Source organism: Fulvia fulva, chromosome 3 (assembly GCF_020509005.1).
Source record: "Fulvia fulva chromosome 3, complete sequence".
Taxonomy (NCBI): Eukaryota; Fungi; Ascomycota; class Dothideomycetes; order Mycosphaerellales; family Mycosphaerellaceae; genus Fulvia; species Fulvia fulva.
Genome location: NC_063014.1, coordinates 1,569,887 through 1,710,654, shown reverse-complemented (window position 1 = coordinate 1,710,654; position 140,768 = coordinate 1,569,887). Strand labels below are relative to the sequence as shown.

General features: G+C 47.6%; 30 protein-coding genes across 30 annotated transcripts; 15 read left to right on the top strand and 15 right to left on the bottom strand.

The window, feature by feature from the left end:
• Positions 1-56,948: 56,948 nt before the first annotated feature.
• Positions 56,949-58,606, top strand: CLAFUR5_08084 (putative O-acetyltransferase CAS1; the record flags this gene model as incomplete). Its single annotated transcript, XM_047907232.1, has 2 exons — positions 56,949-57,075; positions 57,126-58,606. 2 exons carry the CDS (start codon positions 56,949-56,951, stop codon positions 58,604-58,606), a joined length of 1,608 nt encoding a protein of 535 aa, XP_047759258.1.
• Positions 58,607-58,737: 131 nt separating this feature from the next.
• Positions 58,738-59,544, top strand: CLAFUR5_08083 (putative O-acetyltransferase CAS1; the record flags this gene model as incomplete). Its single annotated transcript, XM_047907231.1, has 1 exon — positions 58,738-59,544. One exon carries the CDS (start codon positions 58,738-58,740, stop codon positions 59,542-59,544), a length of 807 nt encoding a protein of 268 aa, XP_047759255.1.
• A 1,497-nt stretch (positions 59,545-61,041) lies between these two features.
• CLAFUR5_08082 (uncharacterized protein) lies at positions 61,042-62,136 on the top strand (the record flags this gene model as incomplete). Its single annotated transcript, XM_047907230.1, has 1 exon — positions 61,042-62,136. The coding sequence occupies one exon, from the start codon at positions 61,042-61,044 to the stop codon at positions 62,134-62,136; it is 1,095 nt and encodes a 364-aa protein (XP_047759254.1).
• Positions 62,137-62,151: 15 nt separating this feature from the next.
• CLAFUR5_20024 (uncharacterized protein) lies at positions 62,152-62,532 on the top strand (the record flags this gene model as incomplete). The annotated part of the gene is made up of 1 exon (XM_059462881.1): positions 62,152-62,532. One exon carries the CDS (start codon positions 62,152-62,154, stop codon positions 62,530-62,532), a length of 381 nt encoding a protein of 126 aa, XP_059318924.1.
• A 188-nt stretch (positions 62,533-62,720) lies between these two features.
• CLAFUR5_08081 (uncharacterized protein) lies at positions 62,721-64,573 on the bottom strand (the record flags this gene model as incomplete). Its single annotated transcript, XM_047907229.1, has 2 exons — positions 62,721-63,622; positions 63,676-64,573. The coding sequence occupies 2 exons, from the start codon at positions 64,571-64,573 to the stop codon at positions 62,721-62,723; spliced, it is 1,800 nt and encodes a 599-aa protein (XP_047759257.1).
• A 924-nt stretch (positions 64,574-65,497) lies between these two features.
• Positions 65,498-65,722, top strand: CLAFUR5_08080 (uncharacterized protein; the record flags this gene model as incomplete). Its single annotated transcript, XM_047907228.1, has 1 exon — positions 65,498-65,722. One exon carries the CDS (start codon positions 65,498-65,500, stop codon positions 65,720-65,722), a length of 225 nt encoding a protein of 74 aa, XP_047759256.1.
• Positions 65,723-65,768: 46 nt separating this feature from the next.
• CLAFUR5_08079 (uncharacterized protein) lies at positions 65,769-66,216 on the bottom strand (the record flags this gene model as incomplete). The annotated part of the gene is made up of 2 exons (XM_047907227.1): positions 65,769-65,871; positions 65,924-66,216. 2 exons carry the CDS (start codon positions 66,214-66,216, stop codon positions 65,769-65,771), a joined length of 396 nt encoding a protein of 131 aa, XP_047759608.1.
• Positions 66,217-66,754: 538 nt separating this feature from the next.
• CLAFUR5_08078 (uncharacterized protein) lies at positions 66,755-67,733 on the bottom strand (the record flags this gene model as incomplete). Its single annotated transcript, XM_047907226.1, has 3 exons — positions 66,755-67,285; positions 67,343-67,477; positions 67,575-67,733. The coding sequence occupies 3 exons, from the start codon at positions 67,731-67,733 to the stop codon at positions 66,755-66,757; spliced, it is 825 nt and encodes a 274-aa protein (XP_047759609.1).
• A 544-nt stretch (positions 67,734-68,277) lies between these two features.
• Positions 68,278-70,247, bottom strand: CLAFUR5_08077 (Glucoamylase I; the record flags this gene model as incomplete). The annotated part of the gene is made up of 2 exons (XM_047907225.1): positions 68,278-70,111; positions 70,171-70,247. 2 exons carry the CDS (start codon positions 70,245-70,247, stop codon positions 68,278-68,280), a joined length of 1,911 nt encoding a protein of 636 aa, XP_047759613.1.
• Positions 70,248-70,793: 546 nt separating this feature from the next.
• CLAFUR5_08076 (Decarboxylase tropJ) lies at positions 70,794-71,820 on the bottom strand (the record flags this gene model as incomplete). The annotated part of the gene is made up of 2 exons (XM_047907224.1): positions 70,794-71,597; positions 71,689-71,820. The coding sequence occupies 2 exons, from the start codon at positions 71,818-71,820 to the stop codon at positions 70,794-70,796; spliced, it is 936 nt and encodes a 311-aa protein (XP_047759614.1).
• Positions 71,821-72,142: 322 nt separating this feature from the next.
• Positions 72,143-73,466, bottom strand: CLAFUR5_08075 (Tyrosinase-like protein orsC; the record flags this gene model as incomplete). Its single annotated transcript, XM_047907223.1, has 3 exons — positions 72,143-72,861; positions 72,939-73,180; positions 73,243-73,466. 3 exons carry the CDS (start codon positions 73,464-73,466, stop codon positions 72,143-72,145), a joined length of 1,185 nt encoding a protein of 394 aa, XP_047759615.1.
• A 1,461-nt stretch (positions 73,467-74,927) lies between these two features.
• On the top strand, positions 74,928-75,188 carry CLAFUR5_14686 (Ecp27; the record flags this gene model as incomplete). Its single annotated transcript, XM_047913834.1, has 2 exons — positions 74,928-75,002; positions 75,060-75,188. The coding sequence occupies 2 exons, from the start codon at positions 74,928-74,930 to the stop codon at positions 75,186-75,188; spliced, it is 204 nt and encodes a 67-aa protein (XP_047759868.1).
• A 2,030-nt stretch (positions 75,189-77,218) lies between these two features.
• CLAFUR5_08074 (uncharacterized protein) lies at positions 77,219-79,510 on the top strand (the record flags this gene model as incomplete). Its single annotated transcript, XM_047907222.1, has 1 exon — positions 77,219-79,510. The coding sequence occupies one exon, from the start codon at positions 77,219-77,221 to the stop codon at positions 79,508-79,510; it is 2,292 nt and encodes a 763-aa protein (XP_047759616.1).
• Positions 79,511-79,689: 179 nt separating this feature from the next.
• Positions 79,690-81,144, bottom strand: CLAFUR5_08073 (uncharacterized protein; the record flags this gene model as incomplete). The annotated part of the gene is made up of 1 exon (XM_047907221.1): positions 79,690-81,144. The coding sequence occupies one exon, from the start codon at positions 81,142-81,144 to the stop codon at positions 79,690-79,692; it is 1,455 nt and encodes a 484-aa protein (XP_047759610.1).
• A 1,826-nt stretch (positions 81,145-82,970) lies between these two features.
• On the bottom strand, positions 82,971-83,900 carry CLAFUR5_08072 (Cyclin-U2-1; the record flags this gene model as incomplete). Its single annotated transcript, XM_047907220.1, has 1 exon — positions 82,971-83,900. One exon carries the CDS (start codon positions 83,898-83,900, stop codon positions 82,971-82,973), a length of 930 nt encoding a protein of 309 aa, XP_047759611.1.
• A 1,081-nt stretch (positions 83,901-84,981) lies between these two features.
• CLAFUR5_08071 (uncharacterized protein) lies at positions 84,982-86,935 on the bottom strand (the record flags this gene model as incomplete). Its single annotated transcript, XM_047907219.1, has 4 exons — positions 84,982-85,806; positions 85,858-86,260; positions 86,322-86,833; positions 86,891-86,935. 4 exons carry the CDS (start codon positions 86,933-86,935, stop codon positions 84,982-84,984), a joined length of 1,785 nt encoding a protein of 594 aa, XP_047759612.1.
• Positions 86,936-89,821: 2,886 nt separating this feature from the next.
• CLAFUR5_08070 (uncharacterized protein) lies at positions 89,822-90,145 on the top strand (the record flags this gene model as incomplete). The annotated part of the gene is made up of 1 exon (XM_047907218.1): positions 89,822-90,145. One exon carries the CDS (start codon positions 89,822-89,824, stop codon positions 90,143-90,145), a length of 324 nt encoding a protein of 107 aa, XP_047759425.1.
• Positions 90,146-92,704: 2,559 nt separating this feature from the next.
• On the top strand, positions 92,705-95,782 carry CLAFUR5_08069 (uncharacterized protein; the record flags this gene model as incomplete). Its single annotated transcript, XM_047907217.1, has 1 exon — positions 92,705-95,782. The coding sequence occupies one exon, from the start codon at positions 92,705-92,707 to the stop codon at positions 95,780-95,782; it is 3,078 nt and encodes a 1,025-aa protein (XP_047759552.1).
• Positions 95,783-97,089: 1,307 nt separating this feature from the next.
• CLAFUR5_08068 (uncharacterized protein) lies at positions 97,090-100,563 on the bottom strand (the record flags this gene model as incomplete). The annotated part of the gene is made up of 1 exon (XM_047907216.1): positions 97,090-100,563. The coding sequence occupies one exon, from the start codon at positions 100,561-100,563 to the stop codon at positions 97,090-97,092; it is 3,474 nt and encodes a 1,157-aa protein (XP_047759095.1).
• A 1,335-nt stretch (positions 100,564-101,898) lies between these two features.
• CLAFUR5_08067 (uncharacterized protein) lies at positions 101,899-103,897 on the bottom strand (the record flags this gene model as incomplete). The annotated part of the gene is made up of 2 exons (XM_047907215.1): positions 101,899-103,087; positions 103,134-103,897. 2 exons carry the CDS (start codon positions 103,895-103,897, stop codon positions 101,899-101,901), a joined length of 1,953 nt encoding a protein of 650 aa, XP_047759090.1.
• A 93-nt stretch (positions 103,898-103,990) lies between these two features.
• On the bottom strand, positions 103,991-104,566 carry CLAFUR5_08066 (Coupling of ubiquitin conjugation to ER degradation protein 1; the record flags this gene model as incomplete). Its single annotated transcript, XM_047907214.1, has 1 exon — positions 103,991-104,566. One exon carries the CDS (start codon positions 104,564-104,566, stop codon positions 103,991-103,993), a length of 576 nt encoding a protein of 191 aa, XP_047759089.1.
• A 2,345-nt stretch (positions 104,567-106,911) lies between these two features.
• CLAFUR5_08065 (Acetyltransferase) lies at positions 106,912-107,406 on the bottom strand (the record flags this gene model as incomplete). The annotated part of the gene is made up of 1 exon (XM_047907213.1): positions 106,912-107,406. The coding sequence occupies one exon, from the start codon at positions 107,404-107,406 to the stop codon at positions 106,912-106,914; it is 495 nt and encodes a 164-aa protein (XP_047759088.1).
• Positions 107,407-107,811: 405 nt separating this feature from the next.
• CLAFUR5_08064 (Plastidal glycolate/glycerate translocator 1, chloroplastic) lies at positions 107,812-109,525 on the top strand (the record flags this gene model as incomplete). Its single annotated transcript, XM_047907212.1, has 2 exons — positions 107,812-107,889; positions 107,939-109,525. 2 exons carry the CDS (start codon positions 107,812-107,814, stop codon positions 109,523-109,525), a joined length of 1,665 nt encoding a protein of 554 aa, XP_047759087.1.
• A 669-nt stretch (positions 109,526-110,194) lies between these two features.
• On the top strand, positions 110,195-111,901 carry CLAFUR5_08063 (uncharacterized protein; the record flags this gene model as incomplete). Its single annotated transcript, XM_047907211.1, has 1 exon — positions 110,195-111,901. One exon carries the CDS (start codon positions 110,195-110,197, stop codon positions 111,899-111,901), a length of 1,707 nt encoding a protein of 568 aa, XP_047759094.1.
• An 886-nt stretch (positions 111,902-112,787) lies between these two features.
• Positions 112,788-114,002, top strand: CLAFUR5_08062 (Mannitol-1-phosphate 5-dehydrogenase; the record flags this gene model as incomplete). The annotated part of the gene is made up of 2 exons (XM_047907210.1): positions 112,788-113,621; positions 113,673-114,002. The coding sequence occupies 2 exons, from the start codon at positions 112,788-112,790 to the stop codon at positions 114,000-114,002; spliced, it is 1,164 nt and encodes a 387-aa protein (XP_047759093.1).
• Positions 114,003-114,444: 442 nt separating this feature from the next.
• On the top strand, positions 114,445-117,158 carry CLAFUR5_08061 (uncharacterized protein; the record flags this gene model as incomplete). Its single annotated transcript, XM_047907209.1, has 4 exons — positions 114,445-114,509; positions 114,572-114,703; positions 114,785-114,850; positions 114,959-117,158. The coding sequence occupies 4 exons, from the start codon at positions 114,445-114,447 to the stop codon at positions 117,156-117,158; spliced, it is 2,463 nt and encodes an 820-aa protein (XP_047759092.1).
• Positions 117,159-117,678: 520 nt separating this feature from the next.
• Positions 117,679-119,441, bottom strand: CLAFUR5_08060 (uncharacterized protein; the record flags this gene model as incomplete). The annotated part of the gene is made up of 2 exons (XM_047907208.1): positions 117,679-119,163; positions 119,214-119,441. 2 exons carry the CDS (start codon positions 119,439-119,441, stop codon positions 117,679-117,681), a joined length of 1,713 nt encoding a protein of 570 aa, XP_047759091.1.
• A 1,292-nt stretch (positions 119,442-120,733) lies between these two features.
• On the top strand, positions 120,734-121,903 carry CLAFUR5_08059 (Phosphatase methylesterase 1; the record flags this gene model as incomplete). Its single annotated transcript, XM_047907207.1, has 1 exon — positions 120,734-121,903. The coding sequence occupies one exon, from the start codon at positions 120,734-120,736 to the stop codon at positions 121,901-121,903; it is 1,170 nt and encodes a 389-aa protein (XP_047759577.1).
• A 1,530-nt stretch (positions 121,904-123,433) lies between these two features.
• Positions 123,434-124,087, bottom strand: CLAFUR5_08058 (uncharacterized protein; the record flags this gene model as incomplete). The annotated part of the gene is made up of 1 exon (XM_047907206.1): positions 123,434-124,087. One exon carries the CDS (start codon positions 124,085-124,087, stop codon positions 123,434-123,436), a length of 654 nt encoding a protein of 217 aa, XP_047759578.1.
• Positions 124,088-130,777: 6,690 nt separating this feature from the next.
• On the top strand, positions 130,778-132,055 carry CLAFUR5_08057 (uncharacterized protein; the record flags this gene model as incomplete). Its single annotated transcript, XM_047907205.1, has 1 exon — positions 130,778-132,055. The coding sequence occupies one exon, from the start codon at positions 130,778-130,780 to the stop codon at positions 132,053-132,055; it is 1,278 nt and encodes a 425-aa protein (XP_047759581.1).
• Positions 132,056-140,768: the final 8,713 nt, after the last annotated feature.

The window sequence follows — 140,768 nt, the reverse complement described above, 5'->3', positions numbered from 1 at the left end:
CCGTGTTGGTGAAAACCCCTCCTCCTTCCCGCCTGTCTTTTCCTCCTCGTTGTCGTCTTAAATTTCCCTTGTTAGGGGTACGCTAGTGTCATGGGCCTGCCCTGATGACTACCCTATCTGCAACCCCCCTCGCTTCCGCCTCTTGTCTATCCACTCCTCCGTCTCGCTCGCGAGGCTAAACTGCTGGAGGTATCCCTGCTGTAGTATCCACCGAGAGATTCGGCGAATGTTGCCTTTGTCCCTAATAATTGACTTGTAGTCTCTCCTTCCCGCTTGGTGCCTCCAATTTCCCCTGCCTCTCGCCCACTGCGGGCATCGTAGTAGCATATGTTCTGGGTTTTGCGATGGGTAGCCACACTGGCAGGCTGGGCTATAGATGTCTAGTGCGCGTCTTCTGAACAGGTAGGCCCTTAATCCAATGTGTTCGGACCTGATTTGGATCGCTATGCTTGCTTCGGCCCTTGTCAGGTCCCTATATAGCTGGTAATTGTGTCTCTGGAAGGCTCGGAGCGCTATCGGGCCTGTTGTCTTAGGGGGCTTCCTTTTCCAGTCCTGCTCCCATAGGCAGCTCGCTATCTGTTCCGCTAGGTTTTGGGTCTTAGCCTTGCTCCCGCCGGCCTGGCGAGTCCTACGCTCCTCCTCCTTTCGTGCTAGCCATTCGGTGCTTGTCTGTACGGCCGTAAAGGTCGTAAGGTCATCCTCTTTTTGGCTTGTCCTATATCCTGCCCCTCTCCGGTAGCGGCTTTCTATCTTATTCTTTGCCTCCTGGATCGTGGTTTGTGCTAGGTAACCTGTCGTCTTTGCCGCGTATTGAATTCTCATTCCCCGGATGTACTGGCCGATTGGTGGTATTCCTGTCTCCATTTCTACCGTGCTTGTTGACGTTGTCTTGTATGCGCCTAGTACCCTACGTAGGTTGCCTGCCTGTGTCCTGTTTAGGGGTTGCTCTATCCGTTTCGGGATCGGCTTGCCTGCGCCTCCTGTTCCCCAAATCTGTGCCCCGTACAACATAGCTGGTCTGACGATCGCCTTATACATTACTCTTGCCTTGTCGAATGTTGCTCCCCATGTAGATGCCGTAAGCCTCTTTATCGAGGCTTCATTGACTTGCGCTCGACTCTGGGCTTTCTTAATCTGTACATTCCAGCTTAGCTTCGGGTCGAGCCAGATCCCTAGTACTCGTAGCTCCGCTGATGGCTTGGTCTCGTAGCCTTGGATTCTTACCGCCGCCTTCATATTATGGTGTGTTCTCGCTTTACTGAAGTGTATAAGTTGGTACTTTTCAGGGGCGAACCGGGCACCATGCTTCTTTGCCCACTCCTCGCATTTCTTGTGCCTATCTTCAAGGAGGCGACAGTTCTCTTCTGTCGAGTCTGACCAGGCTAGGATGTTTGTATCGTCTACGAACCCCGATGCTGAGGTTTGCGGAGAGGTGAGTAGGGGGATTAGATCCGACATAAATATTAGAAACAGGATAGGGGAGAGAGTAGATCCCTGAGGTATTCCAGTCTCTGCCTTCACCGGGTCGGACGTGTACCTTCCTAGGACTAGGTATGTCGTCCGTTCCTGGAGAAAGGAGAAGACGAACGACGTTGCCCACTGGGGGATGCCTTTCTGCTGTAGGATATGTATTAGCCTTTGGTGTGAGACGTTGTCGAAGGCCCCTGCGATGTCGAGGGCAAGGAAGGAATCGTATTTAGCAAGCTAGCTACGAGATAAGGTGACAAGTCTTAACCGCGCTTTCCCACTCATCTAGCACCACCGTGTAGCCTCGTTTCGAGAGGTTAGCCCGGAGCAAAAGCTTCCCTCTACGCCCTCCCTCCCTGTTTGCTCCTTAAGCCAATATCCACCTCCATAGGCCTAAGCCCTTTAGTGCTCTCTATTGACCGACATGCGCATCCGTCCTCTCGGGCTGTACAGACAGTGTCAGCCGTCGCTGCCAGTGTACACCACGCCCCAGGTTTTGACGCCCTTCGCGTTACCGCAGCCTATCTCTAGAAAGCGGCCGTCCATGCCTCGCAGGTTTGCTCGGGGCACACACCACGCCGGGCAGCGTACTCCTTGCGTTTCCACCTACTAACCAATATGAAGTTCCTTATCACCCTGCCCTCGATCCTCCCCGATCACAGAACTAATCCACTTGCATTGTACGTCTTTTCCCCGTCCTAACAGCCGTCTTTTCCTTGCTCAGGCTATCGTCTTTTCCTCGTCGCAATCTACCATGTCAGACTAGGTGCGTTGTGTAGCGGGACAGGCAGTGCCTCAGGCAAAACCCTCGTTCCCATACCGGGTGTTCAACAGGCCCTTACAGGCTTCGTCGCGTGTCCACCTACCCACCGCATTGCCCGCTGGCAAACACCAGATTGTTTCGTAGTCCGCTCGACGCCGTTGCATAGTCCGCTCAGTTGTTGTTCTATAGTCCGCTCGTCCAATGTTCGTCGCTCAGCCCGCTCGGTTTGCGGTCTCCGGAGGTGAAAATTCTGCACTCATACCAGAGGTGTCCTGTCGAGCGTATAGGCCACGGTTCCGCGCCCTTCTTACACGTAGAAAGAAGAGGGACTCGCTCCCGACACGAGTACACGCTCGTCGGATGGTTTTCATACCCGTTTTGCTGGTAGTCCTCTGTTCGCCGCGGCTTCGCCTACGTTGCGCGCCCGTCGCGCCCACGACGCTCCAGCGTGAGAATACTTGGCTCTCTCGTAGCTAGACGAGAGGTTCGTAGCCGACACCACGTACAGGTGATTCTCGTCGTCGACCTAACTACTATTATAGCGTATATTGTCTTTAAACGAGGCTGAACTGACCTTAGCTATCTAGGCCACGAAACGCGACGCGACAATTACGAATTGACTTACTATTAAGGTATACGACGCGTCTCGAACTACACTAGGGTATCGATTGAATAGACGACCTCCTCGGGGTGACTACGAGCCTAATTCGAAGAAGCTTATAGAGCTAGAAGAGAGGGTGATACTTAAGTATATACTCGAGCTAGATCTTAGAGGTTTCCCGGTATTAAAGGCTAGTATACGAGTAATAGCCAATTTATTACTATAAGAGAAGGGTCTTAAGCCCGCTAGTCTTAATTAGATAGACAGGTTCATTAGGCGGTATCGTAAGCTAAAGGTTCGTATAATACGTAGATACGATCGTTAGCGAGCCCTAATAGAAGATCTAGACGTTATCGAGAAGTAGTTCTTACTTATACGTAATATAAAGGAGAAGTATAGTATCCTTAACTAGGACACCTATAACTTCGACGAGATACCGTTTATAATAGGTGTCATTACATCTTAGAGCGTCGTTACGGGTTTAGAAAGGCGTAGTAGAAAGAGGAAGATCGTTTAATAGGGCAATAGAGAGGGAGTAGAGAGATAGCGTATTAGATAGCTCTTATACGAAGCGAGATTAGTAAGCTACGTAAGTCTAACGAGGCCCTTATATAGCGGAAAGCACGAAAGCGAAAGTATATTCAGTCTAGAGGGTCTCTAACCTTCGATAAGGCGTCGCAATTAATACCTCTAGAGGATACTAGGAGGTAGGAAGTGAGTAGAGAGTCGCTAGATAGTGTTCGGCTAGTACTAAGGCTACGACGCTATTAGTAATATAGCGAGTCGGGGCATAACGTACGCACCTATTAAGTAGACTCGCTAGATAGCGAAGAATCTAAAGAGGAATTGTCCTCCTAGTAACGATTCTATAGGATGTTATCGTATTAAGATATCGTCGTAATTAAAGTAGAAGTAGTATAGTTCTTAGTAAAAGTAGCCCGCTCGGTAGTATAGCCCGCTCGGTAGTAAAGTACGTTATAGACAATGACCTCCGGTATAATTATAAAGCCGCGTCCGCGCCTACGTACTTACTCGATATCGCCGTCGACTATACTACCCGCCGATAAAGTAACTATACCGATACTACCGGATATCGATATCTAGGAAGTTAGCGCGGAAGCGATCGAGAAGATAGCTAAGCGAAAGGGAGCCGAAGCCTATATAATGTTTATATTCGATAAGAATAACCTTAGTAACTAGGGGATCTACGTATAATAGACCCTCTAATAGCTTATACGATAAGTACTCGAAATATACGTAATGTCGTACCCTATATACCTAATACCGGCTATAGGATACTATCTAATAACATGACTATCGAACGGCTAGATATACGTATAGCGGCGTTTATACTAGTAGCGTAACGCGTTAGTCCGACACTTTCCGCCTATAAGATATATATATAGTTCAATATAGATAGGTTTATAGAGAAGAAGGAGGAATGTATCGATCTAAAGGATCACCTCCTACCTATCTATTATAACTTCGCGTATTGCTTCTTAAAGTAAGACGCGAAGGAGCTTCTACCTTACTAGCTAGGTATAGATTACGAGATTAAGTTTAAAGCTAGCGCGACTCCTCTATTTGGTAGACTATACCGTATATTAAACTAAGAAGATAAGATTATCGCCTATTAGGTTAACGAACAGCTTGCCTAGAAGGGTATACGCCGATACTAAGGCAGAGTAGATGTCTCTTTACTAGTCCTTATCGTCAAGAAACCCGGTAGAGGCCTACGAGTATATATTAATTATCGTAGTATAAACGAACGTACTATTAAGTTAAGATATCCGATTCCTCTTATATAGGATACCCTTAACCGTATCGTAGGAAAGAAGTACTTTACTAAACTCGATATTATCGTAGCCTTTAATCGTATACGGATTACTAAAGGCTTAGAATAGCTAATAGCTTTTACTACGAGATATAGGTAGTTTAAATACCTTATAATACCGTTTAGTCTATATAACGCCCTAGGGACGTTTTAGTCTTATATTAATAATACCCTAAGGGAGTTCTTAGATAACTTCGCCTCGGTATACCTCGACGACATGTTAATATTTAGTAACACCTTAGAAGAATATATCGAATATATAAAGAAGGTACTCTAGAAATACGGCGAGGCCGGCCTATAACTTGATATTACTAAGTACGAGTTTTATACCTAATCTACTAAGTACTTAGGTCTTATTATTAGTAAGAACGGAGTCTTAATAGATCCGGCTAAGGTATAAGCGATACGAGAATAGGGTATACCGGCTAATATTAAAGATATCCTTACGTTTAATAGCTTCTCCGGCTTTTATTAGCGCTTTATTAAGGAGTATAGCAAGATAGTACTACCTATCGTAAAGCTAACTAAAAAAGACACACCTTAGTAGTAGACCGAAGAGTATTAAAAGGCCTTCGATAGGCTAAAGTAAGCGTTTGCCGATATAGAAGGCACTGTCCTTATAATGTTCGTTCTAGGGCGTAGAACCGTCCTTGAAACAGATACTAGCGACTTTGTTACTACGGTAGTACTGTCTTGATACGATAAGGATAACATCTTAAGACCTATTATATACTTATTTAAGAAAATGAGCCCGTAAGAATATAATTACGACATCTATAATAAGGAGCTACTTACTATTATCAAAGCTTTTGAAGAATAGAGACCTAAGCTTATAGTAGGTAAAATTAATAAAGAATCCGACTTCGAAAACCTATAAGACGCGAGCGGCCGCCCTATACTCGTATATAGCGACTATAAGAACCTCGAGTACTTTATAAGTTCGAAATAGCTAAATCGTCGACAAGCGAGATAGGCCGAGTTCCTATTATAATTCTTCTTTAAGATCGTATATAGACAAGGCGTATAAGGGGCAAAGCTAGATAGTCTTATACGACGCTCTTAGGATACAATTCTATAAGATAAGTCCGACCCGAGGTATACTTAATAGGACCGGATCCTACTAAAACTAGAGCACTTCCTTTTAGTCTCTATAAGTACGATTATCCGACTATCTTCCTTAGAAGTAGGAGTAGTCGTAGATAAATAACTAGCTACCGATATTAGTAAGTTATATAAATAAGAAGATACGATAGAGGCTACGACTTAGCTAGTAGCCGGTAAGACCGTTAAGCTCCTTTATAAGAACAAGATCGACGACAAATATATAATACTAATCGATAGTATAATCTATATTAAGAACCTATATACGCCGCTATACTACTAGTAAGTATATTCCGCCTCTATTATCGTGAAACACGATATATTCGAAAGCCCTTATTAAGGCTATTCTAACGATCTATGAATTAGGCTACTACCCTTAGAATTAAGGGACTTCTACCTTATTTAACTTAGATAGCTTAAAGTTCTCTTCACCCTATTTCTTTAGCTCTAAACGCCGCGGAGGTGCCTAACTACATTAGGCAACTCCTAGGTAATAGTAGCCTAGGCTACGGTACTAACGGCGCCTACGGCTCTATAGGCGAAGCTCCCCTAAGACAACTAGTAGCAACTTATAGAGGACGTAAAAAGTATAGAAACTAACGATTAGCTCCTATACTAGTCTCTATAGGTGATGATTACTTAGCTACGTACGGCGCTTATACTATCGTATTACCGAGGGTAATAAGAAATAAGGACGACGTCTTAGGCGATTAGTAAGGCCACCCGGAATTAACACCCCTATAGCTAGGTAGCGGTCGCGGCATCGACACTAGGCCCCCGCCTAACGTACGATATAGTTACGATCCGTATTATAGTAAAGGAAGACTAGGCCGAAGTTACGAAGCTATCGAATAAGGAGCTCGCCTAACGAATTAACTAACTAGGGGTAGTCGTAGTGAACTAATAGCCTAACGGCACTCTATAGATCTATACTAGCTCTACTACTAGTAGGAGGCACCTAGAGGTATAGCTATAGTAGGCCTCTAAGGTTATAGTATTAGCGAAGGTCTTAACGAAGCAATTTACGATCCTAGTCTACGATATACCTAAGGAGTTCGACCTAACTGACTAAGGTCACCTATATACTCTCTAAGAGGACAACCCGGTCACTCTTAACTCTCTAATCTAGAAGGCGACTAAGCTCTATAGGAAATGGCTAGAAGGTAAGAAGGCCTCGGCGCTAATTATATAGCTATAAGACGCGAAAGCGGCGGATCTAGTAATAGAACAAGACCTAATCTAGTAATATAGCCTTAAGATAGTCCAAAAGTACTCCTTACCCCTTCGTGTCCTCTAATACTTTAAATACTAATAGTATAGACACTAAACCTATACGTATATAAATAAGTGGGCCTACTCGAACTATATAGGAGACTATATATCTAGGGACTATATATCGGCTACGAGGCGGTACGCGAACTGTCCGAGGCACTACCTATCGTATAGCGCGGAATGTCTATAGCGGAAACTAGTAAGAAACAAGGCAATTATAAACAGAACCGTCGCCCTAAGATTCTACGGCGACCGTAAGGCTAGTCTATACCGGAACTAGCTAGTAGCGGTCGGGTATAAGCGCCCTAGGGCCGAGAATAATATAAAGAATACGTAACCTAGGGCGTACGGGAGGCTACGTACTCTACTAGTTACGGCGAGGGAATCTAACTAGGCCCAGCTCCCCGTTTAGTAGAGTAGTAAATTTAGAGGGCTAGGTCCCGTAGTAAATATTACGGGGTATATAATTCTTGGCGCTTATATACTAAGCTAGACTTTCACTTCTTAACAACTTCTAAGTACTCTAAGGCTCTTCTGTCCCTACCTTCTATATACTCTATAGGGAGACTATAACAGTTCTTATACGTTTGTCTATCGGTTAAGCTCTTACTTAAGGGCAAATCTATAACGAAGTTAATAGCGATATCCTCCTATACTCCGAAGGGTGCCGGTAATAGTATAAGGAGGCCCTAATACTACTAATTTAACGGAACCGTTATTCTATATATAATATAATTACCTATAAATCTCTTAATCGTTTGTACTATACGTAGCTAGCGGTAGTATCTACTAATCAACTCGAATGTCTTTTTACGGCCGGGATATCTAGCCGCGGGTATGTCGTAGAAACGTTTCGTAATTAGAGTACGAACTTCTACTACGCTAGTAACTTCTAGGATAAATAAGCTATATCCTCCGTAGGCGTTCTTTATATAGATTATACTATCTTCTACTTTAGATATACGATCGTCGATCTTATGTTTACGTAATAGAGGTACTTACTAGTTCTAGGATAGCTATTATATAGTAGCCTAAACGGTCTCTTCGTTATATAGAGCCTTAAATTATATAAGTAAATCGTACTATACTACCTCATACGCTACCTCCCCCTCCCGTAGCTCGCTTAAATTGAGCTTAATATCGAGGCGAGCGGGCGGTAGGATGACCTAGCTCTAATACTATAGACGTAGATCGCTTAGATCCGACGGTAGATCTTACGATCGTCTAGTAAGACTATTAGGCTTTATACCCTATATAGCTAGACGATAGGTAATTTTAAATACAAACTATACTAGGAACTATGCCTAGCGTACCTACCGTCTATTAAGTTGTTTCGTACTTATAAAGTATTCTAGGTTCTTATAATCGGAGTAGACAATAACGGGATTGTTATCTATATCCTTCGTATTCTCGAAATTGGTATCTATATTATCGTCTAAGTTGACGGTAAGCTTAGGTCTCTATTCTTCGAAGGCGAGGACGATAGCTAATAGTTCCTTATCGTAAATCTCGTAGTTATACTCCTATAGTAACATCTTCTTAGATATATATACTACTAATCTCTAGACATCTCCGTGTTTCTATAAAATTACTACCGTAGTAACGAAATCTAAGGTATCTATTTCGACTATAGTTTCTAACCCTAGTACGAAGTGTACGAGTACCGTGTCCGTTAAGAATGCATCTTTTAATCCTTAGAAGGCTACTTCGTATTCTATTGTCTAAACGAATAGTATCGGCTTACTATTCTTACTAGTCTTTATTAAATTCGTAAGGGGTATATAGATTTTAGAGAAGTTCTATATAAACCTTCGATAGAAGTTGCCAAACCTAAGGAATGTTTATATATCCTTTAGGTATATTAGAGTAAGCTAGTTCTTAACTACGTCGACCTTTTCTAGGTCTATACGGATACTATCGACTCCTATAATAATACTAAGGTACTTCGTCTCTATTTAGTAGAACTCGCATTTATCGATATCTAATTATAGGCCGGCTTTATATATACGTTATAGTACTTTACGTACGTGTTATATATGTTCCTCAAATGTGTCGCTAAAGATTAGGATATTATCTAGGTATACTAAATAGAAGTTATCGAGATACTCCCTAAGCGTATCGTTAATATATAATTAGAATGTTCCTAGAGCATTATATCGGCCGAAAGGCATTACTATACACTCGAATTGACTATAGCGAGTACTAAACGTAGTTTTCTATTCGTAGCCCTCCGTAATACGAATACGGTTAAAGACAGAGATAATATCGAGTTTAGTAAAGTACTTCTTGCTATTTAGACGTTTTAGCGTTTCTTAGAATAGCGGTATTAGGTATATACTTTTAACCGTAAGGGCGTTAAGAGCTCTATAGTCGATATAGACCCGTAGACCGCCGCCTAGTTTACGTATAATTAGTACTAGTATAGAAGCCGGACTCGTGCTTTATTATATCGCTCTAGATTCTAGCTAATTATCGACCTACTTCTTAATTACCTTATTCTCGCGAGACAATATTACGTATAGCCGCTTAAAAGGAGGTGACTTAGTTTCGTCTTTAAGGTGTATTTTATAGTCTTTACTAGGGCGGTAAGGTAGGATCTTTAATATATCCTAACGGTTAAAACAGTCCTCGAAATCGTATAGTTCCTAGGGTAAGTAGACCTTAGTATCTTAGTCCTTATCTTTGCCTTTTATAAATCTATCGAAGTCGCTATTCACTATTATTATATATACTGTTAAGGGGTTTGCTAATTATACCTTTCGAAGGTTTATAGCGTAGAGCCTAGTAGGATCGAAGTCTTACCTAGTCGCTACTATTACGTAGACTCGTAATAGATTAGCGTAGTACTTCTAACTAGGTAGTATAATCTATATTATATAGACTTCCGCTCCTTTCTTACGAGCTAGTTTTACTACGTAGGCCGCGGAGATATTTACGATATTAATCTCTAGTTCTAGTTCGACAACTCGTTACTTTTGTTTCGTATGTCGGTACGGTTGCTTTAACGTCTTAACGCCGTCTACCGGTAACGGTTATCGAGTATATATACGGAAGTCATCCTCTTCGTCCTCGAACGTCGTATAGAACTATAGTTAGGGTATATACTTAGGTAACGATAGCGTAGGAGCGGTGACTTCGTCGGGGTTATCTTCTACTATCGGCGGTCGATAATTGCCTAATAGTACTAGCGTAGCTAGATAGTTAATAGACTATACTTATAGGTACTTATTAGGCCTCTAGTTTACCTTATAGGTACGGCATTTCAAATGATTCATTATTATAATGCCCTTCTCCTATTATATCTCTAGTTCGTAGTCTACGAACTAACTAGAGCCGAGCACGATGTTATACTCTAGTGATTCTACTAAATAGTAGCTAAGGATTTCGACGTAGCCGCCGATATTAAAAGGAAAGTACGTAGACTCGGTAATAAGCTCGTTAGCGGAGCCGCTATTAGCTAGTCCTAATTAAAGAGGTTCTTCCTAGAGTCGAGGAAGATTATATATACGAGCGTATATAGAATTTATATACTAAGAGGTAGTACCGTAATTAAGGAAGGTAAGAGCTTAATTACTATCTATACTACTAGGTATTATAAGGTAAGGGGACACTCTCGGCCTTAGTGCCCCTCGTGTAATAGGCGGTATTAGAGAGCTTACTAATATACGTAAAGCGTACTCTAGTCCTTATATTACCGTATCTCGCTATATTTCCTTCTTAGTATTATATTTGTAAGTAGGACTAACGGTTGTCGTACTTAAGCGTTAGTCTAGCTATTTCCCTATTACTAAGAGTTGGCCTATGTCTATATTATAGAGCTAGTATTCGCGCGCGGCGGAGGGCGCTTATACTACTTAATAGGGTAGTCTAGCGAGAATAAGTTATAGTCTATACGGCGGTAGCGAATATAACCGCCCACTACGATAAAACTAGCCTTCTCCTTAGGCTCGAGCTTCTTAAGTTCCTTAAATTCGCGCGGTATCTAAGCGTATAGCTTAAGGCCTAAATCTTAGGCTATGCCGGGCGCGGTAGATATAGTTTAAACTTAGCTTCGAGCTTATAGTATAGGTCGACTAAGTCTTTACGGTCCTTAGTCTCTATAGGCAGTACCTCTATATATTTATAGTTAAGCTTACCCTCGAGTAGGCGGTAATTAGTCTTAGCTAATAGGTTGTATAAGTTACGCTATTCGTCGTACTTAGCGATAAAGATAGAAAATGACTCGTTCTTACCCTACTATAAGACCTAGAGCTTCTAGAAGGCCTTACCTACGACGTCCTTCTTACTATACCGATCGATAAGGAATTAGATTATGCTATTAATAGACTTAAAGGGGTTAACGTAATTACGCTTAGTACGCTTAGAGAGTACTCGCGGATTCTATAGCTAGTACGGGTACCCGTCGAGGTAGTTAAGGATATAGTGTAGTCCGTCCTCGATAGTCTAGAACTATATTACGGACAGCTTAATCTCTAGCTAATCGAGCTAACGGTTAAAGTTTATATTCTTGTTATCGAACTTACTTTCGAGATCCTTAACTAACTTATTAGTATATATAATATTAACGGAGGGTTCGATAGTAGTCAACTAGCTAACGGCGGTATTACTAGTTACTATAGAAGTACTACTAGGTATGCCCTAGCGTTCTCGTCGTAAAGAGTTACGGCGTAGGTAACGGCGTAGTTAACTATTATCTCTACCCTTATCGTTTTTAGAGTTGTCTCCGTCGTTATCGCTACTACCTCTACTACCTCCTCGTCGGGTGCCTCTACCTATATAGTCCTACTAAGTAGGAGGCGTAGGTGATCGTAAAACACCGTTACGACGAGGGGAGTAGACGCGGACCTAACGACTACGGTTATTATTATTATTACCGTTAGTACCGCTAGTATTACTAGTACCGTTCGTGTCCTTAGCTACTAGCTAAGCCTTTAGCTCTACTACCTCCTTATTTAGAGCCTAATTACGCTTAGATAGGGCTTTAATGTCCTTAGGTAACATGCCTACCTACGACTCCTCGACCTATCCGAAGAGCGTATTATTGTCCTATTAGAGGCGCTAATTAGCTCCCTTAAGGTCTTATATCTAACTCTTATACTTCTAGTATTTATTAAAGTAGAATGTAAAGAGGCCCTTAACATCCTTATCCTTTTTGAGTTAACTAAGACTCTCGGATACGATATTACGTTCCTTCTTTATATTAGGGTACTTATACTATATAACCTTATTAGCCTTCTTTAGGGACTCGACCTAGTTGAAAAGTGTAATAAAGTCTAACTATATCTAGCGAACGAGGTGAAACATCATCTCCGGGTATACTATAGTACGAGTCGTAAACTCGGCTAGGCTCTTAATAGTAGTATACTCTAAGGCGATTACCTACTCCTTAGGTTAGCGTATATTATTAGTTTCACTATCTTATATAGATATATTATCTCTTGACTCTATAATCTTATACACCTTAATTCCTCCTTCTTCTAAGATCTATTCTTCGTCGAGGAATTGTACGAAGTTAATAGGGTCGGAGGTTAAGATAAACTACTGTTCTTTAGGTAGTAGGTCCTTCTCGATCTCTTATTATTCGGCGGCGAATACGTTCGAGTCGTCGTCGGAAGGGAAGGCACCTAGGGCAGTATCGATACCTAGGTTATCGAGTGTCTACGTTTTAGTAGATACGGTTAGGAAAAGCTTAGCGCGTACGAGCGACTAACGCTTATACTTACTAAGATCTAGATAAAGAGGTTGCTTAGGTAAGAGCACCCCGTTAGTAGTATTACCGGGCGTAGCTATATTATACTGTTACGTAGTAGATAAGACTACTCCTCTAGTAGGTATATAAGGGCCCTATAAGAGTAGGGAGGCGCGCGTTTTACGCGAAGGAGAGAGGTAATCTATTGACTTAACTAATACGCTTGTTTACGCGACTATAGTTATTATTAATACGCCTATACGCGCGACTCGACGGTTAGTAACTATAGTAAACTTAACCTACCTTAACGCGTACTTTACTAGTACGATTTAATTATAACTACTAGCCTAACTAGATAGGCCGCTTATACGACCGAATAAACTATTACGGGTAGTAATCTATAAGACGATAGTATAGGGTTACCGTAAAATAAGCGTTATTCGGTAAGGCTACGAAAGAGAAGCGCGAAGCGCGCGAGATATATAAGGAAGCGCTAAGGTACTAGTATACGGGGATATAGGTTTCCCGCGGAGAAGAGCCGTAGCGCGACGTTACGGTAGTAGTAAACCGTAATACTCTCGACTTAAGGCTTACTACGGTAAGATATATAGTCTCTCTACGGTTAACCCGACGTAAGCTAGCGCTTCCTATTAGTATAGTTCTTCCTTACGGATATACCCTACGGCGATATATTTCCGCGTATAAGGGCGTACGGCGGTTTAAGAGGGGGGGTAGTATTACGGTTTACCTTATAAGGCTATACTTAGTATTACGTAACCTAGTACGCTAGCGCGCCCGGACCCTAGACCCTAACCTTAACGTTTACTTTATCGCGGCTTCGCGACTTTCTTATCTTCTCTTCTTCGTAGAACTTATTCGATTCTAAGGTATTAATATATTTACGCCCTGTCTTACGCCTTGTCCGTATTAATAGCGACTATACTCTACGAGTAATAAGGTAAAGTAGGGTAAGAGCTTAGGAGATAGAAGAGTCACGATTAGTAGATACGTAACGAGTACGACATACTAGTTAAGGATCGTAATATATAGAAGATATAGAAGGAGGATATTGAATAGGTACGGGTAGATAGTAGCGGAGTAGAGTAAGAGATTAATCTTTAACTAACTAATAGTACGAGTATATAGTAATATATTAGGAGCTAATATATTGATTGTGTTAGATGTCTATCTAGACTAAAGGGGACAGGAGGTATCTCCCTATAAGCTAAGTTATTGTCGATGCCTTAGGCTACTAGATCACTTCCTGATTGTTGACTCCCTTTAAGATGCTACATCTTAACACTCCTACTCATCTCGTATAGGAGGTTATAGTCTACTCACTTCCTATTAATAGTACTTAGACCTTTTTATAATAGGTTCAGCTAGCTTATAAACCTCTAGAAGTGCAGACTAGTCTTTGGTTTTGTAAACCCGTCTATAACTATCTCAGAGGTTAGGGTGTACTTAATAGCAATAAGCCTCCTCTACCAAAGTTTCCTAACAGCGTTATAGGCAATGTTAATGTGCTTCGACTTGTCATGAACATGTATATCTTTCACTAGGATGAGGGCAGCTTGATTATTACCTCTTAATTAGACTAGTCTTAAATTTGATACAGTCTCCTAGTTTCTAGTAATTCTTAGTTAATAGGAACAGTCTCCTACTGACTCTAGACAATCTATTTCTCTTAGTAGTGAAGCTAGGAATTAGGACTGCTTCGTATATACATTTATAGCTATATATTTAGCCTCTATTATAGATGTTGCTATAGACTTTTACTTCTTGCTTATCTAAGAAACTGGTGCCCTATAGAGGAAGAAGACATACCTAAGGATTAAGACTCTGTCTACTTTGTCTATTATATAATCAGAATTATAGTATTAAATAAGGTGTCCTTTTCTAGACTTTAAGAACTGAAGTCCTAGATCAGAGTATGATCTTAGGTACCTAGTAATCTTCTTCAAAGCCTTTATATAGTAGGTGGATAGGTCACTTATAAATGAGCTTATCCTTCCTAGGGCAAAAGCAATGTCTAGCCTTATAATTGTTACTAGCTATATCTAAGTACTATTGATACCTTAGTACTCTGCCTTGTCACACCTCTTATCTATATAGCTCGAAGGTTTAAGGGCCTTATAGCTGTCTATAGATAAGTGTGTAGGTGCTGCCTTCTTATAGTTTATTCCTATCTTAGCTAGGCTGTCCCTAATAAAGTGTCCTTAGTCAAGTTTTAGGATTCCTCTCTTCCTGTCCCTTATGACTCTTATACTAAGGATCTTTTTAGGTTCACCTAGATCTTTAATCTTAAAGATCTTACTAAGTTCTCTTTTGAACTAGAGAATATCTATTAACTTTAGTATAGCAATTAGAATGTCATCTATATATATAAGGATTATGATCTACCTCTTCTTATAGATAAGTAGGTATAGATCCACTTCTGACTATATGAATCTAATCTCTCTGAGCTTTAACACATAGAGTTGATTCTAATCTCTAGCTACTTACTTAAGTCTATATAAGCTTTTAAGGATTTTGAACACTATGTTTAGTAGAAGCTCAACTCCTAGTAGTAGTAACATAAAGATGTCTTTATAGAGGGTGCTTTCTATGAATGTATTGTTCACATCCACTTAGTAAAGATGAAGATGCTTCTTATACACAATAGCTATAAACACCCTAAGGGTGTCCTGTCTTACTATAGGTGTAAATGTCTCTATAAAGTCAACACTAAACTTCTATAAGAAGCCCCTTATAACTAGTCTAGCCTTGAACTTTTCAATAGCTCTACTAATGCTTCTCTTAATATTAAAGACCTATCTTAATATAACCAGATTTGCTCCTTTTAGTAGAACATAATTTTCCTAGGTATTGTTACTCTATAGAGCATCTAGTTCCTTTTGGATTGCTTCCTTCTAAAGATGTCCCCATTTCTTGTCATTTATAGCATTCTTATAGGATTTTAGAACTAGGATCTCTTACTTATATATAATAGCTTCTATAGTTACTATAAAGGCCATTTCCTTAACTTCTTCTAGGAATTTGCTATCCTATAGTATTGAACTGTCTACTAATTACATAGCTATAAAGAAAGCTTAGTGAAAAGTAGTAAGGTTCTCTAAGAGGTCTATTGCTTCTCCTACTTTAGTAGTTAGTTCGGGCTTAGGGACTATAGATTCTAGGGCTTTCTGTTTCATTTTATAGCCCTTGACATTATAGTCAGCCTTTCTCTTTCTAAGGGATGATTTAGGGACCGTCACTTATGCCCTAGTAACGTCTATTTCCTAGGGATCTAGGGAGCTTGTCTTAATTAGCTAATCGATTTTCTGGAATTCCCCTACGTTCTCCGGAGGTTAGGGAAGTTATATAAACAGCTTTCTCGGCTAAGCGACTTTAGGGGTCTTAATTGGCTAATCTATTTCGGGGGTGCTTTAATAGACGCCTAAATAGTAGGTAGATTGTCCTAAGGATACGTTCTTCCTCGGCCTTCCTAAGGGCTTCCTAGCTAGTATACTGCTTAGTAGATTCAATATTAGAACATTGAGACCTATATCACCTCTAGGCTAGTCCTTAAAGAAGTCTATATATATGTGTTGTTTAACAGCTCTTATATCTAGTTCCTAAAAGAGCTAGGCTTTAGCCGTGTTTTTAATATACCTAATAAACACTACTTCTTTACCCCTATTTATTAGCTTATCACTTCTTACCTATTGAGGTTGAGATCTTATGTCTATATAGACAACAGCTTTATATCCCAAAACTTTCAAATAGTTAATGGTCGGTTTGATACTATTAAAAGCCTTATCTAGTAAAACCTTAAACCTATCGTAATCTAGGCCGTTTAGTAGTTTGTTCCTTATATAAGTTTAGGCCTCTAGTGCTTTAGACCAAAATTTAACCGGCATTTTAGCCTCTTTAAGCATTGCCCTTATAGAGTCCTCTAAGGTTTGTATTGACCTCTTAACTAGTCCATTCTATAGAGAGTTGTATATCTTAGTTAGCTCGAGCCTAATCCCTAAATCCTTCTCCTACTACTTTACTAATATAACAAGTTCTTTTGTATTATTAAGCCTTACTACTTTTAGCTACGCTAATAATTTCCTCTCTACTTTGATCTTCTAGTTGTAGAGAGCAACTAGAGTATCTTCTCTTTTCCTAAGAGGAAAGGTCCACTTCTTCCTAGAGAAGTTATTAACAATCTTAAGCTAGTATTTAAATCCTAGTCTTGAGATTAGTAGTAGGCTACATATATTAATAGATATAAGGGCAAGTCTTTTAGGTCTTCTCTCTATAACTTTGCCTTTATACTTCTTTATCTTTGCTATTGAACATACTCTATACTAGTGAAAGCTATCCTTAGGGATAGGAATAGGTTCTTTTAAGTCTATTACCTTATAAAGATTCTAGAGCAAGTTCTTCCTAAAGTGTACAAATCTTCTATACTAAAGCTCCTACTACTTTAGGTCGGTCTCTAATTAAGTAGTCACAAAGGCATTCTCTATTAGTGGTGCACATAATGGGTAATGTGCCCGTTCTTATAGGAGAGGAGAAATCTTATTAATAAATAGAACCCCCCTAAGGAGCTTTGTCTAGACAACAGTCTTACTAGAGGGGGAAATAAGAGAAAATGATAGAGGTTGAACACTAAACTACTTACTAAACTAGTTCTATGAAACTAGGTTTACTCCTAGCTTAGGTATAAGCAGGATATCTTCTGAAACGACTTTTCTACTAGCTCTCCTACTTATCTCTACATTCCTAATATAAGTGGCTAATAAAAACCTACCTCCTACTTTGATCTATTTCTTCCTTATTAAGGGAGTTATAGATCTAAAGAGGTAGCTTTAGTCAGTTATATAGGATGAAGTATAGGAGTTAAGTAACTACTCTAACGAGGGGAACTTACCTTAGACTTCTATAGTTGAGTGAGCCACTTTATTATACTTATCATTATCAGACATTGTCTCTAGGGATAAGCTACATGAGTCACGTGACTCTTAGGCGGAAAAACCTTTTCTAGTCTTCTTTGCTTTAGAGATATAAGACTAGGCCTAGTGCTTCTAGAGTGATAGTATATTAGAGCTGAGTTTCTTTACTATTTTCTTAAGTTCTTCTATAGAGGACTTCTCTCTTAGTGTCCTCCTTAAAGTAGGTAGTAGAGTTCTCTTCTTCTTAACATATGTTATATTCTAGGAAGATAGTAGTTAGGAATAAGATCTAAGGACCTTTCTTGCCTTAGGCAGACTAGGGTAGTCCTTGATCAGATGATCCTTCTTATAGAGAAGGTAGGAGAGTGGTCTTACTAGACCTAAGGGCTTGACCTAGGTGGCTACTATACTATACTTAGCCTTAGAGGGATCTAACCTAGCTTCTTAAGCTTCAAGGATCTTTAAGGTCCTTTTATAATCGATCTTTAGCTAAGCTATAATAGTATCCCTAGCTATATAGTAGGTAGGTAGTAGTGAGCTTAAGAGCTAGGTTATCCTTATATTAGCTTTTCTATAATGCTGACCCTCTAGGTTAACATTAGCAATCATTTTTCTAAGAGAAACTAGGTGTGTCTATATAGATCTAATAGTGAACTCTTTACTTATCTTAAAGGTCACAAATTGCTTTATAAGCTTATATATATAGGTTAGTAGTACCTGGCTATACTTGTTCTAGAGATATACCCACTTCTTAGTAGCTCTTCTAGATTTATATAAGCCCTTAAGCTCAAATTCATCTTCTTCTATAATCCTACTAAGGATACTGAAGTTATATACTACATTTTATCTTGTCTATATTAGCGTATTAAGGATCTCGTTAGTTATAGCCTTTTCTTAGAGTTTAAGAGCCTTGCCCTTAATGTTGTCAAAAGACACTTCTATTAGGTCATCAATTATAAAGAATGCTAATTAGCTCTCTATCTTATATCTCTAAAGGTTGAACTATCTCTTCTAATTATCCCTCCTAAGAATTGGGATTTTGCCTCCCTTCTTCTCTATCTTCTTATAGTATAAATCTATAATAGATTAGATATAATGAAACAAGGTGTGTATATTCCAAAGTAGTGGCTTAGATCCTACTAAGGCTTCTAGTATAGAATAGGAAAGTTCGTAGGTATAGATACTAAGGCCTACTTAGTAAAGTAAAGAAGGAGCGGTATAAGGTCTCGGGGCTAGGACACAGGTCGATCTCTCCTAGTAGAGCTTTAAATGACTTACTTGAAGTCCTTCTTAATAGTATCTCGATACAGTTCTACCTATAGAGTATCTTCAAGGTATTAGCTTTAAGTAAGCCGTATAGAGTCCTTATCTAGGTTACCTATTACTTAGTATCGAACTAAGCTCCTTAATAGGATAGACGGGGTAGACTTCGAATTCCTAGATGTTTTCTACTACGATAGCAAGGGATATAAGTAACCTATACTGATATAGGTTGCTCTTATTTCTATATAAACCCGGGCTTATAACCTATTAAATAGGTACGGGTAGATAGTAGCGGAGTAGAGTAAGAAATCAATCTTTAACTAACTAATAGTACGAGTATATAGCAATATATTAGGAACTAATATATTAATTATATTAGATGTCTATCTAAGCTAAAGGGAAGAGGAGGTATCTCCCTATAAGCTAAGTTATTGTCGATATCTTAGGCTACTAGATCACTTCCTAATTATTAACTCCCTTTAAGATACTACATCTTAATAGAGGATACTATTAAGTACTACGACGCTTTCTAGAAGGACCTAGGTACGGTACGAGGAGAAATAGATTAGGCTAAGTAATAGCTTACTTAGGTCTAGTAGGAACTCGATAACCTAAAGGCCTAACCTAGAGCATCCTTAAGTATAGTAATGACCGCCGAGATTAGCTCGCTTACTATAAAGAACGATACCCTAAAGAAGTAGGCGAAGGAGGCACTTTAGTAGTTATCTAATAACGACTCGAAGATTAAGGCCCTCGAATTTAACCTTAATATATATAAGATAGAAGCCTAGACCTATTAGAGCGATATCGAGTAGCTTAATAAGTCGTAGTAAACTTAGGTAGATAACCTTAAGAAGTAACTCGACGACCGCCGAGGCCGCTCTCGAGTACGATCCTTACTATCTCGCGCTATATTATAGCGCCGTACCCTATAAAACGGCCGAACTCTATCTAAGGACAAGAATAATAATAGTAGAGCTAGTAGAGCTAGTAATAAGGACCGCTATAATAAGTACGAGGATAAGGTAGCTCGCCGTACTACTAGAAAGAAAGCTAAGAAGTCTATATATAAGCTAGATAATAGTAACGACTCCGATCTATTATCTAGTAAGTTAGAGGAGGCCTCGGAGTCGGATAGCGATGCTCGTACTTATCGCCGCTCTTCTAAGAAGAAGCTAGTCTACGACTTCGAGTCTCTAGTTAAGTACGATCCGGACCTTAGCTAGCCCTTTAAGACTTAGCGTAGTATAGATAAGCCTAAGAAGTTTGTCGGTACTATTAATAGTAAGCTATCTAGACCCTTCCTCGAGAAGTTCTTCTCCGAGTTAGAGACTATTATCGACTATATAGTCTTCTGCGATAAGAAGATAGTACTTAAGTTCGTATACGACTTACTAGCCTTACTAGGTAACGCCTAGGAGTTAGTTAGACCTAAGATCCCTACTATCTTAGGAAGCCTAACTAGTAGTAAGAAGACGTATAAGGGCCTTAACGACCTAATTAAGGAACTTACTAAGCGATATAGAGACCGTAATCTAGTCGGTAGGACTCGTAACCGCCTAAATAATCTTAAGATAGATAATAAGGATAGCTTCTAGACCTTCTTCCCTAAGTAGCGCTAGAATACTAATATCCTAGGCCTTAAGGGTAAAGATGTAATAGATAATCTATAACGTAAGCTAACTATCCCCTACCTTAATAAGTATCTTAACTTCCGACTCTTAACGATAACTAAGATAATCGACAATCTCTATTAAGTAGACGAAGACTTTAAGATCCTCGACGCCCTATACCCGCGCTCTAAGAAGCTAACGAACGATAAGAAGGATAATAAGAATAAGGACGGTAAGGATAAGGACAATAAGCTAGTAGGCCTAGGCTCGGGCTTAGGCTCTAATAAGCTAACCCGTAAGGCCTAGTCTACCCGTCCTAAACCTTTTAAGAGTAATCTCGGCGAGACTATAGACAAAGCTAAGAATACTCGTTATATACGTAAGAACTCCTATAAGAAATGTCGTAAGCCCGGTTACCGTCTATAGTAGCGTACTTACGAACTCTTCAAATACGAGATACTAGTACGTCCTAGTACTAACGCTAGCGGTACTACCGTTATACTACCGGCGGAAAATGCCTAGTCTACTATTTGAGCGTAACAAGTAGTAGACACAAAGAGGAGAAGATACGATACGAGGAAGTACTACTAGTAGAGCCGCTAGAAGGGCTTAAGCTATTATTATATATTCTTAAGATAGTAGAAATAGAACATAACCCTATTATCGGCTTATACCTTATAATTATTACCGTACCGGCGTACATTTACTTAAACCCGTAGGCACTTACCTAGACCCCGCGCCCGCTAACTAATCCGACTAGCGGCTTAGCGCCCGTATATAACTCTCGCGCCCTCCGCGCCTCTCTTAGATAGAACATCTATTCGACTTATACCTTGCCCGACTACGTACTTATACCTACTTATAATACTTTAAATAGATTATTACTAACGTATAGAGAGACACGAGAAGCTATATTTAGGAGATTATAGAGAAACCGCGATAGTATATAAGAAAGTACTAAGATTAGGTATCGTACTCGCTAAGTCGTACCTTAAAGTAGATTATAGCTAATATAGTAGAAATAGCGAGACAGACCGGTACCGGCGTACTAGGCGTAAGTATAGAGAATACTAATAGACGCGTTTATCGCGCGTCCCTTAATAGATTATCCTTCTTTACCCTACTACCCAATCCGCCCGATAACGAGAGCGCGAACCCGGCGATATAGACTTAAGGACGTAAAGAGGATATCGTAAATAAGCTCCTCGACGAGAATAACTAGTACCGTAAGTAGTATAAGAAGATGTTCGACCAACTTAAGGCGATTAAGGAAGAGGAGGTCGAGATAGAGCTAAACTTAGCTAACCTATATAGGGCGGAGTTTATCGAGAATAAGATAGAAGATAAGGGTACTAAGGTACTAAGGAAGAGGAGGGTTACTATCGACAACTTCTAGGAAGCCTTCGACTCGTGAAACGGGTTGAATATAGACAAGTTTAAGAAGACGGTTAATAATTATCCCTAGTAGATCTATAAGATTCTCTATAATATCGAGTTTAATTACCGACGTACGTATAAGCTTAATACTACGCTCGATATAGCTAACCGTATTAACCTCCGTAAGGCGTAAGATACTAAGGACTAGATAGACCGACTCGAGGATATAATCGATACGGAATAGGCGACTAGACAGTCCCTAGAAGAGGAGGTTACGCGACTAAAGGAGGAGCTCGCTAAGCGCGATAATACTATCGTTATCGACCTAGACGAGCTTACGAGGGCTAAAGATATAAAGAAGGTATATCGTACGTAGTATAACGTAGCGGAGAGCAAGCTAGTAGAGACCGAGACTAAGCTCGTAGTAGCCGAGAAGCGTATTACTAAGCTTAAGAAGTAAGAGAAGGACCGTAGCTAGTCTAAGGAAAAGTAAGACCTACTACCTTAGCGAACCGAGTCTAAAGAGTCACTAGAGCGTCGGTAGAATAGAGGCAAGCCTAATAAGAAGAAGTTGGACCCGGATTTATTAGACTTATTAGATGACGAGGACGACGGTAATAAGGGCCGTAAGAATAGCCGTAAGTACGGTAGTCGTAAGGGTAAGAAGAATCGCCCGAGTACCGACTTAGATAGTAACCCTATCTCCGTATATACGACTTACGACGTCGATATAACTACTAGTATCAAGTCCTCTAACGAGCTAAAGGCCCCTACCTAAGTTCGATCTAAAGAGCGACGATATTAAGTTCTAAGAGTAGTAGCGTACTACCGAAGCTAAGCTCTAAGCCTCTAAGTACCGTACCGTAAAGGACTCTATTTAGAACGTCTAGAGCTAGTTAAAGAACGGTATATAGACCTATATCGACTTAAAGATCCCTAGTCTTACTAAGTCTACGGAAGGTACGACTACTTAGTACTTATATAGTAGTAGAAGACGGCGGATTATACGAAAGATAAAGAAGGACCTAATAGGATAGCTTATATCTATATATAGTATCGCTAGTATTAGTATAGGTAGATACTAGGTGTCCGGATGTTTACTAGCCTATAGGCTAGTAAACCCTAGTTACGTAATCTAGTTATATAACATACCTATACCTATATACTTGACCTACGGCCTATATGTTCTCAACACTCCTACTTAGGCTATATAGTCTCCTATAATCCCTTTACGTAAGCTAGAGCTACCTTATAAAGTTTTAGAACTACTAGCTATTAAGGGGCTTTATTAACCTATTAGTAGCTATGTCCTTTACATAGTAGTAGTCCACTACAATCTTCTTCTACTACTAGAGATGTCTAATATAGTTATATATAACATTAATATACTTTGACCTTTTATATATATAGGCATCTTTAATAAGTGTTAAAGCGGCTTAGTTGTTACCTATAAGCTTAACTAGCCTTAGCTCGTTAATAGTGCCCTTACTTGCCCTTATACTCGGCTAGAAAGAGCTCTTTCCTACTAGTTCTAGGCACCCCATTTCCCTAAGGACAGCAGTAAGAAATTGTGACTACTTTACGGCTACGTTTATAGCTATGAACTTAGCTTCTATTATTAATGTTATAATAGACTTCTACTTTCTACTTATCTAGGACATAGGTGATCTATAAAGGAACTATACGTATCCTAGAATTGAGACTCTATCCACTTTGTCTATAGCGTAGTTAGAGTCCGAGTATCCCTAGAGATTGCCCCCTCCCTTTCTATATATAAGACCTAGGTCTAGGTATAACCGTAGGTATCGGGAGAGCTTCTTTAAAGCCTTTATATACTACTACGAGGGATTAGCAACATATAAGCTAATTCTTCTAAGGGGGAATGCTAAGTCTGGCCTTGTCATTGTCATTAGCTATATCTAGGTACTATTATGGCTCTAGTAATCCTGTTTGTTACACCTCTTATCTATAGGTGCCGTAGGCACTAAGTGCTCGTAGCTCTCTATAGGTAAGTAGGTTGGCGTAGCCTTCTCTCTAGCTATGTTCATCTTGGCTAAGTTAGCGTAGACATAGTGTCCTTGATCAAGCTTTAAAGTGCCTTAGGACCTGTCTCTTATAATCCTTATTCTAAGGATCTTCGTAGGTTTACTAAGATCTTCAATCTTAAACACTTTTCTAAGCTCAGCCTTAAACTACTGAACATCTAATAGCTTTAGAGCTACAATAGGTATGTCATCTATATAGGTAAGGACTATAAGGTCTCTATCCGTATAGATAAGTAGGTATAGATCTACCTAGGACTAGGTAAATCTAATCTTCTCTAGCTTCGTAATATAGAGCTTGTTCTAGTCTCTAGCTACTTGCTTAAGCCTATAAAGGCTTCGTAGGACCTTGAACACTATATTTAGAGGTACTTTAACTCCTAGAGGTGGGATTATATAGATGTTTTTAAGAAGGCTACTTTAGGTAAAAGCATTATTTACATCTACTAGGTGTATCTCGAGATCTCTCTTACACACTACTACTATAAATACTCGGAGAGTATCATGTCTAATAGTAGGTATAAAGGTCTCTTCGAAGTCAACCCTATATTTCTATAAAAAACCCTCTTATAACTAGTCTTACCTTGAACTTCTTAATAGCTCTACTAATCATTCTTTTTATCTCGAAGACCTACCTAGAAGTAATTAGATTTGTACCCTTTAGCGGTACAACTACTTCCTAGGTGTTATTACTTACTAAGGTAATAAGTTCGTTCTCGATTACCTCTCTCTATATATATCCCTATTTAGGGTCTCCTACGGCTACCTTATAGGACTTTAGGATTAGTACTTCCTACTAATAGGCTATAGCCTACCTAATAGTAGCAAATGTATATTCTTCTACGTCGTTTAGAATCTCCTCTACCTAGCTTATTATAGGGTCTAGATAGAACATCTAGGCAATAAGAGCCTTATAGTATTTAGCCTTATACTCTTTAGAGTTATTATCTCCGTCCCCCCTTAACCTCTTGTTGCCTATAACCTAAGGTAGCGCTAGGTGTTTAGATAGGTCGAACTGAACGACATCTTCTTTTTCTTTTATTAGAGTACCCTAATCTCTAAGCTTCTAGTATTCCCTAATGTCCTTTAGGGAGGGGGAAGTTATATAAATAGCGGTTGTTATAGTGTTAATAACTTAGGTAGGTTCTGTATAGATCCACCGTTATCGGCCTTCGAAAGTATTAAAACCGCCTTAATATTCTCTCCTAGCCTTCGTAACGGTGTCTCTAATAATCCCCTATCGGAAAATTTCGCCCTAAAGGGCTTCCTTCTAATAGAATTACGCTATAGCGCTCGACTCGGCTAGTTAGTAAAGGTAATACTAAGATCTATATCTCCCTCCTTCTTATTCTTCAACTAGTCGACGTGACTATACGCTTTTATAGCTTTTATGTCGGGATCCTAGAACAGCTATTGTTTTATAGTGTTTTCTAAGTAGCCTATAAATGCGGCTTCTTTCCCTCGGTTTATTAACTTGTCTCTCCTTAAGCCTTAAGGTTAGGCTCTTAGGTCTATATAGACTATAGCTTTATATCCCTAGACGCGGAAATGGTCGACTGACGGTACTTAGCTAGTAAAGGCTTCTTCTAGTAAAAGAGGAATACTATTAATAATCGGACTATTAGGTAGTCTGTTTCTAATTATAGTCTATACTTATAAAGCTTCTAGCTAGAACTTAACTAGTATACTAGAGTCTTTAAGTATAGCCCGGACTATGTTCTTAGAGGCTCGAATTGACCTTTCTATAGGTCTATTTTAAAGAGAGTTATAGGCATTAGTTGTGTCTATCTAAGTACTAAACTCCTTCTCCTACTCTTTTAGTAAGGCGAGAATTTCCTTTATACTATTACTACGGATCGTAGACAGAAAGTACCTTGACTACCGTTCTGCCTAGACCTTCTAATCCCGTAGGGCTATAGGAGCGTCGCTCCTAGCCTTTAAAGGGATTACCTACTTCTTCCTAGAGAAGTTGTCTATAATCTTAAGCTAATATTTATATCCTAGCCTAGAGACTACGCCCTAAAAAGGCCTATAGATGTTAATAGAGACAAGGGCTAGCCTTTCTCCTTTTCTCTCTATAGTAGGTCCCTTAAAATTCCTTATATTAGTAAGGGAGCATACCTTATAACTTAGGTGTTTAGAAGAAATAGGGATAGGATCTTTCTTATTAGTAACTCTACAAAGGTTTCTTAGTAGTCCCTTACTAAGGTGTGTACATCTTCTATACTATAGCTCCGACTAATCTTCGGACTTAGTATTAGCTATAGCGGTGCCGTTACGTTCTTAAGAGAGTATACTAGTATACTATAGCTTAAGAATTTCCGAGATCGAGTAGATAAACGGTACTCCTCCTTAAAGTTTAGTCTAGACAACGGGTTTACTAGACAAGGATTTTGAGGTAAAACTAGGTAGTTAGATAGCAAACTATTAGCTAAAGTAATTCTATAAAACAAGACTAACTCTAAGGCTAGGAACAAACAAGACATTTTCTAAGACAATTTGCTTTCTAGAGGGACTACCTATTACTACACTTCCTATATTTGTAGCTTATAGATAGCCACCCCTAACCTTAATCCACTTCCTCTTTTAAAGAGGCTTTAGTGTCCTAAATAGTGAATCTTAGTTATATATAATGAAGCACAAGAGTTAAGTAACTACTCGGACGAGGGGTACTTACCCTTAGCTTCTATAGTAGAATAGGCAACCTCATTAACATCATTATCTTCTAATAGTATCTTAGAGTCTAATACGTCTTCCTAGGTCGTATAGGCCCTTATAGGCTTCTTACTAGAAGAGGCCTTTGGCTTACGGCTCTCCTTTATCTACTTTATAAGGTCCGTTGTCACCTTAAGGTCATTACAAAGGTTTAGTAATGATGACCTCCTATAAGGTAGTAACGGTTGTCTCTTAGTAGGGTAGGTAACCCTAGCTAGTTTATCCTTATTCCTGACAGCCTACTAAGCTATAGAAAGGTATAGGCACTTGCTTATAAAATAGTCACTACCGTAGAGATAGTACGTAAGCTTGCCCTAGAAACCCTTCTTAGTAAACATAGCTATCCCTTAATAAATTATTGATTCTTACTTCTCCCTAAGAGTTCCAAGAATGTCTTATAGTAAGAGATTTACCTAGGCATCAATTGTATCGCGAATTGAGCCAAATAAGTCTAGTAGAGCTACTAAGAGTTACTAGATCTTTCTGTCCTTAGTCTTGATGTCTTAGAACTAAGGCGAGATTAAAATAGCCCTCCTTACAATTAAGCTAAGCTCCTACTAGGCGTCATCTATTAACTAGTCCTCTGTTATTACGAAATTAGTATATTACTAAAGCAAACTTCTTCTAGTAGCGAGAAGTCTTCTCTTATATTTAGCTTTAGCCTATTCCTATAACTCCTTTATATACCGGATCTCGTATACTATCTCTTAATTATCTATCGACAGACAGATGTACATCTTATATAGGGCCGTTATATTGTGCCGTCTATACGACGCGTTCCTTATCGCTTGATCTAAAGGAAGGGATGACTCCGATAATGTAGAGGGTGTCGCTATAGATAGGGTTATAGCGGGAATGTCCGTAATAATATCTTCGAGGACCTAGTTAACCTACTTTAATACTAGGTGTATTCTTATTAGCTTGAACTATGTTTCGTGGTTCTCTTATATTAGAATAGGTACTACTCTCTTTCTTAAGAACCTAGTCTCGTTCTCTATTTTTTATAAGTTAAGGGACAGGTTAGCTACCCTTAGATAAAAGGATATATTCGGTCGTACGCGATCGGATCGAAATAGGATAAACCGAACGCGAGGTTAATAGCGGAGAGGATAGCTATCCGCTAAGAAGAGGAGGAAAGTCGGTCGGTAAGGATTATATTAGTACTAAGATACTATAGCGTAACTCTCTTAGTAGAGGGGGTTTCTAAGACACTACGGCTCTCTTAGAATAAACAGTTAGTCGATACGAACGCGATGTCCGGAGAGCGACTCTTCTTAGTAAGCTCGCCTACTTGTCTAAGGTATTAGTATAGGCTCCCTAACTCGGAGTCTAATAGTGCCTTACTAGGCTCTTTTACGTCTTATATATACCTATAGTACGGCTATAGCTTCCTATATAAGGCGGGTACGGCCTCTAGTCTTCCTTCCTTTTGTTCTAAAGAGGAATAACTCTAATACGACTTTATCGAGGGTGAAATACCGAGTTACTAACCCGGGCTTATAACCTATTAAATAGGTACGAGTTACGTAGTAGTAGAAGACGGTGGATTATACGAAAGACGAAGAAGGACCTAATAGGATAGCGTATATCTATATATAGTATCGCTAGTGTTAGTATAGGTAGATACTAGGTGTCCGGATGTTTACTAGCCTATAGGCTAGTAAATCCTAGTCACGTGATCTAGTTATATAACATACCTATACCTATATACTTAATCTACGGCCTATATATTCTTAATAGATAAGATAATAGAAGATCTAGTCCGGCGCTACGGTACCCGTAATGCCTATACTAATACTATAACTAAGCTTAATAGTCTATAGTAGGGTGATAAGGAGAAGTTAAGTAACCTCTACCTATCCTTCCGTAAGAACGCCGATATTATTAACCTTAATAAAGGCGCGAAGGAAAAGAAACTCGAGAAGGACTTCCTACTCCGTAAGTTAAACTCGCGCTACGACAACCGTATTATAAACGAGGACATAGTCAATATGACCCTTAAGCAAGTCGTATCTACGATATATAACTACGAGAACAAGTTTAAGGCGTTCGACCTTAAGTACGGTAAGACCGGTAACGGTAATAAGACCTAAGGTAATAAGAAGACTACTAAGGGTAACGACGATAAGAAGGATACGGCTTCGGGTAGTAGCGGTAATAATACTAACCCGAACGCTAAGACTAAGTAGGCTAATTAACCTTAGGCATTTTAGTATATTTAACCTTTAGATACTACTCGCGCCTAGGAATATATCGATTAGAATCGGTACTTAAAGTACGAACAAGAAGGTCACCGCCGTGTCGATAGCGATTAGTACCCCCTTCGAGATGTCGCCCGCCGCCTATTTACGCTAGGCTATAACCTAGGTAATAACCGCCGTAACGGTAGTAATAGTAGTAACGCTAATAATACCGGCGGCGCGGAAAACGCCTAGTCTACTCTATAAGCGTAATACGTAGTAGACCGTACGAGTTAGAGTTACGAGAAAACGAGAAAAAGTATAAATATAAATATAGGCCTCCTAGGGGAGGCAAGGTTTTAAGTATATCGGTATACTCCCTACTAGCTATAAACTACTCTATAGATAAACACAATCCGGTAATAGCTTCTTATCTAGTTATACTATATATAGTAAATAGAAAGATCCCTACTTAAACCCTCTATAATAATAGTACTAACTCTACGTACTTTAATATCGACTTTACGTATAAGAACAACCTTAATATAATATAGCTACCCAATCTATTAGAGCTAATATTAGTAGATAGCCGACCTACTAGTAACCTTATTAATTATAGAATAACGGTATAGATTTAGATCGGTAACTACGTAGAGACGAAGTCTAGCTACTACGTATTACTAGAATACGATATAGTCCTCGGCCGTCCCTAGTACGACGAGTATTAACCTACGTTCTACTATATATTAGGAACTATAACCCTTTTCTTACTATATTATCGATAGAACTATATACTCGGAACTGAACTAGTATATATATAGTCTATTAACAATAAGGGTATTATACTAATAGGCGTTCTTTAGACCGAGATACTAGTACTAGAGAGTTCGCGACCTTTAGCTCTATCTAATTACGCTAAACCCTACCTAGAGGATAAAGACGAACCTATAGTAGTATAGGAGACGTATACGACGAAGGTAGTTGTACGACATGCCGTCGATATCTACGATAAACCGGAACCGTCTTACTACGTCCGCTAGCTACTACCCGCCGATAGGGTTAAAACACTTAAGCGCCTAGCGCGTCGAACGAAGAAAGAACTAAAGGTCGAGACTGAGCCGGAGATCGACATTAAGCCTATTAATATAGAAGCACTTCAGCGTATAAGCCGGAGGAAGGGCTATAAAGTATATATAATATCGATGTTTAATCCAAAAGAAGATCTTAATAAAGCGAAGCTAGTACTAGGAGGTAGCGCGGCGATATTAGTAGATACTAATACTTAAGAAAACATAGATAGATAGGAGAAGCCCTAGGGTAACTACACTTAGCGGTAACTTAACGCCTCTACTATATTAGCTAACGACTATTAACGTTTTCTAAACGGTAAGGACAAAGACTAGGATTCTATCCCTTTCTTACTAGTAGAGTTTGGGGAAATGGCTAGGCTATTTAGCCGTAAGGAGGTAGATGAGGTCCTACCGCGACGGCCTAGCGTAGAGTATAAGATTAAGCTAAAGAATAGTTAGATACCGCTATTTCGAAGACTATACTCCTTCTCTATACGAGAGAACGAGGTGATTAAGAAGTGGATCGACGACCAACTTAAGAAAGGTTCTATTTAGAGAAGCGTGTTACTAGTAGTAGTACCTATTCTAATAGTTAAAAAGCCGGGTAGAGGGCTATAAGTATACGTAGACTATAGAGCTCTAAACGCGCTTACGACGAAGAGTCGCTACCCTATTCTACTATTTTAAGAGACCTTAGATCGTATTGCTAGCGCGTAATAGTTTACTAAGCTAGATGTTATTACTACGTTCAATCGTAGCCGTATTATAGTAGGAGACGAGTAGAAAACGGCCTTTACTACTAGATATAGGTAGTTTAAGTACGTAGTTATACCCTTTAGACTATATAATATACTAGGAACGTTTTAGTTATTTATAAACGATATACTAAGGGACTTTCTAGATGACTTCGTGTTATATTACCTTAATAACGTACTTGTCTTTAGTAAGACAAGAGAAGATTATATCTAAAATGTCCTAAAGGTTCTATAAAAGCTAGATACCGCCGGGCTCTAGTTAGATATTAATAAATGCAAGTTCTTTAGACACGAGACTACTTATCTAGGTGTTATTATTATAAATAAGGGTATTTAGATAGATCTAGCTAAGATTAAATACGTTAAGAATTAGCCTATACCCGCGAATATTACCGATATCTTGTCGTTTATAGGGTTTACTAACTTCTACCGTAGGTTTATTAAGGATCTTAGTAAGATCTACTTGCCTATAACAATGCTTACGAGGAAGAATGTCCTATAGGACTAGTCTCTAGTATATTAATAGGCGTTCGAGGCATTAAAGTAAGTATTTATCAATACGCCTACCTTAGAGCACTTCTACCTAGGGCGAGAGACTATTCTAGAAACAGATGCCCTAGATTACGTAATAGTAGTAGTACTCTTATAACGTAACGAGTAAGGAGCATTATATCCTATCCCTTATATATCTAAGAAGAGAGACCCCTAGTAATATAACTACGACATCTACGATAAGGAGCTCCTAGCTATTATATAAGCTTTTAAGGAATAGTAACCGGAGCTAACTATTAACGAATACGGTACCAACAATTATAAGAATCTACTAGACCCGGAATCTTAGGACAAGCCGACGCTTATATACTCCGATTATAAGAACCTCGAATAGTTTATAAGTACGAAGTAATTAAACCGTAGACAAGCTCGCTAGGCCGAGTTTCTCTCGTAGTTCTTCTTTAAGATCGTCTATAGGCTAGGAGTTTAAGGTACTAAGCTAGATAGCTTAACCCGACGTTTATAGGACTTACCGAAGCCTAGAGACCTAGATAATCTACGAAACTAATAGTAGTATTAGGTATTACTAGGCCTAGATCGTATCCTAAACCTATCGTCTACTAGAGTATTATTAGTATATACTAATAACGTTATAACCCCGCTTACGACCGCTATTTAAGGACTCTATACGTAACTAGAGGCTAAGGAAGCCGTTTAATAGCTAGAACGAGATGAACTATACACCTTACTAAGGAAGTACCGTATCGATAACCGTTATATAGTCCTAGTCGGAGGCATAATATATATTAAGAATATATATAGTCGTTATAGCCTATTCGTTCCTCCGGAGTTAGAAGATAATCTAGATAAAGGTGAAATCCCGGTACGTACTCGTATCGTATAGGCTTTCTACGACTATAAAGTAGCTAGTTACTTAGGGGACGAGAAGACGTATAAATTAGTAGCTCGTAACTATACCTAGCTAGGTGTCGTACGATTTGTTAAGAGCTATATACGTGCCTACCGCGCTTACCGTACGAATAAGAATACTAATATCTAGTACCTAGGGCTATTAAGACCGCTACTAGTACTATTTAGCGCTTAGGAGGATATCTCTATTAACTTTATAGTCAAACTACTAAAGGGAATAAGCGTAGTCGACGGACAAACGTACGAGAACATTATAACCGTTATATACCGCCTAACTAAGGAGCGACATATCATTCCTATTACCTCGATAATAGTAGAGCATTACGTACTAGTATTCCTTAAGTACGTATTTAGTAGACATAGGCTCCCGAAGTCTATTGTCTCGGATCGTAGTACGTAATAGGTTTCCGAATTCTAGCGTAGGATATACGCGCTACTTAGTATTAATCGAAAGCTATCTTTGTCGTTCTACCTAGAAACGGATAGACAGTCGGAGAATACAAACAAAGTAATAGAGTAATACCTACGTATCTTTGTTAACTATACCTAGGACGACTAGCTAGATTAGACTCTATTAGCTAAGTTTATAGCAAACAATATAGTGTCCGTAATAATAGGCGTCTCGCCGTTCTATTCTAATACTAGGCGTAATCTAAGATTCTCTAAGTTCGACTTAGACTTACCTATACTACTAATACTATATAAATAGCGACTAGACGCCGAGTCCGCGGACAAGTTTACGGCTAAGATATAAGAGATATACTAATACTTACGATAGTAGATAGTCTTAGTATAAGTAGTCTAAGCTAAGTACGTAATCTAGACTCGTATACCTATACTACGGTACGCCGAAGGCGACGAAGTATAGGTAAGCACTAAGAACTAGACGATAGAGAGACCTTTTCGTAAGATAGACGTAAAGTAGTCTAGACCGTACGTAATTACGGAGGTACTACCGGGTAATACTTATAAAGTAGAGCTCCTACCTACTTTAAATATCGATAATCGCTTCTACTTATACCTTCTTATACTAGTTTATCCGCCGGTTATAGGACAGATATAACCCGTACTACTACCGATCCGAATTGTCGACGATAAATAATACGAAGCCGATCCCGCCGAACCCGATTAATAGGAAGTCAAGTAAATTTAAGACTATAAGAAGAGATAGCCGCGAGGACTAATACCGGTAGGAGGTAAGTAGCTATATTAGGAATACTTAGTAAATTATATTAGATATAATAAGCTATCTTATAAAGCTACGGACTAGGTTATCGAGACCGCCGCCGCCTCCGTAGCCGACTTTTACTATAACTACCTAAGAGCGACTAAGCTACCTAGTTTTGAACTACCTATAGACTAAATATCGAATAAAAATGCTATAGGTATACGTATAGCGCGCTAACTAGTATAAGTAGCGATAGCTCTAATACTAGTAGGACTAGGCCTCCGGGCTTATAAGAAAGAGAGCGATACGCGTAGTCTAATAGATAATAAGGTGTTTACGAAGGTAATAAGAGATGTAATAGATACGATAGATATAAGAGGAGAGGAGGGTGCTCTAGAGCGTACTCTAAGAGGGGGGGCTAGTATTACCGTACCGGCGTATATTTACTTAAACCCGTAGGTACGTACCTAGACCCCGCGCCCGCTAACTAATCCGACTAGCGGCTTAGCGCCCGTATATAACTCTCGCGCCCTCCGCGCCTCTCTTAGATAGAACATCTATTCGACTTATACCTTACCCGACTACGTACTTATACCTACTTATAATAATATCGTTAGTTTGGTAAGCGGAACGTAAAGTAAGGTCGCTTTTCTTATTTCGTCTATTAACCCTTAGACTACCTCGTCTATCTCGTCTTTACTATTATATTACTACTACGCGGTCTAGACTAGCCTCTCGGAGTCGTCGAGGTATATCTAGATATTAGCCTAGTAGGCCTTTCCCTAGTTTAGCTTAGGGGTTCTCGCTAGTATATAGATAGATAGATTATTCATTCGCCTGTTTTAGTGCCCTATGGCCTATACAGGTCTCTCGCTATTTAGGTCTATTTGTGTAGGTAGGAAACCCGATTCACGGATAAAAACCTCCTCGTCTTTGCCCTCCTCGTTCTTTCCTGTCTTGTCCTTTCGTTCTCTTTCCTTTAGGGTACGCTAGTGTTATAGTTGTTACCCTATAACTACCTTGCCCGTAACCCTAGTAATGTCCTCCTCTCGATTCCCTTTCTCCCTTCTGTTTCCCCGGCTCTTCTCTCTCTCTCCCTCCTCTCTATCCACCTTTCCGTTTCTACTACTAGGGAGAATTGCTCTAGGTAGTCCTCGTTAAGGATCTATCTTGTTACTCTCCTTATATCTTGTCTGTCCTAGATAATGGCCTAGTATTGCCTGTCTCTTGCCTTCGCCCTCTACTAGCTTCTCCCTTTTACCCACTTAGCACAGTTCAGCACCATATGCTCCGGGTTTTAGGATAGGTAGCTATAGGGGTAACATTTAGAATCGTATCCTAGGACTCTTCTTTAGTATAAGTATACTCTTAGCCTAATATACTTAGAGCGAATCTAGATAGCTATGCTTGCTTCCGCCCTCTTTAGGTCTTTGTAGATAAGGTAGTTATACCTCCCGAAGGTCCTAGCCGCTAGTAGGGCTCCTGGCCTCACCGGTTTTTGGTTCCAACGCGTTTCCTATAGGTGACCTACGATCCTTTCTACTTAGCTTTGCTTCTTTTTCCCTTTGTCCCCTGTGTTAGCTTGCTCCCTTAGAGCTTCTCTCTGTTTAAGGGCTGCTAGGATTTCCTATGATGTTTTTAGGTCTACTTCCTTCTATAGGATTATATGTAGCCGGTTAGGTCTTCTCCTCCTCTCCTACTAGGTTCTTATCCTTTAAGTAGCTGCTTAGATAGTTCCCTAGGCTAGGTATGCTAATGTCTTCTCTACGTATTGACACCTCATGCCCTAGAGGTACTCCCTGATAGGGGCTGTACCTGATTCCATTTCTATTGTCCTATAAGGGGTTGACTTGTATGCCCCTAGTACTCTCTTTAGGCAGGCTGCCTACGCTCTATTAAGGGGGTCCTCAATTCTCTTCGGGATGTGTTTTTCCGCTGCCTAAATTGCTGCTCTATATAGCATTACGGGCTTGATAATGGCCTTATATATAGTCTAGGCCTTTGTGAAGGTCGCCCCCTAGGTTGACGTAGTAAGTCTCTCGATTAATTGTCTATTAGTGTCCGCTCTCGCTTACGCCTTCTTCACTTATAGTCCCTAGCTAAGTTTCGGGTCTAGCTATATCCTAAGGACTCTAAGTTCCCTTATAGGATAGGTCCCGAACCCCTGGATTTTTACTAGTGCTACTAAGTTATGTTTTGTCTTTGCCTTACTAAAATAGATAAGTTGGTACTTGTCCGGTACGAATTTTGCCCTATACTCTCTTACCCACTTTTCGCATTGTCTATGTCTCTCCTCTAGGAGTGCGTAGTTTTCCTCTATAGACCCCGACTACGCTAGGATATTTATGTTATCTACGAACCCCGATACTAAGGTGTTTACTATTTCTAGGAGTAGGGTCAGGTCGGCTATAAAGAGGAGGAACAGAATTGGGGAGAGTGTAGAGCCCTATAGGATGCCCGTGTTCGTAATTAGGGTCTACGGGGCTTTAAAGGACCCTAGGAGGATCTGGGTTGTTCTGTCCTTAAGGAATGACTACATAAAGTGTACTATCTAGGCTAGGATGCTTTTCATTCTAAGGATGTATAGGAGCCTTACGTAGGACACGTTGTCGAAAGCCCCTAATATGTCTAGTGAAAGTAGTGAGGCTACCTTGTTATTACTATAGTGCTAGATGTGTCTGATTTGCTCTATGATCAGTTCGACTACTATAAGGGTAGATCTCTTTTGTCTCCCCCCTATTTACGTTACCGGGAGGAGGTTGTGTTCTTCTACTATTCCGGTGAGCCTTATAGCCACGACCTTCTCTAGGAGCTTCCCTAGTATATTCAGCAACGCAATTAGTCTATATGACTTTAACTTAGTATAGTCTTCCTTTTAGGGTTTCCTTAGGACGTAAGTCAGTAATTGCCTAAAAGCCTTTAGGCAATACCCCTGCTTTATACACTAGTAAGGAAGGAATCGTATTTAGTAAGCTAGCTACGAGATAAGGTAACAAGTCTTAACCGCGCTTTCCTACTTATCTAGTACTACCGTATAGCCTCGTTTCGAGAGGTTAGCCCGGAGCAAAAGCTTCCCTCTACGCCCTCCCTCCCTATTTGCTCCTTAAGCCAATATCTACCTCTATAGGCCTAAGCCCTTTAGTGCTCTCTATTGACCGACATACGCATCCGTCCTCTCGGGCTATATAGACAGTGTTAGCCGTCGCTACTAGTGTATACTACGCCCTAGGTTTTGACGCCCTTCGCGTTACCGTAGCCTATCTCTAGAAAGCGGCCGTCTATACCTCGTAGGTTTGCTCGGGGCACACACTACGCCGGGTAGCGTACTCCTTACGTTTCTACCTACTAACTAATATAAAGTTCCTTATCACCCTACTCTCGATCCTCCCCGATTATAGAACTAATCCACTTGTATTATACGTCTTTTCCCTATCCTAATAGCCGTCTTTTCCTTACTTAGGCTATCGTCTTTTCCTCGTCGCAATCTACTATATTAGACTAGGTACGTTGTGTAGCGGGATAGGTAGTGCCTTAGGCAAAACCCTCGTTCCTATACCGGGTGTTTAATAGGCCCTTATAGGCTTCGTCGCGTATCTACCTACCCACCGTATTGCCCGCTAGTAAACACTAGATTGTTTCGTAGTCCGCTCGACGCCGTTATATAGTCCGCTTAGTTGTTGTTCTGTAGTCCGCTCGTCTAATGTTCGTCGCTTAGCCCGCTCGGTTTACGGTCTCCGGAGCTAAAAATTCTGTACTTATACTAGAGGTGTCCTATCGAGCGTATAGGCCACGGTTCCGCGCCCTTCTTACACGTAGAAAGAAGAGGGACTCGCTCCCGACACGAGTATACGCTCGTCGGATAGTTTTTATACCCGTTTTGCTAGTAGTCCTCTATTCGCCGCGGCTTCGCCTACGTTACGCGCCCGTCGCGCCTACGACGCTCTAGCGTGAGAATACTTGGCTCTCTCGTAGCTAGACGAGAGGTTCGTAGCCGACACTACGTATAGGTGATTCTCGTCGTCGACCCGCTAGTATATATTATATCTATATCGTAATAGAGGTCCTGACTAGTATATAGTCTAACGACGCCTCGAGTTTATATCCGATCCTATAGTAGGTTACTATATAGTAGTAGCTATCTAAGATCTAGGAGAGGTCGATCGTACCTTAGAGTCCCCCCCTCTTCTAGGTACCTAGGTCCTTCGGGGTATTAAGGGTAATTACGTTACTCGCTATTAAGTCGATTACTTCGTCGGCTATAGGGTACGGCTATATAGGGCTTTCCTAGGAAGGGTAGTATATATTAAAGTCTCCTACTACGATGTAGCACCCTTGTCTCTTAAGCGTACTGTCTAGGTGTCTATAGACCCTAAGGTCGCGGCTAGACCTCGAGGCTAGCGGTTATATATATAAGTTATATATCTAAGTACTACCTACGGAGAGGTAGGTAATATCTCCCTCGCCTTCTTTGTCTACGTAGTATAATACCTCCTAGTCGGATTCTAGTATGTCCTTACTAATATAGAAGTACGTACGGGGTCTACCGTTACTTCGTAGATATATCGTATAGCCTAGTAACTTATAGGTCGTTAGTCTCTTATAGTACGGGTTAATCTATAGCTCCTAGATTACTAGGACGTAGTAGACGTACGGGTCCGCCTCGTATAGGAAATAGTTCTAGACTATATCCTTACTATAGTTAACGTTATACTAGATAATACTAAGCGTGTCGAGGCTAGTTATCGTTATCGACAATTATGTCCTCTATAATGTCCTATATTCTACTACCTAGCGCGTCCTAGTCTACGCCTATCGGCTATATACTAAAGGGGAGCTAGGCCTAGTTAGATTCCCTCGCCGTAACTAGTAGAGTACGTAGCCTCCCGTACGCCCTAGGTTACGTATTCTTTATATTATTCTCGGCCCTAGGGCGCTTATACCCGACCGCTACTAGCTAGTTCCGGTATAGACTAGCCTTACGGTCGCCGTAGAATCTTAGGGCGACGGTTCTGTTTATAATTGCCTTGTTTCTTACTAGTTTCCGCTATAGACATTCCGCGCTATACGATAGGTAGTGCCCCGGACAGTTCGCGTACCGCCTCGTAGCCGATATATAGTCCCTAGATATATAGTCTCCTATATAGTTCGAGTAGGCCCACTTATTTATATACGTATAGGTTTAGTGTCTATACTATTAGTATTTAAAGTATTAGAGGACACGAAGGGGTAAGGAGTACTTTTGGACTATCTTAAGGCTATATTACTAGATTAGGTCTTGTTCTATTACTAGATCCGCCGCTTTCGCGTCTTATAGCTATATAATTAGCGCCGAGGCCTTCTTACCTTCTAGCCATTTCCTATAGAGCTTAGTCGCCTTCTAGATTAGAGAGTTAAGAGTGACCGGGTTGTCCTCTTAGAGAGTATATAGGTGACCTTAGTCAGTTAGGTCGAACTCCTTAGGTATATCGTAGACTAGGATCGTAAATTGCTTCGTTAAGACCTTCGCTAATACTATAACCTTAGAGGCCTACTATAGCTATACCTCTAGGTGCCTCCTACTAGTAGTAGAGCTAGTATAGATCTATAGAGTGCCGTTAGGCTATTAGTTCACTACGACTACCCCTAGTTAGTTAATTCGTTAGGCGAGCTCCTTATTCGATAGCTTCGTAACTTCGGCCTAGTCTTCCTTTACTATAATACGGATCGTAACTATATCGTACGTTAGGCGGGGGCCTAGTGTCGATGCCGCGACCGCTACCTAGCTATAGGGGTGTTAATTCCGGGTGGCCTTACTAATCGCCTAAGACGTCGTCCTTATTTCTTATTACCCTCGGTAATACGATAGTATAAGCGCCGTACGTAGCTAAGTAATCATTACCTATAGAGACTAGTATAGGAGCTAATCGTTAGTTTCTATACTTTTTACGTCCTCTATAAGTTGCTACTAGTTGTCTTAGGGGAGCTTCGCCTATAGAGCCGTAGGCGCCGTTAGTACCGTAGCCTAGGCTACTATTACCTAGGAGTTGCCTAATGTAGCTAGGCACCTCCGCGGCGTTTAGAGCTAAAGAAATAGGGTGAAGAGAACTTTAAGCTATCTAAGTTAAATAAGGTAGAAGTCCCTTAATTCTAAGGGTAGTAGCCTAATTTATAGATCGTTAGAATAGCCTTAATAAGGGCTTTCGAATATATCGTGTTTCACGATAATAGAGGCGGAATATACTTACTAGTAGTATAGCGGCGTATATAGGTTCTTAATATAGATTATACTATCGATTAGTATTATATATTTGTCGTCGATCTTGTTCTTATAAAGGAGCTTAACGGTCTTACCGGCTACTAGCTAAGTCGTAGCCTCTATCGTATCTTCTTATTTATATAACTTACTAATATCGGTAGCTAGTTATTTATCTACGACTACTCCTACTTCTAAGGAAGATAGTCGGATAATCGTACTTATAGAGACTAAAAGGAAGTGCTCTAGTTTTAGTAGGATCCGGTCCTATTAAGTATACCTCGGGTCGGACTTATCTTATAGAATTGTATCCTAAGAGCGTCGTATAAGACTATCTAGCTTTGCCCCTTATACGCCTTGTCTATATACGATCTTAAAGAAGAATTATAATAGGAACTCGGCCTATCTCGCTTGTCGACGATTTAGCTATTTCGAACTTATAAAGTACTCGAGGTTCTTATAGTCGCTATATACGAGTATAGGGCGGCCGCTCGCGTCTTATAGGTTTTCGAAGTCGGATTCTTTATTAATTTTACCTACTATAAGCTTAGGTCTCTATTCTTTAAAAGCTTTGATAATAGTAAGTAGCTCCTTATTATAGATGTCGTAATTATATTCTTACGGGCTCATTTTCTTAAATAAGTATATAATAGGTCTTAAGATGTTATCCTTATCGTATCAAGACAGTACTACCGTAGTAACAAAGTCGCTAGTATCTGTTTCAAGGACGGTTCTACGCCCTAGAACGAACATTATAAGGACAGTGCCTTCTATATCGGCAAACGCTTACTTTAGCCTATCGAAGGCCTTTTAATACTCTTCGGTCTACTACTAAGGTGTGTCTTTTTTAGTTAGCTTTACGATAGGTAGTACTATCTTGCTATACTCCTTAATAAAGCGCTAATAAAAGCCGGAGAAGCTATTAAACGTAAGGATATCTTTAATATTAGCCGGTATACCCTATTCTCGTATCGCTTATACCTTAGCCGGATCTATTAAGACTCCGTTCTTACTAATAATAAGACCTAAGTACTTAGTAGATTAGGTATAAAACTCGTACTTAGTAATATCAAGTTATAGGCCGGCCTCGCCGTATTTCTAGAGTACCTTCTTTATATATTCGATATATTCTTCTAAGGTGTTACTAAATATTAACATGTCGTCGAGGTATACCGAGGCGAAGTTATCTAAGAACTCCCTTAGGGTATTATTAATATAAGACTAAAACGTCCCTAGGGCGTTATATAGACTAAACGGTATTATAAGGTATTTAAACTACCTATATCTCGTAGTAAAAGCTATTAGCTATTCTAAGCCTTTAGTAATCCGTATACGATTAAAGGCTACGATAATATCGAGTTTAGTAAAGTACTTCTTTCCTACGATACGGTTAAGGGTATCCTATATAAGAGGAATCGGATATCTTAACTTAATAGTACGTTCGTTTATACTACGATAATTAATATATACTCGTAGGCCTCTACCGGGTTTCTTGACGATAAGGACTAGTAAAGAGACATCTACTCTGCCTTAGTATCGGCGTATACCCTTCTAGGCAAGCTGTTCGTTAACCTAATAGGCGATAATCTTATCTTCTTAGTTTAATATACGGTATAGTCTACCAAATAGAGGAGTCGCGCTAGCTTTAAACTTAATCTCGTAATCTATACCTAGCTAGTAAGGTAGAAGCTCCTTCGCGTCTTACTTTAAGAAGCAATACGCGAAGTTATAATAGATAGGTAGGAGGTGATCCTTTAGATCGATACATTCCTCCTTCTTCTCTATAAACCTATCTATATTGAACTATATATATATCTTATAGGCGGAAAGTGTCGGACTAACGCGTTACGCTACTAGTATAAACGCCGCTATACGTATATCTAGCCGTTCGATAGTCATGTTATTAGATAGTATCCTATAGCCGGTATTAGGTATATAGGGTACGACATTACGTATATTTCGAGTACTTATCGTATAAGCTATTAGAGGGTCTATTATACGTAGATCCCCTAGTTACTAAGGTTATTCTTATCGAATATAAACATTATATAGGCTTCGGCTCCCTTTCGCTTAGCTATCTTCTCGATCGCTTCCGCGCTAACTTCCTAGATATCGATATCCGGTAGTATCGGTATAGTTACTTTATCGGCGGGTAGTATAGTCGACGGCGATATCGAGTAAGTACGTAGGCGCGGACGCGGCTTTATAATTATACCGGAGGTCATTGTCTATAACGTACTTTACTACCGAGCGGGCTATACTACCGAGCGGGCTACTTTTACTAAGAACTATACTACTTCTACTTTAATTACGACGATATCTTAATACGATAACATCCTATAGAATCGTTACTAGGAGGACAATTCCTCTTTAGATTCTTCGCTATCTAGCGAGTCTACTTAATAGGTGCGTACGTTATGCCCCGACTCGCTATATTACTAATAGCGTCGTAGCCTTAGTACTAGCCGAACACTATCTAGCGACTCTCTACTCACTTCCTACCTCCTAGTATCCTCTAGAGGTATTAATTGCGACGCCTTATCGAAGGTTAGAGACCCTCTAGACTGAATATACTTTCGCTTTCGTGCTTTCCGCTATATAAGGGCCTCGTTAGACTTACGTAGCTTACTAATCTCGCTTCGTATAAGAGCTATCTAATACGCTATCTCTCTACTCCCTCTCTATTGCCCTATTAAACGATCTTCCTCTTTCTACTACGCCTTTCTAAACCCGTAACGACGCTCTAAGATGTAATGACACCTATTATAAACGGTATCTCGTCGAAGTTATAGGTGTCCTAGTTAAGGATACTATACTTCTCCTTTATATTACGTATAAGTAAGAACTACTTCTCGATAACGTCTAGATCTTCTATTAGGGCTCGCTAACGATCGTATCTACGTATTATACGAACCTTTAGCTTACGATACCGCCTAATGAACCTGTCTATCTAATTAAGACTAGCGGGCTTAAGACCCTTCTCTTATAGTAATAAATTGGCTATTACTCGTATACTAGCCTTTAATACCGGGAAACCTCTAAGATCTAGCTCGAGTATATACTTAAGTATCACCCTCTCTTCTAGCTCTATAAGCTTCTTCGAATTAGGCTCGTAGTCACCCCGAGGAGGTCGTCTATTCAATCGATACCCTAGTGTAGTTCGAGACGCGTCGTATACCTTAATAGTAAGTCAATTCGTAATTGTCGCGTCGCGTTTCGTGGCCTAGATAGCTAAGGTCAGTTCAGCCTCGTTTAAAGACAATATACGCTATAATAGTAGTTAGGTCGACGACGAGAATCACCTGTACGTGGTGTCGGCTACGAACCTCTCGTCTAGCTACGAGAGAGCCAAGTATTCTCACGCTGGAGCGTCGTGGGCGCGACGGGCGCGCAACGTAGGCGAAGCCGCGGCGAACAGAGGACTACCAGCAAAACGGGTATGAAAACCATCCGACGAGCGTGTACTCGTGTCGGGAGCGAGTCCCTCTTCTTTCTACGTGTAAGAAGGGCGCGGAACCGTGGCCTATACGCTCGACAGGACACCTCTGGTATGAGTGCAGAATTTTCACCTCCGGAGACCGCAAACCGAGCGGGCTGAGCGACGAACATTGGACGAGCGGACTATAGAACAACAACTGAGCGGACTATGCAACGGCGTCGAGCGGACTACGAAACAATCTGGTGTTTGCCAGCGGGCAATGCGGTGGGTAGGTGGACACGCGACGAAGCCTGTAAGGGCCTGTTGAACACCCGGTATGGGAACGAGGGTTTTGCCTGAGGCACTGCCTGTCCCGCTACACAACGCACCTAGTCTGACATGGTAGATTGCGACGAGGAAAAGACGATAGCCTGAGCAAGGAAAAGACGGCTGTTAGGACGGGGAAAAGACGTACAATGCAAGTGGATTAGTTCTGTGATCGGGGAGGATCGAGGGCAGGGTGATAAGGAACTTCATATTGGTTAGTAGGTGGAAACGCAAGGAGTACGCTGCCCGGCGTGGTGTGTGCCCCGAGCAAACCTGCGAGGCATGGACGGCCGCTTTCTAGAGATAGGCTGCGGTAACGCGAAGGGCGTCAAAACCTGGGGCGTGGTGTACACTGGCAGCGACGGCTGACACTGTCTGTACAGCCCGAGAGGACGGATGCGCATGTCGGTCAATAGAGAGCACTAAAGGGCTTAGGCCTATGGAGGTGGATATTGGCTTAAGGAGCAAACAGGGAGGGAGGGCGTAGAGGGAAGCTTTTGCTCCGGGCTAACCTCTCGAAACGAGGCTACACGGTGGTGCTAGATGAGTGGGAAAGCGCGGTTAAGACTTGTCACCTTATCTCGTAGCTAGCTTGCTAAATACGATTCCTTCCTTGCCCTCGACATCGCAGGGGCCTTCGACAACGTCTCACACCAAAGGCTAATACATATCCTACAGCAGAAAGGCATCCCCCAGTGGGCAACGTCGTTCGTCTTCTCCTTTCTCCAGGAACGGACGACATACCTAGTCCTAGGAAGGTACACGTCCGACCCGGTGAAGGCAGAGACTGGAATACCTCAGGGATCTACTCTCTCCCCTATCCTGTTTCTAATATTTATGTCGGATCTAATCCCCCTACTCACCTCTCCGCAAACCTCAGCATCGGGGTTCGTAGACGATACAAACATCCTAGCCTGGTCAGACTCGACAGAAGAGAACTGTCGCCTCCTTGAAGATAGGCACAAGAAATGCGAGGAGTGGGCAAAGAAGCATGGTGCCCGGTTCGCCCCTGAAAAGTACCAACTTATACACTTCAGTAAAGCGAGAACACACCATAATATGAAGGCGGCGGTAAGAATCCAAGGCTACGAGACCAAGCCATCAGCGGAGCTACGAGTACTAGGGATCTGGCTCGACCCGAAGCTAAGCTGGAATGTACAGATTAAGAAAGCCCAGAGTCGAGCGCAAGTCAATGAAGCCTCGATAAAGAGGCTTACGGCATCTACATGGGGAGCAACATTCGACAAGGCAAGAGTAATGTATAAGGCGATCGTCAGACCAGCTATGTTGTACGGGGCACAGATTTGGGGAACAGGAGGCGCAGGCAAGCCGATCCCGAAACGGATAGAGCAACCCCTAAACAGGACACAGGCAGGCAACCTACGTAGGGTACTAGGCGCATACAAGACAACGTCAACAAGCACGGTAGAAATGGAGACAGGAATACCACCAATCGGCCAGTACATCCGGGGAATGAGAATTCAATACGCGGCAAAGACGACAGGTTACCTAGCACAAACCACGATCCAGGAGGCAAAGAATAAGATAGAAAGCCGCTACCGGAGAGGGGCAGGATATAGGACAAGCCAAAAAGAGGATGACCTTACGACCTTTACGGCCGTACAGACAAGCACCGAATGGCTAGCACGAAAGGAGGAGGAGCGTAGGACTCGCCAGGCCGGCGGGAGCAAGGCTAAGACCCAAAACCTAGCGGAACAGATAGCGAGCTGCCTATGGGAGCAGGACTGGAAAAGGAAGCCCCCTAAGACAACAGGCCCGATAGCGCTCCGAGCCTTCCAGAGACACAATTACCAGCTATATAGGGACCTGACAAGGGCCGAAGCAAGCATAGCGATCCAAATCAGGTCCGAACACATTGGATTAAGGGCCTACCTGTTCAGAAGACGCGCACTAGACATCTATAGCCCAGCCTGCCAGTGTGGCTACCCATCGCAAAACCCAGAACATATGCTACTACGATGCCCGCAGTGGGCGAGAGGCAGGGGAAATTGGAGGCACCAAGCGGGAAGGAGAGACTACAAGTCAATTATTAGGGACAAAGGCAACATTCGCCGAATCTCTCGGTGGATACTACAGCAGGGATACCTCCAGCAGTTTAGCCTCGCGAGCGAGACGGAGGAGTGGATAGACAAGAGGCGGAAGCGAGGGGGGTTGCAGATAGGGTAGTCATCAGGGCAGGCCCATGACACTAGCGTACCCCTAACAAGGGAAATTTAAGACGACAACGAGGAGGAAAAGACAGGCGGGAAGGAGGAGGGGTTTTCACCAACACGGTTTCCCCTCTATATATACAAAAACAAGATAGCATAGCTGCATAGGCCAAAGGGCACTACAACAGCTTAATGAAATATCTATCTATCTATCTATAATAGTAGTTATATAGCTATATCTATAGAAGTGGTATAGTCCTTAGTAAAAGTGGCCCGTTCGGTAGTATAGCCCGCTCGGTAGTAAAGCACGTTACTAGATCTCCTTTATTATCTTCCTCTATAGTAGCTCGGAAGGGTGGTCGTATTAGTGAAACAGTCTCGAACTTCTACGTAGTAACTATAGGCTCTTATCCTTTATTATCAACACTTTAGGCCTAAACTAGCTTGCTATCCTATAGGCAATATTCCTGATAGTGCTCCGAGTTAAGTATTATTATACTAGAGGTAAAGTAGATACCTAGTTAGTGTTTGTCGTACTAGGGCCTTCCGAGTACAATATTATATTTAAGATAAGTTACCTAGAAAGTTCTTGTCTCTATATAACCGTTACTAAGTATAAGTTCTAGGTTTATACGGTATTCTATCATTTCTTTAGCTATTGATCTATTTACTAACCCGAGAGCTAGTAGGTTATTAAGCTTAATTAGAGGTAGGTTATATTTTTACGTATAGAAGAAGTCGATATATTTAGAGTTAGTACTATTATTAAGGAAAGTAAACATATATTATCTATTAGCTATTCCTAGTATTATATTATAAGTAGGTATAAGTACGTAGTCGGGCAAGGTATAAGTCGAATAGATGTTCTATCTAAGAGAGGCGCGGAGGGCGCGAGAGTTATATACGGGCGCTAAGCCGCTAGTCGGATTAGTTAGCGGGCGCGGGGTCTAGGTACGTACCTACGGGTTTAAGTAAATATACGCCGGTACGGTAATACTAGCCCCCCCTCTTAGAGTACGCTCCAGAGCACCCTCCTCTCCTCTTATATCTATCGTATCTATTACATCTCTTATTACCTTCGTAAACACCTTATTATCTATTAGACTACGCGTATCGCTCTCTTTCTTATAAGCCCGGAGGCCTAGTCCTACTAGTATTAGAGCTATCGCTACTTATACTAGTTAGCGCGCTATACGTATACCTATAGCATTTTTATTCGATATCTAGTCTATAGGTAGTTCAAAACTAGGTAGCTTAGTCGCTCTTAGGTAGTTATAGTAAAAGTCGGCTACGGAGGCGGCGGCGGTCTCGATAACCTAGTCCGTAGCTTTATAAGATAGCTTATTATATCTAATATAATTTACTAAGTATTCCTAATATAGCTACTTACCTCCTACCGGTATTAGTCCTCGCGGCTATCTCTTCTTATAGTCTTAAATTTACTTGACTTCCTATTAATCGGGTTCGGCGGGATCGGCTTCGTATTATTTATCGTCGACAATTCGGATCGGTAGTAGTACGGGTTATATCTGTCCTATAACCGGCGGATAAACTAGTATAAGAAGGTATAAGTAGAAGCGATTATCGATATTTAAAGTAGGTAGGAGCTCTACTTTATAAGTATTACCCGGTAGTACCTCCGTAATTACGTACGGTCTAGACTACTTTACGTCTATCTTACGAAAAGGTCTCTCTATCGTCTAGTTCTTAGTGCTGACCTATACTTCGTCGCCTTTAGCGTACCGTAGTATAGGTATACGAGTCTAGATTACGTACTTAGCTTAGACTACTTATACTAAGACTATCTAATATCGTAAGTATTAGTATATCTCTTATATCTTAGCCGTAAACTTGTCCGCGGACTCGGCGTCTAGTCGCTATTTATATAGTATTAGTAGTATAGGTAAGTCTAAGTCGAACTTAGAGAATCTTAGATTACGCCTAGTATTAGAATAGAACGGCGAGACGCCTATTATTACGGACACTATATTGTTTGCTATAAACTTAGCTAATAGAGTCTAATCTAGCTAGTCGTCCTAGGTATAGTTAACAAAGATACGTAGGTATTACTCTATTACTTTGTTTATATTCTCCGACTGTCTATCCGTTTCTAGGTAGAACGACGAAGATAGCTTTCGATTAATACTAAGTAGCGCGTATATCCTACGCTAGAATTCGGAAACCTATTACGTACTACGATCCGAGACAATAGACTTCGGGAGCCTATGTCTACTAAATACGTACTTAAGGAATACTAGTACGTAATGCTCCACTATTATCGAGGTAATAGGAATGATATGTCGCTCCTTAGTTAGGCGGTATATAACGGTTATAATGTTCTCGTACGTTTATCCGTCGACTACGCTTATTCCCTTCGGTAGTCTAACTAAATAAATAAATAAATATATTTATAATACCTATCTAGCTTCTAAAAGGTCTACGAGGCCGGGGGCTATTAAGGAAGAGAGAGGGGAAAACCGTCGTACGGGGAAAACCCCTCTTTAGGTATAAGTAAGTTCTCTCTATTACTTATTAGTCAATCTGTTATACTAGAAGCGGTAAGTACTAGGTAGTTAGCCGCTCCGGAGTACTAATCTACCCGGTGCCTAGGAACGAGTGTTAGTAGCTAGCCGACTATTAAGTAGACGATAGGTCGACTATTAGTAGAGGCGGGTCGCCTATTAAGTAGGAGATAGGTCGACTGTCGAGCGGAAAACGAGCTAGCCGTCGAGTAGACGACGAGTCGACCCTTCCGGGCTCCTATACTCTATTAGTACTCCTATCGCTATTCCTCCTATACTCGGGGTCGCTATAGGCTACGGTCTACCCGCCTACGTAGTCGTCGGTACTACCGGAGTTCTACTACGTCTATAGGTAGGGCGCCTTCAAAGGCTTCCTAGAGCTCTTCCTCTAATACGGACAAGGCGTAAGATAGGGCGCAAACGTATTAATACCTTAGAATCGAATAAGTTCTATAAAGAAGAGAAGATAAGAAAGTCGCGAAGCCGTAATAAAGTAAACGTCGAGGTTAGGGTCTAGGGTCCGGGCGCGCTAGCGCACTAGGTCACGTGATACTAAGTATAGCCTTACGAGGTGAACCGTAATACTACCCCCCCTCTTAAACCGCCGTACGCCCTCGTACGCGGAAACATATCGCCGTAGGGTATATCCGTAAGGAAGAACCGTACTATTAGGAAGCGCTAGCTTACGTCGGGTTAACCGTAGAGAGACTATATATCTTACTATAGTAAGCCTTAAGTCGAGTCTATATTATACCGTAGTATACCTTAGACAAGCTAACTATATATTAAGCCTTAGCTTACCTTAAGTTATATCTATATTACGCGGGCGTCGTAGGGTCGACTATCGGTAACGATACCTAGGTCGTCTAATATCTAACCTTTAGGCTTACGCTATCTAGGTAGTAGACCGGCCGCTAACGGGTTCTTATAATAATAATCTACTATCGCTTCCTCGGCATTACCTTTCAATTTGCTATAAGGCACTTCTATAATAGTACTACCTTCCTAACGGACGGTATACTTTATATACTTCTTAGCTCTACTAGTCTATCTACTATCTACAATCGCCTTAACTACGTATTTATCTAGCTCCTCGCTATCGCCTTCGGAGGCCTCGATAAGTAGTTGACCTTAGCTTTAATTAGGGAATAGGTCGTTATTTACTAGGCGTAGTACGCTAGTATAGAACCTCGGGTATATACGTATACTTTCCTAAAGGTCGAGCTCGTATACGTCTACGTTGATCTTATAGGTAATCGTAAAGGGACCTATATTCTTATAGTCAAGTTTCTTATAGGGCCTTCGAGTACGGATATTTCTAGTATCTAGCTAAACCTTATCGCCGATCGCGTATCTTAGTATAGGCTTACGCTTATTTACTACGGTATCTACGTACCGGCCTTAGGTATATCTAAGCTATATAATGTAGTATACGTTAACGTTCTCTATAAAAGTCGCGAAATCTTCTACGTACTACTTTAATAAGGCCTATACTTTCGGAAGCTTAGTACCGTTACCGCTCGTAGCCTAAGATAATACCTCTATTCGAGGATTACGGCCTAGCGTTACGAAGAACGGTAATATACCTATAGTAGCGCTCTATTAATTATTTAGGGTAAACTCTACGATAGGTAACTACTAGACCTAATCGTCCTACGTATAGTTAACGTACGCGCGTAGGTACTACTCTATAGCTTAGTTCGTACGTTCTAACTACCTATTAGTCTAAGGGCAAAAGGCAGTCGAGATCTTTATACGTATAGCTAGACGCGCTATTAGAGCCTTCTAGAATTGGCTTACCTACTAACTACTACGGTCTAATACTACCGTGTCGAACAGGCCCTAATCCTTAATTACGTACTTTAATACGACGTCGGCCGCTACCTTAGGGGTTAAATCTACTACGGGTATAAGATGCTTCCTCTTAGTAAGTCTATAGGTTAGGGTAAGGATAGCGTTATACTTTACGCTCTTAGTACTATAACTAGCCGGTAGCTCTACTACGTAATCGAATACTACCTCCTTATAGGTACCTAAGGGCACGGGTAACTATCGGAGTATACCTTAGTACGTATTATAAAAAGCCTTAGATCGTGTATATAGGTAATAATTCTTAACGTACTTGGCGACATCTACTACTAGACTAGGCAAGTAGTACGTACGCGTAAGTAGGTCAACTATCTTCTTACGTCTAGGATGCCTAGCTAATAGAGTATCGTAGTGCCTCGCTATTAGCTCCGGACGAAGCTTATACGGTACGTATACACGTCCTTAGATCTTAATTAGGTCACTATCTAACTTATAGTCGCTAAGCGAGATATAGCTAGAGCCTTCTAGGTTTCGTAGCAAAGTACGAACATTATCGTCTAGGGCCTTCTTAACACCGTACGCTAGCTCGTCTTTAGTATAGACTTCCTCGATAAGTTCTTCGATAGAGGCCTCGTTTACTTCGAGTACGTAAAGTACTAATTAGTACTAGTCGGCCGTAGTACGCGGAGTAGTTATAGCTAATAGCTTTAAGCGCTTACGTATATTAGGAGGGAGATTACGTAGCTTTAATATAGCTTACTACCTATATTTTATATCATCCTTATCGTCTATGTCTTGTCTACGGCGCGTAAGGCTATCGGGCTTTGTCCTAAGCTTACTAGGGCGATATTCTATCTAGAAGTCGAACCCGGATAGGAACTCGCTCTAGCGCGCTTGTCGGCGGGTTAGCTACTTAGTCGTTATAAACTACTCTAAGCCCTTATAGTCGGTAAGAACCTTAATAGGAGCGCTTATTAGCTCCGGCCTCTGTTCCTCGAACGCTCTAATAATAGCTATTAGCTCCTTATCGTAAATCTCGTAATTATATTCTACTAGGTTTATCTTTGTCGAGTAGAATACGAAAGGATACAATTTACTATCCTCTCTAACCTAAGACAATACGCTAGCTATATACCTGTCTAAGGAATTAGTTTCTACGACGTAGGGCTTAGTAATGTCAAAATGTACTAATACTAGGCGTTTGTAGAATGCTACCTTTAGGGTCTCGAACGTACTTTAGTAGTCAAGGCTCTATACGAAGGGTGTACAATTCTTAAGTACGTTACCGCGTATAAGGTCGGTTAAAGGTATAACGATACCGGAAAAGTTATTAACAAACCTCCTATAGAAGTTAGCTAGCCTAAGGAAGGATAGTACATCCTTCAAGCTCTATCGAGTAGCCTAATCTATAATAGTCTAGACCTTAGATCTATCTATCTAAATGCCCTTATTAGTAATAATTAGTCCTAAGAACTTGACGCTCTTCTAGAAGAAGCGGTACTTATAGACGTCTATAGGAAGTCAAGCGTCAATTAGACACCTAATTATAGTGCGTACGTGTTTCACGTGTTCCTTAAATGAACTATACGTAAACACGATGTAGTTGTCTAGGTATATAGACACGAAGTCGTCTAGGTGTCTATATAATGCTTTATTAATATACACCTAGAACGCGCTTAGTACGTTATAGAGACTAAATAGCCCTATAAGCTATTCGTAAATACTATATCGGGTAGTAAAGGCTGTCTTCTATCCGTAGCCTTTACGGATACGTAGCTCGTGAAATGCTATAATAATGTCTAAGGTAGTAAACTACTATACGCCGCTTATATAAGCTAGGGTCTTACGGACTTAAGGTATCGGGTACCTATTCTTAACGGTAATAGCGTTAATAGCTCTATAGTCTACGTAGACACGTAGTCCTCTACCTAGCTTCTTAATAATAATAATAGGACTAGCGATCTAGGACGTAGAGCGTCGGATTTTACTAGCGGCTTCTTTCTTATCGACGTAGGCTTTAGTTATATCGAGCTCTAGTTTCGACATAGAATAAGGACGCTTAAAAGGTAGCTTAGCGCCTTTAACGAATTCAATCGCTAAATCTGATTCGGGGCGATAGGGAGGTAGGCCTTTAGCGATAGACGGGTCAAATCCGTACTTTAGGTCCTTTAGCTATTAGGGCAGTAAGAATTCGACTTCTCGTATAGTCGCTTGCTTCTTATTTATGTAGATAGCCTTGTCTTTAGCTAATATAGTACCTAGCCGTATACTTATGTCGTAAATAAGTTCCTTAGTCGTAGGCTCTAGCTTATTAGGGTTAAGAGTCCCTATTTCCTAAATAAGGTAACCTTCGTCTAAGTTTTCTTCGTAGGCTTCGCTAATCGTTATACTAGACACCTAGATATTAGGTTCTAGAGTCTATAAATAAGGGATAGCGTGCTATATACGAACCTTTATACCGCCGATAGTCGTAGGGCAAGGATCGTAATAATCTATATAGTACTTTTTAGTAAATATAAATATATTAGCTCTCTAGTCTAGTATAGAGCAGTGCTTCTAGAACTAGGGTATACTAAACACAAAGTCGTAGTCGAGGTTAGTAACGAAGTAACTAACTTCCTCGACATAACCGTTTAGGTCGACCTTAGTCTTAATATATTCCGTAGCTTAATTAGATACTTTAGGGTTAGCTCCTAGGCCTATCTTCTAAGCCTAAGGCAGTCGTGTTCGTAATAGATGTTTCTTCGTAAACTTCGTATTACAAAATAGCGACTCGGTACCGGGATCTATTAGAATACGTACTAGCTTACTACCCGCTACGCCTACTACTATAATGTACGAGCTTCTTAGCGGAAGGTCTCTCGTCTTTATAGTATATAGTATAACCTCCGGACTAAAGACTACGGGGATATTACTAATTGCTATTTCTTACTATATAGGGTTCCTCTTTCCTCTATAACGGTAATATAATAAGGGCGTAACCGTAGGAGGTTCTAGTAGTACCGTCTTTAGAGGATTAGTACTAGGCGCGAGTATAGGCTACTAGTCGGTACGTATACGACTAGAGCCTAGGCTTCCCCCGACTCGGTAGCCTTAAGCTCTACTAGTACGTAGCCGACCTAGATCGATACGTTCTTTGTAGCGTTATTAGCGTCGCTACTAGTCTTCTTATACTTCTTAAAGGGACACTTAGGCAACTAGGCACTCTTATAGTCTATAGCCTTATATACGTAGTAGAATATATCCTCCTTAGCCTTAGCTACTTCTTCCTTAGTAAGATTACGGAAGGTATAACTCTCGTACTTAGCGGCTTTAAGATTATATTCCTTACGAATCTTCTCGTTATAGTAGAGATACTTAGGCTTACTTTCGTTACTACCGCGACGGCTACTATTGTTACGGCCGCTACCGCCTCCGCCGGAACCCTTAATATTGTCTAATTTCAGTTCGATATTACGAAGGTATCGCTAAAGGGCTAGGAGGTTATCAAAGTCGTCGCGATATACTAGTGCCTACTTTAACTTGTCGTTTAGCTTGTCCTAGATATCGTCGATAAGTTCCTTATCTATCTTCTCTAGGTAGTACCTATACTCTAGGAACTTAGTATAAAATGCGTTAAATATACGATTACCTTAGGTATAGTTATTATAAGCCTTCTTATGCTTCTTAAGCTTATAGTGCTCGCCGTAAGAGTCGTTTAGCACTGTTATTAACTTACGCTAACCGGTCACCTTCTTCTTATATAGCCGTAGGCGGGCGTTAGTATTACCGACGACGAAGTTATTAAATACTACTAAGTATACTATAGATGATCGGCTATATAACTCTTCTATAGTTATATAGTCCTCTACTTTCTCCTTCTACTCTACAAATCCTAGTTCATCCTTATAATTAGGTATATTAGCTAAGAATATAGGAATCTTCCTCGAGTTAATCAAGTTACGGGTACCGCCGTTACTACGCTAGATAGCGGCGTTAACTAAGACTACCGTAGTGTTATTATTATCGCTAGCTACGGTAGAGGTAGCCTTCTTAGTCTTCGTTATACCTATCTTAATACTATAGTCCTCGCCGTCGAGTAGCCTCTCGAGGGCGGACTTCTACCTCGTAGGAGGTAGTAGAGGTGTCGGTTCCTTAGGCTTTAGCTACGCGATATAGTCATCGCGCTCCTTTAGCTAGGCTTATAGATCCGTAATAAACGCGGTAGTACGCTTACCTAAGCTCTACTTAGTAGCTAACTTAGTCTAGGTCGCTTCGAGTTCGCTAGCTAGATCTATATTACGACTACGTAAGTTCTTAATTTTAGCGGCCGCCTTCTTACCCAACTTCTTTAGGTAAGCGATCTTAGCTACTAATTCTATATCGTCCCTAAGCTCGTCGAGTATTACTTAGAGCAATACTAACTTATCCTTATACCGATTGGCCTTAGCCTATAGCTAGCTCTTCTAAGTAGTTAATACCTCCCGTACCTCCTTAAGACCGAGGTAGCCGAGACGGTGTTCGTCTAGGACATCTAGCTAGGCTTCTAGGTTCTTAGTAACCGAGCGAAAAAGCTCCTCGGCTATAGCGATCTAGAACTCGGTAGGGTTATACCGTAGCCTATATTCTACCTCTTCGCCCTTCTAGGTAAAGTTAATTAGTATCGTATAGCGGTAGCTAAGATGTTCCTCCTTCCGCGTACGTATACCCTATTATAAGGTCTTATCCTCTCTACCTATACGGAGTCGAGTTTCCTTCTTAGACTAACGTCGGTTATACTTATTACGTAGTAGCTCTTAGTACTTTTAGCGCTAACGTTCTTCCTCTTACTAACGAGCCTACTTAGTATCTCTACGACCCTAAGTCTCGTTCTATATCTCTTACGCTATATTACGTAGTCGTTCTATACCTACGGTATCGTCAAAATCCGGATCCTACTACGACTCGTCTTCTACCTCTTACTATACTACGCTAAGTATACCGTTCTACTTTTATCGGGCTTCTCGGAGGAACGCCTTCGTAAGAGGGTTTAGGTTAAGTCTTAGGATAAAGGATGATTCGTCTAGTCCGATAGTCGTATTAGTACCTACGGCTATTCGAGTCTTAGTCGTACGCGGTCGTAGCGGCGATACGTAGTCTATAATTATACGGCTCGGCGATCTAAGGGCGGTAGACCTTAATAATACGGACAAGGCGTAAGATAGGGCGTAAACGTATTAATACCTTAGAATCGAATAAGTTCTACGAAGAAGAGTAGATAAGAAAGTCGCGAAGCCGCGATAAAGTAGACGTTAAGGTTAGGGTCTAGGGTCCGGGCGCGCTAGCGTATTAGGTTACGTAATACTAAGTATAGCCTTACGAGGTAAACCGTAATAGCTATTTATATTATATTCCTATACTCTTACTCCGTACGTCGTAGGATAAAGTAGATAGCCGCGGCCCTCTCGGGCTCCTATACGAGCTTAACGAGTTAATCGGTATCGAGTTATAGGAGGTCGTTAACGGGGATCTAGAGGGTCTTCGCGACTTATTATTATGTCTTACCTTCCTCTCCTTCGCCTTCTTCGGTAGCGCCGTCGTCGTCGTAGTTAACTACCGCCGTAGCTATACTATCGGTATTCTAGATCTCGTTATCGGAAAGAAGGTCGTATAGGTTAAACTTAGGCGGTAGGTTAGTAACTAGTCGCTATAAGCTCTCGAGTTTATACTATAAGGCGTTGTCGGTAGTTTACTACTACTACTATATCTATCCTTAAGTCTATATATTGTATATAGACTCGCGCTATACTACTAGTCGTATAGCTAGTAGCGAGCCTCGCTATCGTTAAGGGCGTACTATATTAGATACTACTTAGCCTAAGGTAGTAGTCTCTTATACCGAGTCGTACGTTTTTTCTAACGTACGCCGTAATGTCTTATTACGGTTATTAATGATCTACACTCTTATAGATCCCGTCGTAGCTCTTCTACGGATATAGAGACCTAGCTAAGTATAGCGGTTTATAGTCGTATTAATATAAAGTAGCTAGGTACGTAAGAAAGAGGAGCGCGAGATACGCCGAGGCTATATACAAGCCGAGGTGTCACGCTAGTGCGCGCGGTCACGTGATCTACGTACTAGCTATCTATTTACTAGGCCTAGGGCCGTGATATATAGCCTCTTTACTACCTACGTTACGATAATAGTAACGCTCGATTATAGGGCTAGTAGGCTCGGCGATTATATACGTTATAGTATTGCCCTATCTAGTATAATTTAACCTACTCCGTATAGACAAGCAAGTAGGTAAAATTATACTAGATATAGTACCTATAACTATATAAGGTCTAAGGAATAAGAACGCCGAGGGAGGACGATAAGCTAGGCGATCAAATATATTATACTACTTCCCTATATTATATAACCTACGTACCTGTTCTTATAGAGTAGATTAAACTGTATAGGGAAGGCGCCTATAACTAGATAAGGTCTAGGTAATAAGAGAACAAAGTAAAGTACGGTTATACGGATATAGCTATTAACTCTCCTTTGCCTACCTATACTACTTGATTTGTTGCTCCTATATTGCTTTAACCTGCTCTATAAGCACAGGTGAGTAGGTTAAAGCGATATAGGAAGCTCTACCTAGCTATAGTACTTTATTTATATCGTTAGCGATAATAGTCCCTATAGTAGTAATATAGATACCGTACAAGTCCCTATCGGAGTAAGAAATACATAATGGTCCCTGTCGTAGTAATTCTTGACATGATTGTCCCTGTCGGAGTAATTCACCGGCTGCCCCCATATCTACTCCACGGCCCAATTCCGGTAGCTTGGCCCTGCACCACATGCCAATCATTCAACAGATGGCGGATCCTAGCGTACAACGACAAGACCACATTGGCCAAGGGCTGCGTCCATGATTCTTCGATACAGCGATCATCATGCTCGAGCCTCATCACGCAATCACGATGAGGCTGGTGTTGGTCTGCCCTCACACGTGACTCCATCAAGAGTCCATTCGTGAGAGCTGCGTGTCTCGGCAGCATGCTTTCACTTACACGTCGATCCGACCTGCCAGCAAGCCGGTCACATTGTCTTGTACGTGGCAATTGCTCAAGCATACTTGGTGTGGTCTCGGACCCCGGCATGTGTGGCATGAGACAAACGATCCTTGGAGGAACCACAGTATCTTCACGCCCAGCTTCCTAACATACTCTGCTTGACGTTCTTATACGACAACCTTAGGTATGAAGCTGAAAGCACTCTCAGAGTCGACCAGCGCTGGGCACAATAGGCTCGTATCGATCCCACATGGTTGGGCGATCTACCCAGTAGTGCTGCTGATGGCAGTGCTTTGCAGACACCTCATTCTCGGTAAGTGTCGAAGAGTATAGATGCCACGCTCTGCTGATCTGCTACCAAAGACGACGATCCGAACAAATGTCAAGCGTTGACCCGAGGTGGCCATTGGTACCAAGACAAGTGGCTCGTGCCAGGCTGTGATACTGCCGACCACAACAGACGTGAGATCAAGGACTGTGCAAATGGCGAGTCTCGCAAGATTGTTGTGTTCGCTGGCGATTTGCAGACCCAAGGCACTTACTGGGCCATTGCACAACGACTCGACAGTAGACTCCATGTCCCAGAAGTCCGGCAGCAGCGCGGCGAGGACCTCAACTTTAGCAAGGATAACATCGAGGTCGAATACATCTGGGATCCTTACTTGAATGGTACCAAGATCATTCACCGCATGGAAGATCTCCGCGATGGCAAAGCCATCAAACCGATGCTCACCGTTATAGGCGCTGGCCATTCATTCGTGGACAGAGACGAGGGCGTGCAATACGCTAAGGCCGTTGAGAGTCTTGCTTCCATCGCCTACTCATCCAGCGAATTTGCCCGAAAGCCAGCAGGATCAAGTGATGTTTTCACATTTCTCGATGGACCTGGTGACCTTCTATTGCTTGCACCTGCCGAGAGACCCTTCAACCACGATGGCAGCGCGCCTGATTTGACACCGGTCCAGGAAGCGAATGATGCACTCAAGGCTGCTGCAGATGCACATCCCGCCATCTCGATCATGTGGAGCTTCAGCGACATGACCGAGCCACGCAAGGAGATGTATGCCAACGACGGCATCAACGTCTCGGGTGAGGTGTCGTGCCGGCGTGCCGATGTGTTGCTGAACCTACGGTGTAACGCAAGGATCGGCAGGTATGATGGCTTCATACACAAGGGGATATGCTGTGGAGTTTGGAAAAGGAACTGGATTCAGATCGGATTTCTGATCATCGCACTTGCCATTCTTCCTCTGGTCCTGCTCGCATATCTTAAGCTCCCCTACCTTAGCGATGCGAATCGGCCTGTTGTCAGGGCCACCTGCGCCTTCACCTCTGTCGTAACACTGCAGTACATCACGGACAGGACTCATGTCTTCGAGCAGGTGAAGCGAATACCTCTTGACTTGAATAATCTTGGCAGCATGATCTTGATCACATTTGTGGTCGGCGCTGCCACGCTACGCCCTTGTAAACCAGTTCGAAAATTTGCACCAGGCGAGAAATTCCCGGATCAGCCATTTCTACCACGGGATCAGACTGATGAGTGGAAAGGCTGGATGCAAGCACTCATCATCATTTACCACTACAACATGGCCTGGCGTGGAGCTGATTGGTTCTGGGAGATTATCCGCCTTACCATGGCGTCCTACCTTTTCCTGACCGGCTTTGGGCATACAGTATATTTTTTGCAGAAAAAGGACTTCTCTGCGAAGCGCTTCGTGAATGTCATGATTCGGACGAATTTGCTGCCCATAACATTGGCCTACGTTCTGGGCACACGCTGGGTGCTATACTACTACATGGCATTGTCAACATTCTGGTACTGCGTGTCACCATGGCCGTGAAGAAAGACTGGAACAGCAAGACACCATTGCTCCTGTCCAAAATCGCAGTCTCAGCTCTGGCTGTGCACACATTCTTAAACACGAAAGACCTGCCGGAGACCGTGGTCAAGATATTCAAGATCACCTGCCGCATGTCCTTCGATGCGGGGGAGTTCTTCCATCATCGCGTCGACCAGGATCAATACATCGTCTACGTCGGCATGCTGGTGGCAATGTTGTATGTCTGGATCAAAGATATCCTCTCCTCCGACAAGCAGCAAGACAGCCTCAGCAGAACTTTGAGGAAAGCCTTCCCAGCTCTCCAATACCTCGTCATTGCAGCATCAATACTTGCCTTTGGATATTACTTCTACTGGACCAACACAGCCCTGAAATCCACAGCAGCTTTCAGCAAACTACAACCATATCTCACGATCACGCCCATCCTGACGTTCATCATCCTACGGAATGCTCATCCACTCCTTCGTAACTGGCACTCTGCAGCCTTCGCTTGGCTGGGCCGGTATTCGGGTGAAATGTATGTGATGCAGAATCATCTCTGGCTAGCAGTCGACCAGGAAAGCGTGCTGCGTACCGGCTTCTTCCATGGAGATGACACGGTCTGGGGCGATCGGTGGAGAGATCTAGTGCTCATTACGCCGCTGTACTTGATCGCTTGCAGTATTGTTGGGGATGCCACGGGCGTTATTGCAAATTGGTTTATTGAAGACCATGAGTCGACAGAAGCGACAGGTGATACCAAACCTGTTGCTGAGGTTGAGATGGGTCTGTTGGCTGGCGAAGTCATGGAGGAAGATGGAGCGCTTTCGACTGAGGAAGTAGCGAATAGGCCGAGTGTCCTACAACGGGAAAAGGCTGCAGTGTGGCCAGCGAGAGTGCGGGACAGAGGTACTCGAGTACTCTTCGTGATGTGGCTGTTGAAAATCTTGTACACCTAGCCAATTGTCACGCTTGCATGTCGAGAATATACAGCTTCGCTCTCAGCAACTGCTCCTCATTAGTAAACTTCTCAGTCTCACGATAAGTCCGATGGATCAAGCTCCAAAGCCTGCCTCCTTCAGCTGTTAACTTCCTGCTCGTACACGCCTTCACACCTCCTGGCAGCACAGCCCTCAGCGGGATCTTCAGCTTCTTCCCGTTGGAATCGTAAGGGATCTGGTCTTTCCGACCTGACGGCCATTTCCTGACATCATGCCGCCTTACCATCTCCCCTCCCATTTGACATCGGCACCCGCGGGTTCAAGCGAGGTGTACTGAAAAGGAACCTTCTGGACTTCAACGTGAGCGTGACACAACACAAAGGGAGAAGATCTGACGCTGCCACTGTCGTTTTGAGCCTCAGCAAATCAACATGCTTGTGTCGTCTAACAATATGGCGCGGGATTTGATAGCCTAAGTTACCTCCCTCGCATTGATACTCCTCATAGAGACTACAGAAGGTATCGAGATGGCATGTTGATGATGTTGTTGATGTCCCTGCGAGCGTAATAGGAAACGACGCGTCAGAGGTTGTTGGTCCAAGCGCAAAGAGTGGAGTTCTTCAGATGTCTCGCAATCGTTCCTTCTGCTTCCTCTGCTTGACAACCGCAACGACTCCATTTCATCAATTTATGTATGTCCTCAGCTCAGCGATGGTCTTTTCAAGCAGTGCTGGGATATCGGCAACACCTTTCACATGTTGCTCGAAGCCGGTGATCCCGTGCCAAGAGATGCCAACACCGCACTCAAAGAGCACGTTTAATTGGCACATGGGGATCGTAACGTGGAATGGCGCAGATATACGGCATCGATGACCCAAGGTGTGGCTTTTCTGGCCATGGCAGGTCGCACGTGTGCTGCACATATTCAACAGGCAGGCCTGACTCCACGATTGCATCAAGCACAATCCACGGCAGCAACGTGTCAAAGCTTGGCTGCTCGTCAGCATTGGCCCTTTACCCGCCGCAGTGATGTTGTGGACTGAGACCGAAGTATTGGCATAGTTTGGCTGAGCGCGCTAATTCTGGTATAGAGGTCTTGGTCTACTGCTCGGGCAGAAGATTCGCACGCGCCTACAAGTCGCCCAACGTGAGTGAAGCAGTGCAAACCCATGATGCAAGTATTGAGGGAGATGCGGTATGAATGTATTCCAGCTCTGTTGCGACCTTACTCGAAATACAAGATCTCATCTTCGTCAAAACTCAGCTCTGCAGCAGCTACAGTCGAAATAGAGTTACCACCACATGCGAAGGACTAGCCGCAGGGTGGCATCATACAGTCATCGTCAAATGCCGACTTTTGGTTCGGCTCTGGTAGGATCTGGTCCAAGGCAAGAACGCGCCTCATGTCCGTGCCTTATACTTATGCCACGGCCCAGTACGAAGCCTCACAGCCTTGGCCTGCTATACAGATTCGTACTCTCCTGGCCATCTGAGACGCCGGATCACAATCTCAAAATGGCATCAACAAAGGGTAGTATATATACTGTCGGTGACGTGGAGTCCGATGAGGTACACCACAGCCTCGCCAGAATGAGGTTCATCATGGCACGAACGTCAATACTCTTCCTTTTCATTGTCTCACTGATATTAGCAACGTTCGAGTTCACCAAAATGTATCACGGTATGCATGTACGGATACAGACTTCATCGACAGGTCTGGAGACATTCGAGCCTACTTCATACTTCTTCCACAAGAGTACCGCCATCAACAACAGGCTGACCAAACTTGTCGGCCTCAACTGGACCTCGCCCCAACGACCAACGATAGGGAAGTGTACAGTCGCTCACGGCAAACACAACGAGGCTTACCAGAGAGCCATCGACACCCATCTGGCGCACAGCAAGGTGAATGGGTACACGATGTTTCTGCTACATCAACCGATCCTGGATGGTCTCTGGTCAAAAGAAGCCGCCCTCCTCGAAGTTCTCTTACTACAGCTCGCCAAGCCAGCAGAAGAACGACTTGAGTGGCTCATGTGGTTTGACGCAGACACTGTCATCATAAACAAGCTCATCTCACTCGAGATCTTCCTTCCACCAGCACATCGCCCCGACGTTCACCTGCTGTTCACGAAAGACTGGAACGGCCTCAATAACGGTGTTTTTCTGATCAAAGTCTCTGCCTGGAGCGTGGACTTTGTGTCATCGATCGTTTCCTTTCGAACATACAGACCCGAGGAGGAGCTGGAGTTCACTGAGCAGTCAGCCATGGAGAAGGTCATGCAGATGGATCAATATAAAGATCACGTCGTCCAATGCCCGTCCCAATGGTGGAACGCTTATCCGAACGATGGCGGCGAGGAGAATGTTCACTTCGACCATCGCCCAGGTCAGCTGCTTGTACATTCTGCCGGCATTGGAGACAAAGGAAAAGTGATTGACGAGTGGCTCGGCAAGCTTGCACATCAACGATACTTGTACGCAATGCCTGCGTCGGGGACGAATTACAAAGAACAGATCGAGGCGTTCTGGCGAGGGCTCGATGAGGAGCGTGAAGCTAATGATGACAACGATACAAAGGATGATCCCAGACGCGCACTTTGGGACTGAATCACTAGGCGGGATATGGACAATGCCAAGCTCATGATTGCTGTCATGTTAGCGGCCTCCATCACCAACGGCAAACATCTCGAAGCTCCCATCCCCGCTCGACAGTTGCCAGATCTGTACGCATGCTCGAGTCCTTTGGTCCGACTTGCCGTATGCAGAGGGGACATGAAAGCCCTATATCGGAGTACGATGAAGGAAGAAGCGACCAGACTGTATCGCTACACCGGAACCCTCCTAGCACGATGCCGGGCAGCCAAGACTTTAACGACTGCCCATCATCGCGTAGTAACAGCGTCTTCGGCCTCGCTGTTGCCTCGAACACCACCGCGATGGGTAGCTGTCGACACTCGTCACCTTAGTAAAGGCTGCTCGGGCAACCAGATACGGCCGCCCTAAGTGCAACCCATGATACGATGCACGGGTTCTAGCATGAGCGACATGCTGAACAGAAGTATACTTGTTGGCAGAGGCAGAGACAGTCTGCTCGGTGGGAAGATGAAGATGTCAGGCGTCAAAATATGCATCACCATGACCATGGTTCTCGTGAATCATTGTTATATCATATGTAAACACAGATTCTACCTCTAAAACCCGTCTCCCAACCTCTCCGCCGGCCACCGTTTCCGCCACGCCGGTCCCCATCGATACACCACCGGAATCAAAGCGCCAAAGAACGCAATACTCCCCGTATAGATTATCATTGAGTTGAAATAGCCCAAGTTCGCAATCCACTCACTGACCTGGAACGACAACGCAAACGCCACCAGACATCTGAAACTGGCAATATTGACCAAAGCCGGACCAGCAAGGTGAGGATAGCATTCCAGAACGTACACAGCACCAACTGTGTTCGCTCCCAAGAAGCCGAAAGCCATCAGACCCAGTCCGAGCAGGAAGACGCCCCAGGAGTACTTCTCTTGGTTCTCGCCCGCGAGACCGAAGAGAACGGATCCGATCAGGGCGCAAATTGTCGGGAGGATGAGATTCAGGAGCTGATTCTCTGGGATGCGCTTCCCGCGCTTCTTGGCAACGTAGTTTGCAGTCCAGTCTGCAAAGTATCCTGTCAAGACGCCAACGAAAATAGCAGCAATCAGGAGCGGGATCAGACATAGGCCGATGTGGAGGAAGGGCCATGACCAGGGTTGGACCAGAAGGGCTGGGGCAGCGGTGTAGCCTGCTGCTAGTGCCGCGGCGATCATGACGCTGTTGAGCATGGTGATGAAGAAGATTTGGGGATAGAAGAAAGTCTTGAGGGTGTCAACGAAAGCGAGCCAGCCTTTTCGCCATTCGCAGGGGCCGTTGATGAGGGCGAGGTCGTATTTCAGGGTTCGGGGTGGGTGGTATGCCTGAGATTCGATTCGGGGCACGCCATTCATTTCTGAGCGGGTTCGGTGCCAGCGGGTTTCTGGGAGGAAGAGGATTACGCCGAGGAGGAAGAAGCCTGCGACTCCGGCCGTGATGTCGTAGATGTAGCGCCAGCTCATGTCTACGTGAAAGTCAGCTTCAAGTCAGTAGGGGTGGGTATTGTTCTGTACTTACAGCCAATGATGTAGGGCGCCGCAATTCCAAGGGCAATGATGATGATTCCCTGCGCGGCGAAGACAGTTGACATCCAGGTATTCCTCTGGTGCACAAAGCAAATATCCTGGATAATGAATGGGATCAGACTTTCCACGGTACCAGCACCGAGTGCTTGTATACATCTTGCGCCCAGATGCGAGCCCAACGATTGACTCTGACCCGCCCAGACGGCTCCGAGGATTGCAACTACACCGCAGAAGATAACAACCGATCTTCGACCAACGGAGATGGCCATTGGGATGAGGATCAGGTTCGCAATTCCCATCATAAGCACCGGCAATGAGGCCAGTAGGTAAATGTTCCAGATCGGTGGAGAATTCGGCAGATCCTCCAGGAACTTGAGAGGATCGCTACCAGCTGGTAGACCTCCGCTCTTTGCGAACTGCAATACGAATTTCGGGTCGATGCCAGCATACTCCAGAGCGAAGACGGGCAGCATAGCACCGAGAATAAGCTCTGCTGATGCCGCGAGCGCGCCGAAGCAACATAGCGAGATGATGGCGACGCACTTGCGCTTGATCGAGAGGTTCAGAGGATCGCGCGGGTCTTGCGACGGCGCTGGCAGCAGCACAACACTGCCATCAGGTCGGTACAGTCGGCCATCAGTCGGATGATCGAAAGTTGTGAGTTGTGTATCGTGGGTGTCCGTGTTCCGCAGGGCCTTCTCATCGTCTCCTAATGATGTCCCACTATTCGATCGCTCTCCATATACGTATCGTGACTTGTTTGCCTCGCGCGCGAGGTCGTGTGTAAAGCTTCCTTCTTTTTCACGCTGGAAGCTCGACTCGCTCCGCAGCGACGCGGCCACTCGAGGAACAAGCTTCGCTTGAGGCTTCACAAAGTCGGTGGAGTCCATGTCGTGTACTGTGCTACTGTACTCTGGCCAGCATATGTGGTCGAGCACGCTGCAGTGGCCGAAGAAGGATCGTTCTCGGCGAGAGAGCAATCACGCTGTGCGTCCGGCGCGTTGAGTGATGAATGAAGTCCCTATGCGGTGCCTGGTCTTCCGTAGGGGTACCTGACAAGGATATCGCTGCAACTTGCTTTCTCAATGGACCCGTGAGACTGCGTCGCACATGCACACAGGGAGCATGGAGCGGCATGTGCTTTAAGGAGTACGACAAGACTTCCGTGTAAACCTACCAATACAGACCCCGCAAGACCTGCCATCTGATCAGCGAGTCGGTACTCGATAGCTTGGTGCAGCGCCATGAATTCGATTATCGATGCACGAAGTTGGAAAAAAACAAAAGGTCATTCGACGAGCCTCGTCCGTGCTCGCTGCAAGGTTTGGTTGAAGTATTTTAAGCTCGCCCATTGCGCCAAACTTGCTACGAATCCTTCCCAGTATAGGGAAATCCTTCCCACATCCTGTTGATGCCGGGTGGAGTCGCGTGCCAAGAGGCAGGATGTTCCTGCAAAGACCACCTTGGTCTCGCATATGTTAAAGAAGTATCGTACCGTACATGTACGAGCGACGTACGAGGTGACAGCTGATGTTCTTGTGCATGTTCGCCGTCGACTCTGACACACCGGGGGCGCCGATCGAAATCGGGCATCGCAGAACCCTCCCAGCATCACTGTGGCCAAATTTCGGGCTGGCGGTGACGTTGCCTCTGTATATTGACGTCTCTTCAGAACCAGCAGGACATATACCGGTGGAAACATAGGCTCTTCTCTCGGCAGAGAGACGACATCGATGCCGGATCAGATTCCGATCAATCAAGCTAAACCAAGCTCCTACTGCAGAAGAGCTCCGACTGTCACGTCAAGCTCCACAATGGCGGCGCAGAGAGCTCTATCTTCGCGCAAGAACTTCGGAAGAGTCGTCGATCTTGTCGAACCAGATGAGATTCTCAAGATCTGGTTCCAAGTGGAGGCCCATCTGAACAACCTGATCATCCTTGAATCGGAACTCGGCCTTCAATTCGTCCTGGTCAGCGTCATCATCGTGGTCAACCAGTCTGGCGATGTAGTGTGTTTGGCTGTGAATGTGTTCAAATGATCAAGTAAAGCCCATCGACCGATCACTAGCATCGATGAATAGCTGATCATCTCTGATCTCCATTGATCTCCAAATTGCGTAGGTTGCGAGTCACACTCTTTGCGAGGTCTGGATGTTCCGCTTTGATGCCCACATATGAGCTGTCGTGTCTACAGCTCGATCAGTGATGTAAGTGGAGTATGAGCAGCAATGTCGCCTTACGATGGTAGGCCAGTGCGGTGACTCAACACATCCTCAATCGTGATGTCCTTGAAGTGATCATTGTCCGCGATTAGTAGAGCCACTGAGGCAGCCGTTAAGGACTTCGAGCAGGAAGCAATGTCGAATATTGTGTCCGGTGTGCATGGCTTTGAAGGCTTTATTGAAGCGTGCCTAAATCCTTTCGACGCTACATCATCACCTGTGACCACCGCGAGAGACATGCCAGGCACATGCCACTCGAGCATGAGGTCCTTGGCACGCTGGTCGAAGGTCGCAGAGACGAAGACGTCCATGGTGTTTGCCGAGCTTAAGTCGCTGCGACTGAGCAGGATCTTGTGTCTCTAGACTGCTTGGAAGGGCACTGGACCTCATATACTCATGATCTTCTTGTCGCTGACAGTCATCCGAATTGTCGAAGATGACGCGGTTGAAGACTGGAGTGCGGTGACCGCAACAGAGCAAAGTTTCGTTTAGTGCAGCGAATCCAACAACTTTGTAAATTGGGCTAACATCCTGAAACCTCGAACGCGTATTGAGGAAATGTAATGGCAGGTGAAGCCAGAGGTGAGGTCGTATAGCGTAGCGTGCTGTGCCTCACTGCTTCCGCAGCTGCCTCCAGCTCGGGCTAGCTAGACAGCTTGCATTAATTCTGGATATTGTGCACATTAGTCATATGAGCCATCATGGCTCATGATGAATCCTTCTGGACAAGTAGAATGTGCGATGTCGAGGATGGCTTTTCATCTGGTTGATGTTTCTCCCTTGGTCAGTCAAGTGGCTTGTTACATCCTCACTCGCTGAAGCCGCCGATATGCAGCATATAGCAATTCCTTATTCAGCTCGTGTATGGGCGGGCGAATGCAATGCGGCAACATAAGGTATTGATGCAGGACCAACCTGATGACTTGGCAAGATCCTTGTCAACAACGTCAACAACGACACGGACCACCAATCATCTCGAACATATCGGCAGCATCTTGCTCTCCTTGACACCCACCACCCACTCAATGATGCTACCATGAGGAATATCGGAGTCGGTGAACCATCATCGTCCCAGCATGAGCCTCCCTGTAAGTGCCTCATCCAACTTCGCTCAAGCACATCAACCCCGGCCCACCAGGTCCGTTCTCGAGCTCGCCGGAAATGCGTATAATGGTCCCTATGCTCCCCGAAACTCGTCCTCAGATCCACCCCATCCGCCACATCCCTCAAAACCTGATCATCCGCCCTCTTCAACCTCGGCAGCATCTCCACGACCTCCACCAGTTTCTCCCTCGGAATCACAGCAACGACCTGCTCCGCCTCGTCCGCGCAGATGATGTCGCCAGGCTTGACGATGACATTGCCAATCGTCAGTGGGACCTATCCTTTCATCTCAGCTCAGTGTGATGGTCGGCAGTTGGTAAGTGTGGCACTCACATCAACTTCCCAAGGCCTCAAATCCAATCCAGTGCCCACACTCGTCAGCCCTTTTGAGAAGCACACAAACTCCCCCTCCTCACAGATCTTCCCACAACCCACCACATCTCGACTCCGTCCATCAATCACTACGCCCTTGATTCCTAGACACACACAGCCCCTCATCAGCGTGTCCCGTCCCTTTCCATCCCCTTTAGACATCATTATACCTCCCCGCCACGATATACCCTACCAACCCCGAACCACAATCCTCCCCATCAGCCTGCAAAGCCACCACGCTCCCCTCCGGCGCTACATCAGTCCAATGCCTATCGTCCAGTAAATTCGGCTCCGTCGAAACGTTCCTAGAACGTTTGTTTGAGTCTTTGTCGACGAAGAGGACTGTGCTCATTGGGGCTACGACACGGTTCGTTCCTGCGATGCGGCTGGGAATGGGGTCTGTAGGATTATAGTAGGGCAACACTTAAAGACGGGAAGAAGGGATTCTCACGGATGTTCGGGAGGTGGCCTGCATTGGGGACGTGTAGCGTCAGGAGCGCGTCGGAGATCTGGATGTTGTGGTACGATTAGTTGTGGAGAGAATGAGGCATTGGGGGAGGGAGTGCACATCGCAGGGACTGTAGTTCTTTTGGAGGTCTGAGCAGATTGAGACGATGTCTGCACATGGCGAATTAGGTCAGGCAGGGGCGTCAAGAATAGACGACCTGCGAACGGACTGTGTTGGTGATCTCGAGACCAACTGGAAGTGCTTCCTAACTGATGGCTGTGCCCCGCTTGCAAAGAAGAGCTCGACGTCATTGGAATCAAAGGCTGAATGCATGGTGGAAAAGATGTCTTCTCCAGACTTCATTGCGTCCGAATGTGCTATCATAAGTATGTGATGTAGGTATGTGACTTCTCTTCCAGGATGCTGGCCACGACATCAGTAGACCCCATCATCTCCAGGTATCGTTCACCGTCGCAGATCCATCACAATTCCTAGGTACCGTATAGCTCCTGTTAGGGTCGCCCTCATATCGAGTGCTACCATCATTCTCCTTCCTGACATACTTGTACTGGAAGCTGGTACCGGCCGGCAGCGATACCGAGACATACCAGAGGTTGTTACTGCTTGTGTACTTGTCGGCACTGAGAGCGACTGCCTTGCTCGTGTCCCAGCTGCCGAGCTGAGAGATACTGCCCACGATAAAGACGTTCTCGCCAAAGGTAGTCGTGGCAATCTCATTGAACAGAACGTTCGTCAACGTTGGCGTGGCGGAGCATGCCGTGGTGGTTGGTGTTCCAGTGCTGCCAGGACGCGAGAAGGTGTTTGTTGCTGTAGCGCAAAGTCCAGTGGCAGAGCTTCCCGAGCAGCTACCTGGCAGACGCGCAGCTGCTGCGCCCCATGAGGCAGGCATGGCGGCTTTGCGAGCGTTGAGAGCTGTCAAGAAGGCGGCATATGACCAGGTAAGGTCGACCGCTGAAAGTGGTGTTCCATTCGACCGTGAGTATTGCTCAGCCAGAGCACCATTCTGCGGTGTGTACTTCTGTGCATTCGCCATATAGCTATCGGCGTATGTCGAAACGGCATTGACGATGGAAGTGAACGTGGCTGAGGATGAGGCATATGTGCCGACAGCGGCCGATGAATAGACATCCCTGAAGAAGGGCAGTGAGATCGTCGTGATCGAGATTGAGCCTTGCTGCTTCCACTGGTACACAGCATCGTACAGCTGCTCAGCTGCAGCCAAAGTGCTGAGGTACCACGGGTTGCCACCTTGATAGCTGTCTTCAAGATAGCGGCCAACAGCCACACCAGTACCTTGCGGAATGCCGTCGTTGATGGTGTAAATTGAGCGGAAAGAGTCGGTGACTACCTTGTGATTGGCAAGTGCCTTGTCACTGCACGGCTGGAACGTATTGGCGTTGCAGCCTACAGCCGGATCAAAGAGGTGTATGCTTGTCAGCAAGCTGTTCGCGTCTTTCCCTGAGCGACCGCCGCCAGTGTTGGACAGCACATACGATGCAGTCCAGTATGACTGCAGGAAGCACAGCACTTGTGGCGCTTGTGAATCGCAAGCCGAGCAGGATTTGCCAATCTGAGATGCAAGCGCACTGCCTTCGATCAGAGCACGATACTGAGCGGCGGTTGTGAAAAAGGATGCGCTATTCACTTCCTCCCAGAGGTCGAACCCCGTCATATTCCAGTTCGCACTGACGTAGGACAAGTCGTTCTGGACGATTGGCCAGATAATTTTGGCGACGGTGGCGTTCTGACCCTTGCCCAACAGGTATCGAGCATATGCGATCATAGCCGTCGCACGTAGAGCAGGCCCGTCGCGCTGTGGTCGACCCCAAGCGCCAGTAAATTGAGTCAAGTCGACATTGGATTTGGGCTCTCCGAGGCCTCCAGTGCAGAGCCCACCGCTTGGATTGCCGACAGTCTGCAGAGATGCTTGAGAGTTGATGTAGTCTTGAATGGTGCCTTCCAAACTCGGAGAGCTCCCCGATAGGAACTGGTCTGTCAGGCATTTGATCGTCAAAGCTGCATCTCGCGTCCAAGTATAGAAATAATCAGGGTTGCTCTTCGATGGCGATGCGACAATGATGCCAGCCTTGGCTCCAGGAACCTTTGCACCGCTCGAGCCGATGTTGTTCAGAATACGCTGCAGAGCGACTGGCGACTCGGCGGCCAGCCATGATTCGAGAGAGCCTGTCGCTCGAGGTCGTAGGTCTCCTTGTCCTAAATGGCTGTATGCTGCTCCTGCGAGCGTCCACAAGAGGTAGAAGCTTCTCATCGTCAGCAGACAGTTGGATCAAATGTGGTCAGAATTTCAGAGGAAATGTACAAAGCCACGAAGGCGGACACGATGATAGTTTTGTCTCGTCCCCGCCTGCCACGAAGCATCATCATGTGCTTGTGCATTGTTGTGATCTAGTTCGCCGCGGCCGTGAAACGAGTCGAAGTCTGGGTGCCTGCTGCTTGTTACGATGAGCTGCTCCGAGTGGGCGTAGCGGACTTGAGCTCAGCTGTCGAAGTCCGTCACATGCTGCGCTTACGACCTGCCCAGATGAGGTCTGTGGCCGTGTAGTGTAATTGGTGAAAGAGGAGATCAGCTGTCAGGTGCGCGAAGTTACATGGGAAGCCTCTAACCAGGTTCGTGCGATCGACCAATCCGTGCCGCTCGCTGGCCATTTCTTTCATGGTTGTGAGATGGCACATCATCAGCATCAAGATAGTCCGTATGTGACCAGCGCTCTCAAACACGACAGCCCTACATTCATGGGCCTTCAGCTAGCGACAGGAGTCTCGATGCACCAATCTATTGATACCTGACAGCCACGATTGTCTCAACGCTGGAACAAACATCCCCTTTCACACAGGTGCTATTGGTACTATGGCTTTCAGAGCATCACCACTGGCCCTTCCATGCAGGACATCTGCGCCATCATGGCAAGCTGCCCCATGCCCCTACACCTTATTCTGATACAACGCATTCACCTCCACCTCCCTCTCCCACAACTGCCACGCCTTATCCTGGGTACCCTCATTCATCTTCCTACAATCATCCGCCTGCCTCTTCCCCAAGCCCTCAATGGTCGCATTCTGCACCAGCCCCGCCGCCCTCGCAGCAGCCTGGACCGCCATGGCATTCGTCTGCACACCCGCATTCGTAAGCGTATACAGCGTCCTATCGACTGCCGTTGGAATATCGGGTCCCCAAGTGGCACATCCATGCCGCTTCATCAGGACAACAGTGTGAGCGGGTGAGGTTGAGTCAGAATCATTGCTGAAAGGACCCGCAAAGGAATCCGCCAGGCCCTCCCCGAAACGAGCCTCATTCACCAGCATATCCTGCTGATGCTCCGGCTCCTCCTCATACAGCGGCGTGATATCCCAGACCGGCAACGCCTCACTCCCCTGAAATCCTGCCATGTGGTACATCGGCAACAACGGTACATCACTCGCCACATACGGCAACACTGCCTCCGCATGCGAGTGCACCACACAGTTGACGCCCGTCCAGCGTTTGTACATCTCACCATGAATGAAGCGCTCGCTGTACCCCTTGCCGGCATTGGGGTCGACTGGCATGCTGCCTTCGACGTTGTACTCGATCAGGTCGTCTGCGGTTGATACTAGGGCGGGTGCGAGGTAGCCGGACATGATGTAGAGTGAAGCGTTCTGTGGATGCCGTACGGAGATGTGGCCGAAGCCGTCGACGGCGTTGTGCTGGTGGAGGATGTGGTTTGCTGTTACGAGCATTCGTAGCGTCTAAGGTTGGTCAGTATTTGGTGACTATGATGGATAGAGCTGCTTGCGAAGCTACATGTGTGTAGTTGTACACATGCTTCGCGATGCTTACCTCTGTTAGGTTGCTTAGCTGCATGGTGGTATAGCTGTCGTCAACGACGCTTCGAAGGTGTTGAAGAAAGATGATTCTCCTCCCAACGCGACACCGACCACACTGCTGGACCAAGTACACCCTCAAGAGCATGCACCTCTGATCGACAATGACGTACTCCAAGACTGCAGATCGGAGTAACTATATTGGATCTTTCTGTTTGCCTATACTGGTTTAGCTCGAAGCATGCATGCTGCACTTCTGGTGTGAGTAGCACTACTTTGCTCTCTTATCAACCTACGCATCACTTCCACCACCTCACCCTCCAATGACACCATGGCTTACAGCTGCCCCATCATGAGACCAGGTCTGACAATTACAGAGTACCACTCTACGAAACCTCCTCTATTCCCCACCATCAACCTCCTCTACCCTCGGATCCCCCAGCACCACCCATTGCTACTTCCCTGCCCGCCTACTCATACCTATAACAATATCTCCCCTTCGTCGGCACCAGCACCTCGTCCACCGTACTATTCGAAAACACATCACTCAAATAAATCACCCCTTCCAACGTCAACGCCTGCGCCGGCTCCCACTCCCTATGCCCCCTCTCCCCAGCATACTCGCTCACATCCGGCAACGCCTTCTTCCTCACGTCCCACTCGATGCTCTGCCACACAATCCACGCGCGATCAAGCGCCGAATGATGGAAGAAGAACCACGGATCCGTCGGACTTGCTGGGATATCATTCTGTAAACCCCCAATAACGGTATGTGGGATGGGATGAATCCCGTGCGGCCAGGACTCAATCCTCCAGAAGAAACTCGGCTGCTGTCCATCCGGGGACGGGACCTCCTCGTAATTCAACAACGTATCCGTGACGTGTGTGTACGTGATATTCTCCATATAGCTCGGATCGAAGAAACGCTCAAGGCAGCGGGGATTGTAGTCAAGGCCTGATGTGGAGGGGTTCTGCAGGCAAGGCGAACCGCGGCCTGTTGGGCCTACATTGACAGTCCAGTTGGACAGAGGGCCGGACTCTACGCAGGCGCACTCGACCGTCGTGCCGTCGGGGGCGGTAACGTTGCGGGGGATGCCGTTGCCGGAGAGGGAGGTTTCGGAGCCGTCGAAGAGGGGCAAGTCGGTGAGGGGGTCGAGGGCGTTTTTGGACCAGTCCCAGAAGGGTTGACCTGGGGGGAGGGGAGAGGGATGTTAGTAGGTGTAGTATAAGAGTGGGTGTGAGGAGGGCAGCGGGGTGGTGACATACCTCCTTCGTAACCGCATTCGTTTTTGAGAGCTTGCTCGAACTCCCACAGGAAATGACGATGCCAGAAGAGCAGGTTTGGTGAAAAATGCACATCATACATGTTCAGGATATGCGCCACCGCGAAATCGTCGAAACGATTCCTAGCGCCAGAAGAAATGGCCGGGTCCGTTTTCGAGGGCTTCTCGTGCAAGCAGTGCACTGCGCTGATATATGCCCGCCTCTCATCGCGCGTGAGGTCGCTCCTTGAACAGCTCATGTCAGCGCACTCTCGAGGCAATATATGATTCACACTCTCTCTGCTCACCATTCCTTCCTCACCGTAATATCCTCCTCCGTACACGACCCTCCCGGCGTCCACGTCTTCGCAGTATAATTCTTCACCAGCTCTCCCATACGCTCACGCTCCAGATCCTCTGCTCGCGGATCCGGAGCCTGTCTCCCCAGCAAAACATTCCCAAACTCATTAGCAGCAACATTTACCGCAAGGGTTGCCAATAAAAAGGACGTAAGAAGACCGAGTTTGAGCATATTTCACCCACCAGGTCCCTTGACGGCCGCGATCTGCTGATGTGAGAGATCGCAGAGCACGAGGGTCCCCCCTCCATTCTCAATGCCAGACATGCACATTGCTCGTCCACTACGCCGTTGATCATTGGTCCTGGAAGATCTAGGGGACCTCATCGTGACCGGTACCGCCAAGGTCGTATTCTTTGGTACGGCAGTGTCGGTACTGGAGATCCGGGCATTGTCCTTACCCCTACCAGTGCGCCAGAAACAGAGACGGTACAGTGAGTCCTATCTCCGGCTCAGACGCCTCGCTGGCCGCTCGTAGGTGTGTGTTGTGGTGGAGTACTCGCTTGCGAGGGTCTAAGGGCAAACCGTAAGCTTTGGCTAATCCTGCATTCGCTTGCCCTCTCGAGTCGTAATACAACGCACAACTCGTCGATTTAAGAACAGATACTTAGAGCTTCTTCTGCTCGCCGAGACGACGGAGCTCCGTATTTCGCAAAAGACATTTCGATATCGCGTTGTACTCTTATAGGCTCGGAGGGCAAGCTTCGCACGCGAATACACGATAGCTTTCGAAGAATATAGTCCCTCGGGCCCGTAGACTACGGGCTAATGCCGTAAGAAGTACGTGCAATCGATCTTAAGTATATTATCTGGGAAATGTTTCTTGCGGTTAGCCGTATCTACTTGCGTTGTTGTGTTATTCGAGATGTTGTCGCGGTCTTAGCGGCTTGCGAATGCAGATTCAACCGAAAAGCGCAGTTTGACCTTGGGCGCTTCGCCAGAGACACAGACCCTTACACTAAGCCTATATAGAAAGGAGGTAGGGTCTGAAGGCGAATCGCCAGAGGGGTAAGTCGTCGAAATAGGATGGAGTCGTTCAAGCTTGTGCTTTAAGCTTTGTAGGTAGATGCCTGACCTCATACACCGGTAGGGTAATCCTGGTAGGCCGTAATTAGGCATTTCCGCAGTCCCGCAGTTCCTATCATAGGTCTTCGGCTTCATTGTTGACTGATCAGCTTGTCGAGAAGCACGAGTAGTTTGTGAGAGACGATGGCTTTGCTGACGTCGAGGCGGGCTGATGATGACGAGTACAGGTCATTCCGATGTTTCTTGAGCAGTCGTTGCTGTCGATACTTCTTGCTAGGCACATCTCGTACGATTCATGCAGGAAGAAGCATAATAATTATACCCATCTCAGCAACGTCGCAGTGTACGTGGAAAACACTCGTAGAAGGATGACATTCTGCAGAAACGCGAACCGTCCAGGGCATCTACAAGATGCTGGCTCTGCGTGATCAGTAACCTTGTCTGCAATGTCAATATTAGGAATTGAGTTGCCATCGCGAAGCCTGAACCATACAGGCAGCGCAACCTACGCGGTGTAGTCGGATCAACTCTGTCAGCCTTTAAGTAAACAGATCTGCCGTTGTTTCCTGCCTCGTTCTCTGTGACTCTCCTCCACGGTAAACAGATGACATGAGGCTGTCAATCATTTTGCTGGCGGGGTTCCCTGGCATGGCGTGGTCGGTAGCCTTTCCAGGCGAACTGGTGGTATGGATGTCGTCGCCTAAGGTGCTGGTCGTCTGGTTATGCTGATTGGTAGTACAGGAACGAGCTTCGAAGTTCAACTGCTACGACATATACTGCAAAGCCCCCTTCGACAAGACGAACCAAGTGTGCAAAGACGCCAAGTGCTTCGCTGGCTGCGATAAGAAGACGTACAAGTGCAAGGCATAGTGACTTGCAACCCAAAGCCATCATGTTGGGTCGGTATTGACGAGGGAAACACACCTGGGCCGGTCCCAGGATACCACAAGATCATGGAGGCAGCAGTGCTTGGTGGTGGGACAACGGTGGCGAGCCAAGGTGCCTGGCGATGGTGGGTTGGAAGAAGGAGAGCAGTCTAGCACCGTTACATCCTGATCGCGATGATGGAAGTGATGGCGAAACAGCAGAATCAAGTCGATGCGAACCTGAGCGCCGTGTCGTAGCAGAGTAGCAGAGATCTTGCATGCGGTCGATAAGAAGGCCGCTGTGTCCCTTCAGCTGTTACAAGCACGTATCCCCTTGGACGAACGTCGCGCTCAACCACGTGTGCTGTCCATGTGGAAGGTCATGTGTGAAACGAAGGGCGCCTCGCGAAGATGCTCACTCCATGTTGCTGCGCTCAGAGTCCGCGCCAATACCGTCGTGCATCGCCGCGAAGAAGTTTTCGAAGACTTCCGTAGCGAAGAAGGACCATTTTAGATGGGTCCGCGCGGGTACCTACATGTACTGATGGCAGCTGGCAGTTCGGCTTCCACGCTGGCGCGTCGCACCTTGGTCGCGAAAGTGGTCGTCCAGACGTGCCTCTGCGACGCACAGAGAGGTACAACAGAAGGTGAAAGAAGACGTCCATGTGTGATGAGACGAGGAAACACGAAGTACGGTCTCAAGATTCGACATGATCTCGTATGCTTGCGCGACTTGGCTCTGCCACTGCCTCGGTATGAGGAGGTTGGGGAGCACATTGTATGCACGTCTGCTGGCGGAAGCGAGAGGCGACGTCGACTCGCAGGCGTGCTGGTTGGCAATGGCTGCAATACAGCTGCGGTGACACGACGGCATATCGTAGCTCGCAGCTCGCATTATCCCTTCTCGTCTCGCAAACAGATGGCGGCGAGTGTAGCGCGATAGGTGCGGGCATTCGATTGGATGTCGCTGCCGGACCTTTCCCATCGCTTGCAGCATGGCATGGAATGTGAATTGGATTACATGTGTGTGACAGCTGCAGCTCGCTAAATGGAGTCGCACGCATGGCAAGGGCCGATGCTGTGGCTGCTGCTTCGAGGTGATTGCCGCCAATCTGCGACGAGCAAGACGCTCCTGTATGACGTCTTGCCCCTCAGCAGTGGAGTATCGTCGTCTCGTCGCTGGCCGAACGTTGCTGTGCGACCGCGTGGGAAGACGAGGAAGTGTCGCGTGGGTTGGAGAAGTGGGCATCGGAGTACTGTAGCTGGAACTAGGTCGTCTGGAGGAGGCGAGAGAGAGGCTAGAGCTATGCATAGGCCTCGCACATGCGGCCGCGAGAAACGACATCTTGCGGCGCGAGAGGTAGATCCCCTCCACTCCACTCCCCTCCCACTCCACCGTGACGCCCCTGCACCGCGGCTCGCCGACGAGGAGACATCCCACGCAAGTTCCTACGTGGAGGTCGCCCTGCTCAAACACACACACACACACACACACACACACTTCCTTTCACTGCTGTTGTACAGACACCATCACGAGACCCCAATTCTACCTGCCCGCCGCGTGCAGCTGTCACCGCTGGGGACAATCGCAATGCGCTGCACCGGACGAGGCGAATCTTGACACAATCCGCCGAACCCAGCACTCAGGTCCGTCACTCCCACCCGCAGCTGCTGGGGGCCAACAATATTCCCACTTCTCTTAGAGGAACCGCTGCGGCGGGCTTCCTGGTCACGCTGTCGATATCATTTCCTTGCCGCAGAGCGCAGACGACGTCCTTCTCCCCGCAGCGCGTCTGTCTTCGGACTTCCAACGCCATCCCTGCTGCTGCGTGTGATTCACAGGCACAGCTTTCTCTAGCGTTCGACCGCACCACGCACCACGCACCACGCACCACGCACCACGCTTCCGTACCGACCAGACATTGCTTGACAGCTGAAGGAATCCCACGAGAACGTATCTGCTCGTCCCGACGAGCACCGCCGCTGTCAATGGTACCTTGAGCCGTCCACGCGGTGCCCTGCTCATGTGAGCAAATGGCGGACATTTTCTACTTCAGCAGTCCGCGAAAGCCCTCTCCGCTTGCAAAGTGCCGGCCTACGTTCACGAGCAGGCCCAAAGTCAGGAGGCGACGTGCTGTAGACGAGAACATGTTCACTACCCAGACAGCATGCGTCGCTCGGCATTCGGAGCCCATCTTCTGTCCTAATGCGGGCCTGCCTTTGTCCTTGCCCGGAGCTGCACTAGATCGACATCCTTTACCCATACACTACAACGTACATTACGACTACATCTACGACGACGACGATGATGAGCACGAGGGCGGTGTTGCCCTCAGCACGAACCACGACAACGAATTACCGACTGACGAACCCAATGAAATCCTTATGACTGATACCCCTGTACACAACACCAGCGATGCATATATCGCCTCCAATACACTACCTTTACTGGACCGCTTTGACTCGCGGCATGATGCACGAGCAGTACATTCAACAGAGCATGATCTACGCAGGAGAGATCATCCGCGACCAGAAACGAGCGAGATCAGGGAGGAGGAAGACGGCCGAAGGTTGCGATTGCCGCTCCAAGGACGACCGTCTGATGGACGACTTCACGACAGAATGAACGTAGTAGTGCGGCCTGCTGCGATCTCAAGCTCAGATTTACATGGCCGGGGCTCTGTGGCATCATCGCGACCTCCCTCTTCCCGCGCCACACCCAACACTCTATCTACGAACAGCTCACGGACTGTGTCGCGGCGCACATCCTACCAGAATGTATCATCACATGTACAAACGATGCCGGCACGTGAAGCAGATGCTAGCAGCATTCAATACTCCAACGCCAATCAAATGACTCCAACGCACGCTTACGAAGATGAAATGGAACTTGATGACGATGCAATGCCAGTAGACGACCCTCGACGTAATTACGACTTTGCCGATTTCATGGACAGCTGGAGGCTGCGATCGATGCATGACAAGCGGCTTCCGAAGTTCGAGCCAGGACTGCAGTCATCGATACGGATCGGCAGGTCAGATCACCCCGTTACGCGGAAACAAGTTCGATCACAAGAGGTGGACATGCAAGGTCTGCGCTGGAAGCTGATCGGTCCCTCTCGCTGCGATGCCAACACCGCTCGAGATATGCTTCACCCCTCACGATCCACGTCGTCCTATATGACCCATTCACAACCTCACCCGCTGGCAGAAGAAGAGCGTCTCTTCAGCTTCCGGTCATTTCTCCCTGGACGCAGAGCGAGATTCAACCACTACCAGCTTCGCAATGTGCTGACAGCTTGCAACCGTAATACCCTGCTCTATGCGGCCGGTAACGAGGTGAAGCAAGCATCCTTGTCATGTCCTTCCACCGATGAGACCGTCATGGACCTCTCAAGTCCTGCGAACTGCGCTGCAGGTTTTAGAATCACATGTCTCTCTGCCACCGAAACCTTAACATCCAGCCATAGCACCAGCAGTCCAGTCCTTCTAGCCGGTGGCTTCTACGGCGAATACGCCGTCCTCAATCTGTCCAGTCCCTCCAACACCCCCTCCGAAGGCTACGTGACCCACGCCTACAACGGCCTCGTAACCCACATCCACGACTACCCGGCCCGCCGCTCCGGCCTCACCCAAGCAGTCTTCTGCTCCAACGACTGCAAAGTCCGCATAATGGACGTACGCCGGCTGCAATTCACCAACACCTTCTCATACGAACACGCCATCAACTGCGCAGCCACATCCCCCGACCGCCGACTCCGCGTGTTAGTAGGTGACAGCCAAGAAACTCTCATCACAGACGCCGAGCGAGGCACCACGCTCGTCACGCTCAAAGAGCACACCGATCACGCTTTCGCATGCGACTGGTCACCCTGTGGACGTTACGTCGCTACAGGAGCGCAGGATGGGACAGTCCTCGTCTGGGACGCGCGGAATTGGGCGAAGCCTTTGAACAATCTCCCCAGCGCCATGACTTGCGCTCGATCCCTCACTTTCACCGACGATGGCGCTCTCATTGCCGCGGAGAACGATGATGTTGTTAGAATTTACGACAAGAGTGGTGGTGGGTCTGGATCGTATAATGCGTGGCAGGAGATTCGATTCTTTGGGTCTGTAGCGGGCGTGGCGGTGTTGGAGGGTGGGGAGGAAGTTGTGGTTTCTAATGCGGACAGGACGGCCGGTGGGTTGCTTACGTTTGAGAGGACGCCGAAGGGGAGGGGGGAGGGAGGGACGTATGGGAGGCGGTTGAAGGGTGGAAGTCAGAGTTGGCGGTGTGGGAGGGAGGTGGGAGGGGCGGAGGATGTTGTTGACGAGTTGCACTTTTAGAGGTAGTGTAGTGCCACCGATCAAGGGGTCGAGAGACTCTTCGCCACCATTTCAAGACAGGCTCACTATCTCACGTTCGGGCCGTGACATTTCGCATGGATTCAGAACACTTGTTGTACAGTCTATGCTACATCACTTCGCTCTCTGCATCAAGGCCCTGTCATGCATGACATGACACGTTACTGATAATACCCTCCATCACCCCCTCTCTCCCTCCCATCCCCACCCCTCCTAACTCTCCTCTCATCCCTCCCACCAGACCGCAACTCATACCCCTCCTCCTCATCAACCTCATCACCCTCCTCAGCCCTCAGCTCCATATACGCCATCGCCTCACTCATCTGCTGCAGCTCCGCACTCGCTCTCGCATACCGCTCAATAACCTCCTTACCCCGCTCCGCAATCGCATCCCCTCCTTTACTACTACTACCAGGACGATAATGATGCACAGCGACCGGTAAGTTGGAGGACCGTCTGGCAGAAAGTGGCGAGGAGGGAGGGAACGTATAACTCCTCCCAGACGTCGAACTCGGACTCGCCTCACGCCTTCGCCGCTCCTCAGCTTCCCTCTGCTCCCGTGCGATCTGTGCCATCTCCGCGTCAATACGGCGCTGCATTGCATCGCTTTGACGTGGCAGTGGCACTGGCGTGCCTTCAAGAGCATTCTGAGGTTCGCGCCTGTTCCGTTCTCTCCGCTCACGGGAAGATGAAGAGGAAGCGTCTCTCTCCCGTTGCAGGGCTTCCGCGCGCTGACGGACAGCTTGCTCTGCATCACGGGAGAGGCGAGCGCGTTGGCGGTGGTCGGTACCTGAGAGGCGGGCTTGTTCTCGTCGGGCTTGATCTCCTTCGTCGCGGACGGAGTCGACGCGGGCGTGGCCTTTGCTTGTGGTGGAGATTTTGGGAAGGTGGCTGAGGCCTGGCGATGAAGCGCCGGCGCGCGAGGGGTAGTGGTTGGTAGCGGCGTCGATGTCGATGGAGATGCTTGGACGGCGTTCGCGGAAGGAGACTCTTCTGCTGGAGGGCCGAGGGGGTAGGTCCTCTAATTGATCGACATCGGCGTTTGTGCTGGACCATGAGCTCTGTCGAGGGATAGGTGTTCGCTCGATGAAAGTGGCTCGAGGCATCTCCAGTGACGGTGGGCGATCATGGCTAGCAGTGCCATCGGGTCTGACGGTCCTTCTTGGGTCCGGAGGTGGAATGGGTGACATGGGTGTCATCTGTCGAGCGGATGGGTATGTCTTGTAGGTGGGCGGTGGCATAGGAGCTTCTGGTCGGACCTGTTTATACACTGGCGGGATCGAAGACGACAAAGAGGCTGCACTGTCCACAGGCGAGGCAGTGCTTGTGACAGAGGCCTGGCCAGATGAGGTCCTCTTGCTGGGTCGCCGGCTGAGGCTGCTGAGTGGATACATCTTGCGTTCGCGACCGTCTCTGCTGGTAGTGACCACAGGCTCCGAAGCTATGTTGCGGCTCAGAGAAGGCCTGCGTTCGACGGTCCTGACGACGCCTAGGTCCCGTCTCTCGATATGGCGACAGAGTGTCCTGCCAACGGCTTTGTGACAGTAATGGCGCTTCTCAACAATCTCCTCTCGTCCACCGTCGTGGACGTACGTCTTCTGGTCGATAACACACATTGTGAAGGCAGTAGCTGGTCAATGGGTAGCGTTGATGTGTCCTTCGGATGAAGACGCTATAAGACCCTGACTGGTGCCTAGGGGGGTGACTGGTAATGTGCTGGCTTGGCAGACCCGACGCCGGACTCTGTAAAATCAGTGGTGTCCACGTGGTGTCCAAGGGCTGTTCGACCGTTTCGAAGTCTGCGGCTGTGCGCCTTCTCGCAAACACGCACGGGCCACAAGCGCGAGAGGCTCAGTTCAAGGCACCAACAACCAGAATACATCAAATTTGGACACCAGCCATTCGCACTACACCCGTTCCTCTCCATGCTCAACTCGCATGCGAACATGCGTCGATCAAGCAGGTACGCAGGATGCCTGATAGCGGGAGTAACAGTGGCGGCGGCCTGCTGCTCGCCATTCTGTCGGTCTGTAGTCCTTGCGCGTCTTGGTCATTTCACCGTCAGCGATCTGATTAACAATTTTGTTCGGCTTCCAATATGCACAATCGCATGTACCACAGTCCATGTCAAGCATCTCTATGCGACCGTTGACCGAGGCCATGTTCTTCCGCCTCCGCCTCCAGCGACCGAAAGGGCGGTCGTAACAACCACACCCTTCCAACCTCAAGCCGGCCACATGCTGCACTCTCCGTGCACGGCTTGTTGGACTTTTCCATGCACGAGCAACCCTCCCATCCTTACACACATACTCTGTACCTGTGTAATACCATCTGCGGCCTCGCGCCGTCCCTACCGCCCACCGCAAATCCATGTCAAGCTGAAAGCACTGGTCGACAAGAATCGCACAGCCTGAGGCTGAATGTATGCCTTAATGATCCTGCTAATCCATCGTGCCTGGGTCACGACACCTCTTAGATCCGGCTGGAAGGGCTTAGATCCGTATGATACATTGATACCGCGGACGGCAGGTTCGACAACTGCCCGTCGGGCATTGCATGCTCCGCGATACTGATGACCGAGCATCGCTAAACCACCGTCAATCACTTTCGGCCCCAAAGAGGCGCTTCTCAGCCACTTGGACATACCACGCATGGAGATCAAGGATACGATACCATGTCGAGCTGGAGAACTGTTTGCTGGAGCTTTCAAAGACTGTGGCGCATGAAATTATGCTGTACGGTAAGTAGTATCGGCACCAGATCAAGTAGACCATGATCATCAAGACCCAGAGTAAAGAACCAACATGGCCCTCAACACTGTGACATCGCTTCAGTGAGGCCATTTCGAAAGCCGGACACTGGGACTCTGGAAGTTCCGTGTCCAGCTGATCAGAGACAAGATCTCCCGAGAAATCATACCATCGAAAGCCAGGATGACAGTCGGGCCTTTGCCATCACACCTCGATCTGTCTGCAGCTTAATGACAGACTTCATCCTATTCCAGAAAGTGGTCCCAATGAACGTGCAGCCATACAACCTTCTGCGAGACTATTCTGACATGCGTTCCGTATCGTGATGAAGACCTGTTTGGAACCACTCTTCGTGAGGAATCATCGTTCGAAAGATCTGATCATCATTGGTCTTCCGCAACTGCCGTCCAATTCCTCGCTCAACTCTCGTATTCCCGAACGTAACATAGCGAGCCGAGTAACGCATTCGAAGCAATGTGTAAGCTATGGCAAACCCATACTCAATCAAAGAATAGCAACGCCTTTGTGGGTATCCTGCTTAACGCTCACCATTCAGACGAAGAAGAACGCCACGCGCTATGCAGCCCAACCCACCCATAAACTCCCTGCCTCATGCTCTTACTGCTCTTTCTGCCGTGTCCTTCATCATCATCATCATCATCATCATCATCATCATCATGGTTCATTTCACTTCACTTATTCCCCCTCACCCTCATCGGCAACCTCAACTTAAACTGCTCTCCCAACTTCCCCCCACTCCCCATCCCATGCCTCGTAGCCGCCGCCTCCTGCAACAGAAACATCCTCCTAGCCATGATCCTCTCATCCACATACAACTCAAAATCCAACAAAAAGCACATCGTCACCTCCAAACTCAACAACTGCCCATTACTCACCCCGCCCACCTTCGCAACCCGCTCTTGCGCCCACTTATTGTCCTCCAACGCCTTGGCCGCAACTCTTATTGCCGCGAGACTCAATCGATGGATCGTGCGACTCGTCGCAGGCACGATTAGCTCCGCGGCGCAGAGGTGGTGGATGTAAGCCGAGGCGGCGAGGTATACGCCCGGGCTGTGGGGACAGTATTGGTGCAGGCGCATGAGATATGCGGAGAGTGTGAAAGGCGGAGCTGTCTTGGAGAAGAAGCGACGTGCGAGAGCCGCGTGTTGAATGTGCATATCTTGAGCGTGGGCGCCAATTTCGACTGTCAAAGGTTCGTGAGGGTGAGCTTCCGGGGAGCCGATGGGTGTTGCCGGGACACCAGAGGCTCCCTGAGCAAGGCGAAGGGAGGAGGAGGATTTGCGAAAGTGGCGCTTTTCAAAGCCTAGCTTGCTGGGTGTAGTTGGGCGGGAGACTGGTGGGGTAGGTGGGACGTCGCCGGTTGCGTTGGCGAGTTTGTCGAGGGCTTCGATGAGCATGCGCAGGGCGCCGAGGGCGGAGACGGAGTTGATGTCCCATTGTTCGCTGGAGAGGTGGAGGGGGTCGTCTGTTTTGGGGGTCGGCGTGGGACATAGTGGGACTGCGGCGGTGGCATCGTCTACGTTTGGGTCTGGTGGTGGAGGCGGCGAGCCTGGGGGTGCTGGGTCGGAGACAGCCAGCGGGTGTGAGGCGCCATCGTCCATGCCTCGACTGGTGAGGTGAGGTGATGTGTTGCTGGATGTTGCGACAGGATTCGTGACTTGGAGTGTTCTTGCTTGATCAGTCGGCCATTGGCGATGTCTTGATCGGTGCCGCTCCTTCTCTTTCCCCTCACTTGTACTTGATGGGCGTGGTGCGTAGTCCTGATGCGGCGCTGATAAGGTGGCGGTGGTGAATGGTGCAGGTCGTTGATGGAGAGCAGCACATCAGGCACGACGGCAGGATGGAATGGATCATATGGGCGCAGAGAGAAGAAGCTAGCATGGTTTACTGGTCAAATGAAAACAGTAGACGCCAGTCCAGAGCTGCGGTAGTCTAGTAGTAAGTACATGTAGAGCTCCATCTGGTAGCTTTTCCTTCTGCCCACCTGACGAAAGGCATCTCGCTTCAAGCCGGCAAACAACGTCGGCCTTGATCCGTGATGTCTCGTGCCCTGTCTTGCTTTCCAACGGGAGGAGTATTGCATATTGACCACTTGACTCCTTGACTTCACCATGCTCCAGAGGCAACTGCCATGACTGCATCTCTTACCGAGCGCGTGTCACACCAAGCCATTCAGGGTCCATTCCTTCCCCATCCAGCTCCGTGCATGAGCGGAACTCAATCCTGCATTACTTGCTGCAACGCCAATGTCGTGCACGATCAGCACGACTCCATTCACGCTCGGCGGGGCAATATATCCCGCAGAGAGCTATCCGTGATCCAGGTCTGCACTGTTCCTCGTTGCTGTAGCAAGATGCAAACTCTCCAGTGCGGAAAGCTACCACGAAAGACCATATGCCGACAAGTCAGACCACTTTCACGTGAAGCGACAGACATTCATCTGCCGAGCTCAAGCAATGTCCATGAGAGAGCTGCTACAACACTTGTCATACTCGCAGCCAGCTAATATACACAAGCTATCCTTCTCATGTCATCAATTCTCAAGCCCATTCCTTGCCTTCACCATATCACGGTGAGCAGTTAGTCTGCTTTCAGGCAGGCAATGCTCAAGAATGATTTCGAGCCGCATCGCTAGTTCATAAGTCCTCCTTCGCGCAAAACAATGTCTCCACACTCTTCGACCTACTTCTCGTCCTTCTCGTCCGTCGCGCCGTTCCCAAGGCTCGCGGGCTCAACGGGGTCGTTCTTCGGTGCATCTGCCGCCTTGTCTGCATCAGGTTGAGGAGGCTCAGACGTTGCGTTCAGCTTTTCGCTCTCAACCTTCTTCTCGATCTCATCGGCAGTCTTCTCAGCAGTCCCCACTTTGGCCTCTACAGTCTCGACACTAGGCTTGTCGGCGTCCTTCATCTCTGTGTCCTTCGCCTCTGGCTCAGCGTCCTTCATCTCCGTGTCCTTGGTCTCTGGTGCTGGTGCTGCTGGTGTTGCTGATGCGTCCTTGTCAGCTGCCTTCTCACCGTTAGTCTCCGGCTTCACAACCGGAGCGGCAGGTGCAGCATCCCCATCAGCCTCCATGCGCTTGTTCCAGACCTCGAGGAGAGCCGTGCTGCGCTTCTTGAAGTTGAAGTCCTCGTCCCTGGGAACCATCGCAAGCTTGACGATGGCCTTGAGCACCTTGTGGATCTTGGTCTCGCGAATAATGGATGGCTCCAGATCCTCGTATGACTCCAGCTGCGAGAAGAACTCTGCCATGCTTGCCATCTCACTCTCCTGGGGTGCTTGGTCGCGTGACAGGAAGCCCTTCTGCAGACGATGACGAAGGTACAAGATCGCCTTCTGACGCTGCTCAAGCTTCTGCTCTTGGGTGAGCTGAGGCTTGTTCTCGCCCTCGTCCTCCTTAGGCGCCGATACCACCTTCTTCTTAGGCTTGGCAGTAGACTTCTTTGCAGAAGCCTCACTGCCAGGTGTCTTCGGTGCGTTAATCTTGGTCACCTTGGGCGTCTTCTTTGGCTGTTGTGATGTCAGTACACGTTCTCGATCTGCATCATACGTGGGACTCACCTTTGGTGCATCGGCATCACTTTCCGCATCCTTCTTACGCTTCTTGCTGGATTTTGGTGCCTCTGCGTCCTCCACCTCGACATCTTCGTCGCCGCCCTTGCTTTTGCGTGGTCCCTTCTTCTTCTGGGGCTTCTCCTCGACGACTGCTTCCTCTCCAGCCTCAAGTTTCGCAGCTTGCTCCTCTGCAAGACGCTCAGCTTCGCGCTCAGCCTCCTCCTCAGCGAGGCGGTACGCTTCTTGCTCTTCCTGCCATGTGCGCAAGATGCCCTTGAAGTACTCGATGTCGTGACCTTCCGAGGCGATCTGGTATGCCTGCTGAAGCATCTTGGTCATCTTCGTAGTAGGAAGTGACTTGCACTCCTCAGGCTCAAGCGGTGTGAGAGAGGTGTTGATCATCCATTGGCTGTCAGAAACATGATTAGCTTGTCATATGAGAGTAGCCCAAGCGACGGAGGTGTACTTACAACTCGTTCGTCGCGAGAAACATGATTGGGAATGTGCGCTCCTTGGCGTTTTTCCCGCCCTCCTTGAAGTCGTCGCGAATGGAACCGTCTGGGCGTGCTGTGCTGACTGGACGCGACCCAAGAAGCGACTCGGGCAGCATGGACTCGTCACAGATGACTGCTGGCCATGGAGGGTAACCCTTCAGACGCGCCCAGTAGAACTGACCTGGCTTGCAGTCAAGGTGCAGTTTGGGCGGCGGCCTGTTGCTGTTCTTCTTGCCCTTCTTCGACTTGTGTTCAGGCACACCGCCAGTAGACTTCCTCTTCTTGTCCTTGCCGCCTGACGCTGGGGTCAAGTCAGCAGAAGACTCGTCCTGGTCAGCGTCGCCGTCTTGCGCGTTGTCGCCATTGGCGACAGGCTCCTCGATCTTTTCATGCTCGGTCGTCGTCTCGTCGTCTGGCTTAGGCGCCGCAGCCTCTCCGTTGGTTCCAGTCGTCTCAGGGGGCTTATCAGACTCGACGGGAACAGCAGGCTGTGCAGGTCTCAGCGACGATGATATGGTTTATGGTGACGCGACACGTATACTTACCGCTGGCGCCTCTACTGGCGCGGTGGTAGTGGTCTCGTCCGCCATCCTGGTGTCGCTGCAGTACGTCCTGTCCTCGCTGGGGCGCACGAAGGGTTTTGCGACGCGATGGGCGTGATGGCGTCACGCGTGTGTGCAGGCAGTCGACGTAGTTGCACTCGCGAAGAGGTGGTATGGATACTTGGTGGTGTCTGGTAGGGTGCAGACGATGGGTTGTCGACGCGTTGCGGCGTTGTCGATGGTTTTGTGGTGCAAGAGAGAGAAAGCTGGAGAAGGAAAGCGACAGCAAAGAACGCTGGGCTGGACGGGCACGGACCCTGGTGGAAAGTGCGAAGCCAGGCGGACAGTGACCGAAAAGAATGAATACAGCCCACCACAACACATGCGCCGCCTGGTAAAGCGAGTGAGCTGCTTGTGATGGCCCTTTTGATACTCCGCGTACGTACTCGATCGTGTCAATACACCTTTCGTCGTGAATATTGCTGCGATGATGCCTTGGCAAGCTCCGCTGCTCTTCCCTGGACGGTAACCCAATCAGAAGCGGCGCCTGCTTGCGTTTGTCCGACCGATCCGATGCACTCGCCTCTACTGAGGCCGTCTCTGTATGTCGCACGTGGGATGTCTCAGCTGCCTGATATTCCGTCGCCAGTTCTTTGCGTTCTCGTAGGTGAATCGACCAGCCCTTGGCGCTGCTTTCGAGCGGTGTGGCGTCGCTCAGCTCACGATCCGTGCTGACGCAAGCCGAGCTGTTCCAACAACCCCCGCAAGCTGTTCCACGGAAGCTCGAAATCGCGCATCGAGTAGAGACCGAGTCGTGATAAGCTTGATGTTCCTCGCAGCCGCAGCCTGGACACGTGTAGATGATTTGTGGAGTATGGCCATCGCGCGGAATATGGCTAAGTGCCTTTTTCTATCATGTCTTAGACCTTGTCCGAGTCAGAGAAGAGTGTGGAGATCGCTCCAGATATGATACCGTGCGCTGCGCACTGGAGATCCCAGGAAGGCTCACAAAACAGTAAGATATGGTGTTTAGTCGAATCGCCAAACAGCTCCTATGCATTGCATGGTCGGCTTACAGGAACTTCTTGGCGAAGCTCGTTTCTCCTGCAGATCGTGTCAGCATTGTCTCTCAAATGTATGCACTCGCACTTTCCTTGTCATGGCCAAGTTCGTGCCTGCCTGCAACGGATATTGCTGGGCCACGTACCGCCATACAGCGCTGCGCCAGCTCGAAGTCCAGAAGGATATCCCTTGTTCCGTCTTTTGATCGTTGCCTTTACAGCGCGGGTTGATATGAAGAAAGCGGATGTGCAAAGCGTACAACTCATGTAAATCGTAGTTGGTAAGAAGTACGATTATGTGGCCCGGAAGCATCTTGCTGCGAGAAGAGAGTATAGCAGGCATGAAGCCTTATTGAGAGCCAGGAAACAGAAGATGATTACCTACTGTCAGTGAGCCCGATCTTACAGTTTCCAGTCTTCTCTACTCTGGTGGATTGCTTTGTCCTTCTCTTCTTGTCCTCAAATTGCCGGTCACTGCGTTTTGTGGCTACTTTGGTTGTTGAGTTCTTCAGCGTGCAGTTGTACAGTCGGTCATGGTTGCGCATGGCGCTGTCGTATCCGTCAGAGCGGTCGTCGTGCTGTCACTTCGTCGACTCGGGTGGACCAGCCTGCATCTAGGATATTCGTGAATCCATCGTGCCACACCACTGGTATACTACTGTCTGCTCTTCTCCAAAAGGCTTATGCGGTTGATGGTCACCGCGGCGCTGTCGCTGCATTCCAAGCGGTACTGCTCAGGTTGCGCCCGCGGCGGCACCAGCTCGGGGGGCCTGTTGCGCTTGTTATCATCGGCGTCAATGCGGCAGCTTTCGTGCAACAATGTAGGACGCTCGTTGGCTGAAGAATATTTCGAGTGGCAGTGGGTGGTTGTGATGGACGATGGAAATGGAAAGCAGAAGTAGGAAGAAGGGTTGTCGATGCGTGCGAGTTGCAGCTCACGTGCTGTTTCAAGCTTCAAGTCGCCAAGGGAGCCATCAAAAGAGCAGATACAAAGAACAGGGCGTCTGCCGTTGATAAGATAGAATACAATGCGTGCGTGAACATACAAGTGCACTGTCAGTCGTACATGTATGCAGCCATGTCGAGAAGCTGCAACGGCAGACGACCAAGAAGACCACGAGCCAAGACCGGTTGCACAGAAAGCTCGGCACCACCGACATTCAGTAAAATGTGCTGTTGGCGGTTGTGAACCTCCAAAGGTAAGCGTAGCGGAGTGGAGCTCTCTACCAACCCTTCTAGACTGCAGAATAGCGTGCAATCCACGCTACCGCTACCCGACGTACAGTGCTTATTATACGACGACATAGGCGTTAGCGACGAGTATATGTTTGCGAGTTCGCCAACAGGCACAGTGCGGTAGGTCACGTGACCCTAAAACTTGAAAGTTGACCAATCAGAGCGGGCGCCAAGGCTAGTTGAGGGCTGGTATAGAGCTTCACTCCCTCGCTGACGCCTCACCTACGTACTCGCAAGCTCGTACTCCGGTGTGGCTAGCGCTCGGTCGCTGCGCTTAATCACATGCAGGACTGTCGTCGCTGTGTCGTGTAACGTCAGTCCGTCCTATACGATCATGATGTGCATTCCTCGTGGCTGCAGTATCTTTAGGATTCTGGCTGAAGAAAATGATGACATCATGGTTGTTCAGCCTCGTGTTGTCTGTGCCTTCGTAGCAAATCCGTCATGTAAGCTCAAAGTCAACTCTGTAGACGATATTCAGATGTCAATGCGGAAGCGCTTGACTTGACATTGAAGCAGCCGTGTTCAATCGAGCAGCATGCCTTGAGGATGGTCGTACTTTTCCAGGTGTAGAGCCAGGGAGAAGTTGGAAGACGGACCAACTCACAAATGAGCATTTGGACGCTATCATCGGGACATGGGCTGGCGGGAGGAGGAAGAGGCAAGATGGAAACGCCATTCAGGCCAGATCAACAGAAGAACACTTGAGCTGTTCGTACACTTCAACAGGACGCTGATTGACTGGACTTGGCTAGAGGACATTCCGACACGCCGTGAACAGATAATGGTCCGCTATTGTACGGGAAAGTCCGACGTCCTTGAAGGAGAAACATCAAGCACATCGGAAGGCACGGGCTACCTCAAAGAGCTCAAGCTCGCAATATCACCAAGTTCGGCCGACATTGCACTCACGTCAGACCAAAATGCGAAGATCAATGCCAACAGACCGCGTGCATGTTAGGATCTATCGGAACACGCGCGCAGTCTGTTCGAAGTGGCACAGTCACTCCGTCCTAGCGTCGCCACTTCCATCGTTGGGATGTCGACGGAAGCACTACATGCCCGGTATTGTGCGTTGAGACTATTTCAGTCGACTGAAATGCGGAATCTCAACCGCGGTACACATGGCTGCGAAGACGGGCAACGGCCCAGAAGGATTCCACTGAAGGCCCCAGGGCTGTCAAGATGAGGACGTCGCGAACTACAGCCGGGAGGTGAAGCCTGCGCCGTGTGTCGACTGAAGGCTCACGGTCGCAATGTCGCCACATTCGACCACCATGACCCGCACGACGGAAGAGCAGAACAGTATGGCAGGCACAGGCTGATTCAATTTTCGGGGGCTCGTGATCGCAACACTGCTACAATCGATCACCATTGACGGCGGGGAACACAATCACGGCGAGGATTTGTATGCCCCAGGTACTCAAGCGCACATCCAAAGACATGTCTCTCGCACACGGCACTGCGACCGAAGTCATTTCGATGTAATCATTTCGCAAGCCAGGTCTGGTATGGCTCAAAGAGCACCAGCCGGTTTCATCAAGATCGGACGAGCCCACAAATGTTCGCCGAACACTCGAGAACATGTCTCACGACAAGCCTCTTGCACCAGGCACGCGACCGGAGTCAGCGTTGTGGGACGAAGCCACTCAATCTCAGCACACTGCAAGATCAGCGAGGTATTGCTCATGACAAGCACCAAGCTGTTTTCCCCCGCCTCCGAAGAGGATGCAGGAATTGCTGCCGCAGGGGTTCCCGAAGGTCTGCTGCGGACCCATGACTACTTTAAGGGGGGAGCGCTGCATCTCAACCTTGTTTCGCTGGGGGGCTCATTGGGAGGGCCACTCCTCTTCGGAGACGGAGAAACAATGAAGGAGGTGCACGGTGGTAGGTGCCGGCGGGGCGTAGGTGTGGAGCAGCTGCGAGGAGCTGGAGGTTGTGGATGGAAGGAGGGAAGGTTCGCCAGAGACAAGCAGAAAGATAACATCACGCCTTGTGATGAGATCTTGGTTGCATCTACAGATGGACCAGCATAACGATATGCCAAAGTTGTGTACAGCCTGATTTTGCTGACAAAATGTGCAGACACGACGAATCACAGCACCGCATTGTAGCCAGATCGGACCACTGAGAAGCCTTCACTGCCATTTTTGAAGGCACCAAACAACTGCCAGGACGCGCGCGCTGTTCCCAGACCTTATACAGCGGCCTCCTGGCCATGCGACGGATATGCATTCTTGCCAAACGGCGAGAGCAGCGAGCGAGCAACGACAAAGACACAGCAGGTACAGTTTGCCTGCTGGACTCGCTCTTGACCAGCAGCACGGCATTGAAGCATTCATATCTATGCACATTGATGCAGGAGCTGCTGGCCGCCGTCGTACTTTCTGGCCTTTGAGCAAATTGTGACCGAGACGAGAGAATTGACAGCTCCAGGAAGGCATCGAGGAGGTTCTCCTTTCCGCAATTGGTTCCTTCCGCACTTCGCCGTCGTGGCTACCTCCTGACACAGGGCTGCACTCGCCAGGTCTTGCCAGATCTAATGATTGTTGCCCCTGTGGTCCTCTCTTGTGGTCCCCTTACCTGGCAAATGCGCATGCCCATGTAACGCACTTGTAGCTGTATCAGGAAGCAGTTGTATTTTCACGCTACAGTGAATGCGGTGAAGTGTCTTTGGAAAGGAAAGGCCATTTCCGGCACCGGATGATGCTCGCCGTCCCCTCCACAGGTGCAGAAACGGACACGTTGACCAGCTATTCAAAGCTCCTACCATTTTCTCCAGCTGCGCAGAACGAAACTCATGGCGGAGACATCTTACTTCTGCATTAATCTCAATCCGAAGATAGGAAGAACTAGCATCGTCCTGGCCATCATCGATGCCCACCACATTCTACCGCTACACCGGACGGTACGTCACTGCATGTCCTTCCAAAGCCGTACATCAGTGTAGATTCGAGCATAGCACTTTCGATTCAGCCTGCGCCTGAGACTCCACGACATGAAAGCAAAAGGACTACGTCCAGCTGCCACCTTATGGGCGTGCCGTCTGTGTCAGATATGTATTCAGGCTTGCAATGCTGTCAGCGAAGTTCAAGATCAAATTCGCAAACACAGGCAGTTTCCGTACAGAGATGTTGTCGTGGCGGCAGATCAGAGCTCAACGGCTCATCGCCAATATCACACACGAAACGACTCGGTCTTAAGTAACGCATGCCTGATCAGTCCTCCAAGTCGGTTCGGCAAGTATCAGGCCTTGCTGGCCATATCAGTCGAGGATCTCATACTATCGAGTGAACAATTGTGTGGGGCCAAGATGTTGCAGTGAATGAGTCGCGTCTGCGCGGCTTTCAGCAAGCACATGTGAATACGGAAGATCCCGCCACACTTCCATTCTTCCCGCACTTACACGCACAAACATTACAATTCCGGTTCTTTCTCCTGCACCTTCGACAAAACTCACCACCAACCACCAATTCTGCGCACCACCACACGGCAGTGAGACACACACCTCGACAACACCATGGCGATGCACGCGCCGGCATGCATGGCGGCCTTGATGCCAGCGCATGCATTGTGCGTCTACGGGATCATCGGCCACGCATACAACCTCTACCACAACGGTCTCTCGGCCCCGGTTTACACCACCACCACGACAGCGCTTACCGGCCTCTACGAGCCAATTCCCTCCCACCTGCCTACCGAGTCGTCCTATTTCGCAGCACCGTCATCAGTATTACGACATGATGTGTGCGACGCGCTTGACAGGCCTATCGACAACACCACCATCACATGCGAACTACCCGAAGACTTCTACTATGGATTTACATCCGATGTCGAATCTTCGCAATCACATGTGGCGGATTGGTTCAGCGTGGGCTTAATACTGGACTCGAGCAAAGTCCATGGCATTGCAGTACTCCGCGGCCTCGGTGAGCTGCTTTCATACCATGTAGCTGTTGGCGCGCTGCTACCTGGAGTGGTGGTGTTGGCTATCTTATTCTGGCTTGTTTACCTCGAGATTTCACAACTCAAGGAGACCGTCCGCCGACTATCAGAAGCTGTGCAGGCCATGCAACACGATCAGAAGCCAAACGAGCTTGACTCTCTCAACGAGAGTCTTGAGCTCAGCCATGCAGCAAAGAAGCCACAGGAAGACGAGGTGCCGCTCGAGTCCCAGCAAAGTGCCTCAGGAGATGATACCGTCACTCATGTAGAGCCACTCGCTCAGCCAGAGGACGATTCCGCTACTACACCAGAGCAACAGCACGAGACGCAGCAGCAGGACGAGCAGGGAGCGCCGCTACCGACCAGCCCCGAGGCTCTCGATACTGGTGAGCAGGATGGCCAGCAAGAGAACGCAGGCCCCACGGAGGCATCAGCATCTCTACCCACGCGCGAAGCATCAAACGAGGCGTTGCAAGATGACGCTTTCGAGCGGACCATGTCCGAGGCGCAGAACTGCCGGGAAGAGGAGGCAGACTTGGAGGAGCCCCCAGTCCCCGATGTCATACTGGAAGCGCCACGCGACCCGCTGCAAGACAGTACGCCCGAGCACATCATGCCCGGAAATGAGGCAGGTCTACAGGAATCCTTGGTATCGCAGCCCGCACGCGAACCACGGAGCGATTCGCCACAACACCATAACGCCCTCGTGCAGACTTTGGTCAAGAGCCAAGATGGTGTGATGATGGAGGAGTACGCGACGCGCCGTGACATAATAATGGCCATGAAGCGTCACAGGGAGGCTCAGCAGAATGCTATACAGCCAGACCTATCTCTGCGCGTCGACACATTGCCGCCGGAGGGCGAAGCCGGCGAGAACAACGAGGACGGTGTTCATGATCATTCAGAAGATGATGGCCTGGATTTTTACCCAGAGCCGACTCGCGCAGACTTGCCCCATAACTCTGACAGCGCCTCGGATGTCGACGCCCCTGAGAATGACGGCTTGAAAGGCGAGAACGATGACAGCGATGATGACGACAATAACGATCCTCCAAGCTCTGGTGCCGCTCTTTCTGTCCTCCAAGCGCAAGTTGACGAACAAAGCACTGGACCAGATGACCGTCTTCTGTTTCATGGTGCTGCCGATCTCGAGAGTCTTACTGGTGCCCCGTCAGACTCTCTTGATGTTCCAGCACTGCAACCGCAACACAAGGCGTCCCATGATGAACACTCTGCAGAGGTGCTCGACGATACCTCTGTCACTGGCGCTACGGAGCCATTGAGCACTCAACATGAGGATGAAGACTTCGGCACAACCTCAGCACCTCTGTCCGCAGGCGAGGTACCGCTAGACACTGCTCACGACAGCAGCGCATCAGCTTCGGCCTCATCCGACCAGAATCTGGAAGCTCAGGCGCCTCTATCAGCGGCTGTCTTCGACGATGCACCGAATGCAGAGCAGCAGGATATCGTTGTCTCCGCCTCAGGCGCGTCCTCGACTCTGCAAGGTAACTTTCTCCCTGCATTACCGCCTGCTTTTGTCTTTGGAGCGGGTAATGCTGCTGTCGGTGTCGAGGATCTGCAAGCAGCACCAGCAGGGCAGCTGAATGAGCCGATGGAGACAGAGCATGTAGATCGCAACATATTGGTCCCAAGCGACGAGGTCGACGATGAGATGGACGTCGACAAGGACGAGCTGTTGGCCCTTGTAACCGCTGACCTTGACAGTGATAGTGAGGAGGAGCAACAGGATGATGACATGAACGATGTTTCGGACGGCACAGTTGACGACGATGAGATGAACGTTGACGAGAGAGACCAAGAGGACGAATACATGAGCGAGGCCTCGGACCCTGCGCCGGAGGATACTGGGATGGACGACGAAGAGTGGAACGATTTTGTTGAGTACGCGGAGGCCGAGATGCTGAGAGACTCGGACAACCAGGGAGAGATCGCTCAAAACGAGGGCAGCAACCACGCGACAGAGCAGTTTGATCAGCTTCCCGTGGAGTCAGAGACGGAGAGTCTTGTCAGGATCAGTGACAGTGCACCACCTCTTAGCAGCGGGGGGGAGTGGCCAGACTCCAAGAACACCACCTACTATCATCCTGACAGCGACGAAGAAAAGATTCGTTATGGCGATGGTCTAGACGACTCATCGGACGATGAGTCAGAGGCCGCGGGTCCCAGCGTAGCCAACAAAGTCGATGATGATCGCAATGAAGCTGCGACCACGCCGTTCTTGAAGGACCCGCGAACAGACTTCCCAACAGAGGCGGAGGTTCAGGCTTCGCTACCACCGCATGGTATAGAGCCTGATGGGCTGCTTGTGCTGTTCGGAGAGCGTGTCCCTGTTCATCGCACCAAAGAATTCTTCCTCTTAGTAAGCAAGGTCGGCAAAGTCAAGCAAGGTATCCAGAAGTACTTCCCAGGGAATGCAGCTGGCGGGGCGCCAGAGACGCCGGAGGCACAGAACAGCGAGCAGCATCAAGACAGTGGCGAAGAGGACTCAGAGGATGATGCACCGCACGAAATCGATGATGAGATGCCCACGTCGGAAAAGAGATACCCACCGCCACACCGAGGCATCAACCGCACTCCCAACTGCCGACGATATCCGGACGCTCCTGTCACAAAATCCAGAAGGATTTGACTGGGACACGATCCTTATGATCTTTGCTGACCGAGTACGTCAGAACGAGGCAGTGGAAGCAGAGTTCAAGAGGCGACTGGCGGAGGTCGCCAAGCTGGATGAGGGCACTGGCAAGTACAAGGAGAAGTAAGAGAGCAACGGAACGAGTGCGATCTCTACTGCAATATCTGTCGAGGAAGACGAGGAACTCACTAAGCTAGTGTAGAATCCTTTGATTTCTTGGCAGTGCGATGACGGTGGAGCAGCACTCTGGAGATCATTTAGGGGGGACGAGGAGCCTACATAACAAGTATGGAATCCTTCGACTCCCTGAAGTCTTCGATGCTCAGTCACGGCCAGAGTGTTGGCAGCATGTAGTTTCATGAAAGCTTGCGGAACATGTACAGAGTTGCCCAGCCCTTGGTCGAGATGATACGGTCGGAATGAGGACGCAGGGGGGTTTGACATGAGATGAAAGCATTATGTGATCAACGGGGGAACAAGAACAGTTCAGCTTATAGAATGCATGTTATCAATCGCAAATTGCACTTTCTCTAGTTTTCTGTCGATGCCTAAGTGACGTGACGATGTCTACGCATGCGTTACGGGAAATTGCCTTGTACACCCTATCGCCTTACCCGAGATGTGTACTCGAAGATTTTGGTTGTGGGCAAGTTGGGCAGGTGGCTAGGGATGTGCAATGGCGATTTCTGTCGCACTCCTCACCGTGAACACCGCATACATATGGACGAGAAGACGCATTGTTTCGTCACATCGGGAAAGGGTAGGGCACCATGAGTGAAGTGAAGTGGGGCGAAGTCTCTTGTTGTTTGATTATTGCACTGCACTGCCTTGCACAATAGCACTCATCTCTACTAATCGTCATCGTAAGCAACCGTGTTCTCCGCCTTCAAGTACTCCATCGGCAGTCTCACGTGCCGTCATCAGTAGTTCCTCTCAATTCTCTCGTACATGTCAGAGCAGCACATTTTCCTCGCAGCAGGGTGGAGATATCCAAACACCCTACCACAGCATAGACTAGGGTATCAAGAGCCCATTCGCAGCCATGGTAGGGTATATAGGTTTGATTCCTATGTTAGAGGCCTCGTCATGAGCAGACAGACCCAGATAAGAACGGTACGCATCGTCTGCCATAGTTTAGACTGTTCTCACTAGGAGAAAGTCACAATCATGGCAGAGTCCTCTGCTTTTCCCGTTGTCGCTGAGCTATCTGTACTTTGCTTTCCGTCATCCGTCATAGTATGGATTGTTCTCACTAGGAGCAAGTCTCAACCATGACAAACACCAAGGCCTTATTGTTGTGTGGGTTAGGATCGTTCGCTTTGCTCCACTTCGCTGCTCGAATCATCCTTCGCTTCTACTGCCTGCTGTCCTCTCTTGTGTACCCAACACTCAGAGCAAGTCTTTTGGGTCTTCGCCCTCGTCTTCTCGGCGCGATCTTCCTTTGAGTCAGTCTGTCCATATCTCTTGATCTCACCCTCAACGACCTTGATCCACTCATGCGTGATCGGGTCGTAGTTGTTAGGATCCCCGACACAGGTTCCTCTGATCCAGTTCTTGCACTTGCAATTCCCATGTGGCTTATAGTAGCAAGCTGGGGCAACAGGGGGAACGATTTCGGTTTCGGTGGGAGTTGTCGATGTCGCTGAAGTATTTGGTGGTGAGCGACTGACTGAATTCTTCTCATATGAGCTGCCTGTGGTGTCACTGGCGTTAGGAGCAGAGCGTCGTGGACTAAGCGGTTCCTGCGGTGCTCCAAATTTGAATAGCGGCTGAGTTGACGTTGAGAAATTGATAGCAAGGACTGGTGACTTGATCGCGGTCTTTGATGCTGTCGATGATGCGCTAGTGCTATTATCGTCCAGCTGTTTGAAGGCGGTCGAGTTGTGCACGATCCGGTTGACGTACGCTGAATCCGTGCTTTCTTGCGAAGTGGCACTCTTCCTCGAGGACTTCGTTTTGCACGAATCCGCGCCAGAGCTGACTCTCGGCACTTTCGGAAAATGCCTTTCTTCCGAAGGCTTGCCATCAGGACCAAACTTCAGTAAATTCCCTTGGGCGTCGGGCATGCCTTCCCAGTGTTTGCTTGTACTGGCAATGCCGCGTTCTGGCCTGTAGCGAGAAAGTCTGGCTGCATACGGCTGCAGTCTCTTATTGCTCCCTTGCGAGGAGCCTGAGTCTTGTTGTATCTGGGGCGCGGGAACTGGGCCCGGGTTAGCGGATATCGATGGGGCAAACCACTCCTTCGTTGGCGTCTCGAAAATGAAACGCGAAGTAGACGACTGGCTGTTCGACCGCTCGATTGGGGCCACAGGTTGAGTAGCTTGTAGCAAATCAGGCTGATTGCTGTGCAATTCGTTGAAGGTTAATGGAGCAGTCGTTGATGCTGCCCCCTCGGAAGCAATGCGCGCCTCGCAGTCATCGATGGTAGTTTCGTGTGAGGCAACCGTTGAATTCTGCGTCAACGGAACAACATCGGTGGAATGTTTGAGACTGTTGCTCGGTAAGGCTGGCTTCTGGGTCTCGGCGTCTGCATCGATGCCACTGTTGTGACGACATGGGCTTCGGTATTCGGACACATGTGATGGCTTGGTCGAAGAGTCATGGTGGGTTGTTGGCGAGATTTGGGACTGGTCGCCAGATGGGGAGCCAGACGGCGTAGACGAATTTTCAGCACCCATGAAGGGCACAGTACCAACATTTATCAGGGCTTGACGGAGCCCGGGCCAGGAAGCTGCAGAAGACGGAGGAGGCACAGCGTCAACCGCCAGACTGCCGCTCGATGGCGTGGCTACCTTGGAATCGTCATGTGGTATGAAAGCATGGGCGGCTTCTTCTTGGACACCGGTGGTGGCGCTCTGCGTGGATGAGTTCGACGGAGCCCCGACCTTCTCAATTGGCGTCGCTCCGAAACTGCAGGATGGTGTCGATAGCTGAGCGACCTGCTCTTGGACGGGCTCGACATCGACGATCTCGGTAACGGCAGATAGTGAGATCTTAGAAGCTGCCTCGATCTTCTCATCAAGTCGGCCTTGGAGTTCGGCGCTAAGGCATTGGAAGTCCAGACAGTCTTCGTGAGCGACCACCAGGTTTGCGTCAGCTTCGAAGCCTGCCACCATGAGCATGTCGTTGTTGTGAGAGGCGAGATCGATGCATGCCTTGCCTAGTCGGACGACCTCGGCCTTCGCCTGGACCAGCTCATCGGCGCAGGTGGTGAGCTCCTCCTTGGCGTTCGTGCTGTCCAGAGTAAGGCTAGCGATTTTAGATTGCTGCTGGGTGTCCTTGGTGCTCCACTCGCTCTTCTCCTTCTCGAAGCTTGTGGTAGCACTTTCGAGCTTCTTGTTCAGGTTCGAAATGGTCTCGGACTGTTTGGTGTTGTCCGAGCACTGCTTGGAAATGATGGCGTTCTTGCTGGCAATTCCGCCCTCCAGAGTCTTGATCTGCGTGGACTGCTGAGTGTTCACGGCATCTGCGGCTTCAAGCCTGCCCTCGAACTCTTCAGTCTGCTCCTCTTGGTCCTCGAGCTGCTTGCGGATAATGCCGTCCTTGCAGAACGATTCGGCCTGTAGCGCGTTGATCTGCTTGACGCTCTTGGCATTTGATGTGCTCAAGTCTGCTTCAAGGTTCTTGATCACCGAGGACTGTCCCGCGAGCTGAGCCATCAAGCGGTTGTTAGTCTTTGACTGCTTGTCGATAGTGATATCATGGCTAGCAACCTTGCTTCGTAGTTCGCCATTTTCAGTGGTCAGCGCGGCGTTCTTGGCCTCCTCGGTTTCGAGCTTGTCGTTGAGTCTTTTCACCTCCGCTGCCTGAGCATCCCTCTCATTCTCCATAGCACGTAGCTTGCGCTGCAACTCGTCGAGCTCGGCGTCATGCTCAGCCTTCTTGTTGGCGACATCCTTCTCGAGCTCAGTGATCTTCACATCTTTGCCTTTAGACTCTGCGCGAATCTCTTGTTGCTCGACAACCAGCTGCTCGTACTCAATATCCACCTCGTTGAATTTTACAACGAGAGCACTGAGCTCAAGGGACGTCATCCCGAGCTCGGCTTTGTTATTCTCGTGAAGCTTGGCGAGAGACTCATATCTGCTCTCCCAGTCCTTGATGGCAGTGATGAGTACAGCAATGGTCTTGTTCTTCTTGGTGATGATCCATTGGAGCTTCGACCGCGCCTTGTCCACTTCTGAGACCTTCCCGCTGGCGAGATACGCTGACAACAGACTGAACACGGCAGTACCGAACAGCCACATGATCGCACCAGCATATTCCGGAAGCGGCGGCATCGTGGCTCCAGTGTGCTCCACCACGAGGGTGACAATGCCGGCGACGGTCGTGGAGACCGAGACGCCGTTGCGCAGATGCTCGACTGTGGCACAGATTGTCGCGTAGCTCTTCGGCGTTAGAAGTGCATTCCGGAGGCGCACGGCACCGTGAAGGCAGGTGCAGTACACGACCAGAGCAAGCACCACGAGGAAAGGGTCGAAGGCGAAAGCGGTCGTGTAGAAGTCGCTAGGCACTTCGCATTGGCTGTACCCGATGTGGCAGCCATGGACGGTGCCGTTCAGTGGGTAGCAAACGCCTTGGTCGGCGGCCGAGTGCGCGATGAAGATGTCGGTAGGGAGTGAGATGATGGAAGACAATGCTGTAGTGGCGACCTCGACAGCGGCAGTGGATGCCGAGTTCGGCATGAAATAGTAAATGCCAGAAGCGATAGAGGTGATACCGCCTAGTATTCCTCCTGTCGCGAATGCGCCTCGACGCTGGCGGAGAAAGCCAAACATCGCGGCGGTGGTAGTGGGTGACTCGCTGTTGATGCGCTAGAGTCGAGGTGTGGGTGATGGCGGTAGGGAGGCTGTGATATCGCAAAATGTCGCAGTGATGATTGCTGGACAAAGTGGTGGTGATGTTGCGAAAAGTGCGACTTGGAAGAGCGGTGGTGGTTTTGCTGCGGAAACCAAGGGAGAAGGTGAGGTTTGCGGGGTCTCAATGCGGTAACGCAAGAAGCGGAAGCGCTAAGCGCATTGACCCGTTTTCACATTCACATGTGTGTTGCAACGTCCAGAGTTGGTTGCTATTCACTGGACAAACACTTTGTGTCCACGTGACCACATTTCCCTAATCGAAACCACCTATCAAGCGCTTCACGACGCGATGCATACGATATTCTCATATGCTTGAGTCCGTACAACGACATCGCACTCTCAACAGCTCTGTCCGCCGCGTATGATGCCGTAGGACTGCTTACCGCGAAGCGCTCCATCGCATTGGACCGCCGCATCGAGGCCACTGCCATGCATATAAGGAGCTCTCCAGCATATGATATCTCTTGACACAGCTCTGGCGAGCTTTTTGCATGTCGGCGCGCTGCCTTCGAATCGTAGAAATATGCCGTGTTTGCGATCGAGGTGCCATCGGTTCCGGCATGCGCGCGATACAATGAGGCTGTGTTGGGATCTTCGGTACGGCCGTAGATTGAGCAATAGTATACAGACGAACAAGAGACTCACGTATACGATGTCATGGATGAAGCCATGTCGTGCTTGGTGGCAGCAGTTTGATGTGAAGTCTGCAGCGCCGAAAGCGGTTTAGCGTCATCGGCGAATGACCTCCCCAGCGATATTCCAAGACAGTGTAGAGTCCCATGTCTCAACATCATCTTCGGTAATGCTTGATGTCTCGAAGGAGACAAAGCCATGCGGGAAGCTACTATATGCTCTGCAGTATCCACGAGTGCAGATCAGTGGATACTGCAGAGCATCCCGCTTCTTTCATACTGCGATGTGACCAGATCGCGAAACATCGACATATTTACACCATTCATCTTCGGGGATACCCAGAATCAACACCAAACAAAGCACGAAGGTGTAGCATCCCACTGTGACCAGCTGGCCCCTACCAAGCTTGGATTGACCAATATATTCTAATAGAATCCTGCTGTCCTCAGGCAAGTAGCTCAATCGTCAATGAACTCCGATGCACTGAAGTCTATCCGATATGACCTTCCCTTTGGCTCTCTGCGCCGAGGGATCGACTCTTGGTGCTGTCGTTCTCTTTTATTGCTCTACCCTTTCTCGTGATGTGGGGTCTTCCGGCACTATGGCACTCAACCGTCCTGCTCATACAATATCAACCCATTCTGCTTCTCCCTCATGTGAGTACCCGCTTATCTCAAGATGGAACGGCACATACGCAGTCCCAAGAAACTGATACTGTCCTTCGAACGGCCGTAGCACCAGGGGAACCCTTCCACCTTCGATCACAGCCACAACATCGTCCTTCTGCACAATTTTCGGACACAGACCCAGAAACTTGACATCCATGCCTGGCGGACCCCTAGCGGCGGAGAACATAGCGCGATGTTCGAGAACATGCTTCATTGATGTGTGAAGTTGCCCGGCCGTGATCATCAAATTTGCAGGCCGCACTGCTTGGTTCTGTAGCAGATTCACAACGGCCTGGAGCCCCTTGGCTTTCTCCTGGACCTGGAATTTGGTGTCTTCGTTCTCGCCTGCCGTCAAGATGGAAGCGAGTAGAGCGTATTGGTTCAGGTCATCTGCGGTCTCATGGCGAGGCTCCCCCAATGCTGCTTTGGCCAGGTCGGTAGCGATGCGTATGGTGGGCCGAATGCATTCGACATTCTTGAGCATGGCCCTGGTGAAGGGAGAAGTTACAAATTCAATTTTGCCGTAAAGGAATGCTTTGAGCTTGAGGACGTGCGATGGAGAATCTGATAGGATGGTCAGGTGTCCAGTAGTTGTCGCCGCATGTCGATGATGGCTGGGAAATGGTTCAGACTCCTCACGAGGGTTCACATCCTGACCCCAGATGTGCATCCACGATGGTTTGCCAGCTAAGTCAATGTCATCCACGGATCGATGGTGTATGTGATTCAGAACCCAGTCGCCCTCTTCGAGCAGAACGTATCGAGTCGCGTCTTGGAAGACATCTATCGTGGTATTCTGGTAGTCGGGCCGAAGAAGTGCTGGTATGACCTGGAGATTGGCAGCTTTGCAGTAAAGATTCACTACAGCGAAGATCATATCTCTCTGATCTGTTGTGGCCAGTCTTTGGCAAAGCATGTAGATGTCCTCGAAGAGCAGCTTGCGTGAGCCAACAACAAAACGACGCATCGTGGCTGCATTGTCGAGACCTCGCTCGGAGTTTTGACTGAAGAGTGGTCCAGACTTGGCAGTGTCGATGTAAGCTTGGCCGACTTTCAGTATGCGGAGCAAAGGGATCTCGACGCCGTTGAAGAAACAAGTGTTGGATTTTGCAAAGGCAGCTTCTTGAACGACCCACAGTCGACTAGTTGATGAGCACAGAGACTTGGGAGGAGGTCGAAGTTGCTCACCTGAACCACGCTGAGGCATATAATGACTCCACTACAACGATGTCATTTGCCCCAATCAGATCAGTGTCTGACCACGCTGCAGGACATCGAGAACCATCAGAGAACATTTGCCAGTCAGCGTCATCTTTGGACAACAGATGAGCTGCTTGGTCAATCTTGCGTTCTAGTATCGTTAGATGCTCTGCGATTCGAGCAGCTTTGCCTGGCTCGGCATCAGTGCTGCCGAGGTGAATCAAGTTGCCCATTGCACTGCGATATATGAACGCCATCATGGCGACTTGTTGACTCCTTTCGTCTGGATCATCCTGATTGATGCATATGGCATCGATCCATACTGTTCTCGGTTGATTTGCAGATCTGACCTGGCAGAGAGCGACGATTGCATTGTGTGGGACAGACAGAGGGCTGCCGTTCACTATCAAAGGCCCGGCTCGATTCGCTTTGCCCCAGCAGTATGAGATCGTCTCATATCGAGGATCGTCAAGGAGCGAGACCACGTTGAGAGTGCAATGTAGTGCTTCGAAGCCTCTCCCTGGTTCGACTCGTAGGAGTCGTACTTCGGATCGATCTGTGTTGAGGGCCTCGTATGCCACGTTGACATGGTGCATACTGGCTGATGGTAACATGACAAGTGATTGTTCGTACTGTTGGCATTCAGCTGAGATGTACGATGACGTGGCAGCCCACACCTGCCGACTCAGGCAGCGTGCTATTACCTGTGCTTGCAAACGACCAGAAAGGCGGGCGACAGAGCGCATTGTCATGTTTTGTGCTGATAGTGGCGAGAGATGCAAATGTTTTGGCGTGATCGTTAACCGCCATAGCCAGATGCGTTATGCGATATGTACTGTTCCATCTTATGCCTGCCTCTCCTTCTCCTCCATCTTCCTCCTTGCAGCCAAAATCATGTCCTCCCTCCTACGCTTCAGTGCATCGGCTCTTGCATGCTTGTCGGCACTCCAACCGCCTCTCTTCTGCTCTTCGCTAGGTACCGGCTCCTTCCCCTTCCCGCCAACTTTACTTTGCAGCCCATATCTTGTGATTAGATCTGGCTGGCCTGTAACCTTTCTTGCCCCACTACTTGTCGCACTGTCATTTGCTGCTGCTGGGGGTGTCGGCAGAGTTGGCTGAAAGCTAGGGGGCGGCGACTCTAGTCCTCTGCCGCCTAGTACCCTCTCCATAGTTGCCTCCACATTTCCGCCATTTCGCTGCAGATCCCAGGCTATGCTTCGTTGATCAAGCTGTGGGAAGACGGCAGATACGGCTTGTATCTTGGCGGGGTCTATGTTATTCCGCGATCGTGATGAAGCCGCTGATGTTGGGCCGGAAGATGACGAGGGCTTGCTCATGAACCATCGGATAGCGAGGAAGCCGACAACTGCCACGGCCAAGATTTGCGGTATGTTGATCGAGGTTTGCGCATCGTTCGCCATGTTGGTTGGAGGTGGTTTGCAGTGCGATGTATGATTTTGGTAGGTGCACAGGTCGGCGTTGGTGGTTTTAGAAGGAGTGGTTGTTGGTCTCGTGCTGATGAATGTCCTCAGCCGAAATCGCGCTTCGCGTGCTAGCGCTTCGGAACGATGAGCCGATCGACAGTCTAGCCCTAGACGCGACTTTCAAACAAAGATGAATTGATCATGTTCTCCTTTCCATAACAACGCGCCAACTGCTCTCCACACTTCACATCATCTTGCATACTTATTGTACTTCCACCTTGATCGTTATCGTTACGGTATGCCGCACGCGTCATGCAACAGACGTCGATGGCGTGAAGGCTTTCCGGCAAGACGCGCCTCTACTGTTGTGGTATAAACAGCAACATCAACACGACCCAGGATTGAGCGGGAACACTATTCGACGGACAAAATCTGGATTACGGACTTTCCACTGGCTGGAGACTTTACTGGCTTCTCATGTCTTCTTGCTGGAGAACACGACACCAATGCACCGGCGGCGATGATGTGGCGGGCGCGTTACGGGTATTACCACATCTTCGCCTACGTGTACACAACCCTAGGAGTTACAATCCTCTGCGAGCGAGTCCATGAATGTCGTAGACACTAGCAGCCGCCCAGCATGAAGTCTCAGACACGGCTAGAGTTGTATTCTGGACATGCTTCCTGCCACACTTCACCCCCTTGGAACAGGCATGTCTTCCTTCTCTTGTCTTCCATCTCGTCCACGTATGGCATCCTCTTTGGCTCAGTTTCGGGATGGCACCTTCAGTCTGTCTGACTGGTCCTGGTGTAAAGAGCAGCATGCGATGCGTCCCCACATGGCAAAGTACGCTCGGGTAGGACCGGAGGGTTCAACACCAAGCTACATATTCAAGTAGAAGCTCGGACCACATACCCGTCTGAGAGGCTGCTTGGTGAGTTTGCAGTCACTTCTTGACCTGCGGAATCATCCGTCCTAATAGTGCTGTCAGGCTCAATGGTTCGTGCACACTCAGCATCCATCCTTCACGGACGATATTCTAACCCTCCTCAAGGTAGAGCGTCCGCCTCCTACAGTGCGCTGTTAGCGGAAGGTTGTGGGTTCGAGGAAAGTTTATATCATCTCGTCATTCGGTACTGTTTCTAACAACCCCTTAGTCCCATGGTGGTCGATATGATAACATGTGCGTCCGACTTTCTCTTTTTGCCTTTTGTCTCTTGCACTACTCCCCCTTCACACCTGGATCAAGCACTCGGTCAGGATTTGACTGCTTTTGAGAGAGAGAGAGAGAGGTGTTGTGCAATGCCTGGCTTGAGCTTTTTTGCGGGCTAAAGACTCGCTCATTTCCACAACGAAACACAGTGAATTGTCAAAATCTCTTCCAGCAGCAGGCTCCATCGGGACGACCACCCACACTCCTACAGATCATTCCAACCCAGGCGCTGTTCCTGACAGGATCTCGTATCTTGCCAAAAGCCAACGATTATTGTATCTTCGATATTCGAGTCGGCACATACCTTGCCGGACTAAGCCAGGAGGGCATCCAACATTCTCCGCCAGAACGAATGTCTCCGCATAGTTCTCCTTGCGATTGATGTGCGTTGTCAAGGTTCGAGCGTACCACTCACTCTCCGGATTCTATGACTGATTAGGGCTCCCGGTCAATGGTCGACAAGGTCAACAGTCTTACATCAGTGGTGAAGCGCCTCACAGCGTCCACGAAAAGACTCTTGTCTTGGGTTCCCTGAAGCCCGTATAGACTGTTGAGCCACGGCAACTTCGAAACGAGCGATGATGCAACGAATACCCATATCGGACCTTCGAAATCGCGGGCGTTCACAGCGTCGGAAACAGCTTTCGTGATGCTTTCTAGGTATTTTACGGTCTCATCGGCTGATTCCGTTTCTCCGTGGTAACGAGCAATCATGATTTATGGGTGGCTCTGCTTAATGATATGCACGTTTGAGTCATGACGAGGCTGATGTTGGGCCTAAAGAATTTACCATTGCAGTAAATGGCCCTAGCTCGGAAGTGGATCTGCCTTGACACTTCATCAATACAGTATTGCGATCTGATTAATACCGCGTATTCGAAATAGCAGGCTGAATGATCACAGAAGCTGCATATGCAGAAACTCAATTGCACAACATGAAAGACCGCGAAGCTGAAGTGAGGAAGCCTCTGTTTGCGGCCCATTCATCGAGGCTTCTCTTCAAAGATCGCTGCAAGCCTGCTTTCTGAGTTGTGGACTTCAAGCCCTTCTAAAAAATTCACAGGACGACCCTACTCCAGCTGACAAGACAGACCAACAGTCTTGTCAATACGAACAATACCAATGGACTCACGCAATGAGATCCAATCTCAAAAAGACAGTACCCTCCAACGGAGTCTCATAATACGCCTGAACCTCCTCAAACCCCAATTCCCTATACAACGCCAGCGCAGCAGTCATATGCCCCAGCGTATCCAGCATCATAGCATCATATCCCAACCGCTTCGCCTCATCAATGACCCTTTCAGCCAGAGCTTTGCCCAATCCCAGACCTCGACCTTTGGGGTCAACGTAGAGACGCTTCATCTCACAAGTTCTTGCTGAGGATAGAGCTCGAAGACCAACGCAGCCAACGGGCTCGCCATTGGCCATGCGAGCGAGGAAGAGAGCACCAGTTGGTGGTGTGTACTTCCCTGGCATGTTTGACATTTCGGAGTCGAATTCTTGGAAGCTTAGGTCGAGATTGAGCCATTGGGTGTAGGATTTGAAGAGAGATATGGTTGCTGTGAGGTCTTCTTTTGTTGTGACAGGATCGATGGTGAAGGACTGTGTCATGGAGGCCATGATGAGGTCTCTTGGTGGCTCATGAATGAAAGTTGCTTCATCGACTGAATGAACTTTCCTCACTCGCTATCTCTTATTCTGGACGTGCTTCTCGGGCAAAGCAGTGTTTTCTGTAGCCTTTGAATGTCGATATGTTGACGATGCTGACTCCAACTCGGATGTGTGGCTGAAGCGGGCCGCCGGATCCGATCTCGGTGCAACGAGAATTTCCCTTGTTCAACAACTTGGCAAGTCACTTTCTCTTCGAAGATCTTGCGGACAGTGTCTTGTTGTTGTGAACATCATGAAGGCGTGCACTGTCAAAAATGCCGAGTCATCTCTCGATGATTTCCAGCGATCTCTGATGTGTTCAAGATTGCCGTGCGACTGAAGCAGAATTGGGAGCTAGCTTATCAACACCTCAACATGTCTCGACACGACTCGAGGTCAAACCATGCCGGGTGGAAGTCGATTGTGACCGATGTAGTGCATACTGTCAGAATCGTGAGTTGATCATGTACAATTCACGACAGCGATGCTGACTGTAATACAGGTTTTCAATCGATCATGGCGACGAACTCTTCATGCCTGGCTTCTGGTGCCATTCGGCCTTTGCATTGTCCTCGCCATCTGCTTCGGCTTCGATCGACTGATATCCCTCACCTCCGTATCCTTCCCAGCATCAGTGGCCTGCATGATCTTACTCTTTTTCGCTCTGATCCTTTCTTCGATCGTGCTTGGGGAGCGAAGGACGAAGACTATCGTGGAGTACATCGATGTGCCCTGCGGCTGGGCTTTGCGATACATCGGGATCCTAGTCTGTCCAGGCTTCGTTGTGCTACCTCTCAGTCCGTCAATCAGTGGCATTGAGGTCGGAAAGATCATTGTTGTGACTGTGGTCGGCTGGATCGTGGTGTTCTGCTTCACTGCTTACCTCGTGCGAGCAACGCTTCTGCTGCTTGGAGCGTCAAAGAAAGGGATGACGACCAGAGCAGAAGAGCTTGGTCCCGAGCAGGATGAGATCCCGATGACTGCACCTCGAAGTCTAAGTAGTAGAAGACGGCCTTCTTCCGACCAGGAAGAGGAGATCGAAGAGCACGAGGATGCGACATTTTCGGCTACATTGCTGCAGCAACCAGCACGAGCGCAGAATCCGGATGCGGTGTTTGGCACAGGAGGCCCTCCGATACCAGATGCAGACACAAGCTTACTGACTGAAGTCCGCCCGGTGTCGATCCTGCGACATGACGATGTACCACGCACCAGACCCGAGCGGTGGACTGCGGTCATCAGCGTTCACCTTGATATGATCTCTTACGCCACGCTCTTTGTTGTGATAGGCATCCCGATCTATTATGCCGCAGGCTATGCAATGCCGATTCAGCTCTGCCTGAACGTACTCACCTACCAAGCCGCCGCCAGTATGCCTGGACGCTGGCAGCAGTACTTCCATCCGATATTGGTGTCCTCTGGGGCGACGATTGTCGGTATCTGGGTCCTGGCTCTGATCCGTGGCGATGCGCTGGCTGATGGTCTACGAGACTACTCCAAAGAGCTGACATACATCAGACTCTGGAGCGGTGCCCACGGCGCACCAGGAGCAGGCGACATACTGAGCAGCTTGATCGCTGCTAGCATTGTGGGATTGGCCCTGCCGATGTTCAAATACAAGGACGAGCTGCAGCGGAACTTGTTCGTAATCGCCATTCCGAACGTCACGCTGGCTGTGGTCTCCTTGTTTGGATACCCGGCTGTGTGCTATGCGATTGGCATCGCGAACACCAACAGTATTGCTTTCGCATCTCGAAGTCTGACGCTCGCTCTGGCACAAATCGCCGTGGAGAATCTGGGAGGCAACCTGAACGTGGGATCTCCAGTGGCTATCTTTTCCGGTATCATGGGCGTGCTGATCGGTATGTGGGTATTGAAGAATATACGCATAGCAGAGGATGACTACATCACGCGTGGGATTACCATGGGTGCCAATGCGAGTAGTCTGGCCACTGCGATGCTGCTGCCCATTGATCCAAGAGCCGCGGCGTTTTCGAGCTTGAGTATGGGTTTAGTCGGTGCGACCACTGTTGCGATGACCAGTGTGCCGCCTTTGGTTGCAATAGTACGGGGTGTTGTAGGTCTGTAGCCTTGCATATTTGACGTCGCTATCTACCAAGTCTTTGCACAAGTATATCTCGGAAGGATCAGCAGACTGCACCATCCGGACCTTCCGGAAGGCATCGGTCTGCCTGGATCGTCAGTGCCATCCTGGCTGAAGATCATATCATGTAAAGTTGTCGTAATTCTTCTGCACTCTTCTCTTCTTTACATCATGGATGATGCTTCTGTTTGTGAACCGCCTTGTCCTGCAGCGTCCGGCCCCATCGATACCCACCTGCAAGCAGCTGCATGGTCCTGACCAAGACCACACGTCTCAGCACGAACTTCGAAGAGCTCAGCAGTGCATCACCTACGCGCCGAACGAAGAGCATATCGTCTGGTGAGACTCTCGTGGCCATACAATTGGACCCAAAGCGAGAACGCGCCCGCTGTTGCACCTGTGCCGCAACATCGCCGCAGAGCGAGGCACAGTAACACGATGCTCAAGGCAAGTACGTAGTATATGTGTCCCGTCAAGATACACCTTCTATCACGCTCATCCGACCTCTTTCTTCCCATCTTTGCACGCTGCAGGAACTCGTCGAAGTCGTCAACAGAAAGAGCTACTCACGCTACTAAACGAAGTTCTAGATCGTTGTCAAGGTGACGCCACTAGCGAAAGTCAACCAAAGATTGCGATATTTGATCAACGGCGATGATGTCGCACACCAAGGGTCGTCGCATCTCTGAAGATTCTGAAGACTTGCTCGAACTTGACGCGTACGACGGTCGCGACTACACTGGTCCAACAGCGCACAGTACAGATCGCCTGGAGATGGAGCCCTTCAAGCAAGGAGGCCAGGCCAATGGCGAGGCGCAAGACTATTACCAGGGCGGCGGCCAGCAGCCACAATATGGCCAGGCACCTGATCAACAGCAGCAGTATGGCGGCCAGCAACAGCAGTACATGCCGAATCCGCCATCATACAGTCAGAACTACGGAAGCGGTGGAAAGCAGGACTTCACTCAGACTTTCAAGATTGACAAACCAAAGTGGAATGATCTTTGGGCTGGCATCCTGTTCATCGCTGTCTTTCTAGGATTTGTTGCTATCAGTGGACTCACCATCGCTGGATACGCCGGCAACAAAGGCTTCAATGGAGGCGGCATCTATGGCTCTTCGAACGACTTCAGCTTGAACACCAATACGATTGTGCTTTTCTGCTTCATTCTGGCCGCGGCATTGATCTTGGGCTCCGCGTACGTGTCACTAGCGCGCATCTTCACAAAGCAGTTCATCTGGATCAGCGGCAATCTCAACATCGTCCTGAGTCTGGCCACCGCGGCGTACTACTTTTACCGCAGAGCGTGGGTTGGTGGCGCGCTGTTCTTGCTCCTCGGTGTCTTCACGATCTTCTGCTTCATCACCTGGATCAAGCGCATTCCCTTCAGCGTGCTTATGTTCCAGACTGCAGTCGACGTATCGCGGAAGGTCGGACACGTCTACTTGGTCTCTTTCTTGGGTGGTCTGGTAGCAGCTGCGTTCAGCGCATGGTTCGCCGTGACACTCGTTGCAGTCTACATTCGCTTCGAGCCTGGCCCGAACCCAAGCTGCAATGCTGCTGCAGGCGGCTCTGGTGGATGCAGCTCGGCGACAGTCATCGGCCTCCTGGTCTACATTACTTTCGCGGGATACTGGATAACTGAATGGCTCAAGAACACAATCCACACCACGATCTCAGGCGTTTACGGAAGCTGGTACTTTTCGCCAAGAGCACCAGCCAAGGCTCCCACTCGAGGTGCTGCGAGGAGAGCGCTCACCTACAGCTTCGGCTCGATCTGTCTAGGCAGCTTGCTTGTGGCCATCCTGGACTTGCTACGCTTCGCATGCTCAGTCGCACGCAACGATATGCAGAGTGGCAACTTGGTGGCCGACTGCGCTTTCTGCGTCCTCCAATGCATACTTGGACTGGTGCAATGGGCGCTCGAGTTCGTCAACCGCTACGCATTCAGCTACATGTCTCTGTATGGCAAGGCATACTTCGCATCGGCCAAAGACACCTGGAAGATGATCAAGGATCGAGGCATCGATGCGCTCATCAACGAGTGCCTCGTTGGTCCTGTCTTGAGCATGGGCTGCCTCTTCGTCGCAGTCAGCTGTGCTCTGATTAGCTACGTCTACTTGGAGGTGACTTCACCGGCATACAACGAAGGAGGAAAGTTCACAGCTGTCGTGGTCTTCTACGCTTTCGCCATTGGACTGCAGGTCGCTGGATGCTTTGTTGTACCGCTCAACAGCGGTATCGACACAATCTTTGTGGCAGCTGCTTGGGATCCGGAAGTTATGATGAGGACACATGCACAGCTACACGACAGGATGGTCACTATCTACCCACATGTGCAACAAGCGATACATGCATGAGTCGATAACAAAATATCGGAAGACACATCACGCGCATCAGGTCTGTAGCAAGCTAGCTTTTACTGACCCACTTTCAATACATCTGTCCATCTGGAGGTTCAAGGCACGCCCAGTCTCGCAAGTTTCAAGGATGCGTCATTGCGGCGCTAACAACTGACTAAGACAGCGGCTATCAGGACGCACATGACGGAAAGCGGTGGCTTCTGCGTTTCACAACGCATCATGAACTTCATGGACAACGCATGCGAGTGCTTCGCTTTGCTGACGCTATTCGTTCGGGAACCCCATGGATATGCCCGCACAGGGTTGGCGCTGGAGATCTCGACCATGCACTACCTGTCGGATCAGATGTCCCACAGGCGGTGTACCTGCAGCTGGAGCAACGCTCCACATCGTCAAAGTATGTATCGTAGTGCCTAGATCGCTCTACTAAGCTCGAGTATGAAGAATTGAAGCGACAGCGTGCTCATTACAGCACGTCAAGTCAACGAGGAACTCCGATCTCAAGTGAACTTGACCAGGATCGACCCCTGCATATGCAACTGCGGGTGGATTTGCGGCGAAAAATCCAAGGCAGTGACGAAGCAGGCCGGGTCCGAGCTGCGTGGCGGGGCAGCTTCCATTATATCTCGCTGCTGTCCTTCCTCTCAACCACGACAAAACAAACCATTCAACAACCACATCCGACTCCTTCCACGCTTGCAAACCATCACACCTGCTTCAACTCCATCACCAGCACATAATGTGAGTACCGAATCACGGCGGCGGCACTGATATCGAGCTGCCTGATCGACCCCTCACTTGCACCACAAACAGGTCCAAGTACACCAGTCGAAGACTAACACCCTCATAGAAACACCAAACTCCTTCACACTCGACAGCAACCATGGGTCTCAAGGGCGTCCACTTCGGTGGTGGCAACATCGGCCGTGGCTTCGTTGCTGAGTTCTTGCACAACTCTGGGTTCGAGGTCGTCTTCGTCGATGTAATGGACAGTATTATCAATGCTCTCCAGGGTGCTTCCTCCTATGAGGTCACCGAGATTGGCCCAGACGGCGAGACTAAGTTCACCATTGACAACTACCGCGCCATCAACTCGAAGCATGATGTGCAGAAGGTCATTGACGAGATCGCTACCGCCGACACCGTCACCTGTGCAGTTGGCCCCAACATCCTCAAGTTCATCGCAGAGCCTATCGCCAAGGGTATCGAGGCTCGCAAGTCCGAGCAGCCACTCGCCGTCATTGCCTGCGAGAACGCCATCGGTGCCACCGACACCCTCCGCGGCTTCATCGAGGAAAAGCTGTCCGCCGAGACCAAGAAGAACCTGGCCGCCAAAGCTGAGTTCGCCAATTCGGCTATTGACCGCATCGTGCCAATCCAGGATGCGGACGCCGGTCTCAACGTCAAGATTGAGAAGTTCTACGAGTGGTGCGTCGAGGAGAAGCCATTCAAGAAGAGCGGTGCACCAAAGATCAAGGGCGTCCACTACGTCGACGACCTTCAGCCATACATTGAGCGTAAGCTCTTCACTGTCAACACTGGTCACGCAACTGCAGCCTACTACGGCTACAACCGTGGCAAGGCGTTCATTCACGAGGTGCTCGAGGACAAGGAGCTTCACGACATCGTGCAGGACACTCTCAAGGAGACTGCCCACCTGATCTGCACCAAGCACACCCACATCAGCAAGGCCGACCAGGAGGACTACGTCAAGGCTGTAAGTGACCTCCCTTCCGCACCATATTGACCGTGACTGACCTCGTCCCAGATTGTCAAGCGTATCTCCAACCCAGTCCTCAAGGACAACGTCGAGCGTGTCGGCCGCGCACCACTCCGCAAGCTCTCTCGCAAGGAGCGTTTCATCGGCCCAGCTGCCCACCTCGCAGAGCAGGGTGACTCCTTCGAGCATCTCCTCGGCGGCATCGAGATGGCTCTCCGCTTCCAGAACGTGGAGGGCGACGACGAGTCAAAGGAGTTGGCACAGATCCTCAAGGACAACGACGCCGACACTGCCACTGCGAAGCTCACCAGCCTCGAGAAGGACCACCCACTCTTCGCCAAGGTTTCCGAGCGCGTCAAGAAGGTCCAGAGCTCATAGGTAAGCACACATTTGCATTCACTTCCTGGCAGCTGCTGACACCATGATCAGAGCAATATGCCCTCGACAAGACTCTTACAGCCGTTCATTGGCTGTCTTGAAAGCGTGGCCGAGTTGATGGCGCGCAGCACGATAGATGGACCCATGCATGCTACGATCAGATGAGATGATGAATGAAAAGTGATGATGCATATGTAGCTCAACAGCCGGCAGCACTGGTTGCGTATGGACCGAAGTGAGCTGCACTCTGAGACAATTCCTCTTTTCTACCGTCGTTCACCTTCGTTCGCGTGGGTAGTGATTTCCAATTCCGGCATGCATCCCAAGTTTCGGCTGCCACTCCGCCTTTCCGTCCCAGCTCCCTTTGCTTTTGACGAGACTCGGGGGTCGTTGAGGTAAAGAAGCGACAATACTGCCACGTTGCCCTTGACAAGACACCACCATGCCGGAGACAAGATCGTCGACGCCTGATAGTTTGCCGGCTCTTGAATCGTTGGATGCGCTAACGTAGACACCTCTTTCATTGTTCAACACCCCACCTGCACATCATAGGCTCACTTCCGTCATAGCCTGGACACACGACCAACACCTGGGCAGTTCACCTACGTCTTGCCTACGACCACGACCAGCGCCCAGCCAACCATACCACGACGTTCAGCGCCGGCGCGAACATCGAACATGGCAATCGACCGTTACATTCCGTATGCACCCTCCCACCCGAGCTGACCACCCATTCATTACCATGAGAGAGCCAGCCACTAACGCATGCGCGCGACACACAGTTACCCTGAGGCGCATGACCTCGCGAGAACGCAGAAAGGATTCTATCCTGTCAGAATACCTGTTTCGTATGTGCGACCATAATCCGCGCGACCATTTGCCGTTTGGCGCAAAGGTACCCATGTCACTGTGGTCACGGAGTAGTAACGCTGACACTGTCTTGTTTGGCGATCCAGTCACTGGCAACTGCGACATTATATCTCCACGCCCGAGGAAGATCACCTCTACTATGCGAGTGGGAACGACATTTACTGCTTGAATACGAAGACAAAGAAGAGGAAGCACATTGCGGCGCTGCCGTTTGAGGCGAGGTGTACGGCGAGTGGATTTGGGTGGGTGTGCGTTGGGGGCGAGGAGGAGGGCCATTTTGCGGCTATCAAGCTGGAGAGGGCGTCTCATGAGGTTGACGATGGGTTGCCGATCGATGGGCGGAGGCAGGGTGGGAACAATGTGCCAGAAAGAAGAGCGCCGACTGTGAGGGTGGAGAAGATTGGTGAGGAAATAGTAAACTCCATTTCAATCCACCGGATACAGGATGAAGAGGCGCACTTGGATGATATCGTGGCGGTCCTGACCAACAACGACAAGACGGTGCGGGTGTATAGCCTGCCAGCTGGGCAAGAGACGAGGGTGAAGGACTTGCCGTTCGCGATCAATCATGCGACGATAAGTCCGGATGGGACGATGTTGATTGCCGTGGGGGACTACAATCAGGCTTACTTCTTTACGAGGGAAATCATGGACACGCCGCCGCAGATCCCGAAGCCGCATAATCGACTGACGAGCGCGAGCCTGGAGTGGAGGCTGACGAATGTGGTTACGCTACATGTCACAGATTTGACAGTAGGATACTTCACAACTTGTTGGTCGCCGTCGGGACATCTGGTCGCAGTGGGCTCAGAAGGTGGCTACATCACCGTCATGGACACAGCGATACTCACCGATAATGAGTGCGAAGACGACGACTCGATCGTTGCGGTCGTGCCTGGTTCGAGAGCAGACCTTCCTTCACCACATCCTGGCGCTATTCGATCGATGATGTTCTCGCCCGAGCCGTGGGAGCTTCTGATCTGGGCTGAAGATCAAGGTCGAATATGTGTTGGGGATCTTCGCACAGGGCTCAAGAGCAGGCAGATCATCAGCTTGGAGCCAAAGGATGAAAGCTTGGACGAGCACATATTGGAAGAGCTTCCCGGGGAAGATACTAGGATACCACACATTGACGAGCTGGAGGCAGATCTACTACAGCGATATCGAGACTCTCCAGACAACACTTCGGCTGTCAACTTTGCGACAGAGTACATTGAAGCTCGACGGCGGCAGCGACAACACAGACAAGACTTGGCGAATCAACGATCACAGTCGGGCACGCCTAGCTCGAGGCGGAACGTGGGCGGCGATTACGATGGCGATGATCCGGGAGGCCTGACAGCACGGGAACAGCAGATTCTCGAATCGCTACGAACATCGAGATTGAGAGAAGAGGCACGCTCGTATGGGCACACGCCTCGTTCAGTCAACTACACATCTCCCGACATGTTTACGGCTACCAACAGCAGATCGTCGGGGACAGCATCGAACACCATCACAGGAGAATCAGGGCGACCCATCAGTGAGATCCTGAACTCTGTGCAAGAGTCCTTCCCTGAGCTCTCGCGCACAAACGCCATAAGCCCAGACCCCTCATCCTCCCACGAAGCCGAACCACCAAGCACTCTCCCACCTCTCCGCGCCCTCCAAGAAGGCGTCTGGGGCTCCTCGGCACGCTCCGGCCTCCCTCGTCTAGGCGACACCTCCCGCCTCCCTCGACGTCGCCAATCCGGCGTCCTCAGTCCTCCTACTTCTAACGGCGGCTCATCCTCACGAGCATCAGCAACAGCCTACGCCACAGAACCCGAAGACGACAACCCATGGCGCACAATCGAAGAATACATGGCCGCAGCCCGCGGTCCCCTCTTCGAAGGCGCTGCTCGAGCTCCTCCTCAACCCACCTCCCCACTTCCAGCCCCCACAACCCTCGAATCTCTCCAATCCGACCTCGACGCCCAACGCCGCATATCCGCTGCGCAGGCGAGAGCGAGGGAACGGTGGAGAAATAGTAGACTCGGCGGGAACGCTGCTGCAAGTGCCAGCGCTACGGCGGAGAGGGAAGCGCGACGACTCGCTCCGTTTCCTGAGGGGTATGATGCGTTGTTGAGGCTGCAGAGTAGGACCCAGTTGAGAGGGTACAGTGGGAGGGAGGTAGGGGTCAGAACGGCCGGGCTGGCGATGAGTCCTGATGGGCGGCTACTTTGGGCTGCCTGTGAGGAGGGCATTTTTGAGATCCAAGTTGGGAGGAAGGGACGGATGTTTTGGCCGGCTGTTCAGCCGAGATGATGATGGGTGAGTCAGTGAGTGGTGATGGGAGTTTTGGGGTTGGGACTTTGAAAATGGCACAGGATGGAACGGGAAACTTTTATGATTGCATGAGCGCGGCGTCGGCTGGGGTCTGCTACTTCACCATGGCATGAATGATAGTGCGTGTATGTAGCTCGGGGAACATGGTACCTATTAGCCAATGATGCATGAATGCAATGAACATACTGAACGATTCCTCTCACACGATTTTGCGCACGCCAGGAGCTTGTCATACCCATAATACAAAGAGTAATAGATCAAGGTCGGTATCTTGCATATGTACGTACTGTCAACTCCAAATATGTGTCACCTGTCATTCATCAATCCCTTACTACACGACGACAATAACACGATTCCGAGATAGTGCACCTCCAGCTCCATGCCAGCAAATGCACCCAAGAACGCTATTAAGCCGAGAAAAGAATTATCCCAATTGCTGTCTGTCGTTGCATTTTCATCCGTGCTTATGTGCATCGTACTGCCATCCTCTTGCTTGCCTTTACTCATCCCTCGGCTGCTCGACCACACCCATCTCGGAATCTGGGTGGTCCTGACGCGCCTTGTGGTGTGCCTTGACGAGCTCGCCGAGTCTCTTCTCCATCAGCTGACGGCCATCGTAGGTTCTCCAAACGTAGTGGGGAGCCTTGTTGACGACGTCCCAGCTGAGGAGCTTGCCAGTGATGTTGGTCAGATCCTTCTGCTTGTCACCCCACTCTTTGTCACGGCGAACGCTGATCTCAGATGATACGATGGATAGTGGTGTGTCGGTGGCTTGTATGGTTCTGGCGGAAGAAATCTCCTGCTTGGTGAAGGAGTTCGCGACCAGGTTCTCTTGGAGCTTCGCCTTGAGGAGCTTGCCGCCGGTGAAAGCAGCCATTCCGTAAACACGATCGTCTCTGGTTTGGCCTTGGAAGATAGCGCCGATGATGCGGCGGATCCCCAAAGGACTGATGATACCCCAGCCCCATGTTATGAAACCGGTCCTTGGGTCGCCGATGCGATGAAGCAAATCCTCGTGCAGAGGGTCGATGAGCATGATGCCAACGACCTCGCGGAAGTTGCGAGCGCTGAAGATGCGTGTAACAATGCTGCCGTACCCAGCTCCGACCAAAATCCAAGGTCCTTGCTCACCAGAGATGGCCAACGCTTCAGCAAGGTTATCTGCAGACATGCCGGCGCTGTGAGGAGATGGAGCATTGTCAGACCAGGCATATCCAGGACGGTCCCAATAGCAGTAGCGGTCGATTGTGCCGTTCTGCATGGCAGCGTATGCCCAGTGTTCCAGGTCGTACTCGACAGGATCTTCGGCACCTTCAAGCAGGATGGTCGGTGATCTCTTGCCCTTGGCATCTGTCGTGGCGTTTCCGACGCAAGCAAAGTGCACTTCATACTTGCCATCATCAACACGAATGCGGTCCCCGTCGAACTCAAGTCCTGCGTCAATGCTGCGAATCATCAAGGTTGCTGTCATCAAGATTGTTATGATGATGAAGATGACCAAGATGGTTGTCGATGCGAGCACAGACAGCCACTCCTTGAGTGTCCGCCTGGTCTCAGGTCTTCCTGTTAAACGCTCCTCTTCCTCGCGCTTGCCCCATGCGACAATGCGGTCTGTGAAGAGGACCCAGATAGCCATCAGTGCAGCCCATCCCACACTAGCGATACCCGGGGCTCCCTCTTCCGCCCTCAGTCTCGCTACCGAGGCGATGATGATCAAGTTGACCAACAGGAAGACCGAGAGGATGCCCTGGCTGACTCGCATTGCCAAGCTCGGCGACGAGAAGAACAGAAGCGAGTTCAGCAAAACGCTCGAGGTCAAAGTCGTGTATGCGAAGTCGAAGAAGCCCGAGCCACGCGTGTGCAGACCTGGCGGCGAAACGAAGATGCTGACGAGGAGCAGCACCCACCACAGGAAGGTGAGGACGAGGAAGAGCACGGTCAGGTAGCGGGTGAAGCGTACAGTCCAGAGGTTGTACGGCGAGACCTGTCATCGTTAGCTGTGCTCGCTCAATACCATACCGTGCCAATACTCACCGCCGGGTCATCTGGATCTAGATAGCCATCTGAGTGCGGTGGACGTGGGTTGGCAGGCAACAGCCTGTCTCTCTCCGTCGGCTCTCTCATGTTTCTGCTGGTTCTGCTGGTTCTGCTGCGAGGTCTGGAGCTGCCTGCGTCGAAGTCACGCTGTTCGCCTTGCTCCTCGTCGTCGTGCTGGTCACCGTTGGCGTTGTCGATCTTCTTCGAGCCCCACAGCGAGGACATGCTTGCTCCTACGTCTTTCCTGCTACCCGGTACAGCTGTCCTGCTAGCTCTCCCCGTCTCTTCTTCTCTTGCTGTCGTCACTCTTGAAACACGACCGGCGAGGGCGCAGGATCAATACTACTGAGCAGCAGTGAGAGGTCTGCCTGGAGTAGCTACTAGGTACAGCTCCAGCTCCGAGTGTGAAGATCATGTGCGAGCTTGGATTGTGGCAGAGCTTTGTCGTGGCCGCGGCATCGACGCCTCTGTCGCTCCTGCCACTGGACAATGATGATGATGACGACGCGGGCGCTCCAAGGAAGTGGCACGAGCTGGGAACGTTCACCGGCCGTCCCGCTATGGAACAGTCTTGAACTCTGTATCAAACAGGTCTCGAGCTTTCAGAATCTTGCTGCATGCTGGAAGTCTATCTCCTACCCCACATCTCGCACGTTCGATGGCCTGGACAGACTCGTCGTCGCAAACATTCTCGCTCCTACGACGTGAATTGTAGATGTTTGTGAATCGATCTGCAGGATGTCATCCTTGCGCCGCGTGCAGAGATCGGCATGGAGCATGGGCCAACGATCTGCCACAAGCTTCGCCGCACCCCAGCAATCGCCGCACCCCAGTGACTTTTAATCATCAACACCACCAATATTGCTCATATCAACTTGATTCTTTTCCCAATGTGTTCGCAGCTATCTGTTTCCATGTTCTGCTTACTCATATCGCGTAAAAACACGTTGTGTTGCCGAGAGGTTGGTGTTGACGCTTCGGCATGGGATTTTGGTGAGAGCCCCACCAAAGCTTCATGCGCCCGTGTCGAGATTCACGCGTTTCTTGCTTTCTCACCACCTCACCACATACAACAACACACCATGGAGCCCACTATAGTGCCCACAGGCTCTCAAATTCTGTATTCGCGATGCTATTCTGAGCAATTCGAGCTACATATCGTGTATTTTGAGCGTGTGTGGCAATTGATACAAGCCAGCAACACCATGTGTCGGAACGCGAGAATCCGAGCTGGGGTGCGGCGAAGCTTGTGGCCAACGATCTGGACTTCACTCCGGCGCTAAGCGATTCGACAACGTTCACGCCTGCTCTTTCCTGAGAGAAGGTCCAGTCCTTCGTGGATGCCATAACCAGAACACCACCTCTGCTTTGTCCAAGTGAATAGGAAGAACCATCATGCCGACTTGCCTGTGAACTTGTCCGCCACTGCAGCTTGCAAAACAACTTGAGCCAATGCTTGCATAACCGCACCATCAAATGACCCTCCAATCGAGAGCTACCCTTACCTGTACAACGCCATGTCGGGCCTCTTCAAGCAAAGCGTGAATGGAGCCGCACCACCAAATGAGCATCTCAGACCGCCGCCTATGCCGATAGCAACGCCGCAACACGGCGACGTTGACGACTATCCGTCATCAGATTCGTCGGCCTCATCAGCAGCCACCGTGGACACGATAAGGCCATCTTCACGTGAGCAAGCGGCTCCTGCGACACACTGGACCAACTTCTTCGATCAGGAGTTGTATCTCGAAGAGGTGACTGGCGAGCAGAAGGCTGTCTATCATGCCTATCTCACCTTGCCGATAGATCTCAAGAAGGACCCTCTGTTCATCTGTCATCATGGAGCTGGTGCATCAGGGCTATCCTTTGCTATCTTTGCACAACAAATTCGAGCGAGGCTACCAACAGCGGGCATACTGAGTCTGGAAGCTCGTGCTCATGGCTCTGTCGTGACTAACATGGAGACACAAGAAGAGGTCATCGACTACAGTCTCGCGACAATGACTAATGATGCTGTCTCCATGATCAAACTCACAGCCTCTACCCTAGGATGGGATTCCCTTCCTCCAACAGTGTTACTCGGACACAGTCTCGGCGGCGCGATAGTGACGACGCTGGCCACCGACCACTTCAAAGTCTTCGGTAGTTCCTTCATTGGGTACAGTGTGATAGACGTCGTCGAAGGCTCTGCGATAGAGGCGTTGGGCCACATGAAGACGTACCTATCCTCTCGACCCAGCATGTTCTCTAGCATCGAGGACGCAGTGACCTGGCACATCCGAAGCAGGTCCATTCGAGATCACCCAAGCGCAGAAGCCTCAGTCCCGAGTCTGCTTATACCTTCGCCCTCCGGCAATGGCAAACTCATATGGAGAACGAACCTAGACGCCACAAATCCTTGGTGGGAAGAGTGGTTCACTGGCATGTCAAAGAAGTTCCTCTCTGGTAGAGGCGCGAAGCAACTCATCCTGGCTGGTACTGATCGACTCGACAAAGATTTGATGATTGGTCAGATGCAGGGCAAGTTCCAGCTGGTGGTCATCCCAGAAGCTGGCCACTTCGTTCAGGAGGATGTCCCAGAGAAGACAGCAAATCTGCTCATCGAGTTCTTCAAGCGCAACGACAGGAGCCAGATGGTACTCCCGCCGAAAGTGAGCGACCTCATAGCACAAGGGAAGAAGGTCTAGTGTGACCGGTTTTGTGGATATGTGCCTCAGGGAAACTTCCGCTATTCACCAGCCAGCCAAGACATCCATGATGGGACTCACAGGTTAACGAGGACGTCGATGCACATGAGACAACGATCAATGCCCGCCAAGTTGGATACCGTTGTTTGTAGCTTTCTCCCTCGGGCTCGTGTATAGGAAGTTTCGAGTTTGATATGCAACATCCAAATGCTGGCTGAAGCGAATCAGCCCCGCTGAAGAAAGGCTATCACCACTATGCAGGAGAGTGCACCGCGATGATCTGCACTCCATTGGCAGCATACAATTCATCATCGGCGCACATGATACGGCTTCACGACAGTGCCACGCTGGAAAAGACTTTTGGACACATGGAAACGATCATCTTCAAGGAAGCACTTACGTAGCTATCTTGCTCTAGCTTGATAGTCGTGGTGTTGTGAAGCGTCATTCACGCTATGCACCTCATTGTGCCTTTCAGACATTTTCGCAATGTTCACGTATCGTTGTACACATTGCTCTGTCAGTTGGTGTTGCAACCTCTGGTTACAGTCGAAAATCCACGCGCTTGTCGCTCCACCCCGTCGTCGTTCCCTCATCGATATAACGCCAACATATTTGCGACCAGTGATGCGGAAGGTGGTTTTCTGGTTTCAAAGTGGCTGGCTATGCACACTATTTACAATGGTCGTGAGACCCAGGTTGCTCATCTACTGAGGTTTGTTGACCGCCTTGCGTCAAAAAAGTTCCAAGGTCGGTGTGCCCGACATTCAAGGTTGTGACTCCGCGCGCGCCTCGACGCCCTGCAAATGCCGGAAGTGTATCTTATCGCTAATCATGCTCCATGTTTGACATGAACTCGCTGAATCGTGGGTGCAAGAAGGATATGACGAATCCATAATATGTGCATGCGGATCTGGGAGGTATGTACAATGAAGTTCTGTTGTTGGTGTTAGCGGTCGCGCTTTAGGCTGTGAGTACATTGGTGACATACCAATTCATGTGCGATCCAATGGACGACATCACTTTGGTCTGATGGGTCCTGCGACGGGCTTGGGCTTCTGCGTGCCAGTTGTGTCGACGCCTCCACGTCCTTGAAGGTACATGGGCGAATCTGGGAGTTCGGCAAGGGCGACGAAAGTTTGAGAGTTCATCGTGAAGTCTTTGTGGCTGGAGAATTTGGTTGCGCAAAGAGGTTCCTGCGACGATGACAATTGAGGTAGATGTTGATATGAATGAGAGATCGGCAGGTGCAAGATACTCGCGCTTCTTAAGCAGTTTCATGCCATCCTCTGACCATCTTCACGGTCGCATAGGTGGCCATGTCAATGCCTACATCATGCACGCTTTGCCTTTGCGCGGTAGAGGTGCCGCGTGGCAGTCGAAGGGGTATCCCATCACTGTAATATTATATCAGGGCGTGAGATAGCCGGCCCGATCATCGAATCGCAATCAAGGTTCGGCTGTCTCTTCGCCCCGTACGCAAGGCTGCTATGACACCGGATCGGAATTGAGCTGGTTTCTGGCACCGTATTAAGGGAAGGACTCTGAGTCCATCATGCTTGGATCCCATGACCAGACCTTCTCCTGCGTGGCACTGCTACTGGATGCCTTCTGAGCAGACACTGTTTCAGGCTCCTTATCAACAGATACGCTGCCCTCCGGAAGTGCGAAGCTGCCACTGCCTGGTGGGTTCAAAATGGGTTTATCCTCGATCGGCTCACCCAATGCTTTCTCCCAATATGCTTTCTCAAAACCATCCATGTACTGCGTATACTGCGGTCCCGCTTTGACCCAGCCTTTCAGACCTCCCTCCAACACGGTCACATTCATATCGTTGTCTCCCGCAACGTTCCTCACGTGTTCCAAAAACCAGGCTGCACATCGTGGACCACGACCATTGGAGCTTCCGCATGTAAACACAACCCACTCCATGCTGCTTTTGTACGCCAGCTCATAAAGAACGCCACGATTCCAGTAGAACCCTTGAGCGGGTATGTTGATGCTTCCTCGTATAGCTCCGCCCTCATAGTCCGTACGACGGACGTCTACGATGAGCATGCTTCCTATCTTCAAGGACATGATCATGAGAGCTCGACTGCGTGGGAAGACATCTGCTGTTATTGTGGGCTCGGGGAAGGCGGCGTGCCACGGCTTCTCGTCCGCCTTGTCATCGGTGGCCACCATGGTCGTGAGATGCTGCAGAATTTTCAAACGATGGTGAAAGAGTCTTGACAGCAGATCGTGGTCGTGAGAGTTCCAGGTGATCGGCATTCATCTACCGCCGCTAGTGCCAGTGTTGAGTTCGGGGCTCGGCAGAGACATCCGACAGCGAGTTGGATCAGAAAGCGCGACTCTTCTATACCGCCTTATTCCCTGTCATAGGAAAATCAAAATTGTAAGGATCCAGAGATCGAGGCTCTTCACGGTTAGCGCTGCGAATTCAAGCGTTCTTTCAGCGTTCCAGAAACAGTGTTGTCGTCGCAACGAACATATAGGCCTGTCCGAGGGGAAGTAAGCAGCGAAGGCAGCCAATAACAAGATGGTTTGGTGACTCGCAAGATATAGAAGGATAGCCTGTATCTGCGAGGAAGACCTGTCAATATCGAACTTTCAATCCATGGCATTCCTATAATCGCAGCGTTGGTAAGAGTAGATAGTAAATAGTAATACTATAACGTGCTTCACTACCGAGCGGGCCACACCACCGAGCGGGCCACTTTTGCCAAGAACTGTACCACTTCCACTTTAATTGCGACGGTATCTTAACACGACGACATCCTACAGAATCGTTACTAGGAGGACAATTCCTCTTCAGATTCTTCGCTATCTAGCGAGTCTACTTAATAGGTACGTACGTTATACCCGACTCGCTATATCGCTTATAGCGTCGTAGCCTTAGTACTAGCCGAACACTATCTAGCGACTCTCTACTTACTTCCTACCTCCTAGTATCCTCTAGAGATATTAATTACGACGCCTTATCGAAGGTTAGAGACCCTCTAGACTAAATATACTTACGCTTCTATACTTTCCGCTATATAAAGGCCTCGTTAGACTTACGTAGCTTACTAATCTCGCTTCGTATAAGAGCTATCTAATACGCTATCTCTCTACTCCCTTTTATAAGCTAATATACCCCTTTCTATAACGAGTTTAGCGATAAACCTACCCGGGTACGTATTTTGTTCGTTACTAGTATCGATTAAGAGTCGAATTCTTTTATTATTCGTAGTGTCTTCGACTCCTAAGGGGTAGAGTCCGGAGCTAGAGGGGTTAGCGTACGTAGCTTAATATTAAGCTTGTCTATCACTACCTATAGATTGAATAGAACTAAACTAGCGCCTCTAAAGCTCGATAGGATGTTCTCCTGTCTAAATATAGCGTTATAGGCTACCCGGAAGGCGCGTAGAAACTCTACTTTATCGATATAAGTAATACGCTAGCGTGCTAAGCCCGAGAGCTAAGCACCGTATACCTTCTTTAAAGACAAATAGTAACCTATATCTAATAGCTAGAGTAAGTACGAGGTATACGATAGTATATATAGGGCTAAGATCTTATATTCCTTATATAGATTCTAGAATGCCTTCGAGTTATAGCTCTCGTAGCTATCAATAATAAGTAGTCTCTATACCCTAGTCGTACGAGCTATAGTATACTTCTAGAAATGCTCTAGCTACCGTATACTAAACTCATTATTAGTCTAGCCGTTCTCTATTAGCCCGATTATCTAGTCTAGACCTAAGTTACCGTCTTAGTACTAGGTACTAATATACTATTTACTTATAAGGATAACGTAGAGTAGGAGCGCTATTCCGTCTATATAGATAGTCTTAATCACTATTGCCTATTGTTTATTACCCTATTAAATGACCTTCCTCTTTCTACTACGCCTTTCTAAACCCGTAACGACGCTCTAAGACGTAATAATACCTATTATAAACCCTATCTTGTCGAAGTTATAGGTGTCCTAGTTAAGGATGCTATACTTCTCCTTTATATTACCTATAAGTAAGAACTACTTCTCGATAACGTCTAGATCTTCTATTAGGGCTCGCTAACGATCGTATCTACGTGTTATATAATCCTTTAGCTCACGATACCGCCTAATGAACCTGTCTGTCTAATTAAGACTAGTGGGCTTAAGACCCTTCTCTTATAGTAATAAATTGGCTATTACTCGTATACTAGCCTTTAATAGTGGGAAACCTCTAAGATCTAGCTCGAGTATATACTTAAGTATTACCCTCTCTTCTAGCTCTATAAGCTTCTTCGAATTAGGCTCGTAGTCACCCCGAGGAGGTCGTCTATTCAATCGATACCCTAGTATAGTTCGCGACGCGTCGTATACCTTTATAGTAAGTCGATTCGTAATTATCGCGTCGCGTTTCGTAGCCTAGACAGCTAAGGTCAGTTTGGCCTCGTTTAAAGACAATATACGCTATAATAGTAGTGATATAGCTATATCTATAGAAGTAGTATAGTTCTTAGCAAAAGTGGCCCGCTCGGTAGTATAGCCCGCTTAGTAGTATAGCCCGCTCGGTAGTAAAGTACGTTAGTAGTTATAACCTATTCGTTCCTCCGGAGTTAGAAGACAATCTAGATAAAGGTGAAATCCCGGTACGTACTCGTATCGTATAGGCTTTCTACGACTATATAGTAGCTAGTTACTTAGGAGACGAGAAGACGTATAAATTAGTAGCTCGTAACTATACCTAGCTAGGTATCGTACGATTTATTAAGAGCTATATACGTGCCTACTGCGCTTACCGTACGAGTAAGAATACTAACATCTAGTACCTAGGGCTATTAAGACCGCTACTAGTACTATTTAGCGCTTAGGAGGATATCTCTATTAACTTCGTAGTTAAACTACCGAAGGGAATAAGTATAGTCGACGGATAAACGTACGAGAACATTATGACCGTTATATACCGCCTAACTAAGGAGCAATATATTATTCCTATCACCTCGATAATAGTAGAGTATCACGTACTAGTATTCCTTAAGTACGTGTTTAGTAGATATAGGCTCCCGAAGTCTATTGTCTCGGATTGTAGTACGTAATAGGTTTCCGTACTCTAGCGTAGGATATACGCGCTACTTAGTATTAATCGAAAGCTATCTTTGTCGTTCTACCTAGAAATAGATAGACAGTCGGAGAACACGAATAAAGTAATAGAGTAATACCTACGTATCTTTATTAACTATACCTAGGACGACTAGCTAGATTAGACTCTATTAGCTAAGTTTATAGCAAACAATATAGTGTCCGTAATAATAGGCGTCTCGCCGTTCTATACTAATACTAGGCGTAATCTAAGGTTCTCTAAGTTTGACTTAGACTTACCTATACTACTAATGCTATATAAATAGCGACTAGACGCCGAGTCTACGGACAAGTTTATAGCTAAGATATAAGAGATATACTAATACTTACGATAGTAGATAGCCTTAATATAAGTAGTCTAAGCTAAGTACGTAAACTAGACTCGTATACCTATACTACGGTACGCCGAAGGCGACGAAGTATAGGTAAGTACTAAGAACTAGACGATAGAGAGAACTTCTCGTAAGATAGACGTAAAGTAGTCTAGACCGTACGTAATTATAGAGGCACTACCGGGCAACACTTATAAAGTAGAGCTCCTACCTACTTTAAATATCGATAATAGCTTCTACTTATACCTTCTTATACTAGTTTATCCGCCGGTTATAGGACAGATATAACCCGTACTACTACCGATCCGAATTATCGACGACGAATTATACGAAGCCGATCCCGCCGAACCCGATTAATAGGAAGTTAAGTAAATTCTAGACTATAAGAAGAGATAGCCGCGAGGACTAATACCGGTAGGAGGTAAGTAGCTATATTAGAAATACTTAGTGAAATGTTAAGATGTAGCATCTTAAAGGGAGTCAACAATTAGGAAGTGATCTAGTAGCCTAAGGCATCCACGATGACTCAGCTTGTAGGGAGATACCTTCTCTCCCCTTTAGCTTAGATAGACATCCAACACAATCAACATATTGGTTCCTGATATATTGCTGCATGCTCGTGCTATTAGTCAGTTGAAGATTGATCTCTTACTCCACTCCGCTGCCATCTACCCGTACCTGTTCAACATGAAATATATTAGATATAATAAGCTATCCTATAAAGCTACGGACTAGGTTATCGAGACTACCGCCGCCTCCGTAGCCGACTTTTACTATAACTACCCGAGAGCAACTAAGCTACCTAGTTTTTAACTACCTATAGACTAGATACCAAATAAGAATGCTATAGGCATACGTATAGCGCGCTAACTAGTATAAGTAGCGATAGCTCTAATGCCGGCAGGACTAGGCCTCCGGGCTTATAAGAAAGAGAGCGATACGCGTCGTAATAACGATCTTACTTAACGAGTAGACCGAGTCGTAGACGCTAATCTTCCGATTAGCGCGAGTTAAGACGATCTTAAAGACGGATTAGACGATAGTCTAATAGATAATAAGGTGTTTGTAAAGGCAATAAGAGATATAATAGATACGATAGATATAAGAGGAGAGAAGAGTACTTCGGAGCGTACTCTAAGAGGGGGGGGGGGGTAGTATTACCGTACCGGCGTACATTTACTTAAACCCGCGGGCACGTACCTAGACCCCGCGCCTGCTAACTAATCCGACTAGCGGCTTAGCGCCCGTATATAACTCTCGCGCCCTCCGCGCCTCTCTTAGATAGAATATCTATTCGACTTATACCTTACCCGACTACGTACTTACGCCTAATTATAATATATAGCTACCTAATAGAACGCGCCTCTATATACGCGTTAAAGTGCTTTAACTACTCGAGGCTAAGTACGTCGTTTATCTATCTATTCTCGGAGACCGTAAGCTTCTTATTCCGCGGTATATCTACCTCTTCGTACTATACTAAAATATAGACGCGCTCTTTATAGATAACAAAGGGCGGGGTCGAGTAGCTAGCGGTATAGATGCTCTAAATAACTATAACCTACTCTCTATTACTAGGCTAAGTAGCCGTAGGGCGAGAGCGTCGTTTTGAGCTAGTAACAACTTTTATAGAGCTAATTACGCCTATTTAAAAGTCCGTCTTATTAAAGATATAGATATTCTCGTTATATACGCTATACTTAGTAATCGTCTCTTATATAAGCTTGAACTAGGCACTTATAACTTCTAGATCTTCCTAGAGTATTCTCTAACGGTCCTTCGCTCGGTTAAAGGCTATTTTAAGCTCGGTAGAGCGCGAAACGAATCTCTCTACCTAGTTCTTACCTATCGGATCCGCGTCGCGTTTACCGAGTAGCTTGTCCGCTATATCTACTACCTCGCTAAGGGTAGGCGCGAATCCTTACGAATCGAGGTCGAGGATATATCGAATAATCGTCTATTCTTCGGTTAACGTAAGTTTATACTAGATAGGGCGAGTATCAACGCGGGGAGTAATTCTATAGTACCGGCTAGTTAGCGTCGAACAAGGTACGTAATATGCTATAGCTACGCGTAGGAGACTCGGAAATTTGCTATAACAATAGGTAGAGAGGGTAAGAGCAATTCTACCTTCTTTATTAGACGATTATATAAGTTATTATATTATTAAGATATAGTATAATAATTAAGAAGTTAGTTATACTAAGACAAAATTCCTCGCTCACTAGTGTTCCTAGCTCACTAGTACTTTACGTTATACTATATTTAGTATAGTATAACTTTTACTATTACTATTAACTTACTATTAGTATTTAGTTACTATTCAAAAGTAATAGTAATAGTAAATAGTAATAGTAAATCTTTACGCGACGCTAGAGTAAATAGTAATAGAATAGTAGTTACTATTTACTATTTACTCCTTTTTACCAACACTGTATGGAGAGAAGCCGGTGTAATGCATTTTCTTTGCGTCCATCGACAAGCATGTCTTACTGCGAGGATGCTCCCTGACATACTGGCAAGTACTGGGTTACCATCAGCTCGGAGCCGCGAGGAAAGATGACGGCACTCTGAGCCTTTACATTTACACTCATGCGGTGCCTCCACGTGCGTTATCGGATGCTCAAGTAAGAGGGCTTTAATCATCGCGTCTCAGAAGAACAAGTGAAGCCCAAGATACAAGAAGCGTACAAGCCTGGTAGTTACATGAACACCCGAATGACCGACATCACTACTCGCGGCGAAGCACATCTGGGGGATCTCCTCAACATCGACCGCCAACGAGACTGTTATGTACGGAAGTGAATTGCAACGTGACCTCTGGAAAGGAGCTGCCACAGCCAAAGCCAAAGCTCGCATATGCTGTGAGGGCTCTCGGCTGCTATACATACTGACAGCTTCCGGCACATCCTGCGTCGTTGGCTCACGTTGTGTACCAGGCTGAGAGCTGCATCTTCAGCTGAAGTTTCAGCCGTCTGACGGCATCGTAGACCTAGCGAGCATCTTTACCGTAACCATGCTATCTTGATGAGAATCACCGCCTGTTGGAATACTGAAGAATGCATCATAGTGTACATATCCGCATTCTCGTAATGGTCGTGATGTGTTGTTGTTGTTGAGTGGCAGAAGAGGGGTCCAGAAGTCGTCGCAAACAGTTGCAGGGATCAACGGCCACTAATTTAGTAAGCAAATGCACGGGCTTGAGTACCACAGCAACGTCAACTCACGCCACGAGGACAGCAGCACAATCGCATACATCAATCGTCCTCGACAAGGCAGGGAATACTATGACATGTGACGGACTCAACCAGTGTCAACATAGCCATCAGACAGCATTTTACCCGACGAAGCGGGCGTCCGCACATTCCACGCTAAAACATACTATCACACGACCGAGTGTCCAGCTGCATACCGCCTGCGAATTCAACGACAATGGCAACCTCACCGCCCTCCTCACTGGCACTGGCTGGCCCCAACACGATCTTCCTTCTACCGCCTAAGTCGCCCGCCTCAGTGTCGACAACGTCCTCCCTTGCCACCGCCAACGACTATTTTTCGACGCACAATCGCAAGAGGCAGCGACCAGAGTCGCGTGACGGGATACAAGCACATCACTTGACGGAAACTCCAGCCTGGGCCCAACTTGCTACACCCAGCGACAAACTGTACGAAAGCGCATACGGTCGCAGTTCGGGGCTGGTCAACGAACGGTATCGTCTCGCAGACGGCTTCGACACACCTTCGCTACGATCAACAGCGCGCTTCGAACAATTGACAGTGCATGAGAATGAATTTAGGAGGCGGCTTAGGGATGACGATATGGGACTTGCTATGAGCGGCGACAATGCGCCCATTTCAGGACCACTTGCGCGCGAACGAAATGGCGTTGCGCGGATGCCGACATACAATGGAGGCGAGGCGCAACAGACGTGGACGAGCTTGGCGTTTGGGATCGTGGGAAGCGTCTTCAACTTCGGCACGAGCGTATTCCGAGGCTTCACGGCTGGAGGTGGCAAAGGCTACGAGACATCGTTCCCACTGGTCGGCTCAGACTTACTACAACAGAGCGCTGGCCGATCAACGCCCCTTCCTGGATCGTGGCATGCTGACGAGTTCGACGGAGACTTTGAACAAGACAGTCCGGATTTCGGGCAGCAGCAATCACAAAGCAGACCGCCAAATAAGCGACGACAAACAGATCGAGATAGCTGGGTCATGATAGGAACACCAGATGTCGACGACAGTGGGCCTGGGAGTCTTCGACGGAAAGTATCAGGTGGCAGTGTACCACGAAACACCCTGATCGCGAGACCGCAAGCATCACGAGCGAACAGCAGAAGAAGCCTTGCACCAGTTCCACGACGCCAAGGCTCGTATGTAGCAGCTAATGGCAGCCCAGCCCAGCAACCGCTATCCATTGCGAAAGTTGCTGAGCACAATCGACGAGCATCTATCGCGCCGACACGATCGCCTCAAGGGCGTACAGTCAGTCGGCCGAACAGCGCAGGCTCAGCTAGGAACTGCATGAGCCCAGAAGTAGAGAGGTACACGAAGCGACAAGCGAAACAGGACAAGGCCATCAACAGTATGAGTCGCAGGATGGAGGACATGATCCGACAAGCACAGCAAGCACTGGGCACGAAATATACCGTCGAAGGTGGCGATGCAATGGGCATCGAAGACGAAGGATATGTTGACGATGAATGGTGATACGAAACGCTCGAGGGCTGGGAAAGGATAGCAGATGAAAAGAAGGAAAACAGGAGCAAAACGGAACACAGCACTAGGCACTCCAGTCGCTGGAGAGTGGTCAGTCCTCCCTCCTTTCCAGCGTTCAGGTCAACTCGCTCTGTGAACTCAGGGTTGTAGCCTAAGGTGGCGTAGAACGGCGACACACCAGTAGTCTCAGACAGGTGATTGTTGATCGCGAACTGAGCAAGGCACAGCCATTCTGCCCAGTCATCCTGTGCCTCATTGGTGAACATGCGAAGATACTGTTCCATCGCCTGGTTAGTGCGTTCTGACTGTCCATCAGTTTCTGGGTGATACGAAGAACTCAGCTTGCGATTTGTGCGGAGCATCTTGCAGAGTTTCTTCCAGAAGGTAGCAACCCACTGCTTGCCACGGTCTGATGTGATGGTGTCAGGAAACCCGCGCCGACAGAACACATGTTTGAGGAAAAGCCTTGCCGCATTCTGTGCTGTCATCGCGCCAATAGGGATCAGCTCGACTTCCTTGGTGAGCCTGTCAGTGACGGTCATAATGTTGTTGTAGACCATGCCGTCAAGAGTGCTGTCTGGGAGTCCGACAACGAAGTCGACTGCAATGTGTTTCTAAGGCCGATCTGGAACAGGAAGTGGCTGTAATAATCCTGGTGGCTGGGAGTGCAGAGATTTTGTTGTGCGGTAGGTGCGGCAATTCGCGGTGTATCTGCGCACGGATCTCGCTAATCCAGGCCAGTAGAATTCACGTGCCACGAGTTCATAAGTGCGAGCTCGTCCTAGATGGCCTGCTGCTGGAGCGTCATGGTTTATCTTGATTATCTGGTCTGTAAGGCTTGGTCATTTGGTACCCATAAGCTCCAGCCGTCGTATTGATTTCGAACATATAGCAGGTCGCCATCTACTTTGTAGTATACTGGGTGAATCTTCGCTCTCTGCAGCAGTGCAGGAGTACGGTCTTTCTGCAGGTCCTTGATCGCGGTCTTGAGCTCGTTATCGGTTACGTACGCCGTCGATATTCGATACTCGAGTTCGGCTTCCCGCTGACTTTCACGCGTCGCCGGTTGTTTAGTAGGCGCATCTCGTTCTACAGGCATGAACTCTTCAGCTTTAGGGTTTAGCTATACTGGTTCCTCTTCTTCCGGCGCATCTTCTACTATTGCCTATAGTAAGGCGATCTTAAGGAATCGCTTAGGAGGTAGTAATGTCTAATGCTAATACTAGTTCCGAGGGTCGTCCACCCCCTACGGAAGGTCCTAGCTACGTCTCGTCAGGCTGTCTAGCTTTATACCTTGAAGTCCTAGACGGTATATTATCTTAAAGTTAAACTATGACAAGAACTTAGCCTAACGCGCTTGTCGCCGATTTAGCTACTTTGTCTTTATAAAGTATTCTAGGTTCTTATAGTCGGTGTAAATCTTGACTAGCTATAAGTCCTTATCATCTACCTCGTAGGCGAGCTCGGGTCTCTATTCCTTAAAAGCCTTAATGATAGCTAATAGTTCCTTGTTATAGATTTTATAATTACACTCCTATAGACTTAACTTCTTCGAGTAGAAGGCTATAGGATATAGTACACCATTCTCGTTATACTACGAAAGCACGCCGGCGTTTATAAAATCTAAAGAATCTATCTCTACTACTGTTTGCCTACCTAGCACACGTAATGTACGAGTATACCGGCTTTACTAAACGTAGCTTCTAAATTGTCAAAGGCTTGTTAGCAATCTAGTGACTATTGAATCCTTCTGTTCTTATAATTGCTTAGTCCGTCCGACTTGGTCAGGTTTGTAAGAGGAGTAGCTATACGCGAAAATGCTTCGATAAACCGCCTATAGAAGTTAGTAAATCTAAGGAAGGCCTACACATCCTTTAGGTTCTTAGGAGCTTCCTATGTCTGAATACATTCGAGTTTCTCGGGGTCTATCTCGATGCCGTTAGGGGTTATAATTAGCCTAAGATACTTCACCTTCTATTAGTAGAATTCGCTTTTGTCGATATCTACTATAAGTCCTATATCGCGTAGCTTAGTAAGAACCTTCCGTACGTATTTAATATGCTCCTCTAAGGTGTTACTAAAGATAAGCACGTCATCTAGGTAGGCCGATATAAAGTCGTCTAGGTATTCTTATAAGACCTTGTTAATATATAATTAGAACGATACTAGTCCGTTATATAAGCCGAATGGCAACACTAGACACTCGTAGATACCGTATTGTGTCGTAAACGCCGTTAACTACTCGTGCCCTTTAGCTATCCGTAACTTGTTAAAGGCTACTATAATGTCTAGCTTCGTGAAGTACTTCTTGCCGTATATACGGTTAAGCGTCTCTTATATTAAGGGAATCGGATACCGGTTCTTAATAGTGATCGCATTTAATCCTCTATAGTCGATATAAACACGTAGCCTACCTCTAGGCTTACGTACTACTAGTACTAGTGTAGGAGACTAGCTCGTCTTTTGCCCTACTTTCCGTACCTTCCCTTTAGATATTTGCTCGTCTAGCTATTTCTTAACTACCTCGTTCTCCTTCTTAGCTAGGCCGTAGGGCTTGCGGTATAGTGGCTCTTATAGACTATTAGGCTTAATATAAATCTTATAATCTACGCCTAGTCGGTAAGGTAGGAGTCCTTTATAATCCTTAGCTAAGAAAGCGTCCGTAATATCGTAGTATATTAGCGGTAACTTCTCCTTCGGATTGTGATTAAACTACTTATTTAAGAATTGGTCTAGATCATTAGTAGCTATTACACTTAGCTTAAGCTCTCCGCCGTCGCTCTTACGCCTAGTAGGCATAATATAGAAGCACTTAGCCCTAGGCCGGTATACGTACATCCCCTACGCGCGTTAAGAAACGCCCTAGTAGTCTACTTCTTTATCGTCTATATCTTCTAGGTTATATAATAAGACGTTTAGCTCTGCCCCTCCTACTATAAAGCTCGCTACTTCTCTAGTAAAGGGCTCTAGTCCGTATCGTACTAGTGCCTACTTCTTCTTCTCGCGGTAGTTTAGGGATTATACTATTATCGATATCTTATTCTATAGATAGTGACTAAAGCAGTAATCCGATCTAAATGCTACCTCGCTTATCTCCTAGAAGATGTTTAGGTTATATACTATAAGCTACGGTAGGCTAAAGACGATGTCGTATTCGAGGTCGGTGACGTAGTATAATATTTGCTCGTAATAATCGCCGATAACTACGTCTATAAGGGCCGCGTATATAATCTACCGCGTAGTAGCCGTTCTATCTCCTAGTATTAGTCGTCGGCTCTACGTTAAAGGGATTAGGGGTATTATATATTTGCGTATAAATTTCTAGTTAAGTAAGAGAGAGGTAGAAGTAGAATCTATAAGGCCTCGACCCTTTCTATATTATATTATTACGGGTAATACTATATAAGGGTATATAGCTAGCTATTACTTATCTAGTACGTATACCGATATCTTAAGCTCCTTACTATAGTCTGTTACCGTCTCTTACATTCCGTGTCTCTTAATCTTATACTCTTCCTATCCTAGGAAGTTCGGGTAACCGCTATCTACTACGCTTAGGTAGCGGTCGTACTATTTCCCTACTACGGATCGGCGGCTAGGAAACTAAGGTTTACGTTCGGATTCGGCGTAGTATTACGTAGACGCGGTAGGCGGTAGTCGCTATCGTACCTATATATTAGGTATTTAGGGTTAGTCGATACGTAAGAACCTATACGGTAGCGGTAGTACTTACCCTACTTCTTAAGGTCTTCGCGCTACTTACGGTTAAGCGTAGGTAGGTTCTATAGATATGTCGGTAGATCCTCCTTCTTCTTAGTACTAGCGTACTATAGTAGGCGCTATACTAAGGCACCTACTATACCGGTAGCGGTACTAGTAACTACGTTACCGTTATTCTAGTTATTCTAGCCGCTATTACCGTTCGAGTTACTATTACTACGGGGGCGCTCCTTCTACGGGTATAATCGATCTGTCTCGTAGAAGCTCTCGTCTAGTACGGTATACTCCTCGATAACGTCTTATATACTATCTAGGCGGCGGTCGACTTCGCGGTCGCCGAAGGTCTTAATAAAGTACTTACGGTTTAGTCGGTTACGGAACAGTATAAGCTCGGTCTTATCGGTCTATAACATCTAGGCGCGTAACTTCGAGTAGCGGGTATAGAAGGCTATAAAGGTTTCGCCTTGTTCTTACTTATAGGTAGTAATATTAACTATAGCCTTAGTTCCTTTATTACGTATACTATATTAGCGTATTATCTAATCTAATAACTCTTCTCTAGTCTTAAACTCGTTAAAGGACTACTATCTAGGTATAGGGATCCTCGGCTTAGTACTTCGCTAAGGATTACCTTACGTCTACCTATATACGAAGCGTAGACTATCTACCTTAGTACGGAAGGTTACTATAGTTAGCTTTAGGAGAACACTACTATACTAGCTGTCGAAATTAGGGTCGTTATCGTTCTTAAAGTGCTTAGGGTTAGGTATACCCTTACCGATCTCTATACCGCGAGTAAGGGTACGGTTAATAGTAAAGAGACGTTCTAGAAGGTTAACTAGTAGTATCTAGATACGGGTATTACGTATTCTCGAGTCACGACTATTATTAGGTCCTAGTTACGGACGGTTATTATTACGTCCTCGGCTATTATTACTACGGTCATCGTTATCTCTATCGTTATTACTACTACTACTACCGCTACCTCTACTAGTAGCTTCGCGATACTTACGTATTAGCTACTTAAGTAAGGTCTCGCGTAGGCGGGAACGAGAGGGTCGGCGGCCTAAGCGGCCCCTACCTCCGTTCTATATAGTGTCTCCTACCTTAAGCCGAGCCTTTAGGTTATCGACTTCTTATTATAGGGCCTAGTTCTTCGCCTTAGTATCTTATGTCATAGTCTCCCTATAGAGTATATAGAAGGTAGGGACAGAAGAGCCTTAGAGTACTTAGAAGTCGTTAAGAAGTGAAAGTCTAGCTTAGTATATAAGCGCTAAGAATTATATGCCCCGTAATATTTACTACGGGACCTAGCCCTCCAAATTTACTACTCTACTAAACCTTAACAGATTTACTTCGGCTCGTAGCTATATAACTTACGGCACTCCCGCGAGTACCCGCGACTACGCTAGACCCTAGAAGAAGTACGTAGAAGACTCGGAACGTAGGGTAGGTTAGAATAAGGTTTTGAGCAAAGCTACTAAGCGCGGCTTCGTATAGGTTAGCCCTATTAATGCGGGGACACGTACTCGCGAGGGTCGCGTATAAGTATCCGGCCTTCCCTAGGCCTCTCTTACTTTCTTCGTCTTTCGTTTTATATAGCAATTATACTATACCATTTATATCTATACTTCGTACCTATATTCTCGCTTTTACTCTTATATCTTATAGGCTAGGCTCTCGCCCTAATATTACGAAAGACTAACAAACTATTAACTACTCGAGGTCGACGACGAGAATCACCTGTACGTAGTGTCGGCTACGAACCTCTCGTCTAGCTACGAGAGAGCCAAGTATTCTTACGCTAGAGCGTCGTAGGCGCGACGGGCGCGTAGCGTAGACGAAGCCGCGGCGAACAGAGGACTACTAGCAAAACGGGTATGAAAACCATCCGACGAGCGTGTACTCGTGTCGGGAGCGAGTCCCTCTTCTTTCTACGTGTAAGAAGGGCGCGGAACCGTGGCCTATACGCTCGATAGGACACCTCTAGTATAAGTACAGAATTTTTAGCTCCGGAGACCGTAAACCGAGCGGGCTAAGCGACGAACATTAGACGAGCGGACTATAGAACAACAACTGAGCGGACTATACAACGGCGTCGAGCGGACTACGAAACAATCTAGTGTTTGCTAGCGGGCAATACGGTAGGTAGGTAGACACGCGGCGAAGCCTATAAGGGCCTATTAAACACCCGGTATAGGAACGAGGGGTTTGCCTAAGGCACTGCCTATCCCGCTACATAACGCACCTAGTCTAATATAGTAGATTGCGACGAGGAAAAGACGATGGCCTAAGTAAGGAAAAGACGGCTGTTAGGACGGGGAAAAGACGTACAATATAAGTGGATTAGTTCTATAATCGGGGAGGATCGAGGGCAGGGTAATAAGGAACTTCATATTAGTTAGTAGGTAGAAACGCAAGGAGTACGCTACCCGGCGTAGTGTGTGCCCCGAGCAAACCTACGAGGTATAGACGGCCGCTTTCTAGAGATAGGCTACGGTAACGCGAAGGGCGTCAAAACCTAGGGCGTGGTATACACTAGTAGCGACGGCTAACACTGTCTATATAGCCCGAGAGGACGGATACGCATGTCGGTCAATAGAGAGCACTAAAGGGCTTAGGCCTATAGAGGTGGATATTGGCTTAAGGAGCAAACAGGGAGGGAGGGCGTAGAGGGAAGCTTTTACTCCGGGCTAACCTCTCGAAACGAGGCTACACGGTAGTGCTAGATAAGTAGGAAAGCGCGGTTAAGACTTGTCACCTTATCTCGTAGCTAGCTTACTAAATACGATTCCTTCCTTGCTAAACGACGCTAGGGGTGAAGGCGATAGAGGAGCTAGTAAACGAACCACGCCGTAACTAGAAGAAGGCACGCTAGGACGACATAAGAGGCTTCCTAATAGCGAACCTACCATAGTATAGAGAACTCGAGACGACAGCTTAGCTAGATCAAGTAGCGGAACAGATTACCTCGGTTATATAGTAAGCAGCGGAACAATACACGCCGTTACTCCGGCCCTTAACGTAGCAGAAGGCCTTCTAGACCCCTAAATACTCTACGAAGGTAAGGGAGGCTAGAAGGGCAAGGCGACAGTGGACGAAGGAGCACACCTAAGAGACGTAGGAGTAATACTGCCACGCGACATAAGAGAAGAAGGCACAGATAAGACGCGATAAGCTGTAGGACTAGAGAGCGACGATCGGGCTCGTTATAGAAAACCCGGAACAGATGTAGAGACTTGCTAAATAGGCACGACTACCTAAAGAGCAACAAGCCCCTCACTTCCCCCTAATCGTAGACCGCGAAGGGATTGCCTAGGCTACGCCCCGGGGTAAGGCAAAAGCGTTAGCCGACTATTTCTTTTCGACGTAAGTAGAGGCAGACCTTACGGACATCGACCCGAGTATATACCCGGAACCCCTAGACATAGATTGGGCGGTTAGCTCTAACATAGTAACAGGAGTTATAAGTAAGCTAAAGGGACGAAAAGCCCTAGGCCTAGACAGGATACTAAACGTACTACTAAAAGAGTGTAGAGAAGAGATCGCGCCGAGCCTTACAAACCTATTTACCGCGTGCCTACGGCTAGGGTATCACCCGAAGCCGTATAGAGAGTCTATAATAGTAGTGCTACGCAAGCTATAGAAGGAAGACTATACTCAGCCTAAGTCGTACAGACCAATAGTACTTCTAAATACGATAGGGAAGGTCCTAGAAAAGATAGTAGCCTAGAGACTTACGTAGCTTACCGAGGATAACCACGTACTCCTAGTAATACAGATAGGGGGAAGAAGCTAGCGATCGACACTAATAGCAATGGAGCTAATTACGGAGCAAATTCAGACCCTCTGGCACTACGGTAGGAACCGAGCGGCGTCCTTACTATCCCTCGACATCGTAGGGGCCTTCGACAACGTCTTATACTAAAGGCTAATACATATCCTACAGCAGAAAGGCATCTACTAGTAGGCAACGTCGTTCGTCTTCTCCTTTCTCTAGGAACGGACGACATACCTAGTCCTAGGAAGGTACACGTCCGACCCGGTGAAGGCAGAGACTGGAATACCTTAGGGATCTACTCTCTCCCCTATCCTGTTTCTGATATTTATGTCGGATCTAATCCCCCTACTCACCTCTCCGTAAACCTTAGTATCGGGGTTCGTAGACGATATAAACATCCTAGCCTAGTCAGACTCGACAGAAGAGAACTGTCGCCTCCTTAAAGATAGGCATAAGAAATGCGAGGAGTAGGCAAAGAAGCATAGTGCCCGGTTCGCCCCTAAAAAGTACTAACTTATACACTTTAGTAAAGCGAGAACACACTATAATATAAAGGCGGCGGTAAGAATCCAAGGCTACGAGACTAAGCTATTAGCGGAGCTACGAGTACTAGGGATCTGGCTCGACCCGAAGCTAAGCTAGAATGTACAGATTAAGAAAGCCTAGAGTCGAGCGTAAGTCAATAAAGCCTCGATAAAGAGGCTTACGGCATCTATATAGGGAGCAACATTCGATAAGGCAAGAGTAATATATAAGGCGATCGTCAGACTAGCTATATTATACGGGGCATAGATTTAGGGAACAGGAGGCGTAGGCAAGCCGATCCCGAAACGGATAGAGCAACCCCTAAACAGGACATAGGTAGGGAACCTACGTAGGGTACTAGGCGTATATAAGACAACGTTAATAAGCACGGTAGAAATGGAGACAGGAATACTACTAATCGGCCAGTATATCCGGGGAATAAGAATTCAATACGCGGTAAAGACGACAGGTTACCTAGCATAAACTACGATCTAGGAGGCAAAGAATAAGATAGAAAGCCGCTACCGGAGAGGGGCAGGATATAGGACAAGCTAAAAAGAGGATGACCTTACTACCTTTACGGCCGTACAGACAAGTACCGAATGGCTAGCACGAAAGGAGGAGGAGCGTAGGACTCGCTAGGCCGGCGGGAGCAAGGCTAAGACCCAAAACCTAGCG